Here is a 111,608-nt window from a genome sequence, read left to right as displayed (position 1 = left end):
TATCTCACACCCATCAAACTGGCAAAAATCCAGTCTGACAACACACTGAATGGGTGACAGGGTGGGAAACTGGCCTCCCGTGCAATGCAGCCACTTCTGTGGGTGTGGACTCGCAGTGTCCATCAAAATGACAGGGCCTTCAGCACCATCGGGTCAGACCGCCAGCTGCTCAGAGGAGGGGTGTGGCCGCCGGGCCTGCCTGTCCATGGGGAGTAGGGGAAGGAGACACGAGTAGACAGGCCCTGGGAGACTGGGACCTCTCCACGCGTGCTGGGTTGTAGGGCGAGTGCATTAAGTACTCAGAAAAACTGGATTGACTGTATTTAACCTTTCCTCTCATTTAAGAACCCTCCTGGAAATGGAGGGATTTTTCTCATCTGAACTTTACACGCAGACAGACATCCCACTCAATAAAACTGGGTGGGTTTGGGGTTCTTTATAATAAAGCGATGTCTTAAGGACTGTCTTTAAAAGCAGGCAGGCCCGGGGCTTCCCTGGTGGCGCGGTGGTTGAGAGTCCGCCTGCCGATGCTGGGGACGCGGGTTCGTGCCCCGGTCCGGGAGGATCCCGCGTGCTGCGGAGCGGCTGGGCCCGTGAGCCGTGGCCGCTGGGCCTGCGCGTCCGGAGCCTGTGCTCCACGTTGGGAGAAATGCAGGCAGGCCCCTTCCTCAGCGGCGTGGCCCCTGTGTCCCTGGCAGAGGATGTATGGTAACCACGGCAACTGCTGCACCCGGCCTTTCTCACTTCCTGCTGTCACTCACTGGAGGGTCCTGGGCCCACGGGCCCCTCACTTCCCAAATTCCTCGCCAGCCAGTTTGCTCAGGACTCACTTCCACCAGTGGAGGTCCAGCCTAGGGGCCTTTGGGCTCTTCAGACTCCCTCCAGGCAGCCCTCCTGAGAACACAGGTGCTGGGAGGCCGTGCACGTTGGGGAGATGGTCGGCTGACACCCCACAGCCTGTCACGGCCTCTGCCGTGGACGCTGCCAGGCCAAGTGTGCATGTGTCCAGCTACCCTCCAGCCTGCGCTGGCTGCACAGACGACGCGCTGGCCCTGACCTTGTCAAGCTGCAGAGCAGGTGAGCACGGACCTGGCTCTGTTCTCACTGTGGGCAAATGACTCCCTCCTTGTTTAGGCCGCTGTTAGGGTTCCCATCACTGGCAGCTAACGCCATGAGAGTGGGCTCTGCTCTGTGATGACTAAGTACTCAGACAAGGCGCCACCTGCTGGGCTTGGGTGCAGGGCATGGCTGGCTGGAGCCACGAGGTGGCCGCAGGGTGCTCTGGGCTGCGCTGGTCACGGCAAAGTCCTGCAAGAGAAGGCTGGACTCAGACCAGAGGGGCCGCTCTGAAAGCAGAGATGCAGAGACAGCTCCTACCTGAGAGGAGCCTCCGTCCCCGGCCTGGGAGCTGCAACCCCAATCCACACGGTGGCCCATACCCTGGCGCCCTGCAGGATTGCCAGAGCCAGGTCCTGCAGCCTAACCTGAGGCTGGGACTCGCTGGGAGCCGCTGGGGGCGGGATGGGAAACGGTATGTTTGACGCGCTTGGTGCACTTGGGTGGGAAATGGGCCGAACGGCAGCCCCAGCCCTGGCAGCCCGGGGTCCGTCCTGGTGCCGTGTACCCGTGCAGACCCTCAAACCCACTCGCTCGGCAGACACCCCTGAGATGAGAGAAGCCGGTGACAAAGCTCAGGGCGGCAGCATTTGCCCAGGTGGGGGGGGGGGCAGCGAAGGGAAGGCGGCAGGAGGCGGCGTAGGTGCTGATTCCAGGGCCCTCGGGAGAGACCTCAGGGATCCATCCTCCCAACACCACCCAGCACCTGGCCGGAGCCGAGGTCATGCATTTTTAAGTGGCCATTAGTCTGGGCCATCCCCAAGCGGGTTGTGTGGCCGCGGACGCGCCAGCTGCGTGCCAGGAGGGCCCTGGGTGGCTGCAGGATGTGGTTTCACCCCTCCAGAAACAGGCCACTGTGTCTATCCTCGCTCTGTCCACGTCCCCACATGACTTCTCAACCTTTGCTGGCAAATCAGGTTACGAGTGCGAGGAACGCTGCGCCCGGGACACAGTCGAGTCCCCCAGGTGACTCTAACCTCGGTTCCTGAACTAACCAGTCTCACTCCCTGCACGTTTGATAATTCTTAATTACTCTTGGGGTCCTCGGGTTCCCCTTGTTTGAACATAGTGTTAGTGATGAGATGCTTCCCTGATTTAAATGACGATGGTTCCGGCCAGTTCTGGTTTCAGGCAGCGCACTGGCCCGGGCCCTCAGCGGGGTTCTCGGGTTCTGTCCCTGGACAGTCAGTCACCCCACTTGTAATCGGCCTGTCCTGAAAATCGGGCCCAGGTGACTAACTGCCCATGACCGAGGCGTTTGTTTCCGAGGATGTGGGACTTTCAGGGCTAGAACCAGGACAGTCTCAGGAACACTGGGATGGTTGGTCCCTGAATCACGAGAGAGGCACCGCCTCAAGGCGATCTAGCCACGCGACTCTGACGGGTCTCCTGTGCTGACGACAAGGCGTGGGGTGGGAATGGGACCCCGAGACTTCGGAGGGAAAAGCGCACCAGACCTGCCTGCAAGTCGTGAACTCCAAGCTGCCCCGAGCTCTGGGCCGGCAAAGCAGCCTCCCTCTCCCGTATGAGAGAGAGCACCCACCCTTCCCTGGAGGCCTGCAGAGGCCTTCCCTGAGTCAGGCGTCCCCCAGCTGCCACCAGTCCTTGATTCCAGAACAGCCACGAGGGCCAGGCCTGAGCCCAGCCTGAGTGTAGCCTGAACCTAGCCCGAGCCCGGTCCGAGCCCGGCCCGAGCCCGGCCCGAGCCCAGCCTGAGCGTAGCCTGAGCCCAGCTTGAGCCCAGCCCGAGCCCAGCCCGAGCCCAGCCCGAGCCCAGCCGGAGCCCAGCCGGAGCCTAGCCTGAGCCCGGCCCGAGCCCGGCCCGAGCCCGGCCCGAGCCCAGCCGGAGCCCAGCCCGAGCCCTGCCGGAGCCCAGCCGGAGCCCGGCCCGAGCCCGGCCCGAGCCCGGCCCGAGCCCGGCCCGAGCCCGGCCCGAGCCCAGCCCGAGCCCGGCCCGAGCCTGGCCTGAGCCCGGCCTGAGCAGGGGAACGCGGGCTCTGCTCGCTTCGGTGCACCGTCTGGCTCCCGCGTGGGAGTGGTCCTTGGGGGACTGGACAGTAGGGGCAGGGGTGCAGAGCGTAAGGCCAGGGAGGGAAGAGGCTGCGGAGCTGGGCACTGTGCCCCAGAGCTCGGGATCACCAGCGTGCTGGGTGGGGTGTCTGGGGTGCTCCTGACGTGCTGTGGACGGGCTGCCCAGGGGCATGGCCATGGTGACGCCCTGTAGCACATGGAGATGCCAGCACTGCCTGGGCAGGGCGTGGAGGAGGGGCCTGGAGGCTCAGGAGGTGAAGAGTTCTAGCAGATTCACACGTGTGGTTGGAGAACCCGCCATCTGACTAGTGTTCTGAGGAAGGTCAGAGGTCCCCCCCACTCCACTAAGGCAGAGGAGATGCAGTAGCTTGGGGCCCTGCCGTCGTGGAGAAGCTCAGGTGGCCGCCCTCCACGGTCAGTATGGTGGTCGAGGATGCTTCCACCAAACTCAGCTCCCTGGTGGCAGCGGGAACAGCCCCACAGGAAGGTCGCAGCCCAGCACCCTAGGATTCTGCAGTGATGCCATGCCTTCTGCATCAGGGAACTAAACGCTGTTTGCAAAGCGGGTCTTGGGTCCTGGTACATCCTGATGGCCTCAGCATGGAATGTCAGGTGTGACCGGAACCGTCCTTCCCAAGCTAGGTGCTCTCAAACCACTGGGTCACAGGATGGGCAGGGGCAGCAGCGTCTGTCCCAAGATGGAAATGGGATGTTTGGTATCAAGCCTGAGCACGAAGAAGTTACACAGACCGTGGTCCCGCCCCTCATGTCACCTCTGTCACCCTGACACCTCCCTCTCAGCCACACCTTGCCCCTTGGGGGTGTCCCCTAAGTCCCAAGACGCTACTAGAGGGAGCATCCTGGGTCTGATTCACGAGTGGCTCAGCCTCGTATCATGGCGCCAAAGGAACATGCCCAGTGACTGCAGCCCAGCCCACGCAGGTGGCCCTGAAGACCAGTGGGCAGAGATTAGAGAGATCGCTGCGCCGTGCCTTTGGACAGAGGGAGGGGTGGCTTGAGGTGATGCCACGGGAGGACTTCTGGGCAGCGATGAATGGCTTGGCTCACTCACTACTCAGCTGCCTGGAAGCAGCAAAATCGGAAAACCAGATCCAGAAGGTTCGGGGGAAAGGCAACCATGGGTTGCCTTAGGGAAAGTGGATTGGTCTAAGGGGGCGGCACAACACGTGTGGATCTCTGTGTCCTGCCAACGTCCACAGAGAACATCCATCGCAGAGAAAAGCCAGGTGGACAGATGGCTCATCGGGCCATCGGGCAGGCGTCAGCATCTCGCTCACTGGCCACTGCACGAGACAGCTCGTGCCCCCGCTCTCCGAGGATGACGTGGCCGAGCGTCCAGCCCGCCAGCAGAAGACGGATGCGGAGCCCATGACAGTGGCCTTTTTCCCAAGGCGCCCAACCAGCCAGCTGGGGGTAGGTTGGTGACAGGAGACCTCCATCCACACTGGAGAGGGCAGTGAGTCGTCACCACCAGAGGTGACATCAGCTCCAGCCAGGGGCTTGCTCCCCTGCCCCCAGGGCCTGGGCCCGCTCTGCTAGCCAAGGGTTCTTGAAGTGCCGAGCTCACAGTCAGGAGACCTCACGCATCACAGCCTCAGACCGGGGACTCACTTCACAGCAGAAGAGCTGTGGCCACAGGGACCACTGCTGTGTCACTGGTTCCCCATCCCCCAGGGCAGCCAGCCCCAGAAAACGGCCTGCAGAGCCAAGGCTCAGCGACACGTTAAGCTCCAGGACACGGTCTATGTATTTAGCCAAGAGCGGAATGTACAGTCATGTCTCCCCATAGCCAGACTCCCCAGTAACACGCCATCGGGGACCCACGGTGGGGGGCAGGGTTGGGTCCTCTCACCATCGATCCCAGAAACCCACTTGCGAAATGTGTGCTTCTCATCCCTGCGACCTTAGATCCTGTTGGATTAGAGGTTCTGGTTTGGGGGAACCGTGGAGGATGCTCCATGGGGGTTACACTAAGTACTGCACAGAAACAAAGCTATGGCCACCTCCGGTCACTTAGCGCTCCTCACGCCAGTGGCCTCGTAAGCAAAGAAGGCGGCGCCTCCCGGAGAGCGGCCTGGCCCTGCGCGCGCTGGGTGAGGACGGGCATGTCCAGAACTCAGGGACTCTGGGTCTTTTAGCCATTCGTGGTTTCGTGGGTACAAAATGTTTCAAGTGTTGAAAGAACAGCAAAAGCACAAGGCGGAAACGTGATACTATATGAAAAAGAGAAGTGTTTTTTCCCTTTTAAAAAACATAGTGATGAAAATGTAAATTTTAAGACTCGGTGGACAGTTTAGAGAGCAGACTAGATGCGGCTGCTGAGAGAATGTGCAAACCAACAGATGGACAGAAATGCCCCGATGCAGTGCAGAGACCCAGAGGTGGAGCACGGGAAAGAGGGTCTGAGACCTGGGAATGGAAAGGCAGGTATAGCACACCTGGCTGGAGCTGCAGAGAGAAGGTGAGAGGGAATGGGACAGAGGCAATATGTGAAGCACAAGGATGGCTGAGAAATTTCTAGAACTGATAAAAGACTATATTCTCAGATGGAAGGGGCAAGTCAAATTTCAAGCCAGATAGAAATAAATTCATGCTCAGACATATTCTAGTGCCGCTACAGACAGCGAAGACAAAGAGCGGGGAGAATTTTAGATCAGACAGAGAGAAAGGACGGATTAGCAACTGGTGGGTGGAGGGGGGGAACGATAAGATCCTGTCCACTGACCTCCCGGCAAGAAAAGTGGAAAATGTCTTAAAATAGTGAGAGAAAGCAATGATGCCTTGTAATTACCGCACAGCTAAAACTCCCATCTCAAAACCAGGATGAGATAAAAGACATTTGCAGAAAAGCTAAAATTGAGACATTTACTACCACCGGGCCCACTCAAGGAAGTTCCCAAAGGTTTGTTTCGAGGAGAATGAGCCCAGGGTGGGGTCCTAAGATGAAACAGGGCCGAGGACCCCAGAAGCTGCAGATGCGGGGAAATCCAGGCAAATGGGAACTCACTGAAAATAGCAACAGTGACTTCGGGGGTAAAAACAAGAAAGATGGCTTCTCTGGTGGCACAGTGGTTGGGAGTCCGCCTGCCGATGCAGGGGACGCGGGTTCGTGCCCCGGTCCGGGAGGATCCCACATGCTGCGGAGCGGCTGGTCCCGTGAGCCGTGGCCGCTGGGCCTGTGCGTCCGGAGCCTGTGCTCCGCAACGGGAGAGGCCACAACAGTGAGAGGCTGCGTACCGCAAAAAAAAAAAAAAAAAAAAAAAAAAAAATATATATATATATATATAAAGACACAGATCAGTTAAAAGGAAGGAAAATTATACACTAGGCAAGAAAAGTAATATGGAGCTATATTAACATTAGATTAGATTTAGAGCAAAAAGCAGCTCACCCAGAAAACAACTGTAAATTCCTAGGCCCCAAGCAATAGAAAACAAAAATGGACAGAACTTCAAGGAGAAACGGACAACGCCAACTTTGTGCGGAATTTTAACATCCTTCTCCTCCTGATAGATTATCAGGTAGAAATGAGCAAGGATATAGAAAATTGCAAAGATAAAAGTGGCGAGCTTGATTTAAGGGACGTACATAAGACTCTAGAGCCCAGAGTGGGTGGCCGGTACTTCTGAACAAGAGGTGTGCACCACCTGTACGGAAAAATCATAAAACTTTATTGTAAGACACGAAAGAGGATTACGTGAGAGGAGGAACAGTACGTTCACACACGGGAAGAATCGATGCTGGAAACGGCGGTCCTCCCGAGTTCATCCAGCCTCGTGCCAGTGAAAGTTCCAACAGGTTTCGTGGGCTTTTAAATAGTACTGAGGAGCTGATTCTAAAATCCGCGTGGAAGAATAAAGGTTGTTGAATAACCAAGAAAAATTTGAAGAATACAAAACAAGGGCTTGCCTTACCAGATGCCTGGACCACTTGTGACGCCACAGCCTTCAGAAACGCGGGGCCGGTGGGCCAACCGCACGAGATAAGGGCCCAGAAGCAGACCCCGCACGTCACGTCAGGAGGCCTGCGGTGACCCTGGGGGCCCTGCTGACCAGTGGGGAAGGGCAGGATCTTCAAATGGTCCTGGGGTGACCTGTTCCCCAGGCAGAAAACGTAAAATAAAATAGGATACTTCCTTCTTTTTTTTTTTTTTTTTTTTTTGCAGTACTCTCAACCACTGCGCCACCAGGGAAGCCCTAGGATACTTACTTCTATTTGCCATCCCCCAGATTCAGTTCCAGGTGGATTTCGGTTCAAAGCTAAACATTACAATTTTCAAAATACAGTGTGAGAGAATCAGTTATGACTTCAGGAAGGGAACGGATTTCTTAGCAAGGCACACAGTGTCCCAAACCACAAAGGAAATGATGAATACATTCAGTTCCATTCAATGACAAAAATTCTGTGCATCAAAAGACACAAAAATAAAGGGAAAAAACGAACAGAAATGAGAAGACTTTGGTAATGAATAACACCACCAAAAAAATGAGTGCCGCCGACTTATATAAAGAAAGTCCAGGAATCAATAAACAGAAGGCCAGCAACAAATTCGAAAAGGGAGGGAAGTTACAACACTTCTGCAGAGGAAGCTCCCGCGGCTAACACGCATGTGCTGGGGCTGGACCCCCCCCCCCCCAGTGGTCAGGGAGGCGTAGGCTGAACCACACGGGACCCCTCGCACCCCTGAAGGGCAGCACTTACACTCGCCGTGGACCTGTGACCGCACACCCATGGGTGGGGGTTGGGAACAAAGGGAAGATCTGGGAAAGCAGGGCCTCCTTCCTCCTCGATGTAGCCGTTCCAGCCCCAAACATACGCCCGAGGGTCTCGCACCAGAACCAGAGCGCAGAGAAACGTGGACGGAAGATTCACTGCAGCCAGAAATGGTGCACCTGTGAGTCCAACAGGAAAATGGACTCTGACGTGTTCGCACAAAGAAGCATGATACGGCAGCAACGCTGGACCATAGCTCCTGCGTGAGTCCCCCCAGCAACGCTGGATGAGGACAGCAAAATGCAGGGTGACCCCTCAGTGCGACCCCCTTCCGCTCACCTGGGTGACGTCCTGAGAGCCATCCCGTGGAAGGCAGGGGCTGCAGGCCCGGGATACCACAGCCCGGCCCCTCTAGCTCTGCCACCTACTGCGGCAGTGTTTCCTCCTGGTTTGATGTGACATTCGAGTTACCACACGTGCAGCGCCCAGAACACGGCCTGGCCCACGGATATCACCGCGGATGGGCCCCCGGCTAGGATGCGCAGGACGCCCGAGGCTGCACGGTTTAGGGACGGGCACGTGGGCCTTCTTTTCACTATTCTGTCCATCTTTCTGTCTGTTTCAAGCGGTTGATTGCATGGTTGCTTTGCTGGGGGCGCCTCGTTTTCACTTCAGCTCTTTTTCCTTCCCAAAGTTCATCTTGGGGCTTCCTTTCCAAACCACGCCCCACCCCGAGCTCCAGGCCTTTAGGGCGACTCAGCACGGCCCTGGGAGAGTGAGAGCACGGGCCACGCGTGCTGCGGGGGACCTCCCCTGTAGTGCAGCGATGCCCCTTGGAAATTCCCCGCCTTCCCACTCTGCTGTGACCTTCCCAAGTTCCCTCTGGCAGCTTCTGTGCAGGTTGGCTTCCCTTTGCTCTCTAGCTCCGGTGACCCCGCTTCAGGGGCTCCGTGCCCCTATGGGCCACGCCAGGGGGCAGCTAGCAGGACGGCCCTTGTCCCCCAGCTCCTTCCGCAGGGTGGTGAGAACTGCAGACTCTGGGACCAAGGGCTCTGTCCAAACCCCACAGTGAGCCTGACCCTGCTCTGCTGGCCCCTGCCTGTTCCAGCCCCGCCTGGCGATAGGCGGGGGCCCCCCAGAGCCCCTCTCAGGGCGGTTTCTCTAGCCGGCTTGTGATTACAAATCCTCCGCCCTTCACCTTCAGACGTAAACCTCCCTGCCCCGCGCCGTTGCCCTGAGGACCAGGGAGCAAACGCTCAGGGCGCCCCACGCTCTCCCCTTCCCGTCCCGTCCCGTCCTGTCCCGGGGGAGGTCAGGGCCTACCCTCCGGGCCCCTCGCTCCAGGCACAACACGGCCTCCTGTCCGCAGGGTGCCTCCGGCACGTCCAGTTAGCTCGCCCGGGTGGCCCGGCCTCACGGCCCCAGCCCTGCCCTGTGCCCTTCCTTTGGGGCGCCCAGCCTTCCGGAGCCTCCTGCCTTGGCGTGGGGAGCAGGGCTCGGGTCTCCCTGGCTCTCCCCCTCCCGCAGCAGCTGTCGCGGAAGAAGACCTGCCTTGGCCGCCTTTGAGTGATGACCGGCTACCACCGTGTCCGGGAGCGGCCCCCCATTAACCCCTCCTGACTGGGCGGGCGGGTCTCTGTCTGTCTCCTGCTGGGACGGAGCCGACAGCACAGGCCTCTCCAGGCACGCCCGGCACGAGGCCAGCTCTCCTGCTTCTCTGGGTGCTGCAGGCCTGAGGCACCCGGGAGCCATTTGTTGGCTGAGACCCAAGGTCCGTCTCCCGGCCCCCTGCTTCCCCCAACCCTGGAGACCCGGATGTCCTGGCCGAGAGGCATCCGCTCTGCTGGCTGCTGCCGTGTCCTGGGGGAGGGCGGCCTTCGACCTCCAGACTATGGTCCAGCGCCCGCCCGGGGTGGGGTAGCAGCCCTTTCTGGGACGAGCAGGAAGAACGCCCAGCGATGCCGCGCCGGTCACTTACATCCTACAAGTGCGAGGAGCCTTCTGGAGGTCTCCCCGGGAGATTCCACGCGCTGATCTGTTAACACGTGGTGGTGACAGAGGGCGGAATTCACTCGCGCTAAGGACACTGGAAAAGGAACTGCAAAAGGTCTAAGTGGGGGGGCTTCCCTGGCGGTCCAGTGGTTAGCACTCTGCGCTCTCGCTGCCGAGGGCGTGGGTTCAGTCCCTGGTCGGGGAACTAAGATCCCACGCGGTGCAGCCAAAAAACAAATCTAAGTGGGAAAAGCGTTCAGGACAGTAGAATGAGGTTCCCTCCTTGGGGACAGGGCGTGGGAACAACAGAAGGGTCAGCCCCACTCCGGATGGCCCTGCGCAGGGCTGGACTCTGCGGCGCGCCTGCCGTGCGGGCTGGCAGGGACGGCACGTCTGTGCTTTCACCTCCACCCCCAGCAGCTCTGCGGGTCATCGGGTCCCGGAGAGTGTGCAGCAAACTGAGCCGCCACGAAGAAACGCTTCTCCTTACGCTTGTCCTGACTCAGCGCCGTTGGGGCGCCAAGGACACTGGCGATGTGCGGGGTGTCCCAGGGGAACAGCGGGGCTGAGGAGGGGCGTCTGGACTACGTGTCTCCCACGCCCAAGGGCGGGCGCCTCTCCAAACCCGGAGTCCTGCGTGACCCCAGGGGCAGCCCCATGCCGGACGCACCCCCCCAAACCCTGAGCCTCCCCGGGGCCCGTAGCGCCCACCTCCTTCTGCACCAAACCTCTCCCTGGAGAAGGAGCCGATGCAGGCTGGCCCCAAACCCCATTTTCTGTTTGGAGCCGCAGAAAACGGGGTTGAGGGGGAGGGGTGGCCGACAGCGCCTACCTGCCCGGCTGACTCCGGGCACTGAAGGTCCGTCCTGAGCCCAGGAGCACAGCTCCGTGTTGTGTCCGGATGGCACAGTCCCAGGGGGGCAGCCACCGCCCTGCCTTCCACGGCCTTGGGCTGGCCCAGTGGGTCAGCCTTCTTACAAAGTCCTGGGCAGGTGGGACCGACCGTTTCGTCAGACATCAGCGGAATCCTCCACCAGTAAGTGGTGATGTTTTAGCACCGTCTGCGGGGCAACTATGTCCCAGAGGTCTTCTGGTCCTGAGCCATGCCTGAGGAGCTTGGGGTGGGGGGAGCGGAGGACCCCTGGGGCAGGCGAGCAGCGCCTTCTCAGACAGTGCACCCCTGCCCCGCAGCCCCCGGCCTCACAGTACTTGGAGTCCCTCCGCGTCTCTGACCCCTGGCAGGATGTCGGGGCTCCTGTAGGTGGACTATCCCCACCACCTGGTGGATCTGGAGCCCAGAGCACGCAACATCGCCCCCTTCCTCTGAGCTGTCACAGGACAATTCCATCTCCCCACTGTGGGTTCAGCCTTTGGGGAGCACTTTCAGACCCGCTGCTGGGCGGCCACTTGGACCAGGCTGTGCTCTCAGGCTCCACGCTGGGAGAAGACACGGGAGGCGAGCCCCCAGCGCAGGCCTGGGGTGTCATCCCATTTCCTAGTGGGGCTGTTCCTGTATGACCACCCCAAGCTCTCCCGTTGCTGCCTGGGGTGTGTATGTGTGCGTGTGTGTGTGCCAATACACGTGTGTATGGGGGGGGGCGCCTGTAGGCATGTGCTGGTACTCGCATGCTCTGAATTCAGGATATATTTTTAAAGCTACATCGTGGGTAGACGTGTGCGCGCCAGGAGCGCCGGTCCCAGCCCGGCTTTCCCAGGTCTCAGGGCGGACGTGGGCCCATCCCCACTGCCGGCACCGGCCCCAGAGCAGAAAAGCACATACTCAGGGGCCGTTCCCAGAGCAGAAGTGACACCATGGTTCTTTTAGCTCGATTTATTTTCACAAGACAGACAAATCAGACCCTGGAATAGCTCTTGGTTCTGACAAGAGTTCTTTTCTTTATAAAGAAAAAGCGTTCCTGGGTTTTCTCCACAGAATGCATTTGTTTTTACAAAAAAATAGTTTTTGATATATACATGCCTACTTTGGAAACCTTGAGTCCTGGATGGCTTTTAAGACCCGTTTTTAGGCAGAGGGTCACTTAGCATGCTTTATGCACCAACAGACTTTTCTCCCTTGTTTCCGCCTGACGGTTGCTCTCCTTCTCGATTCCCCTTCCGAAAGCAACTGACATGAAATGGAAAGGCTCAGAAAGTGTCCTCACGACAGCCTCGGGAGGGTCTGTTCAGGCGAGGACCCCGCGGGCCAGGATGTGCCTGGAGGGCCTTTCCTTCCCTGGGAAAACCCTCCGCAGACCAGAAGCAAAGGGACAGAAGGAGGCAGTCAGTCACTTTTTCTTGTAGCGGGGTTATTTTATCCCCCTCTTTCACAGCAGCAATTTTAATCAACGAGTATGATGCCCACAGCATTTTATCTAGAAAATACTGCCACTCAGGCAGGCTCAAGCACGCCTGCGTACAAAGTGACCTTCGCAAGCGCACGGCAAATGCAGCCAGTTTTACGGGATACAGGCTTTTAGAGTCGAAGTTATAGCTCCCCCCACTCCCTCCCCCCACAAGCTCCCACAGACCAAAAATACCGCTCTCCTCAACTACACAAAGCTGTAGCAAATTTGTAAAAATGAAGTGTACAAAAGGAAGCGTCCGTATAATACATTTGCACCCTGCATACAATGTATCACCCTTCGAAGCTGGCCAACGGTCAGGTACGGCAGAGGGTCGACAATAGAAAAAGAACCCCGACATCTGTCCCACACATTTGAGTCGATGGTTGGTGTGATTTTCCAAAGAGAGATATTTTCATTTACAGCTACAGTACTTGCTGACGACCCTTATGATTAAGAAGCCAGGTGAATTTCCCGGCGTTTAGGCAAGTATTATTTGATTGTCACCACGTACAATTCTGAGACAATAAATACAAGTAGATCAGATGCATTTCTTCATGGTATCAAGTAACTCCAGTTTAATACAATTTAGTGCATTTCAGCATCTCGTTCACAGTTCAACTTCTGTCCAAAATACTTTTGCAACAAAAAGTTAAGAAACGGAAAAGTTTATGGGAAAAGAAAACTCCAAGTGAACTTGTCATCACAAAGCTTAAAACTTTAAAGTGATTCAATTGTCTTTGAAAAGAACACGCGGCTGCTGCCAGGTGTCAGCCACCCTGTGATTTCCTGGGCTCCCCGAAGCGCTCTTATGTCCAGAGCGTTTTGTGGGAAACGCCACCATTGCCAACGAGTTAGCTAGTGGCTGAGGCCTGCGGTGAACTTAATTCACGTGTGTCCACCCCTTCCGTCAAGCAGAGTGCAGTGTGACATCTCCTACCCAAAACACGCCCTGCATTTTCGTGTCCTGGCCCTGATACGCAAGGATGCAGAACCCGCAGGAACATCTGCACACACCCGGCAGCACCTCGTGGGACCAAGGCAGGGCCGTGGCCGGGGTGTGGCCGGCGCCATGGGCCACGCCCAGGTGCTGGGGAGAGGCTTGCCTTTGCTTTGGGAGCTAACTTGCTAGAGAGAGGGGCAGACACGTGGGCCGGGGACATGCTGTCTCCAGACGGAAGGCAGGTAGGCACGTCAGGCCCATGGTTTAACCCTAAGCCCGGTTACACTGCAGAGGGTTGAAAGCCACGCGGCACCACTGCCCGCTGTGTCGCATGCCGGGGCTGCATGCAGCTGTGGGTGAGAAATTTGCAGCACGAATTCACACACAGGGTCGGACAATTCAGCTGAGAATCAGTTGGGCTGAGAAGATTCTATCTGGCTTGTCTACAGGTGTCTTGGGCAGAGACAAAGCAACATGCAGAGAGATACTTATTCTTCACCCCAAATCTGACACAAATGGGGGTCCCATGGGCACGGACAGCTTGGAGACGGCTCTTGGCCTACACGTGACTGCACGCACCGCTTTCTCCCCAGATCGATTTCGGTGCTCAGTAACTAGTGTGACAAAGAGCGTGTACCACGGTGCACACGGGGGGGACGGGGCAAACGGGGTGGAGATTCCAAACTGACTGGCGATCATGCCTGCACTGCCTTTGCAAGAAAGTTCTGTTCACGCCGCTGATTTGTGTCATTGCTGAGTGGTTTGTGTAGAGACCACTCTTCAGCCTGACTCTGTGCTTCTCAGGCAGGGGCTGTGGACAGACAGGGCCATGCATCCCGTACGCCGTCACCAAAGACCGGATGACCGGCATCACTTCTTTCTTTGGGGTTAAAACTCTTGTCAGTGGTCTCCCCGACCAGGTAAGCCTTTCCCCAGTGTCTGCTCACCTGCAGGAGTGAAGCCATCTCTGCTCAGTGCTGTCACAAAGACCCCGAGAGGGGCCAGAAAGTCCCCAGGTGCTGGTAGCTGTCAGAAGGTTACCATGAAATGCCACAGGCACCCTAGAAGCCCCCTGGAACTTCCCAGAGGGGACTGCTGGACACACGGGGAGGGCCCAGAAGCCAAACTCTACTCGCCAGGCTGCACCAGGATACGTGTGCAGGTGACAAAAGACCTGGCACCGGGACCTGAGCTGAGAAACACGCCGGCCAGCAGCATCCCGGCTCAGAACTCAGCCTGTCGGGCACTTGTGGGAGGGGCCCAAGGCCTGGGGCCCCGCCCTTTGTATATCTCCAGTGGGAGGGGGGCTGGCCCTGGAGGCTGCCCCTGCAGAGAGGTCAGCAAACACCACAGAAATTCCTTGCCCCGCCCAACCCAGGGCCTAGCGTGTAGGCTGCCAACGACTTCAATCTAGAGCACACCCTCCCGGACTATGACAAGCACGACTGTCCCAACATCCAGCCTGAATTTGGACAATGGTAACATCAGAAACAAAAGGGGGTAAAGGAAAAGAAATAAGAAAAACACTGTTCTGAGATTTATTAATTTAAAAAATGAAAGGAGCCTCCCCTTCCCTTCCGAAGTGCATGAAAAGCAAAATCCACCCTCCAAAAAAAAAAAAAAAAAAACCCAAACATTCATGGTGTAGTTTTTATTGCTCTCAGAGGGCTTGGTATTCGAATGCACAAGCTAATCTTTGTTAAATCAGAAGGAAGTCACTGAGATTTAAAACCTACACGTGGTCTCAATCTCCATTCATCTAGGAGTCTTCACAGCTCCTCACTGACTCAATATAGAATTTACACATTGTGTACTAATTTCAAGGGGAGGGAACGTAGCTGGGAAGCAAGAACTATTAATTCAATGGTAAAAGACCTAAATTTGCATCTTCCAGGTAATATGCCTTCACGGTAGTACCCTTCAACTTTTTCCTTTAAGATTTTTAGGGATTAGTGAATTAGCAAATGACATAAACACACAGAGACAGACGAGCAGTATACTGTGTGAGGAAAAGTAAGATCGAAGGCAGCCGCTCACCGCAGCCCCCCTGCTCGGTTGGGCTCCAAGGGAAGGGGGAGACGTGCTTTGTGGCAGAGGGAAGCTCTCTTCTGAGAAAGCACTTCAAAGCTGTCTTTCAACCTCACGAGGACTTGTGTGCACTCACTACCACTCATGAGCGAGCCCAGAACTGTGATTCGCTTCCCTGTGACCTTGGTCCCTTCACCAAGGTCACCATGCACAATTCAGTAGTGTCATTATGAAGGGTATATGCTGTTTCCATAAGTCTCCCAGAATGCATACTTAGGGCCAATGCATTGTTCCAGTTTAGTTTATACTGTTTTCCATGCCTCTTGCTTCCATCTTTTCCCCTAGAAAATTCAACCTGCCTCTATCCTGAACGCTGGTTACAGTATTATCAGAGATAACACCCATTATTTTTCTTTCCCTTGCTAAAAAAGATGAGGGGAATGTGACTTAAAAAAACCAAGTTGAACGTTTAAGACGAAAGTCCGATGCAGGCAGGGTGACGGTGGAATGGCCTGGCGGAGTGCGGGGCTCCAGCGGGAGCGGGGAGGGCGTCCCAGTCCCCCCACTCTGCCCAGCAGCCCGGCCAGGCCATTGGCCAAACGCGCACGAAATACCTCCCTCTGAGGAAGAAACGGCTCCCACCAGGGCAGCAGGCTGAAGGGGACGAGGTCAGGGCACTCCGGTCACCCTCCCCCAGGACAAGTGCATCTGCTCGGAAGGGGGGTGGCAGCGGAGGGGAAGGCTCACCACCTCTAGCTTCCATCAGGAAGTTGAGCGCCATCAACAGATCAACTGTGAAAATAAAAGCTCTAAAAGCTCCGTGTTAACAGTCTCCTTTAGAAGACAGGATGATGGTGACACTGCCTTTTCAAAAATCCAACAGTCCTGCGGGCTGCGGGCGGAGGTCTCCCCGGCTCCGGCCGGCTGGGGAGGGGGCCGCCCTGCACCCGGCGGGGTGACCGGGTGGGACAGAGGAGCTGAGCTCCAGGCACGGGAAGGACTCGACATCTCACCGCGTTCTCGGGCTCCACTGGCTTTAAAACCGATTTAAGGTGTGTCAGGCAGGCTTAGGTGGGAAGCGCGAGGACGCTCCGGAAACGACCAGGGGGCGTGTCCCGCCGCCAGCCCCGCCCAGTGTGCTTATCGCCGAGGGGACGTCCCCAGGCCCCGCCCCCATCGCCTGGACTCGAGGTGCCAGCAGGTCGGGACCGGCGGGTGCTCTGGGGACGCCGGGACCCGCGCACACCGTCCCGGGGGCGACGGGGGAAGAGAGTTTGCAGGGAGAACAGGGGAGGAGGCGAGGGGCAGGGGGAAACTCCCGAGATAACGGATAAAAACCAAAAACTGGATCTAAGTGTGAGAAGAGAAAGCATCCAAAAGTTCCCTGTCAGGCAGAGCTCTAGAGAGACGGCAGCGGCGACACCCGTTGTCCCGGGAGCAGCGGCGACACCCGTTGTCCCGGGAGCAGCGGCGACACCCGTTGTCCCGGGAGCGGGTCCCCCGCGCCGCTCTGCCGGCAGCGGACGCGCAGGTGCGAGGCTGGCGTCTGTCTCCATCTGCAGGCCTTCCGACTGCTTTGCTCTTGGCTCAAGTTTTATTGGTCAGTATTAGTCACCAGTTAATAAGAAAAATAGTTTCTAAGTGTCTTTTTTTCCCACCCCCGCTCTGTGTGTGTTGTTGTTTTTAATTGAGTTAATTGGATACCACGGTCAGGTGTGTGTGTGTTCAGTCACAGCCGTTCATTATTCCTTTTTCTTAAATTCTTGGTTTCCATAGCTGGAGCCTTTCTCTATCTCAGTCACTCCTATCAGTCGGCGGACTCCAAAGGAAGCTTTAAAATAGGAAACAGGTGAGGTTAGACCGATTGCTGGCAAACTGGAAACATCGTCATGGGGGCGGGCGGACCTTCGGCCTCAGACTTCCCTGGGGGGGGGGCAGGCCGGCCTTCACCCCTCCTCCACCCCCCCTGCCCTGCCCACTCAGCCTGTCCCGGGAGGCGGCCAGCTCTGCTCCCCCACCAGCCCGGGGGAGTGTGCGCCCGCTGCGGGGTGCAGTTCTCAGCCAGGGCTGAGGGCCGTAGTGCCCAGCCAGGTGCCCGACGGACCGGGTGCCCAGCAGTGCACTCAGGGCTGCAGGGCCTCGAAAGCGTCCTGGGAACCTCAGCCCATCACACCAGCCCACGCCCCTAACTGCCCGAGCTCAAACCGGTGGCCCAGGCCCTCCCCACACAGCTCTTAGAAGGAGATGCCAGGCGGGCGGATGGCCGGCCAGCTTTCTGGACAGATGGCCCTGGAATCTGGCTGTGGCCTTCACGGCCCTGTGGCTCAGTGGCCAGAGCAGCTCTCTGAGGCCGGCAAGGCTCAGGTTGCATCCCAGCTCCCAGGTGACCATCTCCAGGCCTGGGCGCCGCAGCCGGCACATGGAAGACTCCCAACCTCAAGCCGCGCCGTCGCGCCCGTGCATTACCTGCCCCGACAAACCCCAGGAACGTCAGGATCAGAAGAGGAGACCCACTGGCAAAGACGCCTAAGACAAAACTGAAGAGAGGAGACAGGAGAAGTGTGGCCCAGAAGAGGAAGTTCAGGAGTGTCCACGGCCGCCGGGCGGGTTTGAACTGCTCCCCCGGAAACACGCCTTTCTGGTTATACATCTCCTGCAGCGCATCCTGAAACAGTCGACCGGTGTGCTGTTGTTACAACCCCACAGTGAAAAGGGACTCGACCTATAAATAAAGTGGACGGGCCATGCAGGCTGCGGGTGGGAGATGCAGTTCGCATGACCTTCGTGGAGAACCTCGGTGGCCTCTACCGAAAGCTTGAAAAATACAAACCCTTCGACAGGGCAGCTTTCCTAGGAAAATTATCAGCCAGTGCCTGGTGCGCGACACGCACCTTCAACACCCAGGACTGCGGTGTCGGCCGGCCCCTCACTGTCTCCTGTGACATCTCCAGGGCGAGGGTGGCGGCCACCACCTGCTGGGAGTCCAACGGCCTGGCGTCACCCCCCGCTGGTTTTATCACCCACAGAAAGCTATTTAACCTCTCCTTCCTCCGTGTCCTGGTGGCTAATGATGGGAGGACAGAGGACCGGGTGAGGACATGAGAGCACCCTCAACAGGGAAACGGGACACACGCTCAACACCGAGCACCAGCTGCCTGAGAAACTGCGACGCTGACATAGATTTCTCTGTGGCCACGACACGTCACATGCTAACAAGGAGATACACTCACGATAGTTTGTTTTCTGAAAGAAGTTAAGTGCCACGCAATTCCGCTCAAGTGGAAATATGTACGCCTACGTATTTGTCTAGGACGGAGTCTGGAAAGATGCATACCCACACGATCTGAGTTACCCGGGGAGTAAATCTCACCTGTCCTCATTTTTTTTCTATTTTATTTTCTGCATTTAGCTTTCTACAGCTGTGTTGTGTATTACATAAAAACAGGGCAGGGGGATTAACAAACACCCAGCCCCGCAGCCTCTTCCAGCTTGTGGTCAGGCACCAACTGTCCCTGCTGGTCGGCGGGGCACGGGGCAGGCGCCGCAGGTGCTGTGCGGTCAGGAGCCACTGCGACCCTTATGCCCGTGTGTACCCTCTGGGCGACCACATGAGCCCCCACCAGAAGGCCCTCCCCCGTGCAGCCCCAGAACATCTTCAAGCCCGCTCGCTCGGCCAGCTCTGCTCTGGCCACCTGCCCCACGCAGACGGGCCACGCCTTTCTTCTGCTCCCGGAGCACCTGTCAGTGGGCGGAGGGGGGGGGGGGCGGGGGAAGCAGGGGCGCCCTGGGGCTCTCGGCGAGCTCACGGGTCAGGTGAATGGGGCCCGGAGGCCACCCAGAGACAAGAAGGCAGGACCTAGCCCCGCAGGAGAGTCCACTGTGCTTACAGATTTGCACCAAGTTTGTGACAGACCTTTTGATCACCTGAATAAAACACACACACACACACCCGCTCTCCTGGGGAGGGACCTGCCACACACACTGCTGCTTGTGTCACTCAGACATCACGTCCTTTCTCCTAACCCTGACGCCTTGCTTCACCAATCTCCTCTTTCCTCTTTCTAACCTCTGTTGAATGTGCTTATTGTGGAACTTTAGAGAAACTGACCCCACCTAAACCATCAACACCTCCAGCCTCCCTTACCGTTTTCCAGTCCCTCCCTCACCCCAGCCCTCGGGGGCTCCAGGCCCTCTGTCATTACAGGCCCCTTTCCTTCACCGACCCCGCTTGGTAAGCACAGCAAGCATGGGGGAGCATAGCGGGGGGGCAGAGGCCGGGAGACCTGGGGACAGTTCCACCCAGAGGATAGTCACCTCCTCCTCAGGACCTTAGTTCCCACATCTGCAAAATGGGGAAACTGTCTGGAATGACCTTCAAGGCCCTTTGGTGACACCGAGGTCTGTTTCCACGTTACGACCGGAGCTCACTGGTAAGTGACCAGAGGCGTCAGTGTCTCCGGAAGCACGTGTGTTACAGCAGGACCAGAGCACCCAGTTTGGCTGCTTCAGGGTCTGCGTATTCCCTGGCAGGGGGCAATGGGGCCGAACGCGGTGCAGACCCCCTACTCACAAGACGGGGAGAAAGGGCTTCTCGTGCTCGGCTGGGGACATAACGGGCAGGCTCTTTGAAGCACAACTTAGAGACATTTCACAAGGGACCAGAGCCTCCTACCACCAGTCACAGCGTTAACATCTGGCAGAAACGCTCCCACACGTGCCCTGCCGCGTGGGGAACAGCAGAAAGTTCATAAATAGTTCATAAGTGTTCACAGGTAGGAAGACGACTAGCCAAAATGGGGCGTCATCACATGGGAAACACACACAGTGGAGCACAGCATCTAAAGGGGTGAATTAAAGCTACGTCAACGCTGAAAGATGTAACAGACAATGGTCACTAAAAACAGAACGGGAGAACGTGACACACAGTGCGGTCCCTGATGCAAATTACAATATAAGTGACATGAAAAGCGATAAAAAATGTATATGTTTCAATATTATGGAAAAACATAGCAAATAATAGAAAATACCCAAATAAATCAGTTATGTCAAAACCTGTCACTTGTTGTATTTGCATCAGGTTGTTTTAGAAAGTAACCCTTAGAGATGAAGACAAGGCCTGTGGTCCATCCCCGCCAGGAGTCATCACACTCAGCTGGTGGTCTCCATCCCCAGGAAGGGCTTACACCTGCACCCCTGTGCGCAGGTACCTCTACGCTAATGCACGGTACTGCGCCTGCGCTGGGTGATTTTCTGAGAATAGCATCACATTATACGCCTGTTGCAATCTGCTTTCCTTTACACCTACTTTCTCAAGATTCATTTAGATTGATAATGTGCAGTTCATTCATTTTAACTGACTCACAGGTAAATGAATACACATGCATAACGTATCTATTTCCTAATAATGCACTTCTGGGTTATTTCTCATTTCCTGCTAAACAAATACTGTTGATTGCAAATGTCACTCTTTGTAAGAGTTTCAAACTTTTTTTACAAAATATTTATTTATTTGGCTGCGTTGGGTCTTAGCTGTGACACGTGGGATCTCTCGTAGCAGCGCACAGGCTTCTCTCTAGTTGTGGCGCATGTGCTCCAGAGCGCCGTGGGCTCAGTAGTTGCAGCACACAGGCTTAGTTTCCCCGCAGTATGTGGGATCTTAGTTCCCCGACCAGGGATCGAACCCACGTCCCCTGCATTGGAAGGTGGATTCTTAACCACTGGACCACCAGGGAAGTCCCTTCAAACTTTTAAAACTTGACCCTGATCCAGAGATGCGTTCTCTTCTGCAGCCTCGTGCACACAACGTCTTTCTGCGCATCCACCATGTGAAGCACACACACTCTATTCCTTTTTATTTAGGTTTCCTTTTCTTCTGGAGAGTTCTATTGTTCTTGGAAATCACACATCTCATCCAAGTTTTCAAATGTAGGAGCATAAAGTTGTCATACTGCTCATACCACTTTCACTCCTTGCTCTTTGGTTGTGTCACCGTTTTTGTTCCCATTAATGCCGGCACTCTTTTTTAATTGGTCAGTCTTGCCCAAGGCTTTCTATTTTATTAATATTTTTAAAGAAAAGCTTTTGGTGCAGTAGATTCACTCTTTTGTAGCTTTGCTTTGTGCTTCAATAACTTATGCTATTTTTACTTTCTTTGTTCTCTCTCTGGGTTTACTCTATCTTGTGTATGTTTGTATAATGTATATGTGTGCATACGTGTACACACATATATGTACACTGTATACATTCTTTGTATCTATCCTATTCCAGACTTGGGTTTCTTGAAGCTGACGAAACCCATGTTCATCAATTCTAGAAGTTTTTTTTTTTTTTTGCGGCACGCGGGCCTCCCACTGTTGTGGCCTCTCCCGTTGCGGAGCACAGGCTCCTGACATGCAGGCCCAGCGGCCATGGCTCACGGGCCCAGCCGCTCCGCGGCATGTGGGATCTTCCCGGACCGGGGCACGAACCTGCGTCCCCTGCATTGGCAGGCGGACTCTCAACCACTGCGCCCCCAGGGGAGCCCCAATTCTAGAAGTTTTATGGTCATCTCTGACAACTGCTCTTCACCATTCTTCCCACCTTCTCCTCTGGACTCCCTAATTGTTACATTCTGGACCTCTGTTTATCCTCTAGATCTTTTAAACTTCCTTTTTACATTTTCGCTTCCTCTGTGCTGCATTCTGAGTGACGTCCTCAAAACCTGCCAGCTCACTAATTATCTCTTCAGCTGTATCTCATCTGTTAACTAAGATTTTGCCCTCAGTTAGTAGATTTCTCATGCCTACACATTTTACCTGGTTTTTCTCAAAGCTGTCTCATTTTTTAATCGGTCTTGTTCTTCTGTTTTCAATCCCTTCTTTTTTGCTTAATCATTTCAAACATACTGATTTGAGTCTGCCTGGTAGTTCCATTAGCTGAAGTTTCGGGCGGGTTTAATTCTTCTGTTTGTCTGCTGTACTTGCCCATCGTGGATTTTGGTTATGCGTGCAACTCCAGCAGAATTTTTCTGAAGAAATCTCGGGCAGCTTAGGTTTGGAGTCGTGTTCTTCTAGTTTTCCATGTGCTTTTCTCAGGGGCTCTAGAGAGATTCACCTAAAACCACTTTTTATGCGGATACTTTGAGCTATGCTGTTAGCATAACTTCAATCCCCACAGCTGTTTGAGGACAGTGTTGTGATTATGAATTACCAGGGAGACTTTAGAGACCAAGGGGGGAAAGGCAACTTCAAAGTCACTTCCTATGCTGGCAGTTACATTTTCCAGTTGAACCACCTGAGGGCAAAACTCCCAGAGGGTCCCAGCTTCATAAGGGTCTTCAGTTCCAACTTCCAGCCCCAAGTGAGGTCAAATCTTTGTTCTCTGCTTCCATGTAGGCATTAAAACTCAAGCCTTCAGGTTGGGTGGACCAGCAAACTCCTGGAGCTTCAGCTCACAGCCTTCCCACCTGGATTTCAGTCCCACCTCCTCTTTTGCTCCCTAGAGATTTCCCTTACTTTCTTCAGCACTTGTCAATGCGTCTAAAAGGATATGTGTTTTATACTAGAAGGACTTTCTGATTATCCAAGCCTCCCCTATTGCTGAAGATGATAACCTAGTGTCCTGTTTGTTTGTGTGTATAAAATAAACTTTATACACACAGTATAAAGGCGGGGGTGAGGCATGTTGGGGGGGATGGAGGAGGGACCGGGTGGGGTCATCATAAGAAGCCTGTCCCATCATCTATATTGTGCCTTACCTATTAAATCATATATATACACATACACACGTACATAATGCGTGTTATATGTCTAATTTCTTTACATGAAAAAATGAAACATATGTGATAAAATGTTATTGCCAATGGTTATACAAGCATTATGATATCCATTACACTTTTCTCTAGTTTGTTAATTCCTCAAAAGTTAGGAAAAATGAAAGACGAAGAAGAGAATTGGAAAGAAGAATTTGAGAGTGGCACGGCACTCCTGTCTCCAGAGGAAGCCAATGTGCTACCTGCCTGCCCTGTTAGCTGCCCCTCTGAAACCTCTTCGTGAGACCCCGAGAAGAGGGTGGGTGTGGGGAGAGCTGAGCGCCTTTACCTTCTCCTGGTAGAGTTTATGAAGCCACTGAGCCGCTTCCTTTTCATCCAGCGGGATCTCTTCCAGAGGAAATCTCCTGTTTTATTAAGAAGATTGAAAGCAAAGTGAATTACCAGATGACATCAAACTGAAAAGAGGAAAAATAAATCATTATACATCAGGGTTACTTGTCAGCCCTGCCTTTTCTATTCAAATCTGACTCTCAATTTCTAAAGACACACACACATCACAGTAACTTCTCGGGCATTCCCCCATGCCTGGTGGGACTGCAGGGAACCACGGAGGGGCCGGGAGGTGCTTCGTGTGCCCGGGAGCGCGGAAGCCTCGCCCGGGGACACCCAGAAGCACTGAGCTGAGCAGATTGCGCCCCCAGCTCCGTTGGGAAAACTGACCGTTCATTAAGCAGTTTTGGTCTTTCTTAATAGTTTGTTCTTTGGGAGTGACCACAGCTGAGTGTCTGTTATGAGGCAAAGAAGAGTTTGTGTTTCACAAATGAAATCCATTTGCTTCAAGTATGAAAAGCAGTAGAGATTTCGAAACTTTAATCTCAATTAACAAACGGCTGGCGTCAATGATGACACTGACATCTGTACAAGCCCTGTCGCCCGCTGAATTACCAGCCCCACGAGGGGAGGCGTCCACCCGGTAACACAAGGAGGGCAAGGACCGCTTTCTACGGCAACTGTAGTACCTCGGGATCGCCAGAAGGGGCCGCTGAGCGCACGTGTGAGCAACAGTAATTTAACAAGGGACCGCGGTCATCCTGGGGGCTGGCTGCCCATCTCAGAGGGCCCAGGGTGAGAGCAGAGCCACGAGAAAAGGCCACGGCCAGAGGCAAATCTCCATGTTTTTAGGGATCCCAACGTTTTTGGTTTTTAAAATAAATTTATTTTTATTTATTTATGTTTGGCTGCGTTGGGTCTTCGTTGCTGCGCGCGGGCTTTCTCTAGTTGCGGTGAGCAGGGGCTACTCTTCGGTGTGGTGCTTTTCATTCCAGTGGCTTCTCTTGTTGCGGAGCACGGGCTCTAGGCGCGCAGGCTTCAGTAGTTGTGGCCTGCGGGCTCTAGAGTGCAGGCTCAGTAGTTGTGGCGCACGGGCTCAGTAGTTGTGGCTCGTGGGCTCTAGAGCACAGGCTCAGTAGTTGTGGCACGCAGGCTCTAGAGTGCAGGCTCAGTAGTTGTGGCGCACAGGCTCGGTAGTTGTGGCGCACGGGCTCAGTAGTTGTGGCTCGTGGGCTCTAGAGCGCAGGCTCAGTAGTTGTGGTGCACAGGCTTATTATGGTGGCTTCTTTTGTTGTGGAGCACGGGCTCTAGGCGCGTGGGCTTCAGTAGTTGTGGCACACAGGCTCAGTAGTTGTGGCACGCAGGCTCTAGAGTGCAGGCTCAGTAGTTGTGGTGCATGGACTCAGTAGTTGTGGTGCACGGGCTCTAGAGTGCAGGCTCAGTAGTTGTGGCGCATGGGCTCAGTAGTTGTGGCTCGCGGGCTCTAGAGTGCAGGCTCAGTAGTTGTGCAGCACGGGCTTAGTTGCTCTGCTGCATGTGGGATCTTCCCGGACCAGGGCTCGAACCCATGTCCCCTGCATTGACGGGAGGATTCTTAACCACTGCGCCACGAAAAAGCCCAAAGCCCTACCTTCTTGTCTCTAAAAGTTGAGAACTTTGGACTTTGTGGGTTATACCGATCCATCTTTACCATCCATCTTGTAAAACTTCCCAGTTTTACAAGCACACACACAACCAGACATCCGAGCAATGCTGGGCCACATGTCACGCAGCCTCTGGGAGACTCCGCTGTACGCTCAGAGGAGAGAAGAAGACTTAGAACCTCCTAGTAAACAAAACAGTTTAACTCTGTGGACCCGAAAGGTGCTGGGGACCTCCAGGAATACACGGTGAGAAGTAGCGCTTGAAGGGTTTGCCACAGGTGCCGTCTCAGGAAGGAAAGGAAGTTGGAAGGGGTCTGTCCACAGAGGGATGACGGCCCAAAGTGTCAAACTCACGTGACTGTTCTCCCCTGATTTCACATTACCACATATAGGTTCTGTTGTATGTCTGTTATATGCAGGACAAAATATATAAAATAAGAGTTTTAAATGATGAGATAAAACATAAATACAACCCTGGAGTTGACTCCACTTTGAGGACGCTGGACCCAACTGCCAGCATGGACCCAGGAGAGCCTCAAGCCACCATCCCCAAGGCCCCGGCCATGCCCAGTCTCAGGCCCCCGGGGAAATGAGGCACAACTCCACTGGGTCACGGGAACCGTGTCTTCTTTGATCACAGGTATGTTTTGGACTCACTGGGATATTGCTTTCACTCAAGACACCCGTTTGGTAATACAAAACAATAAGTTGAAACTTTTAGAAATTCTAAGAATATATTTATTAAGATACGATTGGGTGAAATATAGCCTCACATTTTCTGCAACAAAGGGGAAAACGAGCAGATTAAAGCACCACTCCTCTCCAGCTGGAGCTGGGTGCCCACGTGGAGGGGCGCTATAGCCTGGAGGGTGGTGTGAGCATTGGCCTGCAGCTGGACCAGGCGGGCTCCCCCAGCTCTGCCACCTACCAGCTCTGATCACGGACGGCCTTTAAGGCTGCCAGAGCCCTCCTAGCCAGGGACAAGAGCAGGGTCTGCCTCTGAGGGCTCCCGTGAGGATGACCGGGACCATCCAGGGCCCCAGAAAAATCACCCGTTCCCTGTTGGCCACCAGTGGTCAGCCCCCGGCCAGGGGTTCTAGAGAGCTAAGGGCAAGGGTCCTGGGCTCTCCCTTGATCCCGGGATGGAATAAGAGACCCTACAGCGACTTTGAGCTAGTCCTCTGTGAACGTCAGAGGGAAAAAGCCACCCAGCTTCCTGTTTATCTTCACAAAATTATTCCTGGAAACTTCCTACACTGGGGCAGCAGAACTGAGTGGTATTTTTTTTTAAACTTGTCCTGGCTCAAGCTCTCAAGAAAGAGGGCCGGTCAGAGCCTCCTTGGGTCAGAGTAACCAGGATGGACACCAAGTCGGTGGCAGTCAGTGGCCGACACGGGGCCGACACAGGGACGGGGCTATGTGGTTTATACACACAGGAATGTCCTGCCTTTCTGGGCACATGTGAGTGAAACAGGAGACTGGCGAGTTCAAACAGGATGACCCAGACAACACGTGGACCCGGAAGGCCTGCCTGGAATTAGGCCTGGAGCTGGAATCAGGTCAGAGCGCCACTTAACGAACAGAGCAGCCCCCGGGCTGTGCTTTAAGGTAAAAAGACTTCTGGGTGGATCATCTTCTCTTCACCAGGCAGAAAACCATCGAGCATCAGAGCGTGGCGTGGCGGAGAGACACAGCGACCTCCGGCCACAGCCCTAGTCCCTGACCTTGACCTTGTGTTACAGACATGGAGCCCGCTCTCCCAGTGGAGCCTCAGGCTCTGCCGGTGGCCCTGGACGTCTGGACATTTCACAAAGACCACGAGTCACTCGGGATGGAACCCTAAAGGGATTCTGTTCCCCTCTGACCTTGAGAACCCTGCCCCTCTGGGCCAAAGCCACCAGTGCCAGCAAAAGTCACTCCATAAGCCGTGCAGCGTCAGGCCGTAATGTTCCTGGGGAGGGAGACCCTGCACTGATCAGCTCAGAGAGATGCGGGTTTCTATCGGGGTGAAAGGTCAGCACCGTGGGGGGGGCGGGGAGGGGGCGGAGTCAGCCACAAGGGCTTCCCCGGAGGAGGGAGGACAGGGTGCAGGTGGCCTCTCCCATTATGGCCCAACAAACTGGAGAGAAAGACGGTCACTTTGCCATTTCCCTTCCTCTGCTCCCAGAGTGGCGCCTGGAGCCCCGCCCGCCGAGCAGGTTTCTGCCTCCGCAGCAGTGAATCCTTTCAGAAGCTCCGTTCTCTCTGATCCCTCTACCCCCTTACTGTGCATACACGCAATAAATGCTCACTGCACAGACCAACGGGAATAGCTTCCGATAACCTGGGGGCATTTTAAGGGCCATGTGGGGCCCCTCCTCGGGCTGAGTTTCTCTTCTGGGGCATCCTCGGGTGTCCCACGGGGGCCATCCAGAGCTGCCCTGCGTTCACCAGATCAGTGCGGGCGGGGCTGCCTCTGAGCCAATGGGGTGGAGGCTGGCTGGGTGGAACCTCCCAGCTCAGACCAGGCAGCCGGGAGCCGGAAGCCCAGCATGTGGCCCTGACCCCACCTTCTCTCCCAGGTGGTCTGCGTGGCTGTACACCATGAAAAGGGGGACACGTGTGCGTCCCATTCAGACGGGGACAGCTTGTCCTTCTCCTATTAAAGTCCTACTTGCTGTCCAAGTTTTAGCTCAGAAGCCTCCTCCAAAAGGCCTCTGCTCCCTCCACTGGGAGGGGTCACGCCTCGCTCGGAGCTTCTGGAACATTCCTCGTGTAAGTCGCACCCGCTCCTTTGCTCTGTACTGTCCCCACCGTGTGCCCGCCCTGGAGGGTGGAATGCCGGCCACCTCTACAAGGAGGCCGCCGGGAGGCAGCCAGGAGGTGGGAGGAGCTGGCCCCAGTCCCACCCACCTGCCGGCCCCGCCCCTGTGGGCACCTGTCTGCTCACCTCACACACATGTCCGCCTCGTACTTCTTCCCGTAGAGGATCCCCAGCAAAGACGGGTTCTTGTTTCCTCGGAAGTTCAGTGTGACGTCGTAGACAGCTGCGACTGCAGGGAGAGGGGCAGAGGGTGACAGGTGCCAGCTGACATCCTGCAGCAGGGCCACTGCGGCTCCTGACCTGGATTGCTCCATTTGCCACTTCTCCTCTCTTATTGGGGCATCTAGTTGAGTCATATCTACCGTACTTACGGGCACGTTCGTGTTTAAAGCGACCGTTTCCTATCCATCCTGTCCTTTGTCCCTTTCATCTTGCCTTCCTTTTGGATTAACTGGATATATATTTTTTCCTTGATAAGGTTTTCAGTTATATACCTTTTTAATTATCATTTTAGTTGTTTTCCACTAACTAGTACTTTATCACCTCAAAAACTGATACGAGAATCTTACAACATGTAAATCTGAGTACTCAGTTCTCCCTTTAACGCCACTGGCATCCTGTATTTCACACGGAACTCACTGATCTGGTTTTTGGCAAATCACTGACTTCACGTCTTGCTTCGCTTGGAGCCCGGGCTGGAGACAGTCCCAGCGGGTGGCTCTTACCTGTCCCACGGAGGCACTGGACCGCGGTGGTGAAGCCCTTGGTCCGAGGCAGCAGGTGGTACTTGAGGACGGGCAGCCCCTTGGAGGCGGCCACCTCCATGCTGACCCGATGCTTCTTCTCCGTGAAGCGCGTGCCCTCACAGTACAGGAGAAACTAAGACACAGACAGGGGACGGAGGTCAGTGCGGTGCTGGCGACCGGGACTGGAGCCCTACAGGCTCCTTATCGCCCGTGTACGTGCCCCCGCCTGGCGGCAAAGTCTTGTGGAAATGTCGCCCCCCAGCGACCAGAGCGGGGCATGACCAGAGATGCCGCAATCACAAGGTGCACACGACTCCTTCACAGACAGCAACAGCCCTGCACCTGTTCTCAGGGAATGAAAAGACACTTCCCGGAGAGAGTGAGACAAGGTATCCCTAGGCAGCAGCCTTCCGATGGCGAGTGGAAAACAAAGTCTCCTATCCCTTTGCCTTGGTGAGTTACAGACACCAAATAAGGAACTGCCGTCAGAGACCGGAACTGATATGCAAACCGAACGATACCAATCATTTCAGATGGCTGTCCATCAAACTCCATCCGGGGGCTCAGAAAGGACCACCAGAGCCCCGCCCCCCAGGGCCCTGCCCTGCCCTTGAAGGGTGGCTGATTTAAGTGCAGCGCAAACCTTCTAGCAACTGAAGTCCACGTCGACCCACAGAACTACAGCCCACGAGGGCTTGTCCTGAGCCCCGACTCGGCGGAACAGCCCGGGCGCTGGGCAGACGGCCCGCTAACGTCTCCAGGGAGCCCCGGCTCAGCCGCGCAGGCTCTGCTCTGAGTGGGGCCGGGTGTGAGGGGCGGCGGTGCCCCTGGCGTGGCGGGTCCCACCTGGGGCAGGTGGAAGCAGGTGGTCCAAGAGGGGTTCCCAAGCCTGCGGGCTCAGAGGGGCGGGGCCCCGCGCTCCTCAGACAGCTTCCTTGGTGCTCAGAGGCTCTTGCTGGCTCACCACTAAGACCTCAGGCTGCGCCTGAGACTCAAGACAACACGGTCCGTGTGGCTTCACCCCTCACTCACCCACACGTATTCGGGGTAGTCAGCCAGGCGCCTCAGCCCTTTGATGACGGCATCCCGGTCCTCCTCCCATTTCCGTTTGCAGAACACGATCTCCAGGAAGTACCACGTCCAGCCGATGAGGGGCACGTACAGCAGCTCCCTTTTAGCCAGGACTTTGGAACTCTGGGGGGAGGGCAGAACAGCTGGCGCATCAGGACCACAAGGTCCCCGAGGGCACGCCCCCGCAGGCCGCCCCCAGGACTGGCTGTCCTCGAGAGACCCTGCCTCTGAGTGTGACGCTCTAGGTAAGCATGGACCCAGAGTGCAGGCGCCACCAGATGGGGAAACCGCGGGCAGGTGGGCAGCACGGGAGCCAGGGACCTAGAGGTTGCCCTGGCCGCCAGGCCCGGGGCTCCCCAAGGAAGATGCCAGGGCCGCCACGCACTGCGCTTCCACCGCAGGGGACCCCTCATCCTGTCTCATCTGAGGCAGCTGAGCCAACCGGGGGAGGAAGGAGTTGAGAGGAAACGCAGTAACACCTGGTCTCGTGAGCAAGCCCTGGGGCAGCTGGGGCAGCCTGTGGTCCCAGGTGCCCTGCGGTCAGCCATGCTGGGACTCCTAGCTTGCAGGGACCAGGGGCTAAACCAGAGGGAAGGCCAGACCCCAGGGAGCCATGCCAGCACCTCCCTGGGACCCCACGTCACTTACCCCACCCTCCTGCGACCCCCGCGTCTCACAGCCCACTCCCTCCCGGGAACCCCACATCGCTCACCCCCAGCACGCCAAAGCGCTCACACATGGTCCACCCACAGAGGAAGTCGATTTCGAAGTTGTGGTTCAGGATGATGACCACATGCTCCTTCCCGAAGTGGCCCACCGTGGCCTGGTCGGTGAACAGGGTGCACTCCGTGCATGACCACCACTCCAGAAGCATGACCAGCTCTGAGGACACACAGGGAGGGACGTCGGCGAGGTGCAGACCACCGCACTCCGGGCCGGGCCCCCCCCCGCTCCCTGACGTGGGCAGGGCTTGTACGGTATCAGCCCGACTGGCATTTTCGGCTAGAAATGAGTTTTGATGGTTTATGTTTATGTTTAAAATTAAGTTTTCTGAAATTCTAATTACGCCTCTCTAAGCAAAAGTCAGGGGAGAAGTCAAATGAACGCAGAAGAGATGGAGGAGGGAACCCGTTTTAGGTGGAAGTTTTTCTGACCAACATATCTGAAGGACTTAATTTAAAACATTTTTTCTTAAAAATCAGATCTTCGCTTTTCTTAAAAATCAAATGTCCCATAGGATGGCACGGTGAGCAAAGCATTTGCTTATTAAGAGAATACACCATCAGCATTATATTACTATTATTATCAACAACTACAAGTCATTGAATACCAACAGGATACCACGTGCTCTGCTATGTAAATTACATACGTTATGTCATCTACTTCTCAGGCGACTTGAGTTAGTGCTATTATCATTCCCAAAGCACAGATAAAAAGTGGTGGAGTTCCAATCTCAGCCCAACACACTGAGCCCGGGGCTCTGTGGAAAGTTTCAGAGGAAGCTTAAAAACACAGAAATAGACAAATAAACTAGGGTCCTCGTTGGGCTACAAAGGGGTCCTCAGTTTATGTACGTTAAGCACTGTAACTCTTACCCACGTTACTCGTTACAAGAGTTTAGGTGGATACCTTTCTCGTCATGTCCGACTGCAGTTCTCACAGGTGCTGTGCACTGACGGGATAGCACACGTCCAGTCCCCAGCAGAGCAGGAAGGGGAGGCTGCAGGCGCACAGCCAGCCAGCATCACACCCACCACGGCCAGGCGCCCGAGGAGGGTGGCCTCAGACCAGGAAGTATGGCTCCCAGGCTCAGGACGCCCACCAGACAGCCTGTCCTTTGTTTGCTGGACACCAAGCCATCGGTTTTCCGGAGACTGGCCCTCAGGGAGGGAGGCCAGGGAAGGCTGATGGGGCAGGACAGCCCAGCGCTTAGACAGTGGGCTCTGAGCCTGACTGCCTGGGCCTCGGTTTCCCTGTTGGCAGGAGAGAATAGTGGCTTCCTCACAGGGCTGTGGGGGACTGGATGGGACTCGGCACGGGGCCTGGTTTCTCCTTCCACTTAGTGTCCCCACCAGCCCAGGTGGAAGTGGGGGGACACACAGCTCCACCCCACGTGCTGACGTCTGAACTTCCTTTTCTACACAAGGCGGGGACTGGACGGAAGGCCGACTCTCAGGTAATACCTGAACACTCTCGAACCACAAACCGCGGTCCCTCCTACCCTCGGGGCAGTCAGAGGAGGGGTCATAAAGAGGTCAGCTCCAGGACATGCTCACCATAAGCTTCATCAAGGGACCAGAGAGGGCTCTGAGGGGACGCAGGCCAGGTCAACAGAGGCAAACTGCCCCCCGGGATGAACCTGTTAGCCTGGCGACTTCCAGCCAGCACTCAAGGCATGAAAAAAGACCCGAGGAATGGAAAGACAAGAGGCCCTGGACAGACGGTCTCCAAAGAGGAGTTACAGACGGCCGGCAAGCCCACGAGTAGATGCTCGGCACCACCAGTAGTCGGGAGAGTGCAGGCCAAAGCCACGGCGAGGCAACCACGTCACGCGCACCAGGACGCTGTCATCTAACGGACAGACAGTAAATAGCAGGTGCTGGTGAGGAAAGGGTGCCTAGGACCCCTGACGCTGCTGGTGGGGACGCAAAAGGTGCAGCCGCGCTGGAAAACTATGTTCCAGACCGAGTAACCAGAGGACCCAGCAACTGCACCACTAGGTAGATGCCCAGGAGAAGTGAGGACAGATGTCTGTGCAAAAACTTCATGGCAGCGTTATTCACAAAGCCACAAAGGGGAAACGACCCAAATGTGCATCAACTGATGCGTGAACAGGCAGCGCATATCCATACAGGGTGACGTCTCTCAGGGACGCGGGAACGCGGGCCTCACACGCGCTACGGTGTGGACGAACCTTGGAAACACTGAGCTCCGAGTGAAAGGAGTCAGACACGACCACACACCGCATGGTTCCATTTGCATGAAATGTGCAGAAGAGGCAAAGCCACCGAGACAGGAGGCAGAATAGTGACTGCCAGGGGCTGGGGAGGGGGCAGAATGGGGGGGGGGTGACCGCTTCTTTATGGGGTGAAAATGTTCTACGATTAGACTGTGCTGATGGGCCCATGACTCTATGAATACACTAAAACCGCCGGACTGCATGCTTTAAATGGGTGAATTTCACCCCGATAGCTGTTTAAGAATTACAAAGCAGACGGAAACAGGGACTTTCTGGGTGCTCCAGCAGTTAAGGCTCCGCACTCCCCACGCAGGGGGCCCGGCTTCGATCCCTGGTCAGGGAACTAGATCCCACATGCCGCAACTGAGACCCAGCACAGCCTGATAAACAAACATTAAAAGAAAAAGAAAAAAGAAATAAAGAGGCCCAAGGTTAGGCTGACCCGTCCATCTGGAAGCACAGGCAGCTGCTGGGGGCTTGGTGAACACGCCACCCAGGCGGCGGGGACCAGGGCTGAGACAGACCCGCGTGCAGCTTGGCGATGGCCTGCTCCTGTCCCTTTCTCGATGACGGAGGCCTGGGCAGACCTCCATGTGTCAGCTGGTCACGTAAGAGCCTGTGGCTGAGGCCACTGCTTCTGAAGCAATTTGCTTGGGAACAAGGAAGGGTTTATTCATTATTGTAGTCAGGACATTTATTTTATTTATTTATTTTTGGCTGCATTGGGTCTTCGTTGCTGCGCGTGGGCTTTCTCTAGTTGAGGCAAGCTGTGGCTTCTCTTGTTGCGGAGCACGGGCTCTAGGCGCACGGGCTTCAGTAGTTGTGGCTCACAGTCTCAGTAGTTGTGGCTCGCGGGCTCTAGAGTGCAGGCCCAGTAGTTGTGACGCACGGGTTTAGTTGCTCCGAGGCATGTGGGATCTTCCCAGACCAGGGCTCGAACCCGTGTCCCCTGCGTTGGCAGGCGGATTCCTAACCACTGCGCCACCAGGGAAGCCTGTAGTGAGGACATTTAACTTGAGGCCTACCCTCCTCACAGATTCCGAGTGGACAGTACAGTACTGGTAACTGCGGGCCTCTAGAACTTACTCACTGTGTGTAACTGACGCTGCACACCCCTCTGACAGCACTCGCCCCTTCCCCTCCCCCAGCCCCGGCAGCCCCCATTCTCTCCTCTGCTTCCTTGAGCTCAATTACGTTAGGCCCCTCATATAAGAAGGACAAGTGCAGTCTGTCCTTCTGTGACTGGCTCCTCCACATCTTGTCCTCCAAGTTCACCCATGTTGTCACATACGGCAGGATTTCCTTTCTAAAGGCTGAATAATATTCTCTTGTACGTATAGACCACATTTTGCCCATCTGTTCGTCCGTTGATGGACACTGACGTTGTTTCCACATCTTGGCTATTGTGAACGATGCTGCAGTGGACGCTGAGGTGTGGCCGTCTCTTTGATGGGGAAATCCTGCGATGCTTTCTCACCACAAGTCTGAGAGGAATCGATACAGCCTCAACCCACTGACGTAAAAATCACCCGGCAGGGAGGGTGGCGGCCTGGATGAGCTGCTCCGACCTGCAGGCCCCTCGTCCAAGGAGCAGGGACCTCAGCCGTCCTCTGGGGAGGATGCAGAGCCCGCAGGGGGTGCTCAGGACCCCAGTGAACCCGGCTCTCCCGGCCGTCCCTGTGTGTGATGGAGGAAGCCCTGGACGAAGCGAGTAGGGGTGCGAGTCTAAAACCGCCCCAGACACGGAATTTTCTAAAAAAGCCACCTTTCAAAGTCATTTCTTCGCTTAGGCCTGACAACACGTGCCTCACTCACGTGGGCACTGACGCCGCATCTAAAGGCTCCTTGTTTCCACGACCGCCTCCCAGGATGACCTGCAAATCACGCTGCTGGACACCACGGCGCCGGCTCAGAGCTGCCACCTGCGGGGGACGGACCACGTCCGCTGGCCACTCACAGGTGGAAAGGACGCCGGAGCTGCGACCCCGTGGCACCGTCCAGGCACACGAGGACCACTGCATGGGACTGTGCGCTCATCCCTGGGCGGCCTGCACGGGTACACGGCCTCCTCGCTACACGGCAGGCTTCTGTGGGCGGGAGCTCTGGCCAGCAGCTAGGATGCAGGGGAGAAAGTGCTCATGGGGTGCGGGCGGGGTGCCTTCCCCTGGCCGCACACCCTCCCCTGGCAGCACTTGGGACCTGGTCATTTCTGGTCCAGAGCGAGAGGTCTGGCCCAGGTGGGGCTGGTGAGCAGGACTGAACTGAAGACAACACCGGCAGCCCCTGCAGGCATTCTACCCGCCCCCCGCCCTGCCCGGAGAGTGAGCCCAGCAGAGGGTTGCCTGCAGGAAAGCGGCGTGTCGAGGCAGCTCTGTTCCACCAGCTGCCAGCATGGCCCGGTGGGCTGCTCAGCGCATTTCCAGTCACATCGGTCTCTCGTAGATCGTAGATCGTAGATCGCTACGCACGCGGCCAGGGCTGACGCCGTGAAGGTGCTCACGGTCAATTTGGAGAATATTTTGAATGAGGACTTTTTTTGTGATTTCCTTCATTCAAACATACGCTTGCCCTAACACACATGAGCAAGCCATGCTCTGCACATTCCAACGAATGAGTTTTTGAAAAATTCAAACTTGCCTACTAAGAGTAATCGTTTATTTAACAGTGTTGTACGCACATTCTATGCGCTAATCTAATCTTGATGGTCCAGCTGAGAGGCGCCGTCTCTGTTTCACAGACGAGAAGGGTTAGAGCCTTGGCCGAGGTCAGCAGGGAGCCAGGGCCCCAGCCAGGCTGTCTGGTTCCACAACTGTGCCCCTAACACAGCACGAAGACTCCTCGGGCCTGAGGACGACGAGTCACCCTGGGCTCGGGGGGACAGCAAAAGACACCTGGCATCACAGAAGGAACACAGGGATGCTCGCAGAGTTGAAAATAAAGCAGTGGTTCAGGGTCGTCTACACCAGGGGTTCCCAACCCCCGGGCCGCAAACCGGTACTGGTCCCCGGCCTGTTAGGAACCAGGCCACACAGCAGGAGGTGAGCGGCTGGCCCGCTAGCGAACCCCATCGCTTGCATTACCGCCCTCCGTCCGCAGAAAAACTGTCGTCCATGAAACCGGTCTCTGATGCCAAAAAGGTTGGGGACCGCTGGTCTACACATTTGTGTGACTCTCACTCACCCCACATGCCCACGGAATCGGGGAAAGGTTTCACCAGCTCAAATCCGGGAAGGACTCCTGCTCGTGTATTTAAGAAATGGACAAGTGGAGAAGCCCCCCCAATTCACCAGGTCCTGGGGGAAACTCTCACAGCATGTGGGTTCAGTGGGCACCTGTGTTCCTTCCAAATATTGGAGGATTTTACATAAATCTTAACTTCTACATCAAGTTTTCTTATTTTTATGCTTTTTTATACTTTCTTGCCTTAAAAAATGAATTTGTCTTTGCTTTTTTAATCCATCTTTTTCAAATAGTTTAGAAGTTATGTTTGATTTCTGTATTCTACCCTATACTTAGTTAACAAAGTCTTAAGGAAAGATCTCTGCTGTCTTCCTGACAAATACAAGAATGATGGAGTCCGAACTTTTGTCCCCACTCCTGACTGACAGACTGCCTGCCGCTGGTCCTGTCTGCTCTCAGCCACGCGGGTTGGGGCATCGTTATTATTTTACATAACTGTTTAGATTTACCTACTTACCAATTTCTCAGTCCACCAGTCTTTCTGGTAACTCAGACCCTACTTTCTCTGATGGTTTTTGTTCTTACTAAAGAATATTCTTTAAAAAAATTTCAGGTGACGATATACTCACTTTTTGTTCCCCTCAGGCTGTTTGATCTCATTCTCAGTCCTGAAAGGGCACTTTGCTGGATGTAGAGCTCCAGGCCGAGGCTGGAGACAGCCCACTGCCTCTGGCTCTGATGACATACGTTCTGCCGAGTCAGCTGGGAGTCTGTCAATCTGTGTAGGTGGTCTAGCTTTCTTTTCTGGGCGTTTTTAAGATCTTCTTTTTGTCTCTGGTGGTTTGTGGTTTCTCTGTGATGGGTCTAAGTGTGAACTTCTGTTTATATATCCTGCTTCGTATACATTTGCTTCCTAGAGCTACAGAATCTTGTTTTTCATCCGTTCGGGAAAATTCTCAGCCATCATTTCCTCCAGTGGAGCTTCCGCTTATTCTTTCCTTGGGTGCAGGAGTCCAAGACCTGTTTCATAGACTGTCACTCTCCCCTTACATCTTTTAACGCCTGTTTTATATTTTTCATCTTGTCTTTCTACTGCGATCAGGATGATTTCTTCATAGTAATGTCCAGTTCACTCACTCTCTCACTAGCTGTATCTAATCTGTATCTAATCTAAGCTGTAACATTCATTCACTAAGCTTTTACTTTTAAAAAATGTTATAATTACAATTTTTATTCGCCAGAGTTTGGCTGTTTTGTAGCGTTTTAACTTCAGAATACTGCCGGAGGTGGAGTCTATGATTTTCATCTAGTTGGCATTTGCCCTTTAGGTATGTACTCATCTCCCACTGTATGTCCTCTATGATAGGATTTCTAATTCTCCTTCTCACACACACACAAAGGTGGCCTTTTATTTAGGAAAAAAACCGCCTGGGAACGGAAACTATCTCAGTTTATGCTATTTATTTATTGCAGTTTAGACTATTTACGGCTGGAAGCACAGGCGGGGCTGCCGCACCTTGCGGGGGGGGGGGGGGCGGTGGCGGGGGTGCACACACCTGGGCGTGGACACTCCTATGGCCGCTTAGCTGCCGTCTTCCTGCTCCTGCACTGGGAGGGGTCATAGGGACAGGCACACAGACTCACCTCTTCCCATAGGAAGTAACGTGTGTATTATTTTCTCTTCATTGTAAAAGAAACGTGTTCTTATGCTAAGAGGTGTAAACAGCACACAGTATGAAATAAACACGAGTCCCCGCCTTCCTTCACTCCCGGGGTGGTTACGTTTTCTGTTCACCCTTCAGCTTTCTCTAAGCAGGGGTGGCCACACACAACTGCAGACACATCACACATGTGTCTTAGAAGTAAATAAATGCAGAGCACCCTCTGTGCTTTGCTTTATCGCTTCCGTTTTCACTTAAAAATGTATCTTGAACTTGGCTCTCTAGCAGGACAGAGAGATTCTCCCTGTTGTTCTTAGTGGCCGTGTGGGATTCCATCCAGCGGACACACCACAGTTAGCTTCCACTAATGGGCATTTAGGCTGCTCCGTTTTATATTAGTCTTCTGTTACTATAAAAGTGGTAACATGAGAATATCTGCACACGTATGTACTGTTGCAGGTATCTTTCTAGGTTACATTCTTATTTGGTGGAATATTTAGGTCAAAAAATAGAACCGTGTAAGTTGTCCATCGCTACCGGCAAACTGCCGTCCAAAGATGTGCCCCGTGACCCCAACCTGCAGGGCGAGCGGCCCCCCACGCCCCCCGTCAGCAGCTTCTAAGTCTCTGTCCATCTGATGGGTGAAGACTGATTCTGTTTGTACAAATGCACACGCATCACAAGGGCGTATCGGTAACACCTGTACACGCCTAAACACATACATTTAATTAAGAGACGGGGGGGGAGTCCTTGCCTCTTGCAGAGAGGTACCGCAACATTTACACGTGATGGCGGGCCGCCCCGAGGGCAGCTTCACTGTACTCTGGTGAGGGGGTGACTGGGGGTCTGGTGACCCAAGGCTGGCCACGTATCGGCGGCAGCTGTTAGGGCTTGGTCATGGTGAATTGACTTTATCATTGCTCGTTTCCAACTCTCCAGAGGACCGCGTGAGACCGCGTGGAACTGCCACCTCTGTGGGTCCAGAGGCTCAGGGATCGGGCCGTCACGTGGTTCAGCCCAGTGAAGAGCTCGGGCCAAACCCCGCCCCCGCTACAGCTACTGGCCAGGAGCAGCCCCCGGTTCCTGCCGGGGAGCGGGAGCCAGCCCACGGTGTCTCGTCTCACCACCACAGGCGTTCACCCCAGGGGCCCTGCACTGGTTTGTCCGGGACCGTCCAGCAGAAAGGGTGCCGTCCTGCCTGTCCGCGGCCCCCCGATCCCCGCCGTGCACACGCGGGTGGTACTCACGGCTCCAGAGCGAGTATGCAAGGCGGCAGTTGAGCCGGCGGTACAGCTGCTTGTTCACGGGCCAGAGGACGAGCGTGCAGAGCTGGATGGAGTTGATGATCAGCCCGCTCACCACGAAGACGAAGCCGATGAGGAGGTGCACGACGAACTGGGTCTTCAGGAAGGCAAGCAGGCCCATGGCCACAGCTCAGTAGCGAGTGCAGGGCCCTTCACTGAGAACAGCCGTCCTGCAAAGACAGGGCCGGCGGTAAAGCGGGGCGCCAGGGACCCCAGGGGTGAGGGGCTGCGGGCAGAGGAGGGCTCCACGGCGCTCACGCCAGAGCCCAGATCTGCAGCCACCCCCCACGGGGTCCTCATGCCCTTCCCTCCCGAGAGCGACGTACGTACGGGGCGGACGGGGGAGCTGACACACCGTGCACGCAGGCATCACCCGCAACATACACACACACACATTACATACACACCACACAACGTATACACACATGCATAAAAGAAAGGAAGAAAGAAAAGACTAGAAGAAATGCACGCAAATATTAATAGTGAGTATCTCTAGGTAAAGGCATGATGGGTAATTTTTCTTTTCTTTTTTTAGCATCTTACTTAAAAGATCAAAACTGCACACTCAATCTCTATAAAAACGTTTTAACTACTGTCTTTTAACTCCCAAGCTGCTGTACCCTTTTTTAGCTGAAAGGCTTTTGTTTTGGTCTCTAATGCAGAAGCGGTGACCCCTCGGGACTCAGCCAGCTTCTCCCGCTTCCCTTCAACACTGGTTTCTTGGTTTCAAAGATGAAGCCAGAGGCTCGCATTCCATGGCTGTACTTGTTCCGCGAGCTGCCCTGGAATCTCGCGTGGACAGAAACAAGCAGACGGCTGGGACGGAGCCCTGGCACTCTCAGAGCCGGCCGCGCCGCAGCCTGGTGGCTGCTTGCCTCGACCGCGGCTGGGTCCTCCAGAGACGGGCCCCACGCTCCCTGGGATGCGAGTGGAGTGGGCTCCAGAGGCCTCCAGGGTGGCCACGCTGGGCACACCGGGGCACAAGGGCCTGGCTGCTGTGCCAGGCATGAGGCCACGTGACTCCAGAGGATGCCCTCCGTCCGCCCTTGGCCCCCGAGTGGCTGCGTGAGGGGCGGGGGTGGCGGATAAGCCAGCAGCCACGTGGGGAGGATGCCCGGGAGGACAGGGAAGGAGCCGAGGCCTGGCGCCAGGTGTGGGAGTCCCCAGGGGAGCCGGCCCCCCAGGCCCGGGCAGGCCTTCTGATGCCTGCAGCCCCCGAGAGGCCCCAGCCCCCCGCCTTCGTGTCCAAAGCTCTGACCCCGAGAGGCCCCGAGAGGACGCACGTGCGGCGCTGCACACACTTCCTGCCACCGCCTCCTAAACTCGCACGAACCCGGGGGACGCCGTCACTGCCCCGGGGGATGCCGCCACTGCCCCCATGTGACGGGCGAGCAAAGGAAGTGCAGAGGCTTTTTGACTTGTTCAGGGCCACGCAGCGCAAAGCAGGAGGGCCGGACTCCAATCCCAGCAGGGAGCCCCGCGTCTGTGCCCCCGTGGGCGGGGACCCCTCTGTAACGCACAGACTCACACATCAGCCAGGCCAGGCCTGGGGCCAGCTGCCTTCTGGGACCAGAGATAACGGCTCTGACCGGACCTGACGCTGCCGCCCGGCATCTGGACCCGCACCTGCCACCCGGCAGGCTCCCTGCACCCCCGGCCCCAGGAGACCAGGCTGCTCCCCACCCCGCCATCCTGGGTCAGGCACGATAACCGTGTGGGCCACCATAACCAGGGTCCCCAAAAGCCAGCTCGAAGATCGGCCCATCAGCTGTGATGCTGTTAAAAGCAGGTTCCCCAGGTCCGTGCCAGACCTGCTGGAGAATCAGCTTCACAGAGGTGTCGCTCACACATGTGCAGTGTGAGGGCACCTGTCGGACCGCTGCCCCATCACGACCAAGCAGCTCTACCCACCCCAGCCCCTGGCAGCCCCTCTGGGCTTCCTGACACGGGATCAATCTTCCTTTGCTAGAGGTTCACATAAAGAGGCCCGCATGGGATCTGCAGTCCGGCCTCAGATGGCAGGGCGGTCTCCAGTCTGTCCGCTCACCTGTTCACCTGCCGACGGCAGCAGGTGTGCAGCCTCTGGCCCCGCACTTTCCCCAGCGAGCCTCTGTGCGGACACAGGCCTTCCCTCGGGAATCTGTTTAACAAGTCCCAGTCCCCGGTCCATCTCCTGAATCTCTGGTCGAGGAAGTCCGTCCCCAGAGGCCCCAGAGAGCCGCACCCCCATCCGGAACGGCCCCTCAGCCCCGCTTGGAGGTGAGCCTGGCCGGGGCTCCTGGCTGCAGTCGGCCATCCTCCCTGGTTGTCAGCCTGTCCCCAATGCCCAGATGTGGGTCTGGTGTCCTTGCTCCCTGTGGGCCAGACCCCGTCCTAAGGCACGTCAGCAGCTGTAGTCCAGGCCCCTCCCACGTGTCCCCGCCACGAGAGCACCCAGTGCCCACCATCTGCTTGGACATCGCTGCCTCTCGGCCTACCACCTCTGACCCAGCTGGGCCTGACAGTCTTGATAACACGTCAGTCACACGTGCTAACTTGGAGGACCTTCAATGACGGTGGGGGAGGGCTGACCAGCCCCCCCACCCCTGCAGAATCCACCCTGCTCCCCAATCAGCCCACACCCTCCCCAGCTCTCCCCCAAGGCCTGCAGACTGGTAAGCAGGAAAGCATCAACTCGGCAGCCCCCAGGAGCACTGGCTCGTGTGCAGCCCCTGAAAACATTAAAAAAAATAATAATAAATATATATATATCATCAGAGAATTCTAAGTTGATTTCTACATTTTGAAACCCAAGTTTAAATATGCAAGGGGCATAAATTCTGTCATACTGTGAACTTTTAAACATACAGATCTTCCTTAACTTACAGCGGGATTACATCCAAATGAACCCATCGTAAATTGAAAATATCTTGTTACGTTGAAATATATTTAATACACCTAACTTCCCAAACATCAAAGCTGAGCCTTGCCCCCCTTAAACGTGCTCGGTGTAAACTCACATTATCCTGCAGTTGGGCGAAATCACCTGACACAAAGCCTATTTTATAGTAAAGTGAGTGTCTCCTGTAACTGATGGAATACTGTACTGAAAGCGGAAAACAGTGGCTCTCTGGGCCCAGCATGGTCGTCAGTGCACTGGTTGTTCACCCTCGCGATGGCGGGGCTGGCGGGGCTGCAGCCGCCACTGCCCAGCATCAGAGGGAGCGTCCGACCGCGTGCTGCCAGCCTGGGAGAAGGTTAAAGTTCACAATTTGCGGGCTTCCCTGGTGGTGCAGTGGTTGGGAGTACGCCTGCCGATGCAGGGGACACGGGTCTGTGCCCCGGTCCGGGAAGATCCCACATGCCGCGGAGCGGCTGGGCCCATGAGCCGTGGCCGCTGAGCCTGTGCATCCGGAGCCTGTGCTCCACGACGGGAGAGGCCACAGCAGTGAGAGGCCCGCGTACCGCAAAAAAAAAAAAAAAAAATTTGTATTTCCATTGTACGTCCTCTACAGGATCTCACTGTAATACAATTTATTATGATTGAGAGTCTTTCACCAATCATCTTAACCTAACATTATGTAACAAAAATATGTATGAATATTTACATTTAATTTTTACATTTCTTGTGCATAGGCTAAATTTAAGTTTCAAAACTTCTTCTGGAATATTTGATGAAAATCCACTCCTAAGCAGTTCAGCCTGTGTCACCTTAGAATCTGGGCATTCGGTTGACCACAACGCCATGATCACATCTGAGAAATTTAACACTGACGTGAGCGTATCACCAAATATCCCTTCTATGTTCCCCAAAATGGCCTGTGTCACTTCTTTTCGTCCAGGCCCCGGTCGAGGGCCAGTGCGGCGTCTGATCGCACGCCCCTGTTCCCCTCTGACCTATACCACACTCCCGCTCCCGCTCCCGCTGGAAGAGCCCGGGACAGCTGCCCCGTAGATACCCCGCAGTCTGGCTGTGCTTCCTTGCGACTAATCCACGCTCAGGATGACGCTGGGGGCTCCTGGCTGCACCCACCAGGGGCACTGCCCCTTGTCCCCTTCCTGCCACAGCTTGGTGAAGGCAGTGCCCCTAGGGGTCTGAAGGCAAAAGTTCAGCCTGCTGGGCTCACCCCCCAATCTGATGGGAGACGTTTGAGTTGATATCCACCCCCAACCGCCTCTGACCCCGGTTTCCGTCAAGGCCCCCTCCCGCCTAACTCTCACATCCTGAGCGCCAAGTGGGCAGAGCTTGTTCTGACCCGTAACCACCGCCCTGTAATGGGTGCTGTAGGGCCCCATTACCCCTGCCTGTGTGATGCACTTAACCTCACGACACAAATGAGATGCTTCAAAACTGCAGCAACACGCAGCTCTTCCACTGACGTTGCTGTAAGCTTCTAGAAGACACGTGATACGGCCTAGAATAGAAGAACGCATCTAAGGTAGAAATTATGAGGCATAATTGGTATCCATCCATCCCCCGACACCCCCAAGGTAACCGCCATTGTTCCATAATGTTTTATTTTAAAGTAAAAGACATTGGCCCCTTTTCATTAATACTCAGATGCTGTTGCTGGCCAGGAAACCTGAGCCCAAGTCCCGTCCTCAGGTAAGAGTTTAGGTCATTCCAGAAGCCTGGCACCTGCACAGCCCAGTCCTAAGGGTACTGTGGCCCCGTACAAGCTGCCGGGACCCCACCTTCTCGGGGCAGGGGACGAGGTGCACTCACCCTCACCAAAGGGGAGACAGAGGGTGGCGCTGCCACCTGGGGACAAGGGGCACAGAACAGAGGCCGGCCAGGGGAGGGGGAGGGGCCGGGCAGTCGGCAGAGCCGCGCTGCCCACAGTTCCAGGGCAGGTGAGTGAGGCTCCCGGAGCTGCAACACGACACGCGTCCTCTGAGAGACAGTGACGGGGCCTCTCGGGAGCTGCCAGAGCTCCGGAGGGGCAGGAAGGGCCGGGAGCCAGACCAGACCCTCCTCCCAGCTCCAGCACTGCCCCCTCCCCCTGCCCCAGCAGCAGGACCCTCGTGGACCTGACCCTGTCCCTCCAGGGCTGTTGCTGCTAGTTCTGAGCCAGTTCCCGTGGCCGCGTTGCTCGGGGCTCAGGGTGGTGAAGGGGAGACCTGGGAGCCAGGAGCGCCTGGACCACCTCCCTACTATCCCGCCAAGGGCCTGGCCCGCTGCTGGGCTCTGCCGCCGCCACTGCCAGCCCCGACCTTGGCACCTCTTGTTACGAGTGAATTGTGTCCCCTCACAAGGATATGTTGGGGTCCTACTGCCAGCACCCCAGCGTGTGGCTGTGTTTGGAAATATGGTCTCAACAAAGGAAATCAAGTTAAACGGGGGCACTAGGGTGCGCCCTAATCCAATTGGACCGGCAGCCTTATAAGAAGCGATTAGGACACAGGCGTGCACAGGGGTGGCCGTGTGAGGGCATGGGTGGAGGCGGTCTCTACACGCAGCTTGTTCCTTCACAGCCTCCGACACCCTGGCCTCGGCCTTCCAGCCTCCAGGACAGGGAGAATCGATGTCTGTTGTTTAAGCCCGCAGCCTGCGGTGTGTGTCAGGGCCCCGGAGCAGAGGAACACAGCTCTTAGAAGTATGCAGGCCTTGTTCCCAGATCCCGTAATTCTGGGCGTGCACAGGCCCCTTCCCACGTCCTGCTGCCCAGGAGGCCCAGGGTCTGCCGCGGACCCTGGCCCAGCCTCACCCTGCTCACGTCCCCTGCACCTGCCTCAGGGCCCGCCCCAAATGCCCACAGGACCGGCACTGGTCCCTCTGTCCCTCTTCCTCAGAACTAGCCCGGCAGATGGTGTGGTCTTCAGATCTCCTTACCAGGCACACCCCCATCTTTGCCCAAACCCCCATCTTTCCAACAAAGCCTTTCCACAGAAACAGAAGTTGTAGTCGAGGGCCCATCAGAGTGCTTCCTTGCTCCATGCAGGGAAGGTGAATGGCTCTCTCTGCACGTGGAAGACCGCTCTCCCATTTGCACACAGGGCCCACGTCAGTCCCTCCAGCCTCTGCCAACGCGGTCTAATCTTACAGCTGGGGGAGCAGCGCCCAATCGGAAACTGCACCCCCAGCCTGAAACTGCACCCCAGCCTGAAACATCCAGTGCTGTGGCTCTCCACTGGGCAGAAGCTGGCCAGCTCTGGGGGACGCCACTTCAGCTGCCCTGCTGCCCTGCTCCTGAGATCCAGGGAGAAGGCATCGCCGCTGATAACCACTCTGGGCCAACTACCTCTCGGAGCTGAGGTCAGAGCCTGGCAGCCTCACCCTGCCCTGTCGGGGCAGTCTCTCCTGAGCAGGTCTGACCTTGAGCACAGTGGCTGGTGAAGGGAGAAGACATTAAACATGCCAAAAGTGCCTCATTTTTGATGTTCTAAATAGGAAGTCTGGATTATAGGATTAAAAGAACAGTTTAGTTATATGTGATCTAAATTCAAAGTCCATAATGAAGGAGAACCAAGGCTGTTACCTTCCCTTCTTCCTTCCTTTGTTCCATCCACCCATCCACCCATCCATCCACCCACCCACCTACCCATCCATCCACCTATCTATCCACCCACCCGTCCACCCATCCCATCCATCCATCCACCCACCCATCCATCCACCCATCCATCCTTCCACCCACCCGTCCACCCATCCCATCCATCCACCCACCCACCCACCCACCCAACCATCCACCCATCTACCCATCCATCCACCCATCCATCCACCCACCCACCCATCCATCCACCCACCCATCCATCCACCCATCTACCCATCCATCCACCCATCCATCCACCCACCCACCCATCCATCCACCCACCCATCCATCCACCCATCTACCCATCCATCCACCTATCCATCCATCCGCCCACCCATCCATCTGTCCCATATTTGAGTGCCTATGTGTGCAGTAAGCAGAGCAGACGTGGTCTGCTATGAGGCAGCAGAACAGAAAGGCCACGCTGGCTGGCTGCACGGGGGGCAAACTGGGGGCAAGCCCGAGGTTTTTGTTTTCCGTGTGAATACTTCTGTTGTTTCCGAGTCAGGAAACACCAGAGAAAAAGTCTATGAACAAGACTGACTATTGGAAACAAGGGACAGTAGAGAGATAACGTCATCTGTAATATTTTTAAAGTATCTTAAGATAATTTAGGTGGCAACGTCTACTGTTCAGAACATAGCCAAGAATGGGAATAAACCCCCACCGCTTTCTGGGCAGTCAGTCTGGGTATCAGGGATGCAGACACGTCACCCACAGGGACTCCTTAGCTCCTAGATGGGCTCCTCCTCACTCTTGCTGTCAACGCAGCTGGGACATGTGGGACTGGGTGGTCTCCTGGCCCACGGCCAAGCCGAAGCGCCAGATGAGAAAAGAGGGGGCGGCAGGCGCTGGAGGCAGGCGTCCCGCTGGCGGCAGCACAAGGGCAGAGGCAAGCCCGCGACTGGAGACAGCGCCACCTGGAGGGCATCCGGGGCCGGGGCAGCTCGCAGACCCAGCGGCCCCACGATGGCATCACGAATGAGAACGTAATGCAGCAACTGTCGTCCACCCTGACCGTGCCCCTGCGCAAGGGGGGCTGCGCCAGTCACCGGAGTACTGATGGTGGCCGAGGGGCAGAGAAGGATTTTCATGAGTCTCACAAAAATTTCAGATTAGACCAACACAATCCTGTTTTTGAGGTTTAAAGGGGCTGGCTTCAGTTCTTGGGTAAATTCACTTACAGGGACCACCTTGTCTTTCAATAAGGCTGAAAAATATGACATTTCTTTGCTAATAATCATGTGTTGCTGGTCCAACCTCATGAGCCTAAAAATTGAAAAGGAGGAGTGAAATCATCCCTGCTTGCAGCTGGTGGGCTTGTACCGTATAGACCCAAAAGGGTCCACCGTAACCAAAGTGCCACTACAAACAGTAAAGGCTGACAGTGATGTTGAAAGGGACGAAATTAATACAACGTCAGACGTCAACATTCTAATAATGTTCAACAACTAGTTCTACCTGAAGTAATCAGGAGGCACTAAGACAATAGAGAAGTTTATTTCTTTCTGACTTAACAGATCCAGGTCGCTGGCCCCAGATGGTTATTTGGGACAATGGCGCAACCTAGGAAGCCATGCACTGAAGATGCAGCCTGGCAGCTCTGCCCACCGTGGTCATCTGGGGCCCAGGCTGCCAGGAGCCCTGCCATCTTCAATGCGTGGCTTCCTGCGTTGCTCCATTGTTCCTCTCTAGCAGGTAGAAAGGGGTAAAATTGGAAGTCCAGGACTAGGGATTTCCTCTAAAGCAAGAGGGGTGCAAACTCACAATCCAAGCCCTTGGTGAGCAGAACGATGAGGACACAGAGCCCTGCGGTATGTCCAGGCCACCAGAGAGTGTGGCCCAGTGGGCACACCTCCACGTGAACACACAAAAACAGAAGACACAGTGGAGAAGACCCTGTGTACATTTGCAATAAAAAAGACAAAAGACCTAATCACGAACTTCAGAAGAAATAAACAGGTTTATATGGGTAAACCTTGGAATATCCAGAAAGAGACAAAAGCAGAACTAAACAAATGGGAAAACACTGTGCGGCAGGGGCGACACTGCCCCCTGCGGTCACGCCCTGGTAAAGCAGCACTGTTCTCCCCATCGAGATGTGGCGTCGGCTTCCTGGCCCCGGATCGCAGGCTGGCGACAGGGCTCAGCACTAAATAGACTGGGGCGGGCCTTGCATCACACGACTGACTCCCGAGCCTGGGCCTTCAGAGCCCTTGCAGCTTCCAGCGCACCCTCCAGGCGCCAGAGGAGGAAACTCAGGCCAGCCAGCTGGAAGGTGGGCCCACATGGAGCAGAAATGGACCCACGGCCCCAGGCAGGCTGCCGGCTGACCGCAGCCTTGCAAATGACCCCAGGTGAGATGAGCAGAAAGCCGCCCTGCTGAGCCCAGCCCAAAGTGCTGACCCACAGCTGTGAGCTAAGAAAACAGTGGTTGTTTTCAATCACAACCTTTTGAGGTGGTTTTTCAGATAGCAATACATAAATAACACACAAGCCATTCATTCTAAGTTCATTTATAAATATAACTGAACCCTAATTAAAATACCAACAGGTCCCCCATCCCTCAGCCCTGGAGCTAGAAATGCTGATTCTGCAGTCCACATGGAGAAACAAACAGGAAAGAAAACCAAGACAACCATGAAAAAGAACCAGGGAACAGCCTGCAAGATACGATCACGTACAACGAAGCCTCTGCTATTAAGAGTGTGGACCTGGCCTCCTGGAGTCCCTGGGCACCTAGAGCAGTAAGCCTGCAGCCGCTGGTGGGAGACTTGGAAGCCGTGTGGCCTGAGTGTTGCTGCAGGCTGAGCAGACGGCACAGGACACGTCCCACATGCCTGGCTTTCCGTCGCACTTGCCTTTAGGCAGACTTGCATTTCTACCGTATGCACAATAAATAGGATACAGCTGGGACTTCCCTGGCAGCCCAGCGGTTAAGACTGCACCTTCCAACGCAGCGGGTGCGGGTTTGGTCGAGCTAAGATCCCACATGCCGCGCGGCCAAAAAACAGCAAAACGAAACAAAACATAAAACAGAAGCAATATTGTAACAAATTCAATAAAGATGTTAAAAATGGTCCACATCAAAAAAAAATCTTAAAAAAAAATAGGATACAATTAACTTAAAACCATCACTGGGTTCATGAAACTCTTTTGGCATTCCGTATCTCTCAACCAAGGGGTAAGGAAGGTATCATGAAAGGATGTACCAAACGGCCCCTCCAGGCCTCCGTGACAACCGCCCCTCGTGAGAGAGCTCGGCCATGGCGGCAGTGCTCACCCTTGGGCCCTGGGAGGGGACCCCCAGCCCCAGATCTAAGCCATAAAGGTAACCCTGTCCCCAGTTGGAGCGGCTGCCCCAGGGATGGCCCAGTTCCAGGCAGTGGGGCCTTCAGGGGCTGCTTTCCTGGACCAGAGACAGGCCCCGCCCCCTGTGCTGCCCCTCTGCTCCTGGCCCTCCTTGAGTGAGTAAGCGGCATCCATGGTAGCAACGTCAGGAGCACGAAGGGACAAGCAAGGGGAGAAAGGACCCACGCTGCGGGCGGCGGCCTCGGCGAGCAGCCAGCGGCTGCCACAGCAAGAGGCAGAGGGGACACGAGTCTCGGGTATTTCAACCACCACTTCTGTCACCTGCGGCCCAGACCCCCGCCCGCGCACCCTCCCCGTTGCTGGCACTGTCACGCACGCAGGTCTCGCACATACACGATGCTCGGCAAAGCTGGCTAAAGGGATGCCGCGTGTTTACCGCGTTCACGTGCGACACCAGCAGCGTGACTCCTGAAGCTCGTGCCTTTCACGTGTCATCACGAGCTGCCTCAACGACAAGTTTCCTGAAAGACCAACGTTACAGGAGAGCCAATGTAGCACGTTACCTGACAGTCTCATCTAAGACTCTGAAAACCCTGTCAAACTCCGGACGGGCCAGTGCCGTTGGCTGCAGAGGGGCTGTGCAGGCTGGCGGGGGAGGGCTCCTGACTCAGGACAAAGGAAACCGCCCATATTTCCGGGTCCCATCGGAGACACCTGGGGCATTGCTGCAGCTAGCGAAGGCCGGACAGATAACTGGCTGCCCAGGCTGAAGGGCAGGGGCCACGCGCACCAGCACTGTCCTGACCGCGGGCTACTGGAGGAGCCTGATGGATCAAAGGGTCCCCAGGCCCCCAGGCCCCCTCCAAAGGAGGTCGAAGCTCCCCGCCAGGCTAGGAGAAGGGCCTGGGAACTACAGACTGAGGACAAGGGTGGGGAAGGGCTGTCATGTCCCCAGGGGGCTTTCCACTGTGGAAGCGGTGCCCCAGGCAAGAAGAGAGGGGCGGCTGGGCGAGGAGGGGGGCTGGGGCAGAAGCCCAGGGACAGACGGCCACGGGCCACGGTGAGAAGGCATGAGAGGGACCTCCGGGCCCCACCTGCCCCACCTCCCAGAGCTCCAGAATCCTCCGTCTTCCTGAGGCTGTTCTGATGGCTTTACTGGCCCGAGCAGTGGTGAGGTTTGCGGTGCAGGGTGGGAGGGACGCGAAGAGCTCCCAGGCCTTACGACTGCACAGTAGGCCTGTGACAAGCCTCTAGGCCTGAGGACACAGCGGGCGCCCCTCACACCAAGGTGGCTGCCTGGCCTGTACGCACACACGCACACATGTGCACACGCGCACTCACACGTGTGCACGTGCACACAGGAAACAGGCACAGCTAACCTGCCTTGGATGTAACTTTGTGACAATGATCTGCCCTTTATAATAAAGACGTTTTACTCGTAGAGAAACAGATGGGAGTTTGCTTTATAATTATTCAGTAAATTGGTTGTTAATGCACTTTTCTACATGTACAATATATTTCACAATTTAAAAAGTTACATCGAGGGCTTCCCTGGTGGCGCAGTGGTTGAGAGTCCGCCTGCCGACGCAGGGGACACGGGTTCGTGCCCCGGTCTGGGAGGATCCCACATGCCGCAGAGCGGCTGGGACCGTGAGCCATGGCCGCTGAGCCTGCGCGTCCGGAGCCTGTGCTCCGCAACGGGAGAGGCCATAACAGTGAGAGGGCCGCGTACAGCACAAAAAAAAAAAAAAAAAAGTTACATCGAGTCCTGGGGTTCCCTTAGGAATGCAGAGGGCTTGTCACTCCCAGCCTGCAACAAGATAAAGCCAGACAAACTGCAAGTTCATGACTTTTCTTGACCCCATCAGAGATGTGAGGTCACAGGACAAGCAATTAACAAAAAATGTGGGGTGAGGTGGGCGCCTGAAGGGGGCGGGACTGAGCCCCGGGGTTCCCGGGGACAGACCCAGGAGGAGCTGGTCACAGGAGGCCACGCAGCTGGGGAGGGCGTGAGGGGTCCCAGAGCTGCCAGTGCGGAGGGAGTCTCCCCTCCCGCAGGCCTTTTCTCCATGACTCCCAACCAGCATGCCTGAGAGAGTCTGGGAAAAGCTTCTACACAAACTCTAGAGTCTATAGGTAATTGACAGTGCTTTTTAAGTAAGCAGAACACAAATCTCAAAGGATGAACAAGGCCACTTGCAAAGATAAAAAATGTTGTCACATTTGCCATTAAAGAGGCATCATGTTTCACACACTTAAAAAGATAAGAGTTTTAGAAAGGTAGGATTGGGACATTGGGATTGACATATATACACTAATATGTATAAAACAGATAACTAATAAGAACCTGCTGTATAAAAAATAAACAAAATAAAATTAAAAAAAAAAAAAAAAGAAACGTAGGATTCAAAATGGAGTAAACACGACAGGTTTCAAATGTCCACCTCGGCCTCTGTCCAGAGGGGAGGAAGAGCCCGCTTCGCGGGTCCCAGAGCAGCCCCGACCCAGAGGCGTTCGGAAGAGGTCAGACTCACCCCAAGTCGGAGAACGAGGGTCGCCTGTCACTCAGCAGCCTGCCTGTCATTTGAGCTTCTGGCCAGAGCACAAACTCAGAGCATCTCAGACATGCACGTTGTGAAGTAGAGGATGGTTTCCGAGAACATTAACCAGATGTTAGGTAGAAAGTGAAACGAAGACTGTCACGAACGCCGTGCACCCACTTGCTGCACACGGCCTGACGCAGAGCAGAGGCGTCGCCCCGGGACCCCGGGACCCTGGGACCCTGGGAGACAAGCCCTGAGTTCCTCCTCCCTTTCCTACCAGTAGCCGAACTGGAAAGTGGAAAACCTCTGTGGTGGGGCTGGACAAGCAGCCTTCAAGGCCACAGGGCAGCAGCCCACTCCTGCCCCCAGAGCGGCTCCATCCCCACTTCGCCCCACCTGGACGCTCAGGTTACAAGTCCCGGGCGGGGCAGGGGGCGCTGGCCGCTGGGGAGACCCCTCCTGTGCCTGGGGGGCAGGTGCCAGGAACCCATGGCCGCCCCCTCCTTGCTGCATCCCCACAGCGGAGCTTCTCACCCCGAAACCAGTTTTTCCAGTACAAATGGGAAACGCTAGTGGAGTCTGATGGGATTTCACAGGCAGCCCCACTGGCTCCCTCACAGCCTTTTGTGAAGGTCAGAGGTGATCTATAAACAGACAGGAAAATCCTAAATTCTTCCGCACTTCACTTCCTTGAACATGAATTCATCCCTTTCTCAGGCTTTGTCTTTCTTCTGCTTTTCCCCCAATCCCCAAAAGTTTACACCAAAGCCCTTTGTTCTCAAGTTTACCCTAAGGATGCCTTTCCGTAGCAGGCAAGACGGACAGCAGCATCTGAGGACGGCTGGGTCGCGGGCACGTGGGCGCATCCGGGGGTGGGGTGGGGGAGGAGACCTGAGACCACTGGACGGGGCCACTGGACGCGACGCCATCGGAGGCCTGCAGGGCACCCTAGAAAGAGCACGGCTGTGTCTGAGGAACAGGCTTTGCTTCTTGCTCTTTGGGGGGAACCAACCTCTTGCTGTGATCACTTTCAGATGACCCTGCTCGGGGAGGACAGGTCCGCAGCTGAGGGAGGACGGCTGCCTCTAGGGCAGACCTAGTCCCACAGTGTCCTTCCCTAAGAGTCGGGGCAACCCTGCAGCAAGCAGGCTGGCTGCCGTCTGCCCCGATCTCACCCAGCACCCAGGACTCCACAGAAACAGCACAGGAACTGAGGACGAATCCTGCAGGTGAACGTACCAGCCACGCATCTCCCGCTGATAGCCCCATTATGTAAGGTAACACATCTACTTCCAAAGATATGAGTTATAACAAAACTTGTTAATATTTAAAAGGCACAAAAGATAAAACATTTTCTGAGTTTAATGTTAATATAGCCATGGAGAGAGTTACCAGGGAATCTGGTGACCTTTACAGATGTTCCAGCTGTGACAGTTAATACTGAAGCCTGAGTAAGAAGACAGGTGACGACCTTTCTAGCTCTTTCTAGCGCTGGGCTTTTCTCCTTTATCAATAAATACTTGCGAAGAACCTGCTGTGGGCAGTCATGTTTTTGCATCCTAGAGATAATGGCACGGACCACCACCTAAGTGCAGGATGCGATGCTCTACTTCACAGAAAGACCAAGTATCAAGATAGAATAATGCACTGAGCGGAAGAAAAGAAAATTAAATTCATGAAATGGCAAAGATTCACTAGGATTAATTTCATCTACTAAATGATAGCCCATTATGGTGGCAATGATCTTGCAACATTTAAAATGTTAAATTGCTTAAGAAGTTTTAATCCCTTCCAGTCAGCATAGAAACTCCAAGTCCTCTACCTTTGGCGCTGCTGACGGAAGGTCCCGACACGGCTGGAGCGCGCCCCGCCCCGCCCCCTGCCCCTGCATGAACGGCCACGTGCTCTGTCCAGTTCCCTTTGGAAGAAGCACCGGGAACGAGCGCCCTCTCCGAGAGGCTCTTTCTTCTCTCCTGCGCAGCGCACTCACTCCCATTCTATGGATTTTTCTAAATTGTAACATACATAGCAGTGACGGGTCTATTGACTGAACCAAGAAATAATAATACGTTCGTACTACAAATGCTTTACTGTCATATTAAATGTATTGCAATGGTTATCTCACTACCAGCAGCATCCGCTTCCTAAGTGCTTTCAGGTTGAAACCTTTATTTAGGCCAATAGCAGTGAACACAGCAGGCTTTTCCTTGAGGACCTGATGCGTGAACAAGCCAAAATGTGGTCACTTTACAAATTTCACAGAATTTGGACCCTGGGACCAAGAACAGAAAATTTACTTCCATGATTCTCCTCCTACTTTCCCCTGGACTCTCCTTCCCCACCAAAAGTGTGCTGAAATAAGTCCCACTATCTGCAAGAACTGGTTAACGCAAGTTCTTTTTTACCTTCTTCCTGCTTTCTTAATCTCTGCCTACACCTTTGTAAACAGCCCCTTTGCTAATCCTCCCTTCACACATCTGTTTTCTATCAGGACGCTGACCCACACAAAGAAGAAGACAAAAATTATGGCAACCTCATGATAGGCGAGGTTTCAGAAAATTTGACTTCCACTCATCCTTTGTGAAAAGATTATTTGAGGATGTAGCCCAGCAAAACAAGAAGGAATCTAAGGAAGAGGAAGACATGGAATTTAAGAAGAAGAAATAGGCAGTTCTGCAATGAAAGGAAATGGCAGGATAACAACTTTATAGATGGCCTGGAAGGAAACTGGCCCAAATTAAAACAGGAAATCTTTCAAGAAGAAAATAGAATTTGTTCAACAAAGAATATAACTAGGGAGCTGGAAGTTTTTGGTATTGAAGAAGGAATATGTTTCTTTTCTCAAAAATAAAAAACATGGGCTTCCCTGGTGGCGCAGTGGTTGAGAGTCCGCCTGCCGATGCAGGGGACATGGGTTCGTGCCCCGGTCCAGGAAGATCCCACATGCCGCGGAGCGGCTGGGCCCGTGAGCCATGGCCGCTGAGCCTGCGCGTCCGGAGACTGTGCTCCGCAACGGGAGAGGCCACAACAGCGAGAGGCCCGCGTACCGCAAAAAAAAAAAAAAGTGGAAATTTGAGTACATTACAGTTTTAAGGAAACAGTAAAATAACTAAAAACAATAGTATAAGTAACAAAACTTAGTGGCAGCATTGGAGAGAAGGTGGGAGGCACGTAAGTTGACTAAATTCCTCATCGCTCAGCGTGAGGAGTGGACAGGTACCGCTGATGAGGATGGGGGTCTGGTCCATCTTACACACTGATAACCAGAAATCTAGAACAGTGCCTGGGACACGGTGGATACTTAGTAAAAATCTGTCCGGGAACTGGGTAAAGTTTAAGTCAAGAGAGAGAGGCACGTGCAAACTCTGTGGAACGCGCCCGAGGACTCATTCTCAGTGGAGACTCTGAAGATGAATTCCGTCAACGTGTCAGCGTCCACCCTCAGTGCCCAGGGTCCCGCCCGCCCGCCACGGTTTTCTCCACCAAAACGGAGGAGTGTGTTGACACTGGGGCTTAGGAGTGCCTTCTTGTCCCGTGTCTGTGGCCTCAGCAGGTGACATGATCCTTTTGAGTTTCTGTATCTGTTTGAAGATGGCGATGAGGCAGCCTTTACGCGCAGCGGCACAGGCGGGCTCTAAGGGTTCATAAGCCTCCCTCCCTCCTTCCTTTATAAACAGCTGAGGTCTGAAACAGCCTCTGTAAGCCAAGTTTTAAAGGGCATTCAAGTTCCCAGGTCAGCAAACAAAGGTGCTATTTTCCCTACAAATTACAGATATCTGAATCATTTTGAGCGTCTGTAAAACCTCATAATTCAGCTGCTAACCCCAGGAAACGGCTTGCACAAGAGGGTCCTGTTGCCACATGAGTTTGGGGAATCCTGGGCGCCCCACTCCACGCTGAAGATAATAGATACACACTCTGAGACGGTCGGCAGCAAAGAGATGGGCTGACCGGTTAACCTCCCAAACTGTGAGCTCAGTGAAGCTCTTAGTGTCTCTTGTTTGCCAGTTTCACTAATTCAGACTCACTTTCCCTCCTCGCTCTACACTAATGAGGTTTTAATTATTCTCTACACATTTCATTTCGAAGGGCGTGGTTGAAATCTGATTATTGGACATGGTTATAAATAACTAACATGAAAAACAGCTACCATTATAATTTCAAACAAGGTTTTCAGCGCTAGGTTTTTTTTTCTCCCCCCCACAAACACCCCAAAACCCCAGAGCAATAAACACACGTCAACAGGGAGGGAAACTTATCAAACTTAGCCAGGCTTCCTGAGAAAAGCAGGGCTCCATCCTGGCCCCGGAGCCCAGACGAGGCGACTCTCCCCCACCTCACTCCCTGGTCAGAGGGTCCGCGTGGCACCTTCCGTGACCCCGCAGGGCTGCCAGGCCAGACTCCCCCACGTAAAGCCTCAAAAGGGGCCCCCTTCACGGGGCAGGGCGACTTCTCCCCCAGACCATGCTGGCCGCGTCCAGTGCCCCTGTGAGTGACGGGTTCACACCCAGCAGCAGACGGAGCCTGCTCTGGCCAGAGTCCCTGCCCACGGAGAGAACCAGAGGAGGTGAGACCTCTGTCCTGGGTGCTGGGATGTCCCGGGCAGCTGTGACTATAGTCACCCGGTGCCCGCCAGGGGAAGGTCCCTCCCGCTGGACTTCCCGTGCTGCTCCCAGTAGGGGGAGCCAAGATTTACATGATCTGCAGCACGGAGGCCGCCACCCTGTCCTTGAAGTGTGCGCACGTCCACAAAGGTGCGTCCACGAAGGTGCGCCGGCCTCTCGCGGAGCAGGACGCTCCTCCCCGCACCCTCCGACCAGGAGCTGGGCTGCATCTGTGCAGTGAGCTGCGAGCCCCCAGTCGCCCCTCTGCAGGGGGCCTTCCACCAGCGCTGAGCCAGTGCCCGCCCGGAGCAGGGTGCGGGTCACTGGGGACGACGGCCACGGAAAAGGTGGCGCAGGAGTCCATCACTGGCTGGGGAGGACAGTTCTGTAGACCCAGAGAATGACAACCTTGACACCCCCTCTCAGTTCTCAGCCTCGGGGACCCGACAGGGGCTGCCAGACTCTCTGGTCGGATCGTGGCTGCTTCAAGAATGTTCCTTGAACTGGGTCTCTACCCGTTTGTGGATCAAGCAACCACTGAGTGGCTGGGACGAGTGTCGAGGGAACGTGGGAGGACGGACCAGACTACAAACCAGCCGCCCCTCCCCTGCCCCACACCCAGCAGGAGTGCACAGACTGCCCCCTCCCTGCCTTGACTCACCATGACATGAAGACGGGGCAACAGACACACCCGCCGCCCACCCCAGGGGCCCGGAGCCGGCCCCCCACAGAGGCTACCTGTGGGCAGTGGTACCGCACACCTGTGCCGTGGTCCTTCACCCTCAGGAGTGTCTCAGAGTCTGTGGTAACGTTACTGGTCACTCCTCCTGTGGGGGTCACTCCTCCTATGGGGGCCCCTCCTGGCCAACAACGGCTGCTACTCACCCTCAAAAGAGGCCAGAAACCCATTTAACAAGGGACACAAGTCTAATTAGGAATTAGGGCTAACTCCTCCCCACACTCGTGTGTTTATCTTTTGGTTCTGTGTAATCCTCACTTGTAAATTGTATTAACCCTGGGGGTGGTGCTGCAGAGCCCGGGGCCAAGGACAAGCCTGCCCGGGGGGGCCCCCCCACCCCCTGCCTGCCGGCCTGGCCCCTCCTCGTCATCAGAAACAGAACCAGCATTAATCGGATCTATGGGACAGAAAGCTTCCAGATCAGAGAACTGAATTCCCAACCAGCCAAGTACAGAAAGGGAGGAAACAAAAATAATCCCGGGACAGAACCTTCAGAAGAGCAGAGGTCTCCTCACAGGAAGCTACCCCGTGCTCCAGCTCCGGCAAATAAAGTCAGCCCCGGACCTGGGGTCTGGGTTTCCGCACGGCCGCCCTGCCAGCTGCCGCTATCAGGTGGGCGCCGCCCTGTGCGGGTCGCTCCCTGAACTCCGTGGCATCACCATCGGCCCCCTGCTCGAGGTTGTCATCTGCAGACAGGACATCGGTGTCTCGCTCTCCAGACGGAAACTGGGGTCCTGGAGCTCACAGGCCCCGTCTACGATCCCAGCCTCGTGAGGGGCCAGGCTGGAAAGGGGCGTCGGGAGCCCAGGCGGGCGTGGTCTCCGACTTGGCACCTCCCCGCGTTCACCGCGAGAACTGGTGGGCACTCCCATCGCGACTGCGCACAGGGTCCGAGTGATTCGCCGTAAGTCAGCTCGTCATTTACGGCTACAACGAGCGGCATCCCTTTAATGGAAACCACCCGTTTTCCACTTAATTTACAGACCACCGTGTACATTAGCAGCCGCGGCAGCCTCGCCTCGCGGAGACGCAGCCGGCTCTGGCGACCTGCTTCCCTTGTTTGCTGCCAGGCCCCCACCGACGGAAGGGGCTGTTTGTCAGTGTGGAGAGCAGAGGGGGCAGAGCCGCAGCAAAAGCAGAAGCATGTTCTCCCCTGCCCACCCCCTGCCCCCGGGACAGCCCGGCCCGGGCGCCGGCCATGCTCACCAGTAGAAATAATAGGCCAGAGCCACGGCCAGCAGGGCGGCGCAGACCCCCCAGAACAGGCAGGCCGAGTAGCTGGCCAGCATCTTCGGATCCTTCTGAAAGTCGGTGAGAGGAGACTGGCAGCGGGGGCGGGTCAGCCTCCAGCCGAGGATGAGAAGTGGGATTACGGCCAGGCCCACACTGCCCGGGCCTCAGCCACCCAGACCATCTGCCCCGCAGAGAGGGGACACCACTTCTGGATGCCGCCTTCCCAGCAGCGGCCTGCGGGTCTCAGCGGCCAGTGCAGATGCACACGGAACTCTGGAGCCCCACAGAAGATGCGGGCCTCTCCTCGGCCACGGCGGGGGCTCTGCGGGCGCACACTAATCCAGTAATCGGCTTGCAGCCTGGAGCCGTCGTAAGCAGGTGGCATCACGGGGTTTGGCCAGGAGACAGGTCAGCGGGCCCCCCCAGCCCCCAACCTGACTGCGGATGGAGGGAACACGCAGGAACCCCGACAGCACGACGCCCCCAGCCCCACCCAGCCTGGGGCAGGTCACGTGGTGAGCTAGACAGGTGGGCCTGGCTCAGCCCCCGGGCTGGAAAGGTGACAGGCATAGGTCCTCTATGCGGGGCTGGGTCCGGGCTCACGGGCTCCCCAGCCCCCTACCCGGACGCCAGGCCACACGTGCCACCCAGTTCCAAGTCCGGGCGCTGGGTGCACAGCCGCTCCGGCACCGTCTCTGCAAAGAACCGTGGGGAGGAGTTGCCCCTCTTACTCTTGGGAAGGGTGTGGAATGAACTGGATGAGGGAACCTGGGGGCTGCTGTCCTCTGATGCCTCCCCAGCCTGCGATGTCTGAACCTGCAACGAGGGGCCGAGGTGACATGAGGTGACCCAGGGGCAGAGGTGGCCCACGGGAAACCCGTTCTCAGGGCACAGACGCGCGAGGAGTGGCGGAAGGCTTTCTGAGGGCTCTTCACGCTGTACTGGGATGGAACGGCAGTCGTTATGCCGTCCACCTTTGTGGCACTCGGCACAAAACACCGTCTTCCAAACTGGCAGCTGCCCCGCTCTTGCCTGCCTGGCCCCCTCGCAGCCCTGCGCCCTGCACGGTGGGGGCACCCACAGCTGGACAAGCCTGCTCGGGCCCCGAGCTCCACAGTGAGTCTGTGGGGTGTGAACATCCCCGAGTGACCTGAGGCAGCTGACCTGGGGCCTCTGGACAGGCTCTGTAAGGCTCCTTCTAGACGCGTAGTCCTGCCATTCCAGCCTCTGGCTCCCGGCCTAAGAAGCTACCAGGCGAGGAGGCAGTCATCACTCGTCCACTGAGCCCACGGGCGGGGCTCCAAGCACTGCCCAGCACAGTCCCACTGGCTAAGGCTTTCCAGCCCTTAATCCCTACAGCAGTGGAGGAGCTGCTGAGCTGGGAGGCCAGCTCCTCGGAAGACGCGTGGAGCCCCAGGAGAGGACGCACCTCTGCCTTCCCAATGAGTCATGACACAGCCCTCCTCCCCCAGAGCTGCCCAGTGATCTACGTCCACAGAACAAGCCCCCAAAGTCGGGCAGACGCAGCCTTGAGACCCTGGGGTCCTGGGTGCGTCTGCTCATGGGACGGCAAGGATGCTGCCCGTGAGGTTGTGACCTGTCACTGAGCGGAGGGCTCTCCCGGGTCTCCAGGGAAGGCGGCAGGCACCCTTGACCTGATCCTTGACCGGCAGCACCTGGACTCAACCTTTCCCCTGAGGCCAGTTACCATCTGAAAAGCTATTTGGGGGGCTTCCCTGGTGGTGCAGTGGTTAAGAATCCGCCTGCCAATGCAGGGGTCACGGGTTCGAGCCCTGGTCCGGGAAGATCCCACATGCCCCGGAGCAACTAAGCCCGTGCACCACAACTACTGAGCCTGTGCTCTAGAGCCCGTGAGCCACAACTACTGAGCCTGTGTGCCACAACTACTGAGCCTGTGCTCTAGAGTCCATGAGCCACAACTACTGAGCCCGGGTGCCACAAATACTGAGCCTGTGCTCTAGAGCCCGCGAGCCACAACTACTGAGCCTGTGCGCCACAACTACTGAGGCTGTGCTCTGGGGCCTGCGAGCCACAACTACTGAAGCCTGTGCACCTACAGCCCGTGCTCTGCAACAAGAGAAGCCACCGCAGTGAGAGGCCCATGCACCGCAATGAAGAGTGGCCCCTGCTCACAGCAACTAGAGAAAGCCCGCGCACAGCAACGAAGACCCAACACAGCCAAAAATAAATAAATAAATTTTAAAAAAGAAAAGGCTATTTGTGAGGACTTCCTGAGCCCCACTTGGCTCTGCCCTGCTTCTGAAAGGCTCTCCAGGCCTTCTCCACGCGCAGCCAGAACTAACTGCTCGTCTAAAGCGAAATCAGGCCACGGCCCGCCCTGCTGCCACTGCCAGCATCCCAACGGTCACCTTCGATTCCAGGCCTTGGGGACGCTCCCAAGTCCTGTCCTGTCCCCAGCCTCCTGCTGCATTCTCAGGGCTGGAGCCAAGCTCGGGGGGCAGGCGGGTGGGTGACCGGCGTGGGGTGGGGTCCCTGCACACCCCACGCAGACTCCTCTGAGCCCGTGTCCTCAGACCGCATCCCCAGGGGCTCCTCCAGGGGCTGTGCCGTGTCTGCTTCTCCTCTGTTCTGTGCTGGACTCTGGACCCTGGGGAGCAGTGACGGGCTTGCCCTCGGCCCCGGGCCTTAGATGGTCCCTCGGGCCCAGACTCTCCGGCCACGTGTCGGGGACAGAACAGAACAGTCAGGCTGAGCCCACTGGTCCCTTGCCTGCCAAGTCCCGGCTTGGGGATGGCGGCTCACTGGCAGATGCGGCCCTGGCCCTTGCCCTCCTTTGGGGTCTTCAGCGCGTCCTAGAAAGAGCCCCCAGGGAGAGGTGCACAGCACACACGTGCTGTCACTGGGCTCCGATCCCTGCACCCCGCCCCCGCTTCCCCGCTGAGCCTCAGTTTCCTCCACTGTAACGTGGGAGTGATCACGCTACTATGTCAAGGTCCCCATGGAGAAATGCCTGACGCCGCAAATGCCAAAGGCGGTTAGCTCTTACGATGACATCGTCATTGTGCCCAAATCGTTTCCTTTGGAGGCAACAGATCAGCAGAGATTAAAGAAATACCCGAGGTGTCTCTCCAGGCTAGAAGCAGGAGGGAAGCAAAACCTCAACCCTGGTTTTGGCTGCGCTGACCACGTGGGACATGGGGACTGCAGCAGGTTTTTATGAGACCCTTTACGTGATTTGCGTAAAACACACCAAACCTAGAACGTTCAGTAACTTGGTTTTATTTATTTATTTATATTTATTTATTTATTTTTTTGCGGTACGCAGGCTTCTCACTGCTGTGGCCTCTCCCGTTGCAGAGCACAGGCTCCGGACGCGCAGGCTCAGCGGCCATGGCTCACGGGCCCAGCCGCTCCGCGGCATGTGGGATCTTCCCGGACCGGGGCACGAACCCGCGTCCCCTGCATCGGCAGGCGGACTCTCAACCACTGTGCCACCAGGGAAGCCCGGTTTTATTTATTTTGAATTAAAGGTTGGCATAGGAATTTTGCCAAAACCCTCCTCCTATAAGCAGCGTTTCTGCTGAATGGAGACTCGCCGTGGGGGGCCTGTCTGCGCTTGCACGGCTGTGCGTGGCTGGGACCCATGGAGGGAAGCGTCCTCTCCGTCCTCTGCTGAAAGCGGCCCACAGGCCAGCGTCACTAGCTATAACTACTCGGGTTTCGTTCTCCACGTCTCTTCTTTAAAGTTAAGGAGAACAAATACTACACAAGAAAATGGCACAGGAATATAATGGCTCTATTTCCCTGGACCTGAAAATTATTGATTATACAGAGTATTAAAAGACCAGGGAGAATGTTGCTAGAATTTCCTGGCGGTTTCTGTACGGCAGCAACATAAAAGGAATGCTTTAAAAACTTGGTGAAGGGCTTCCCTGGTGGCGCAGTGGTTGAGAGTCCGCCTGCCAATGCAGGGGACACGGGTTCGTGCCCCGGTCCGGGAGGATCCCACATGCCGCAGAGCGGCTGGGCCCGTGAGCCATGGCTGCTGGGCCTGCGCGTCCGGAGCCTGTGCTCCGCAACGGGAGAGGCCACAACAGTGAGAGGCCCGCGTACCACAAAAAAAAAAAAAAAAAAAAAAAAACTTGGTGAAACCTTTCTTCTGACTAGATGACTCTTCTCATGACATTTCCACGTTCCCTTTCTTACGCGGCTCAGCAGAACTCAAGGTGTAACTAACTATTCCTGCTTAACTGTTAGTAATCATTACGCCCATCACACACGGGCACACGTGAAGAATATGCAGCTATTATTGTGTAGCTTCAAAGAGCAGCCCTCTTTGTCATCCCCGCTGACCCCCCTCATCCAGCAGGGTACCCCACACTGCCTGCCGACGGTGGCGGACACCGAGGACCACAGGCCGGCTGGCAGGGCCCGCAAGGCAGTAGGCGAGGTAGAGCCCTAACGAGAGGCAAACCCCTTCCCTGGTATCCGCAGGCCCACGAGCTCCTGACCCAGGAACAAGGAGCCAAGAGCTAAGTGGAAAGTAGACCACGCCGAGACACGCGGGTGGGCGGCCACGGGGGCCACGCCAGGGTCACGCTAACTGACGGTACTGTACAAGGATTACTCGCTGAACGATCACCGTACTGCTGCCCACTCCAGAGAATTCTGCCCAAGGTCACCAGGATTTGAAACCTGTTTGGTCAAGGTGGGCTCTGAGCACATCGCTGCCCCCTGCCGGCCGGTCCAACCCAAGACGCCCCAGGAACGAGCGAGCCGGGCTTATCCTGTCTCCTGCGGTCCCCAGGGGCCAGCGTGTCCTGGAGTTGGTCCCCACGTCTCCACGCCTCAGACGCTTGTTAAATGGCAGTCAGTCACCCTCTGGCCCAGTTTCCCCGAAGACACTGTGTCAATCCCAGCACCCTGGCTCAGGACGATGGGACCGGCGCACACGCAGAAGGGCAGCGACGAGGCCCGCGTTTGGGGAGGAGAGGGCTCGGATTCTCCTCTGCTCTGTCCCAGGTGGCGGGCCTCGCGCTCCTGGAGTCTGCTGCCGAGATGCCGCCAGCCCGCTGCTGCGAGGGCCGGCCCAGCGCTTGTTTACCCAGTTAGCTGGGCACCAGAGCTGGGGGAGGCGCGTTGCCAAGAGCACTCACTCGTGGCTTCCGGGCCCCTGAAGGCGTTGCTGGGCTCCCTCCCACCAAGGACACCACCCCCCCCCGCCCCCCCGCACCTCGTTCCCATGCCCGGGGCACCCCTCCCGCTGACGCCTGGACGCTGAGCTGCTGGTGTCTGCGGGCAGCTCGAAACTGGAAAGCGCGCGAGCTCCTCGGTTTTTCCCCACCGGTCCCGGAGGAAGCAGGCAGCTGCGGCGTCTGCAACGCAGGCACTTCCCAGAGAAGACGCCCCGACCCGCGGCCATCCACGCGCCCTGGAGGAGGGCCCGTCCACGCGTTCTGCCGGGAACCGGCCTGGGACACACACACGGTGGCACCTGGGGGAGGCGACCTCCTGCCCTCTCACCTGGAGGTTTTATATTTCACTCAACCCGATGTGCCCTCCCACAGCTTTAAATACACGAATAAATACGTAAATAACAAAGATAAACCCCACGCGTGAAAAGCTCTGGGGTGAACAAGCCGGTGGTGGCAGAGGTCCCAGGAAGGAGGCCGCCGGGGCTCTCAGGGACCCACTGATACAACACCCTTCCAAACCAAACTGGGACCTTGGAGAACACAGGTTACTATGCAAACCAAACACGGGTAAACAGCCTGAGGCGTGAGCCCAGGAAAGCCAGGCCGGGTCTCCAGTGCTGCGGAGCAGCTCAGAACTCCCCCAGCGCCGTCCGCGCAGTGGCAGTGACTCTGCAGCGTCTGTGCGGGCCGGTCGGGTGAACTAGGGCAGAGGCGGCAACCACAGTAGGTGTCCTGGGAAAACTCTGCTCCGCGGGGAGGGCGTCTAGATGAGCAACTCTCTCTGAGTCAGGGGGTCCGCCTGCAAAGCCTTCTAAGGACCAGGCTCTCTGGCCCTCGGCCACCTCGGGCGTTCACATAATGGGGACACACCTATTTTTGTCGGGACTGGCTGGTAGGCCTTCCAAAGGCACTTACAGTTCAGGGGTAGGTGGCGGTGAGGAAGACGTGCAGAGCGTGGACGCACCTGCGAGAACTACCTGGTGGCCCTTCGAGAAGCAAAATGACGGCACAGTAAGCAAGAGAACTGGCGTGTGGACGATTTCAGTTCATCATGAGATAACACTGCACAGCCCAGCATTCTGCGTGGAGTTTACACACACGTGTACACCCTTCTTAGTGAATCTCACAGCTTCCAGGAACTAGTACCACCCGTTTGAAACTCATCCCAGAAAGAAAACTCCTACAGGGAAAGCAATTTTTAAACAAAATGTCCTTTCAGTCATGAAACCTCTTTGAACAATTATCGTGATTCTTAAAATTCATACTAATCAGCTTGCTTTGTTCCTAACCATTTCAACTAAAAACCACTATTAAAATTTCTATCTAACCTGCAGCTAAGTGACCGGCATACGGACACCGCAGCCTGTGGGTCCCCGTTCCCAGGCAGGGCTGTACGTAACCCTCAGGTCTTCACAACCTCCTGGTGAAAGTTATCCCAGGGCAAGAAAACAAGCACGAGAAGCTGTAAATGTCATAACGCCCCAAGCACCAAGGCTCTTCCCGCAGTGCTTACAGATGTCGGAGCACAGGAACGAGCCAGGTGTCTACAACAAGGATGTGCCCAAGTGCCTTAATGCTTTGCATCCATTCAAATGACGTGTAGACAGAAACCCTGAAGCAGCCTGGGAAGGGTTTATCCAACCCTGGATGTAGTCAGTGAGAATAAGAGCGAGCACACAGCAGCGCCGCACACAGTGTACCGCTCTTGGTGGCAGAATGCCTGCCCTGGGTGGGGGGCTGGGCAGCCTCTCACAGGAAGAGGAGGAGGGAGCTGGGCTGGACCCCAACAACAGTGGGGAGGGACTCCCCTCCCCTGTGCCCGTCCCCGTCCCCGCATTGCTCCCAGAAATGGGACGCACAGCCACCAACGTGCTCTGAGCTCCAGGAAGCGGCAAAGAGAAGGCCCTCGGAGGCTGCTGAGTGGAAGGGATGGAACCACGAAGCACGCCCTCACCTGCAGACAGGCTTCGTTCCTCCCTCGGGGGCGGCTGCCCCCACCGGCTGGGTGGCCATCACACGAGCCTCCTGCACCCACAGGTGGCTCGGCGGCCCGGCCAGTGGACGGCAGCTGGACGCACCGGCAGACCCGCCCGCCCCTGCCGCAAGCAGCAGGCCAGCGTGGGCCCCCCCCACCCTCCCGGCTCACTGGAGGGGGAACCTGAGTTGTAGAATTTCAGGCCACACCCCTAACACCAGCTGGAGTTCACGGTCCTGCCTGGTGACCGTGACCGCTGTTGTAACTAGCGCCCTGCACGCAGGTCACCGTCCCTGGGCGTCCTGGCGGCTCTGCGAGTCTGCCCCCTCACTCTTCACAGCTCTCTCGGGACGCGGGCACTCCTAGGAGCTTCATTTACAGATGAGGGAACTGAGGTTCAGAGAGGTTAGGCAACTTGCCCAGCGTCACACAGTGAACATGCGGCAGAGTCAGGCCAGCTAACTGCAAAACCAGAAGTAGGAATCGCGTCTTAAACAGCAAGGAGCAAAAACCAACCAAAACGTTCGGGAAATGCCTATTTTTCCCACATCCACTGAAAGGCAGATTTCCCCTGGATCTGAGAACATCTGAGCCTCACAGCTGCAAAGACCTGCTAGTCTCTGCGGGGAGCAGAGAAGATGGGGGGGTAGAAGAAGATTAGAGGAGTAGCTTTGTTTCACTGACTCCTAAAACCAGGCCTGAGGGGCGGGGGGGAACTCCTTGGACCCTCCACTCAGCGGGACACGCAAGGCTGCACCTCTCAGCCTGGGGGAGAACGGCCCGCCCAGTTCTCCAGCTCCAGCGAAATGTTTCCAGTAGACTACACCCCAGCTTCTGAACTCTGTTTTTTAAAAGATTTTGCAAATTAACACGATTCTGTAAATGAGTAGGGAGTAATAAATTTTTGGCTGTAAAAATGTGAAAGCATGCAGAAGTGCACAGTAAGAAGGGAAGTGTCTGCCGCGGCCCCGTCCCACCCCCAGGCCGACGGCTGTGGAGTCTGGTGTCTCTTCTTCTGACGCTTGTAGTTTTCAAATGTGCTGATTTCAAACAGTCACACTTTGTGATACTGTGGACTCTGTAACTTGTCTTTCTCCCTCCATGCTCTGTGCTATGGACTGAATGGTTTCGTCTCCCCCCAGATTCATCGTTGAAATCCCAGTCATTTCCAGTGGGGTGGCATTCGAGGTGGGGTCTTTGGGAGGTGATTAGGTCATGAGGGTGGAGCCCCTTATAAAAGTGACCCCAGAGAGCTCCCTGCCCCTTCTACCATGTGAGGACCCAGTGCCAAGATGGCCGGCTGTGAACTAGGAAGTGGGTTCTCACCAGACACCGAATCTGCCAGCACCTTGATCTTTCTATTTTTTTAAATTATGTCTTTATATTTATTTATTTATTTAAATATTTATTTATTTATTTATGGCTGCATTGGGTCTTCGTTGCTGCGCGCGAGCTTTCTCTAGTTGCGGCGAGCGGAGGCTACTGTTTGTTGCGGTGCGTGGGCTTCTCATTGCGGTGGTTTCTCTTGTTGCAAAGCACGCGCTGTAGGCGCGCAGGCTTCAGTAGTTGTGGCTTGTGAGCTCAGTAGTTGTGGCTCGCGGGCTCTAGAGCGCAGGCTCAGTAGTTGTGGCATGTGGGATCTTCCCGGACCAGGGATCAAACCCGTGTCCCCCTGCATTAGCAGGAGGATTCTTAACCACTGCCAGGGAAGTCCCAGTACCTTGATCTTGAACTTCCAGACTCTAGAACCGTGAGAATAAAGGTCTGTTCTCATCAGCCCCCAGTCTATGGGAGTCTGTCATAGCAGCCTGAATGGACTAAGCACTATAGCAGAAGAGTCTTTCGGGTCAGTACAAACCTCTCCTCTTCTGCAAAAGTAGTGGAGACCACAGAGAGCACTACCTGGGTTCGAACCCTGGCCTCGCCACCAACGAGTTGTGTGACCCTGAGAAAGTTATGCACCTCTCTGAGCCTCCATTTCCTCATCTGTACAGTGGGGAAGACAAGATGAAATGAGCGAATTGTGCAAAGTACTTGGATGAGGGACAGGTCCAGGGCCCAGTAGCGTTAGCATCAGCATCACCGATTTCATTCTTGTAAAGTCAGCTGCAGAGTATTTCATCGTAGGGACGCATTAATGGCCGGAGAAACGGCCATTCAGCCGGCGGAAGCAGGAGTGACAGCCGATCGGCCCCCCTTCTCTCTCAGCAGACTCAGAGTCCGGCGCAGGCAAAGCGGGCTGGCCCAGGGAGACACCGTGAGCCCCACGTGTAATTTATATGTTCTACTTCCACGTTTAAAAAGTGAAAGGTGAAATTCACTTTAATGATGTCTTTTATTTAACCCAATATAGCCAAGATATCATCGTTTTAACATGCAGTCAATATTAAAAAGGCAATAATGAGATGTTGTATATCACCCCTTTGTCTGGGTCTCTGAAGTCCGCGTATGTTTTTAATTCTCGCGGCCCCTCGACTCTCAAGGGCTCAGCATCCGCGTGTGGGCCGCGGGATGCCACGTTGGACCGTCGGGCTCTGTCGTTCCTGTTACTCACATGACACTTGTGGCAGAAGAAAGCTCTCGACCACCCTGACCAGGGAGGCACTACAGACCCAGAAATTAATCTGCTGTGACAGCCTGACGGATTCCAGCATCGAGTGGGAGGCACTGCAGTCGGGCACACAGGACGTATCAAAACAAGAACTCTAATGTCCCCGGCCCTTGCCCGTCTCCTGAAGCTCAGGCTTAGGACAGACAAACTGCGGGACCTTCCATATGTTAAAAAGGAGCAAATTTTCAAATTTCGAGGCCAGCCAAGGTGGGGAGGGGTCCCTGGATAAACAACTAACCCCACCCCACTCTTCTGCAGCCGGAGCCTAGGAAGAGGGGAGCCCACAGAGGGTGCAGACTTGGAGACCGCGGGCCTGAGATGCGCGGCCCTGAACTCCCATCCTCTCTCCGCACAAGCGGGAAGGAGGAAGGCTCTGCTGGGGAGCGGCTCACCAGCCCCGCCCTCACCTGTGGGCTGCTGGCGACGGCCTGCAGGACCGTGCCTCGGGAGCAGGGTATGCACCGGAGTCCCAGGAGGTGGCTTTTATCCTGCCCTCAGCCCCGCCCAGTTGGCCAGGAAGGAGCTGCAAGGAGGCCGGGAGGGAGGATCCTGCTTCCTGCCTGGATCCAGGGAGGGGCGCTTTTCACCAGTGACCCAAACTCTGTGCCCTACGAGCCAGGAGAGCAGGAGCGGCCAGGAACGCGGCCTGGGGCAGCCGCTGCAGGGCCCAGGGCAGAGGGAGCTGCTGCCCACGGCCGCTGGACCCGGGGCCCCCGAGGAGGCGGGGGGCCATCCGGGAAGAGACCGTGGCTGGCGTCTCCTCCTTCTTCCTTTTGGAGACTGAAAGCTGGGGCCTGACCAGCCCGCCACACTGAAAGAAGAAGTACAGTGTAGCGCCGCCAAGGCATGGAGAGCAGTGAGGAGGGGGGACAGAGAAACGGGGAAAGGCCGCCCGCTTTCCACCTAATTCAGCCCAAAGGTCGAGGGTACGCACAGCTCCTGGAAAATGGCTACCCTGCGAAGTGGCGGAAGACACTGGACAGACGTCCTGCCAGGCGGGCCCGGCGCGGAGCACCGGCAGAAGCAGCGTCTCCTGGCGGCACGTGGCTCCGTCCCGGCGTGGCCACGCCGCACGGTGTGTGTGGGGGGGCGACACTCCACACACCTGCCCCCGCCCCGCCCTCGGCCAAGGCGCCCCTCCCGCCCACGCGTGCACCACGCACGCACCCCACCCCGCAAGCCGGGCTGCTCTCTGCCCTTCTCCCGACCTTCACGCGCGCCCCCCCCCCCGCCGTCTGCAGCGAGCCAGGGGCCCCCGCTGTCTGGTGAGACCATGACGGTGCCGGGCCTCTGCCGGGGGCCCCACTGAACCGAGAGCAACCCCCCGGCCTGGCTGCTGGGCCCGCTGTCCGTACTCCCCTGCCCCCCCCACCAGCTGTGCTGTGTCCGTCCTGCCGTCCCTCAGCCCGTCTGTCCCCGCTCCAGCGCGCTCCTGCTAGGGCCCTTTACCTCCTGCCCCCCCACCCCCCCGGGAGGGGCTGTCTGTTCCCCCGCAGCGTCCACCCCCACCGTCACTCTGCCACACCCCCAGCTAGGCTCCTTGTAGCACCTGTCACCGGCATTTTGGTGTCTGCACCGTCACGTCGGCGCCACCGCCCAGTGGAACGTCGCCCTGGGAACCGAGAAGGGCCCTACAAACCGACAAGGAACAGATGGCCCGCAGGGGGGCTTCGCGCGCATCTCACGTCGATCCGTGCTGCCTCCCCGGGGCCCGTGGCCTCCACAAGCAGCGAGGCCTGCAGGCGTTCGCCCACCCCGACCCCAAGCGGCACGCGGCATGCGGCCTCCACTACAGTTAGCGATTGCTGGACGTGACCTGTGATGGACGCGCCGCAGGCTTGGCGCTGTGCCTCCCTCCCCCACCTGGGCACCTGACCTCCTGCAGGGGCGGCCCGCCTAGGGGCCTGGGCAGGTGCACGGTCATGGTGACCGGGTCCTCTCCTCACTGACACACCACAGTGGACACCAAGGCTCCAACCCAAAGAGCAACAGACCCTCCCAGCGGCCCAGAAACCCCAGATCAGAGTCTGTCTTTACTGCAAAGCATTAAACCGCAGGTCCTTTATGAGCAACACGGCTTCTGAGAAAGACAACACGTGTTGCTTGCCGGTTGAGGTATTTTTCTAGCACGTCCAACACGAGGTACCTAGAGCAGAGAAAAAACACCCAAATGGATGTCCCATGTCCCCCACGTCCTGCTGGTACCAGCCACCAGAACTCCCTCCTTCCTCAAGTTTTCGCTCCCCACACCCAGATCCCGGGTGTGAGGATTTTCTTTTACTAAAGGGGAAATCGTTTTCACTAGACAGCATTTACCCCAAATAAAGAAGCCTGCATCCTCACAACGATCTATCAAGTGTTTGTTAAACCTTCACAAAAACAGCATCAAGATACAGAGAAATCATAAAGGACTCTCCTGACATTTGCACCTACCGCTGGTCTCCTGCGACGTCCCCCTGCGCTCCTGGAATGTTCTCCACCACACCCGTCCTGCGGAGTGGCTGTGGACACGCCTACCTCCCCAGACACCCACCGGCCCATCCCCAGACTCCAGAGGTCAGGGGTCACAAGCATGACCCCTGGAGACTCTCCTCAGAGAACCAACAGCCGGGGGCTGGTTACTGATTAACAGAAGCACAACCGTCAACTGAAAACAAGCTGTGGGCTGGGGGGCCAAACAGCAGAGCTGCTCCGAGGTCCCTGATAAAGCCCTGATAAAGCCAAGTTCCTGGCATCACAGAGCCAGGATGGGACGGGCAGCCCTGAGCCCCACCCTCCCACAGGGGGACACACACACGCCCACAGAAGAATGAGCCGGTGGGGGAAGCTGCCCTGGGAAGGGCCCCCATGCTCGGGGGTGCGGGCGAGGGTGAATGTGGTGGTCACGGTTGGTCGTGGACTTCAGCACCCGCTGGGCTGCTGCAATCAGAACTGTATGGGCACGTGGGATAGAGAACGAACAGGATATAAAGGCAGGCCCGGGGCTTCCCTGGTGGCGCAGTGGTTGAGAGTCCGCCTGCCGATGCAGGGGACGCGGGTTCGTGCCCCGGTCCGGGAAGATCCCACATGCCGCGGAGCGGCTGGGCCCGTGAGCCATGGCTGCTGAGCCTGCGCTCTGCAACGGGAGAGGCCACAACAGTGAGAGGCCCGCATACTGCAACCAAAAAAAAAAAAAAAAGGCAGGGCGAGCATCTGGGGAGGGCAGGGGTGGAAAGGAGAAGTGGGCAGGGAGTGACACAGTCGGGGCCCATGTGTCCTGCCGTCTGCTCCAGCATCACTTCCCCGAGCTCCCGGTCCCTCGGTCCCTCGTCTGCAGACGACGCCCAGAGCCTGTCCGGCCACGGCAGGGACTCTGAGGGAGCAGAGGTGCAAGCGCCCGGCACGGTGCTGTACGTGCCCAGAAATGAGGCTGTGAAAACATCGTGAGCCCAGATCCTGGTTCTCAGGTCTTCACGCTATTTGGGAAGAAAGTAGAGACACGGATGCCCTTTATCTCGGCCTCCAGGCATCCTAGCGTCAGAAGGGTACCACTCCACGGAGAGGAGCAAATGAACAGATTTAACAGGCTAAATTCAAGAACAGGCAGGAAAGCAAAGGAAAAGGATGGTGAATAATGATGACGTGATGACAGTGACGTAGAAAGCCCTTCATTACCAGTGATGAACAAGTATATCACTTGATCACGACACGTGTAGAGAGCAGTCTGAAACTCCAGCTGTCTGCTAGACTTACAGGAGACACACAAAGCTAAGACGCGGTGTCACAGAAAGACAGAAACCGAAGGCAAAGGAAAGACGCGCAGACAAACACCCACGGGAAGAACGCTGGTGTGGCACAGCAAGAGGGAGAAGCAGACTCGAAGCGGAGAGGCCCTAAGCCATGAAGGGGGCTGGCAGATGGGGACAAGCGGTTCTGAACCGGTGCCCACCATGCGGCTGGAGGACACACCCTGGCCACCGGAAGGAGCTCTGGCGTGTTCCAGGGGAGAGAGAAGACCAGGTGGAGACGGCGGACCCGACAGGACGGCAACCAAGCAGGGCAGGCGGGGGAGGGAGGGGGGCGGGCAGAAGCAGGTACACCGATGGGGAGCCCGTGTGCAGGGGCGTCGGGAGCAGGTGCCAGGCAGGGGAACGCCGCGGGGAGGGGAGGTGTCAGGGCATCTTACTGTCACTCCTAGTAGAGAAACAACAGACATTATCCAGAAGGAGGGGACCCAGGATCTGACATAAAGCTCCTCGTATTAGGTGACCACTACGGCCAAACGTACTTTCCCCTCTATCGGGTCAGCACTGCCAAACACAAAACACAACACCAGAAAGGCTGCGAACAGACCCCACATACAGAACCAGTGAGTGTGTTTATGTACGGGCACCGTTCTACCTGTATTTACCCTTGAAATACACAAAATAGGGACAGCACTAACCCGAACACATGGATCATATCAGTCAATACAAATGGGCTGAGTTCAGCTACCAAAAGGGAACTATTTTCAAACTGGCTTGTGAAAAAAAATTCAGCTCTGCCAGGTGCAAGAGAAAACCTCAACCCAAACAATTCATCAGGGTCGAAAAGAATGAATAAATACATACTGGGAAATGCCCAAAAAACAGGGTCCAAGATCTTGATATCAGAGAATAGAGTATCAGGCATGGGAAATTAATGAGACAAAGCAGGACTACGGATCATTCTAGAAACTAAAATTCTCAAGGAAGATGTAAGTTTAATATCTATGTACCAAATAAGGCAGCTTTAATTTTCATAAAGCAGAAATTACAGGGATGCCATAGAAACAAATCAAAGCATGCTAATAATAGGTGTTAGTACATCTCTTTTAATCCAAGACAGAACAGTGGCCAGGAACTAAGAGAGACCACAGACGACGCAGCAGCAAGATGTATGAAGGGGATCTTTGGGACAGGTAGCCAATCCTGCACTTGATAAGGGAAGACACACTTTCTCTCAATTGCTCATAGAAACATTCATGAACAGTGCCCATAAATTAAGCAACAAAGAAATTTTCAACAAATCCCAAACAGTAATTAAAACACAGACAATATTGCCTAGAAATCAGGAGACAGAAAAGGCCTTTCCCACCCCACCGTCTGCCCCAAACATGAATATTTTCCTCTTAGACGCTCCTCTCCAGGGGAAGTAGAAACCCAAACTGCAGAATTTCTAGAAAACGTAACGAAAACTAAAGCAGTGCTTGGAGGAAAATTTATCACATTAAATACTTTACATCTTTAGAAATGAGAGCATGAAAATAAGAGAGTTAAGCCTCCAATTGAGAAACTCAGAATTACAAAAGTAACTGAAGGAATTAATAAGGTAAAAGCAACAATGCGTTAGAAAAAAAAGCATATAATAGTTAAATCTTTAAAAACTCGTGTTCAAAAAAATTAATAAAACATACACCCCCTAGGGCAATAAAAATACATAAAATAAGAAAAGAGAAAAACCATCAAAAAATAAAGTTTTTTAAAAATCACGGAAATAACTGTACATCTCTATGCAAATAAAGCTGAAAACTTGGTTGACATGGATAATTTTCTAAGAGAAAAAAATTTACGGAAACAGTGACCACAGAAAAGATAGAAAGTCTGAACAGACCTAGTTTTATAGAATTAGAAGAGTTGTCTGTCAGAGTTACCTCTAAGAAAAGATACCAAACCCAGATGACTCAGTCCTATAAGAACAGATTATCTTGACACAACCTAACATTCTCCAGAACACAGAGAAGGAAGGAAATTTCCAAATGCCTTTTTATGAAGGAAGCGGGATGCTGAATCCACAATGCGAGAGTGAAAGCAGAAAGAGGGGGACTTGTCCAAATCAACAGTTCTCAAGTGTGATATGAGGACCCCGGGGCGGGGTGGGGGGAGTCTGAGAGTCATCTGTTTTCCAAGCACATACTTGGTGAAGCAGAATTTTCATCGCATAGCTCCACCAAACAACACAGTAAAACAGTCTGAATGCAGAAGCAGGTATTTCAGGGGTCTCCTATTAGGTCAGATGCCTGAGAGATTAATTACATTGTAGAAATATAAAATAATGGCCCTCTCCTCATTACATTTTTTTTCAGTTTTGGAAAATATAGTTCTTCTTCATTAAAAAAATGCTATTTATGTTAACATGTAATGGGTTTATTGCTGCTTTTTTTTTTTTTTTGCGGTACGCGGGCCTCTCACTGCTGTGGCCTCTCCCGTTGCGGAGCACAGGCTCCGGACGCGCAGGCTCAGCGGCCATGGCTCATGGGCCCAGCCGCTCCGCAGCATGTGGGATCTTCCCGGACCGGGGCACGAACCCGTGTCCCCTGCATCAGCAGGCGGACTCCCAACGACTGCGCCACCAGGGAAGCCCTATTGCTGCTCTTTTAAATGAATTATTAAATAAAAATTTTTAGTGTTCTGTGTTGATTTCTAAACGATTACCTATCAAGAGCAGGGTTTCTCAGCTGCGGCACTATTGACATTTGGGACCAGATACTCTTCTGTCAGGGGACAGTCCTGTGCACTGTAGGATATTCGGCAGTATCCCTGACTTCTACCCACTGGATGCCAGTAGAGACACCCCAGCACACCAGTTGTGTCAACCAAAAGCATCTCCTGGTGTTGCCAAATGTCCCCTTGGGTGGGGGAAGGATCACCCCAGCTGAGAACCACAGTAGATATAACACAAAAACAAAAGCTTCTTAGGGTCCTCAATAATTTTTTAAGAGTGTAAAGAGACCAAAATTTTCAGACCCACTGCTCTTTACTTATGGATATAAATACAAAAATTCCTTTAAAATTAGCACACAGAATCTAACAGCACATTAAAAAGCTAATGCACCATGACCAAGTGGGGTCTGCTCCATGAATGCAAGGATGGTTTGACAGGAGGAAATCTATTAATAAAATCCATTATATTTCTTTAAAAAGAATTCTGGGCAGATAATTTAACAAAATCTAACCTCACTCCCTGATGAGAACACTCATTAAAGTAGGAGCAATTTAAAATTATTACATACACTCATTATATGCTTCCCCCTAAGATGAGACACTCACCATATACTTCTCCGTGAGGTGATAACATCTAAGACTCCAAATCAGCATTTACTTAATGGAGAAACACGAGAGGCATCCAGCAAACATCAGGAAAAAGACAAGACGCCCGTTACTTAACAGGCCAATCAGATGCGTGAACACAGACCGGACATTCTCAATAAATGTACCTTAGCAAACCGATTCCGGTCACATAGTTAAAAACAAAACATCGTGGCCAAATCTGGTTTATGCCAGGACGCAGGAATGGTCTACCATAGAAAATCAATTAGTCTAGTGATTGTCAACAGACAAAAGAAGAAAAACAACACGATTATTTCATGAGATTCAGGAAAAGCAGCTGAAGTTGCTCAGCACCTCCCACAACTGTTTAAGGACGTCCGGCCTCAAGGCCCCGACTCCCCAGAAAGCTCACTGCAGCCATGGTGATAAGACAAGGAAAGAAATAAGAGAGGGCCTCCCTGGTGGCGCAGTGGTTGAGAGTCCGCCTGCCGATGCAGGGGACGCGGGTTCAGGACCCGGTCCGGGAGGATTCCACATGCGCGGAGCGGCTGGGCCCATGAGCCATGGCCGCTGAGCCTGCGCGTCCGGAGCCTGTGCTCCACAACGGAAGAGGCCACAGCAGTGAGAGGCCCACGTGCCGCCAAAAAAAAAAAAAAAGAAGAAGAAAGAAGAGAAATCAGGGTTAAAAAGAAGGAAACCAGCTTTCGTCACTTGTAGGTGATATGACTGTCTACACAGAAAATCCAGGAAGTTCTTGAGGCTGGTTATTGGCGATAGCAAGGGGGCAGCGAGGGTTCCGGCAGGTGGGCAGCCGGGCAGGGCCTCCCTCCTCCCGGGTCTGCTCCCAGCCAGCAGCTCCCCCGAGAGAAGCTCACGTCGCTGGGGGAACCAGGAAGACAGCACAGCAGCCCTAGACCCGAGAAGGGGCCACACGTGTGCGACCCGACGGGCGCTCATGGGCCAGCCCTCTCTCCAGCATCTGCGCTGGGCTGTGCAAGCTGGACTGTCCCTCGCCTGCCTCGGTCCTGGGGTTCCCATGTTTCCATGGACACGCGTCCTAAATTCAATTCACACACAAGCCCGTGTGAAACAACCTCAGTCAAGGCCAGAGCCAAGTGCGCGAGGCGGCAGCAGGAACTCGCAGTTCCAGAAGGCGCTTCCCCGGACGCCCATCCCCGCGCGTCTCGCTCCGGCCCCGTGGAGCAGAGCCGGCCAGCCGGCGGCAAGCGTCCTGGCGCTCAGGCACGGCGCCTGGCTCAGGCGTATTCTCCCACTGTCGGTTCTATTCACCGAGAGAGAAGGAACAGCCAGGCGGACGGCGTCTGTGGGACACGGTGGCCTCGTGGCCAAGCAGAGCCAGACGGAGGCCCCGGCCCGTTTCTGCTTCTGCTGTGCTTGCACTTCAGATACTCGAAGGACCCGGCTTTGCTACCGAACACTGGTGACCAGGCGATAAAGCGCATGTAACCACGTGTGCACACAACCCTTTATATGTCTACCAACGACAGGAACGCGGCCTGGAATGTTCCAGAAAACAGACACTCCTCAGTGGAAACGGAATCCGGCCCAGGCCACTGTCCCTGTAGAGCCTACCCACACCCACCCCTCCAGCTTACAAACAGCACTAGCCAGAGACTCCACACGGGCAGGGGGCAAAGTCCACCTTCCAGCAGGTCAGGCATCTGGGCTGGGCAGGGCCGCTCAGATACTGCAGAGCCTGGAGGCCCATTGTCACCCTCCCAGAGGACCGTCCCCACTGCACTCACCCAACCCCTCCCCCCAGCCCCTCAACACAAGAATGAGTGTGCTAGTTATGACACTTTCTGAGACACACAAACACATCTCAAGTCTAAGAAACTGATAACCAGGTAAATGTGCTCTGACACTATCACCCAGACTTCTTGTAAAGCGTGTGCGTGTGTGTGTACGTATACGTATATACGGCCATGCTCCTTAGAACATGCATGAAAGAGGAAGCTGAGTCTTTTTAAATGAGGGAGATCTATGTGTAGTAAAAGACCCTCAAGCAAGTTAAAATTAAGTTGCGCAGATGGATATCATGACACATAGACACATTTTTAGAAACTCTGTGCCCGTGTGTTAAGTGTATTTTGACAAGCTCCGAAAGGATAAACCACAAACCATTTTTCGTGCTTCCCTCCAGGAAAAAGGGTGGGATTTGGGGTGGAGTAAAGAGTGGAATTTTGATTACTTATTAGATTTGGTTCTGTGTTTAATTTTTATAAGCACGTATCACTTCTTAAATTAAAATTTAAATATTAACAAAAAATTACCTGCTTGCTTGTAAAGCTCCAACCTTCTGTCTCTCCAGTGGTGACGAAGTCTAAACAATTACGCTGAACACTGTTAAGACTGTTTCTTAAGGGAAAAAGCTTACCCTGCAGGATACCAGGCTCCTCCAGACACAACTTGGCCCGTCAGAGTCTGAGCCCTTTGCTCAGCCCCTCGTGTCACCTTTAGAGCAAAGAGAACCCATCCTCAAACACGGCCATGCAGGGGGCTGCACACGGGGGCCTCCCACCTCGACCGCCCTCGCAGCCCCTCCCCCTGCCCCCCTTCCCCCACCCTCTGGACTGAGTTCTGAGTCTGCAGTCCACGTGGGCCACAGCGGGGGAGGGAAAGGCACTGTTTCAGCATCAGTACCTAAGAAAGACTAAGGAAAACCTTCCAGTCATCTTAAACTTGTAAGAAAAGTTAATGGAAAACTCGTGGGAGCCAAAATTGCAATAAGCTGTAGGAGAGATGTTTTGCTTGTTCTACCATTCATCAGTGAGGGGGCCACAGAGCCAGCCACTAAGCATGCTGCCTTGAGGCCACGTTGGAGGCGGGCGTTCTCAGGTCCCAGAGCCCAAGGGTCCGCGCAGCCGAAGTCCTAGCACTCTCCCAGCTTCTCCCCTAGCCTCTCCCTCCCAGGCAGCAACCGCACATCCTGCAGGGCTGGCACAGGACCTGACGACCAGCACAAGTGTCCACCAGGGTGCCAGGGGCCGGCAGGGACAGGACCACATACACCTGCCCTCGGGGCACAGCAGAGCGCTGAACCCCAGGGGACCACTCGTGAGCACAGGCAAAGGACTCATCCTGAGCCTGCGTCCTCATCAGAAAAACACAAGTAACATTTGTTCCGCACTATAGGAAGAGAACTGAACAGTGAGGGATTTTTAAGTGCTCAGCTCAGAGCCGACATGCATAATAGCAATGACAAGAGTGATGGATGAGGGGCTTCCCTGGTGGCGCAGTGGTTAAGAATCCACCTGCCAGTGCAGGAGACACGGGTTACAGCCCCGGTCCAGGAAGATCCCACATGCTGCGGAACAACTAAGCCTGCAAGCCATAACTACTGAGCCTGCGTTCTACAGCCCATGAGCCACAACTACGGAGCCCGTGCGCCACAACTACTGAAGCCCGTGCGCCTAGAGCCTGCGCTCCCAACAAGAGAAGCCACCACAGTGAGAAGCCCGCGCACCGCAACGAAGAGTAGCCCCCGCTCGCCGCAACCAGAGAAAGCCCGCGCGCAGCAATGAAGACCCAAAGCAGCCAAAAGTAAAATAAATAAATTTTAAAAAATAAAATAAATGTTAAAAAAAAAAAAAGAGTGATGGATGAGCCCCCTGCCCCCACCCTGGTCCACTCAGCTCATCCTTCCACTCATCAAACCACATCGTGGCTTGTAACTTCCATTTCTCTGACGACTAATTAAGTTGCACATCTTTTCAGATGTTTATTAGACATTTGGACATCTTTTGAGAGGTGCCAGTTCAAGTCACAAACGAATGATTTGCTTTAAATTTCAATACTGATGATTACTAGCTTGGGCGGCGGGGTTATATCTTTCCTGCCTCTAAAATATGGTAAGTCGTACATGCGTAACTGAAAAGTCATTTATTTTTGTAAATGTTGAGTTAATCTTGCTGGATGCTTGGTTATAAATCTGACTGTCCCGGGGCTGAAAAGCACGTCTCCAACTTGCCACTCTTCTCCCCGTCCCTTTTCCCAGCCCTCAATTGCTAAAGAACTTGGAGGTCCCGTCCCCACAAAAGAGGGAGAGCAAACTGATTTCCATCTCCAACCTCCCCCAATCCCGTCTTTCTGGGAGAGGTCTGGTTGATGACCAGGGCCCCCGGTCACTCTCCTCCAGAAACAAACCAGTGTTGACGACACATTCCTGCCGCGTACGACGCGACATGCTTCACACATCAGAAGGCTCTTGGTGCCACCCACAGTCCCCGCGGCCCTCGCAGGCCACATCCTGGGCAGCGGCAGTTATGAGGGAGAGAATCCTTTTAGCCCCAAGTATAGTTCACCCACGGCCACATGATAAAAGGAAAGGAATACATGGAGAGCTCAACTTTAGGATACGATGTAGTTTGATATTCTTTTGCACAGAACAGAAGCTTGCAACAATTTAACAGCTAAAACCACAAGCTGTGTACTCAATCAATAATGAGCAAAAAAAGCAAATAAACCTTTGTTGATTCAGAATGTCGGGAGATGAGGTGCTCAGAGAACGCGGTAGCTGACAGCTGCCATGTAGTCATATTTATATTTCCAGTTATCCAATAAGCGCTCATAATAAAATACTTAATTATAAAGAGACACTAAACAAAGTAGTTTTAACTGCAGTGCTCCAGTCATATATTTAAGCAACATTATTTTCAGTAAGTCATGACTATAAATAAAAAGTATGCGACTGACACTGGCTTGCGTTCATCCTATTCACATCCCCAGAGCTTGTTCTTAACCCGCTAGGCCAGTCGCTATCAGAACACCGTGTAACTATTACACATGAGGGGAAACTGCCTGTGCCCACCGAGAGCTGGGATCCCGCAGTGAAACTTGTAAACTTCCAAACCTAATGGCTGGATTCGCTCTCTGCAGAAAGCACTTGAAGTGACAGATGTCTCCTGGGTCCAAAGAAGAAATGGCAGGGGGAGGCCTTCTGGTCAAGGCTGGATTAATACAAAAGGAACCCGTCACTCAGTCACCTAACGCGGCAGATCCCCGAGAACGTGTCTGCGCGCAGAAGGTGAGGTCAGCTTGGAGCCTGAAAGGCAGGTCCTGGATGGCCCGAAGCCAGGACACGGGAGCACGGGAGAGGGCCGGGTCACTGGCGGTCACTCTGCGGCCAGGTTCTGTCCTCAGCCCCGGAGGAACCAAGGCCAACTGACCAGGGATCTCTGCCACAGCTGCCGATTACCACTGGGCTTCCCAGAGGAGCTACCTACAGGAGCAGAACATCCTGATGGCAAACATGCTCCCTGACCTCCGGGTCACAGTCCAGCCCTGGACGACTAGGCTGGACAGCTATGTCCATCTCCAAAAGACTCACGGACTTCCAGGTCTGCTAACAAAAGCTGGGTCCAGCTCTGCTAGGGGGACGCCCATTCTTCACTTCCCGAGATGCCCTCCACCCAGCAGCAGTTTTAGCTTGGCCCCTTCACTCATCCCTCCAGGAAGAAACAGAAGGGGAACCGCGTTACCGGGACTTTTTCATTTGTATTCTGATTATAATAAATATCCTTTGTCTGTAAGAAAACTTTAAAGTGTATACCCCTTTAAGAAAATCCAACAACGTGTTAAGGTCCGGCTGTGCCCTGCTCGGTCCCTTCAATGTCACTGAAGCTGGATCAGCGAGTCCGGCTCTCAAGGCGATAGACTTCTGTGTCTGCCGACAGAGCCAGGTCCAGACCACTGGGGCAGGACCCACTCCAGGGCTACTCCAGGGCTGCTCCAGGGAGCACGCACGCACATACACACACACGCACGCGGCTCAAGCGTCAGGTGCCCCCCTCTCCTGACTCACCGTGGCCCAGGGTCAGCAGGGTCAGTGGGGTGAGCAATCGTCCTCAGAGGCTTCCAACTTGAAGGCCTGAGAGTTAAAGACAAACAGAAATGTACTTAGGCAGGACTGGAAAAATACTCCGTGAATAAACTACGCGCAGTTACTTTAAAATCAAAAAGACTGCACATCAGGGAAGCAGACAGTTATGAATGAACTTGATTCAGGTCCCGATGACCTGAATGGTCTACTAACTTAAGCAAACACCAGGGACACAGCCTATCAGGCCTTTCCAAGTGCTGTTACTTCCCCCCGCCTGATAAGGAGGCCCAACAGATGGCCCATAAATGAACAAACCGCAGAGATGCAGAGACCACACCCCAGGACGGACCGCGAAGCAATTTCAACCTCGCCTGCAGGCTCGCACGAACAGCGGAAGGTAGGCCACCTCCTGGATGGATGGACAAGACGCAGAACAGCCTCCAGGCCTCCCGGCCCCTCTGGGCGCTGAGGCTCCCGTTCCCAGGACAGCCACTGTGCCGACCTCGCCTGCACTCTCCTCCCTCCCAAACCCACTAAGCCTGCAGGAGGGGCTCCCGCCAGGCCAGCCCAGTCTGCCATTGATAAAGCCAAACCCAGGCCGACTGGCTAATTTTAGTCCTTGTTTTTGTTTGTTTTGAACTGTGGTAAAATACACACACAAATCCCCATTTAAACCATTTTACAGTGGTCACAGCTCAGTGGGGTTAAGTCCATTCACACTGTTGGGGAGCCATCACCACTGTCCATCCACAGAACTTTCCATCTTCCCAAACTGAAACTGCGCCCCCATGAAACACCCCCTCCCGTCCCCTCCCCGGCCCGGCCCCCACTGTTGCCCTGCTGTCTGTCCCTACGAATCTGGCTCCTCCCGGGGCCTCGTGTAAGTGGATCACACAGTAGTTGTCCTTTTACGTCCGGCTTATCACACTGAACATAATGTCCTCAAGGTTCATTCATGTCGTAGCATGTGTCATAACTTTGCTTTTAAGGCTGAATGATATTACACTGTATGCAAATACAACATGTTTCTTCTTCTATAAACCTTATAGCTTTAGCTTTCGTATTTAGGTCTGGGCGACCAGACCATTCTGAGTTAATTTTTTAATATGGGATGAAGTTGGGCGAAGGTTCACTGGTTTTGCACATAGCTGTCCAATAGTCCTGGCACCAGCTGTTGAAAATACTATCACTTCCCCATTGAATTATGTTGAAACTTTTGTTGGAAATCAATTTACTATAAATGTGTGGGTCAGTTTCTGGAATCTACTCCGTTCCAATGATCTGCATGTATATCTTTTTGCCGTTCCACAACGTCTAGGTTACCATAGAAGCAGAGGAAGTCTTAAAGCCAGGCACTCTTTTCTTTGCCTCTTCAAAATTATTGGAGCTCTCCTAGGTCCTTAGATTTCCAACGTAAATTTTAGAATAAGCTTGTAAGTTTCTACAAAAAGCCTTGCCAGGATTTTGTTTGTGATTGCACTGAATCTATTTAACAGTTTTGGTAGAATTGACATTTTAGTAACATTGGGTCCTGTGGTCCATTAACATGGTATAGCTCCCCATTTATTTAGGTCTGCTTTAATTTCTCTCGGCACTATTTTGTTATATTTATCCCTAAGAATTTCATATTTTTGATGCTACTGTAAATGGTGTTTTGTTACAGCTTTTAACTATTCGGTGCTAGTATGTAGAAATAAAATTAATTTTGTTATAATGACCTTGAGTCCTGTAAATTCACCGAACTCACCTACTGGTTCTAGTAACTTTGTGCATTTCTTAGGATTTTCCACATAGGCCATCATACCATCTGTGAGTAAAGACATTTTTACTTCTTTCTTCCCCTTCTGTATGTCTTTTCTTTCTTTTTCTTGCCTTATTCTTCTAGTATAATGTTGAATAAGAGTGGTGAATAAGAGCAGATGTCCTTGCCTCGCTCCCAATATAGAAGGAAAGCTTCAGTCTTTCACCATTATGTAGGATGTTAGCTGTAGGTTTTTCATAGATGCCCTTTATTAGACTGAGGCCATCGACTTCTAGTTTGCTGAGAGATTTTTTTTTTTTTTTACCACAAATGAGTAGTAAATGCCTTTTTTTTTTTTTTTTGCACCACTGAGATAGTCATATGGTTTTTTTTTTGTCTGTTAATAAAGTGAATTATAATGACTGATTTTGAATGTCAAACCAACTTTGCATTCCTGGGATAAATCTCACTTGGTTATGGTGCACTAGACTTTTTACATATTGCTGGGTTTGATTTGCTAAACATTTCTAATTCAGGCAGGATTTTGTTCAGGATGGATATCGGTCCATACCTGTGTGGTTTGGGTACCAGGGCGATGCTGGCCTCATAAAATGAGCTAAGTGTTCCCTCCTCCTCTAATTACTGGAGGACTTTGTGTAGAACTGGTACTATTTCTTCCTTGAATGTTTGAAAGAATTCATCAACGATGTCATCTGGGCCAAGAGTTTTCTTTGTTAGAAGGTTTTTGTATACAAATTGCATTTTTTGATAGATTCAGGGTTATTTGGGTTATCTATTTTGACTTGAATACGTTTTAGTGATTTCTTTTGCTCCAGGAATATGTCCCTCTCACCTGTGTTGTCACATCTCCTGGCATGGAGCATTGCAGAATATTCCCTTAGGATCTCTAGTGACTCTTCCCCTCTCAGTTCTGATTTTGGGAGTTTTTCTTCTGATCAGTCTAACTAGAGGTTTACCAATTTTAATGATTCTTTCAAAGAACCAACTTTCGGTTTCATTGATATTTTTCTACTGTTTGTTTTCTATCTCATAGATTTTTGCTCTTTGTTATTTCTTTCCTTTGTTTACTTTTTCTTAAGGTTGAAGCTTAAATCATTGATTTGAGGACTGCTTTATGTTCTAATATGATCATTTAATGCTATAGATGCCTAAGCACTATTTTCCCTGCATTCCACAAATTCTGATACCTTATGTTTTAACTTCCACTCAGTTCATAATGTTATCAAACTTCCCTCGTGACTTTTCCTTTGACCATGGACTATTTAAAAGTGTCTTTATTGAGTTTTCAAATATTTGAGGATTTTTCCAGATATCTTTCAATTACTGACTTCTAGTTTAATTCTCTGTTGATCACAGAAAATACTTTGTATGGTTTCAATTACTGAGGTTATTTTCATGGGCCAGAATTTGGTCTACCTTGGTGAAAGCTGCGTGTGTACTTGCAAAGAAGATGTGCCCTGCTGTTGCTGGATGGGTGTTCTATCAACACCAGTCAAGTCAAGCTGATTGATGGTGTTGTTCAAGTCTTCTCTATCTTTACTGATTTTCTATTTGTTCTGTCAGTTATTGAAAGAGGAGTGTTGAAATCTCCCACTGTGATTGTGGGTTTCTCTAATTCTCCTTTCAGTTCTATCAGTTTTTGCAGTATGTATTTTGAAGCTCTTGTTAAGCGCACATATATTCAATATATTACGTTCTCTTGATGACCTGACCCCTTTTATCACTATGAGGAGACATTCTCTTCCCTGGCAATATTTCTTGTCCTGAAATATAACGTGTCTGATTTTAATATATCCACTTGGGCTATCCTGTGATCCACGTTGGCATGGTATCTCTCTCTCCAACCCTTTACTTTTAACCTATCTCTGTCTTTATATTTAATGTGGAAAGCACGTTTACCTAATCTTTTCTATCTGCTCTGACACTCTGACAAGCTGCCTTTTAATTGGAGTTTTCAGGCCGTCCATATTTGATGTGATTATTGATATGGTTGGCATTAAATCTATTATCGTTCTATCTGTCCTATCTGGATTTGTTTGTTTCATTTTCTCTTTTTTCTGTCTTCTTCTGGATTAGGGATTTTTTTAAGATTCCATTTTATTTCCATTATTAGCTTATTAGATATACCACTTTGTTGTTTTTTTAATGGTTGCCCTAGAATTTACAATGTATATCTTTAGTATATCACTGTCTACTTTCCAATAAATATTATAATACTTCACATGTATTTTAAGAATTTTACTAGTTTCCACTTCCCCACTTCTAGATTTTTGGCTATATTACTGCCATACCTCTTACTTCTACTTATAAACTCTATACAACATTGTTAGTACTTTTATTTTAAACAGTAAGTTATCTTTTAAAGGACTTTTTTTTTTTTTTTTTTGTGGTACGCGGGCCCCTCACTGTCGTGGCCTCTCCCATTGCGGAGCACAGGCTCTGGACACGCAGGCTCAGCGGCCATGGCTCACGGGCCCAGCCGCTCCACGGCATGTGGGATCTTCCCGGACCGGGGCACGAACCCGCATCCCCTGCATCGGCAGGCGGACTCCCAACCACTGCGCCACCAGGGAAGCCCTAAAGGACTTTTTAAAATGAGAGGACAAAAGTCTTTTACATTTTCCTGCATTTCTCCTGCTTTTTATTCCTTCAGATCCAAATTCCTGTCTGGTGTCACTTTCCTTGTCCCCAGAGGACTTCCTCTATATTTTCTGGAGTTCAAGTCAGCTGGTGATAATTTTTTTCAGCTTTTAAATGTCTAAAAAGTCTTTATTTGGCTTTCACTTTGGAAAGAGACTCTGTTAGCTAAGGAATTGTAGGCTGAAGCTTTTTTTCCTTCTGTATCTTGAAGATGCCCTTCCATAATCTTCTGAATTGCACCACTTCTGACAGGAAGTCCACTGTGACTTCACCTCTGTTTCCTCTGTACAGTGTAGGCTTTTGCCTCTGGCTGCTTTTAAGATCTTCTGCCTTTAAGATTTCGAGAAATTTGATTCTGATGTACATGGGTGTAGTTCTCTTCATGATTCTTCTGCCTGGGATTTATTGATCTTCTTGAAAGTCAGTTTTCATCAAATTTGCAAAATTGTAGCCATTATTTTTTTCAAATATTTTCCATCACACACATCTCTTTTCTGGAATTCAATTTCATGTTTGTTATCCCTCTTTATATGGTTCCACTGATGCTGGGTTTTTTTTCCCCGTCCTTTTCCTGTGTTTCATTTTAGAAAGTTTCTAGTGATATGTCTTCAAGAATACTGAAGATACATGTTGGGTCTGAGGGTCTGACCCCCCGTGAACCCCGCCCAGTGCATTTTCCTCTCTAGAAGCTTTGGGTCTTTTTTACATCTTCTATTTTCTCCTCGTTCTGTGCATATTTTCTCTGTGCCATTGGACACATGGAACACATTTATAACAGACATTTTTAGCATCCTTCTGTGCTAATTCTGCCATATGGATAGCTGTGGATCCACCTGGACCTGTTTCTAGTTGTTTTTCTCGACTTCTGGGTTATGTTTCCCCACCTGTTTGCATGACAAGGAATTTCTGCTTGGCTCCTGGACACTGTGGACATGGCGTGTCGGGGGATGAGCTTGTGGTCCCTCAAGTATTGTCAGGCTTTGTCTGGGAGTGTCATTAACTTTCTCAGAGTTGTTTGACCTTCCCAAGCTTTGTTTCTGTGGGTCCTGAGCAGGCTCGCATCTGCGGGGGAGGCGATGGCCTCTGAGGTGCTACCCGACATCCTCTGAGCTGTGAGGTCTTTCCACCTGGCTGGTGAGAACACAACTTCATGCACAGCCCGTGTGAACTGAGGGAACGGTTCTATCTACCCCTTTCCAGGCTCCCCCGACCTTGGTGGCGTCCCACACACGTGCGCAGGTCACCACAGTCTAAGAACGAGTCGGGGGGTACCGTTCTCAGCTCTCTAGAACTCCTGAGTCACGCAGTCCTATCCTCTCCAGTATTCCCACAAATTCCAGCCTTCACGGAGTCCCTGAACGCCAGCCTCTGTCTCCACCTGCCCTCCCTGTGCTCGGCTGGCCGCTGCAGGTGATAAGCTGGGAGAGGGGTGCCCCACTCACACCCTCTCGTGGGGTCACCGTCCGGTGCCCCTGCTGTGCACGTGTGAGGTCGGTAGCCTCACACACTTCTGTGTGTTTTCCTTTGTTTAAGGTGGGATGTGCGGTCTGGTCCCTTTCATCCCATCGTGGCTAGATGTGGACGTTGGGATCTTGCATTTTCACTCCATTTCTCACTCGTCCACAGTGGGCAGCGCTAGCGGACGTGACCGCTGCACCTCAGCTGAGAAGCGCTGATCAGCATGTCAGAGGCAGAGGCTGCAGCTGCACGGAATGGAGATGCCTGCAACACCTGGAAAGAGGACCAGCGACTCTCCTGCACGCGGGTGGATGGAGGGGGGTCCGGGCGGGGGCGACAGCACGAGGCAGGAGGGCACAGCTCAGAACCAGCGGCAGGTGGCAGGGCCTCCCCCATTGTTGCCCCTTCCTGAGACGTTCCATACTGGCACTCAGGCACCGACCGCTCAGCCCTGTCAGAACTCTTTCTACGTTCTGGTACCAGTCCCTTGTCAGATGTGTGATTTGCAAATAGTTTCTCCCATCCTGTGGGTTGTCTTTTCACTTTCTTGAAGCACAAAGGCTTTTAATTTGGATCTCAGAAGCCAGAGAAAAAAGGCGGATTACCTGCAAAGGAGAGACAGCCTGACAATGATTTGCTCGCGTATGAAGGATGTCGATGGCCAGCACAGGCTGTCATCAATGTGATAAAAGGACCCGACTGGCAACCCAGATTCTACAACCAGCAAATGCGCCTCTGAAGGAGCAGGGAAAACTAAACAAAAGTGGGGAAGGCTTGCCACCATCAGAATCTAACTAAAGGAATTTCTAATGTACGTACACTTCAAGCAGGAAGAAGTGATCTCAGATGGAAAGTCAAAGATGAGAAAAGAATAAAGAGCGAAGAAAGTGGCAGATATATCTACAAGTCAAAAACAGAAGTAATACTAAGGATATAGCAACAAAGGTTTGTGAGGTTAAAAACATTAAATACACAATAACACATGAGGTGGAAGGGAAAGTTAGGGGTGATCTCAGTCCTTGGATCCCCCCTGAAAGGTAAAGTACTAGTTAATTTTAGACGTTTGATAAGTAAGAATGTTGTAATTTCTGGGAAAACCATCAAAGGAACAGAAAGAGTCTATAACTTCCTAGTGGTAGTGGTCAAAAAAAAAAAAAAAAAGAAGAAGAAACAAAGAAAAAAGAAAGGATCCATCATCAATTCAATAAAAAGCAAGAAAGGAGAAGGAAAGAAAAAATAAACATAGCACAGATAAAACAGTCAGTAAAATATAAGATGGTAGATTTAAACTCAAATCTATGTCATTACATTTAAAGTAAACCAAATAAAGACTCCAGTTTAAAAAAATTTTAATTGTCAGAATATTTTAAAGAGATTATCAAACTTCAGTTAAAAAAACACTTCAATTATATGCTGTTTATGACGTACATCTAAGACATAAAAATACGAAAGGGTTAAAAATAAAAGAATAGAAAGAGTATACAAGGCAAGGACTACCCAAAGGTTCAGCTACATGAATTTCAGACAAAGCAGACGTACAGGCAAAAAACACTAGAAGAGATGGCCAATCACTTCATATGACAGACACTGCATTCATAAAAAAGATGCCGCAATTTTAAAACTGGTGTCATTAGTATAACACAGTCCCAAACATATAAAGCAAAAATTAATAGAAATGATGGACTTCCCTGGTGGTGCAGTGGTTAAGAATCCGCCTGCCAACGCAGGGGACATGGGTTCGATCCCTGGTCTGGGATTCCACATGCCGCGGAGCAACTAAGTGCGTGCGCCACAACTACTGAGCCTGCGCTCTATAGCCCACGAGCCACAACTACTGAGTCCATGTGCCTGGAGCCCGTGCTCCGCAACAAAGAGAAGCCACCACAATGAGAAGCCCGCGCACCGCAATGACGCCCCAACACAGCCGAAAATTAATTAATTAATTAATTATTTAAAATTCAATTTAAAGATTGATAGAGATACAAGAATTAATAGGCAAATACACAGTGATAACTAGGGAGTCTAACGGACCTCTCTCTGTATTTGACAAAACAGATAGATACAAGAAGTCAATGAGGATACAAGAGCTGGCGAACATTTTCTGGAAGGGGCCAAATAGTAAATATTTTAGATTTTTCCGGCCAAACGGTCTCTACTGAAACTACTCAACCAAGTCACAGTGCAAAACAGTCATAGACAATACATAAGCCAATGCGTGTGGACGTGATCTCATAAGAATTTATTTCTAGAAGCAAGTGGCGAGCCAGATTCGGCCCATGCGCTACAGTTTGCCGAGGCCTAACATAGACAGTTTAAACAGCGTGATAACGAACCTACCAAAACTAATCTCACCAACTGCAGAATACAGTCTGTTCAAAGACGCACAGAGCATTTCCAAAATGTGACCGTATGCTGGGCCATAAAACAAGTCTTAACAAATTTCAGAAGACAGGCATCAGTATCAGAGTATATGCTTTGACCAAAATGTACTGATGCAAAAAAAACAAAAAAAAGGCAACAAAAAGATATTTGGAAAAATTCCATTATGCTTAGAAATTCAAAACAGTTATCAACAATCAAAAAATAAATCAATTAGATACTGGAAAATCTATTGAATGGAAGAGTAACAAAAATGTGTCATATCACAACTTATAGGCTGCAGCTAAAAGTTCTTAAAGGGATCAAAGGTTATACTTAAGTGTGTGGTAGAAAATGTCAGAAGGCTGAAAACAAATGACCTAAAATGTAAGTTAGAAAAACAGAAAGTAAATCAAAAGGAAGGAAGGAAATAACTTAGAAAGTAGAAATTAATGGAATAAAAAGCATACAGAAAACCACAAAGGTGGTTTTTGGAACGGATCAGCACAAGTGGCAGAGTTCTGGCAAGAGAATCAAGATAGAGAGAGAGATGGCATGGACCGCATCAGGAGCAGGGAGGAGGAGGTATAAGCAAACGCTGCGGACATTTTTAAGAGGGAATTATGAGCAGCTCTGGAGCAATCAACTTGAAAACAGAGCTAACAGGACAAATTCCTAGGAAGAGCAACTGACCAAAAAGCTACAGAAAACTCAAAGCACAGGCCAACTTTAAAAACCTGAAGCAGAAGTGACAAGCCGCCCCCAGGACCCTGGAAACCAAGGCCCTTGCCTGCGCCCCTCACCTGGGGACCACCACCCTCGCAGACGCCTGGCACCCCTGGGCCTGCCCGGCTGGAGCCTGGGCCCTCAGACCCACAGGACAGGATGACAACGTCTCCTTCAAATCGGCTTGTGTCAGAAACCTGCCATCACGAGTGGAGAAGACATTTTAACTGAAAGTTGGTGACTCAAGAAGCAAGTGTGAGCTTGGAGATCTACTCTCGCCGCGGTGGAGACTGAGAGCAAGCTGTGCGTGAACAGGGTGTCCAGACACCCGGGGCTCCCCTTCGGGCCCGAGCCCCACGCCACCTGCGGGGCCAGGGGACACTGTCCAGACCCCAGTCCCACTGCCACGCCCGCTCCCTGGCTGGAGCAAACCCCTGCTCTTCAGTAAGACGAGTGCCTCCATTCCAACAAGGTCTCTGGGGGTGAAGGTCATGCTTCTGAAGAAAACACAGAGCATCACCGTTCGCTGATTATTAAGGGTAACGGGTGAGAAGGGAGGGCAGAGACAGAGTCAAAGTGTACAACGAGCGGCCGATGCCGACCCCGGCCAGGCCCGCGCTCCGGGTCAACCCTCAGCTGCCCCAGAGCGCAGCCCCGGCCATGCCCGCCCGCGCGCCCCGTCCAGGCCCAAGGTGCCCGCACGGCACACGCAGGCCAGCGAGGGGCGGGACGGGCTGCGGGTCGCTCAGCTGCGGAGACCATCGCGCTCCGCTGAGAAGCCGCAGAACATACGGAAGAATGAGTGGCAGGTACACAAAGACAAGGTTCACGTTTGACATGTTTCCAGCGATGAGCTCGCCACGAAAGCGTATGTGCTGAGAAAGGTACTACCCCCATCGCCGGCTCACAGCCAAAGGCTTCATGACACAGACGGGCGGAGGGGGGAGGGGAGGAGTGGGTGGGAGAAGAGGGAAGGGGGAGGGGCCCCCAGCCCGGGGACTATTCTGGGCTGTCAGGGACAGCGTGGCACATGCCTGGTGACAGCGGAGCCCAGCTGGGTCAAGGGTGTCTCAGGAGACAGACACCGTGCCCACAGCAGAGAGGAGAAGAAGGTCCCCAGGGCCCCGGGTCCCTCAGAGGCTGCGCGCAGGACCACGGCAGACCCTCAAGGGCCGGCGGCTGGGCGGCAGGGGCAGCGGCTCCGGGGCTGACGGCCTTGGCCTTCCCAGCGGGGCTACAGCGGCCCGAGGAGCCCAGAGCCACGGCCACCGCGCTCCGGGCGCGTCCCTCCCGGGGACCCTGGGGGCCCTGAGCACCGGCGCCAGGAGCGGACGAGGAGCCCCGTGCGTCCCAGCCTCTCCTCCGGAGCGTCCCCGCACAATCTCCCGCGACAGAAGCAGGCGCTGCCCCTCCGGCTCTACAGCCTCCGCGGGGCCCTCGTGGGCCGCACGGCAAGGGCAGAGCGAGGCCGGGCTCCAGCCCCAGGGCCCCGAGGACAGACAAGGGTGGGGCTGGGCCGCGCCGAGGGGCTCTCAGGCCGGCGGGTCCCCCGGACCTTCCCGCTCGCTGTGCAGCGATTGTATTACCGGGGTCGGTGCCTGTTGCTGGTTTTGGGGGGCGGGTCTCCCCGAACTCCTGCCCTCAGAGTCACGGCCCGACCCCACTTGGAGCAAACACCACGACCTGGTTGTAGCACGTGCTGACCAGCCCAGGAAAGCAGCCACCTCCCGGGGAGACACGCCTGGGGGTGTCCTCTGCCTGTCCCCCTACCACGCAACAGCCGCCAGGGCCGGGGTTCTGACCCGCCCAGGCATTTCCGGATTGGAACACCTATCCTTCTGAAATTCTGGGTGTGGACGATCTATGAAATCCATGTCTATACAGCAGAGAAGATCTTACCAAATATTCTATTAATAATAATATGAGACACACTTGGTGGTTAGGATTTGCCAGACTCTGTTCTGAGCATTTCACGTGTATTAAGTGCACTTGGCCAGAGGCACGGGGTCCCGCAGGGTAGAGACTTACACACTAGACAAACCTCCCGTGACTCCTGGGGTGCGGGGCCCAAAGATGAAGGACCCGCCCAGGTCATACAGCTCCACCCTCACGAGGCCACTCAGAACCACAACTAGCACGTCCAGGGGAAACATGACAGGGGCCAAAATGCAATTTTAAATCTCCTAGGGGCCGCATTAAAAAGGAAAAAGAAACAGGCAAACGAGGCATGGAAACAACCCAAGTGTCCTTCAGACGATTGGTTTAAGAATATATGTATAGTATTGATATATATATGTATATATTGAAATATACATGCATACACACACACACACACACACACACACACACACACACACAGAGAATGGAATATTACTCAGCCATAAAAAATAATGCCATTTGCAGCAACATGGATGGACCTAGAGATTATCATACTAAGTGAAGTCAGACAGAGAAAGACAAATATCATATGATATCACTTATATGTAGACTCTAAAATGTGATACAAATGAACTCATATACAAGACAGAAATAGACCCACAGGGGCTTCCCTGGTGGTGCAGTGGTTGAGAGTCCGCCTGCCGATGCAGGGGACACGGGTTCGTGCCCCGGTCCGGGAAGATCCCACATGCCGCGGAGCGGCTGGGCCCGTGAGCTATGGCCGCTGAGCCTGCGCGTCCGGAGCCTGTGCTCCGCAACGGGAGAGGCCACAACAGTGAGAGGCCCGTGTACCGCTAAAAAAAAAAAAAAAAAAAAGAAATAGACCCACAGACATAGAAAACAAACTTACGGTTACCAAGGGGAAAGAGGGGGAGAGATAAATTAGGAGTTTGGGATTAACAGATACACACTACTATATATAAAATAGATAACCAACAAGGACCTACTGTACAGCACAGGGGACTATACTCAATATCTTGTAATTACCTATAATGGAAAAGAATCTGAGAAAAAGTATGTGTGTGTGTGTGTATGTGTGTGTATACATACACATAAAACATGGAATCACTTTGCTGTACACCTGAAACGAACACAATATTGTAACTCAACTAGACTTCAATAAAAAAGAAATAGGCAAAAATAATTTAATAATACATTTATTTAACCCAATATATCCAAAATATTATCATTTTGACGTCTATTCAATCTAAAAGAATCAGTGAGATGTTCTACTTTTTTTTCACACTAAGTCTGTGAACCTAGGGTGCATTCGTCCCTAACAGCACATCTTAATCCAGACCAGCCACATCTCTGGCTGTGTGGCTCTGTGGCTCATGGCCTCACGGCCTCACAGGTTCAGACACAACATACTTGCTGTTATTTGCCTCTCGTTCCCTTTTCTGCTTACATGTTAAGAATTTTAGAAATTTTTAGTTCCGCCAACTCTTTGGCTTCCCATGTACCCGCAATGGTTAATTCCTCCACTGGACGGTAGGTACAGGGGCTCCAGTATTCTCTGTGTTTCATATGCTAAAGCATTTCTTAATTTGAAAAAAAAGAAGGTAACCCATTCCTGGACGTACAATATAATCAACAAGTTACAAATAACAATTATGACAAAATTATTAAATACTTCCAATTTTCTTTTCCTTCTATAAAATTTGGAAGGAGAAGAAACCGACCCCTCTCTGGAAATAAATACACTATACCTGACAAAGCACGAACACGTAGCAACTCACTTCCTCTTCACTTTTCTTTTCTTCCTAAAAAAGTCTTACTTACAAGAAGCCTCTCTCTTATTCATGTTCCCTCTCCCTCTCCCCTTCCCTGTCTCTCTTTGCCTCTGTCCTGTCTCTGTGTCTCTCTCCCCGGCCCCCCATCACCCAGCTTGGAAGGGTCAACCCTGTAAACACACCCCAAGCCTGGAGCAAATCTCTCTCGTTGAGCACAGCTAACATACTGCTACTTGTCACACGTGTCAAGTTAGACACGACGCCTGATACAGCTCCCCTGAAACGTCCAGGCCACCACCGCCTGCTCCCTGCATGTCAGCGCACCGGGGTCGGGTTCCGCCCTCTACCTATGTGCTTATTCCGGGTTTTGGTGGATGTATGTGAGTGCGAATAAAAAGAATAACTGGCAAAAGTCATTGCTTTAAATACAACTGTGCTACCACACATGTGATTGCACATTTTGACATTTATTTTCAAAGGGCCACAGGTGTGTATGTGACACACACACACACACACACACACACACACACACAAATGGCAAGAACACTGCTGAGAAAGGGAGCGTATCCACTCTGAGCCCATCAGAGTCCCTGATGACACAGCGGGGCAGGCTCATCTAGGCCCGCTCCACCAGAAGCCTGAAACTGGACTCGCAGCATTCATCAGTCAAGACTCCATGCAAAGTCCCGGCTTGATTTTCTCCCAGTGATTCACAAACACAGCCTTGCATCCCCGAGGAGCAACCTCAGAGCCACACAGGGACAGACGGGCGAGGTGCCCTGCCTGCTCCCGCCACACAGAGGGCAGGTGGCCCCTGAGGCTCGGCGGCCAGCATCCCTGCTACCCTCAGGGATGCTTTAGAGGGAAAAGAAGCTCCGCTCAGATGTGCTGAGCCATGAAATGATTCAGCACCGCGGGACACGTCAAGTTGGCACAGAAAGCCAGCACTTCTGTGATGTTAGACAAGCCCTCGGTCTGGGCGCGGGCTGGTGGACAGCGGCCTCTCCCGTGTTCCAGAAACGCGCCGGACACAGCAGGATGCAGCCTAAGGCCTCTGCCACATGCTTCTGCAAAAACAGAGAGCAACGCGGACGGACAAAACCCACCATTCTCTTGCTCTGCACCTGAGGGGCACCAGACGAGAGGCAGCCGGGACCCTTGTCAGCTGCCTAAGGACACGGTGGCCGTTTTGGGAACGAGCCTGTGCAGAGCTCAGCCATGTCCATCTCTGCCCTCCCTGAGGCGCTCATGGCCTCGGGTCGCTCGTCTACGTGCTGTTGTCCGTGGGCAGCCCTGCTGGGACTCGCCACTCACCCCCACACGCGGCATCGCTGCTCCAACACGCGTGCGGCGCCTCGTGTGTGACACCGCTCTATAAAGTACCTTCACACGTAATGTTTTCTAATCCTCACCAGCCCCTGGGGGAGCCATGAGGAGCAGAGGGCCACCACCAAGAGGCATGAAGTCACCTCCCGGGAGCCACTCGAGCCCGGGGCCCGTCCCACAGCTCCCACGGGGGCAGACCAGTCACCTGCCATGTATTTGCACTGCGGGCCTTAACAAACAGGGGACAGCGTCGGTTATGCTACTGCCTACTGCTGCAGTGCACAGTGAAACGCAGGGACAGAGCCTTAGCAGGTTGGATTTCAAAACTGGAAAAAAAAAACTGGAAAATAAAGTGGAAATGAGAAAACGATTAGGCACCTAGAATGGTGTTATTCTTTCAAGTATTACTGGTGTGAGTGGAAACAGGCGTAGTCTCTTCGGGGGTAAGTCGGCCACAGGGGTCGGAAGTCTCTGGCCGTGAGGACCCTGGCTCAGCGATCCCCGGGAGGACCTGCCCTCAGGAAGCCGACCAGGGAAGAGCCGTGCAGGGCGCCCGCCGGACTTCCGACAGGGAAACAGAAACAGCTTTGGTGCCGCCAGCAGCAGGCGCCGCTGTCCACACAACGGAGTCGAGCACGGCCCTCGCGGTCTTTACCCAGGGACAGGGGCAGATGGCAAAGGTCAGCAGTGTGACGTGAACCAAGGAAAGTGGGCCGCAAAGACAGCCTGTACGACGTGGTCCACGTGTGGGTATATGTGAGCATATGTGTGTGCACGTGTGAGCACAGGTGTGCGTGCGTGTGCATTCCGACTCAGACTCGGGATGGGGAAGGCCTCCTGGTGAAGTGGGAGGTCCAAGGTGCAGCGCGCCTCAGGGGAGAAGCCGGGACCAGGTTGGGGTAACATCGAGGACCAGGAAGAGGAGGAAGCGTCAGTGGGGCGTCACCACGGGGCTGGAGCCCGGGAGTGACAGGGACAGTACCGGGGCTACCGAAACAGAACCTCGATGCGCCCTAGGGAAGGAATCTGGTGGGAGTGGAACTGGAGGCCTGGGGACCTTTGGGGGCACTGGAGCAGCCCGTGTGTGGCCTGTCTCGGGGGGGAATCAGTGAGGTTCCACGAGGGACAGTGGGGGTTTGGGGAGAGACACGGAGGAATGGGTCAAGGTGGGGCAGGGGCCTGGCTTGGACGCCAGCGCGGTGACCTCACCGCAGGAGACGGGGAGAGGGTAGGGGTGTTTCACGGCTGTGGGTGGACAGGGGAGGCCTGCTGAGATCGAGCGCCTGGGCTGAGGACACACAGCCTGCAGGGGGGAAACCTGTGGGCCTGGGGTTTAGGGCTCGGAGCTGAGAGGACAGCAAGCTGGGGTCACAGCCTCGCAGGTAATTAAAATAACAAGGGGCGACGGGAGGCCCCTGGCAGACAGGACCTCAGGCAGAGCCCCCCAGATAACACCATTCCAGATGCTTCATTAAGCATCTTTCCCTTCCCATTTAGTTTCCTTTTTTAAAATATTTATTTACTTAATTTATTTTGGCTGCACCGGGTCTTAGTTGTGGCACGCGGGATCTTCATTGCAGCACACGGGATCTTTAGTTGCTGCGTGCAGACTCCTTGGTTGTGGCCTCCATGCGGGGATCAGTTCCCCAAGCAGGGATCGAACCCAGGCCCCCTGCACTGGGAGCGCAGAGTTTTACCCACTGGACCACCAGGGAAGTCCCAACATTTATTTTCCAGTTTTGAAATCGGACGTGCTAAAATGTATGAACCGTCTTAAAAAACACGCCCTTTCACTTTTACTGGCATATACTGCACACCGCACATGTATGGTAGTTTTCCAGCTACCAACAATGTCATTTGAAGAAAACTGTTTGGATGGTGGCTTAGTCTCCAGTTCTAAAAAAGCAGACACCACCTCAGTTGTACAGACGACAGAGAAGTTGACGGGAAGCTGAGTTCATTGAAGACAAAATCTGAGACAGGTTTTGCAGTTGTGTCCCAAACTGGTTAAAGCGCTTGATAAAGATGTGCACTGGGAGGGAGGGGGCCCCGGCTTTAAGCTCCCCGGACACCACAGTTGTCTTCCAGCAGGCAGCTGTAGGCCAGGATAAAATTTACCCCAAGGCAGCTTAGTCACTTAGGTATACTCGAACCTACGGCATTCCTTAACTTTCACTATTGTTTATTCATCAGCATCTGTGTCCATTCACCTTAGCAACCTCTTCAAGCTCAGAGTTTTGTTTGGGGATCATTTTCCTTCTTTGTCAATGATGTCTCCAGAAGTTCCCTTTTATGAGTCCAGAAAATTAACCTATCATGGTTCCGGATCAGTCCCACTCCTGGGCTCCTGGCAGAAGCAGGCAGCACTTCTGAAGGCAGAACCTGTCCAGGGAGATGTGCTCCAGGGAACCTGCAGACAGAGTCCTCCTGAATACAAGAGCACAGTCCAAGCTACAAGGCACACGAGAAACTAGCTTCAGGGAGTGAGAGGCAGCATAACAAACAGCGGGATTCAACCCCCAAGACATTTAGACTTCGGTATTATTTGGGGCGCTGTTATTACTTTGGCATTATTCTTTGCAGCATACAGAATAATATGCTTAGAGATAAAAAAGGAAATTGAAATATGTGCAAAGGAAAGACCACCATGCGAGAGAAGAGGCACGGTTTGGAAAGAACCACAGAGAACGTTCGAGGATGAAAACTATAATCACCGAAATGAGCAGGTTAAGGAGCAGGTTAAGCAGCAGATTAGACAGAGATGAAGATGGAGCTGGAAAACTGGAAAGGAAAGCTGAGGAAATCACACAGAATGTGGCCAAAAAAGACTGAAAGACAGACATGAACAAGAGTTGAAGAGGCTTGGAAGATGGTGTGAGAAAGTCAAGCATAAGGTAGAAACAAAATTCAACAAAAGAATGGCTGAAATTTTTCCAGAATTACTGAGAGACACAAAACTTTATCCTCAGGAAGCACATTGACTCCAAAGCAGGAACGTAAGAAGAAATCCACTCCAGAGATGCCACCATGAAATTGAAGAATACTGGGGCTTCCCTGGTGGCACAGTGGTTGAGAGTCCGCCTGCCGATGCAGGGGACATGGGTTCGTGCCCCGGTCCGGGAAGATCCCACATGCCGCGGAGAGGCTAGGCCCGTGAGCCATGGCCGCTGAGCCTGCGCGTCTGGAGCCTGTGCTCCGCAACGGGAGAGGCCACAACAGTGAGAGGCCCGTGTACCGCCAAAAAAAAAAAAAAAAAAAAATTGAAGAATACTGGATGTAAAAGGGACCACAAACACAGCAGAGAGGAAACATTACTGATGCAGGAAGGACAGTGGAACTGACAGCGGGTCCCTGAGCCAGGAGGAGGTGACAGGGTGTAATCCACGTCTCAGAGAATGCCAGTCAGTGCCACACAGACCATGTCCTCTGCCCACGAGGCTTCTGAGGTGAAGTCAACAGTAAATATATAACCTAAATTCCCAGTGCATTTAGAAAATAAAAGTACCTCTGTATCACTCACGGGGCATAGAAGAATAATAAAGGATTTTTAAATGCTCAAAAACTCAAATACTGAGCAATGACATTACTGCACACCAAAATATACAGGACAGGGCTTCCCTGGTGGCGCAGTGGTTGAGAATTTGCCTGCCAATGCAGGGGACACGGGTTCGAGCCCTGGTCGGGGAAGGTCCCACATGCCACGGGGCAACTAGGCCTGTGAGCCACACTACTGAGCCTGCGCGTCTGGAGCCTGTGCTCTGCAACAAGAGAGGCCGCGACAGTGAAAGGCCCGCGCACCGCGATGAAGAGTGGCCCCCGCTCGCCACAACTAGAGAAAGCCCTCGCACAGAAACGAAGACCCAACACAGCCAAAAAAAAAAAAACAAAAACAAAAAACAAAATATACAGGACACAGGACAGCAGAACCAGGAAGGAAGGTTATAGCCTTAAATGCTTACGATAGAAATAAAGTCTGAAAATTAAGAAACTATGCTTAGAAAAAATAAAAAAACAGAAGTTAAGCTTTCAACTCAATAACCTGTAAAGGGAACACCAGGAAAGAAAAAAAACAACCCAGGGAGTGTAGAAAGATACGATTACAACGAAAGGATAAATTAATGACACGGGAACCAAAGATGTGCTGGACAAGATCTATAAAACTGAAAGTCGGCTCTTGCGAATGGCAAAGAAACAGAGAAGCCTCTGCTAAGATGAATCAAGAACAAAGAAAAGCAAAAACATTTCAGGAATGAAAGGGGGAGCTTAATGTCAGATACAGTAGAGATTTAAAAATCAAGAAAGTATTATGACTTCTGTACCAAGAAACAGACAATGTAACTGACACGGATACTGGGGTAGACAGGTCTAAGATGACCCCCATGGTTCACACCCTTGTGTAACCCGCACCCTTGAGGGCGGGCTGGACCTACTGACTGGCTTCCAACAAAAAGTGGACGAGAAAAGTAGTGGAAGGTGGCATCCGAGATGTGGTTTACAACACTGAGACTGCGTCTAGCTGGTGTCTCCCCCTCCCTCTCCCCCTCACTCTCACTCTGACGGCCAAGTTGCCAGGTTGGGGAGCCCTCAGCACAACTGGCAAGGACCTGAATCCTGACAGAAACATGAATGAACTTGAAGAGGGATCCTTGCCCCATGGCACCTTCAGATAAGACTGCAGCCCCAGGCGGCACCTTGGTCACCGCCTGTGAGGGACCCCGGGCCTGAGGACCCAGCTAAGCTGAGCCTGGATTCCTGGACCACAGAAACGGTGAGATGGTAAGTGCTGTTGACAGCCAGTAAGTGTTGGGGTCATTTGTTACATAGCAACAGATAACTAATGCAGATCACTCCCTAGAAAATAATACCCAACCTTATTTTTAAAAGGCTGGAAAAGCTGAACAGATCTGTACTATTAAAGTAATCGACCAGGATATAAAAATCTGTCTGCACGAGAGCCAGGCCCAGACCAAGAAATTATGTAAGAAACGCATAACCTCAGTCTCACAGAAGCTCTTTTATACCACAGAAAAGGAGGCAATACTGTCCACTCATATGATGAAACCAGTACAAGCCAGCACCTAACCCAGACAAGACGGGGACAGTGTAATAAAGGACAATTCCAAGCCATGCGCACTTCTAAACAAAGGTGCAACAAATTCTAAACAAAATATTAACAAACCGAACGTGGTAACGCAATACAGAATAATATCATGGCCGAGATGGGACATTCCAGAAAACCTACTCATGTACTTCACCAAATCAACCTATCAAAGGAGAAAATCTTATACAATCAGCTTCATACGTGCAGAAAAAGTCTTTGATAAAGCATTTTCAGTCAAGTATTTGTATAAACAAGACAACTTTCTAACCGGAAAGCGGGCATCTAAAGAAAACTAAGCATTCTCTCTCTCTCTCTTTTTTTTTTATAATTTCATTATTGTAAACAGGTAAACATAATCCAAGGAGATAAGTAACACACCGTGGCCCCTTCCCGCTGCACCTTCCCACCCCTTATATGAAGTCTTGAGTCTCCTCCCAGTACGTCGTCACTTCAATACAAGAAATTTGAAAAGGCGTTCTTACCGCCCCCCATGCCTTGCGCTTAGCCCTAACCCCTGCCTCTCCCCCAGCAGTGTCCCCGGGGCCGTTAGTAAGCAGTGCCGCTGGGGACACCTTGCCCATACTGGGGGCGCCCAGACGTGCTGGGGACCATGTGCCAGGTACGCCTAGACGTGAAAGCCCCCTGTGCAGACACGGCCCACCAGTCCACACCCGCACCTGCGTTCCGCTGACTCACGTCTGTGACCACACTGGCCCAGGTACTCTCTCTACATCCTGGCTCCCCGGGTGCGGCAGGCCGGCATCTCACTGTGCTTTTATTTTTGCGTCTCCCTGATGACCCGTGAAGGTAAGTCTTGAATCTCTTCTCTCATTTCCTTCCGTCTGTTTGCTCCTTTGTTCCCAGGAGGAGCCATAGGAAGATTCTGAACTAAGCAGTCTCCGTGTTTGTACCAACACCAAACGGGAAAACTGAGCAGCATTTCCTGAAAATCAGGAAATAGGACAGAAACGCCCCCTCGCACCTCCGTTCGATACGGTCCTGACGGCGCTGGCCCAGGCAGTGAAACAGGATGGAAAAGTATTAAGGCATAAGGAAGAAACGAGGCCATCACCGTTCCCTGTCTACGCAGAAAATCCCCGAAATCTACAGGTAAATTATAAGAAATAGAGATTGGCAAGGTGACTGGATATAAAATCAATATCCAAGATCAACTGCATTTCCGTTCAACACCAACAAGAGTGAGACATTTTTTTTAATAAAAAAATAAAATTTAAAAATACCACTTATGAAAGTAACAAAAAATAAGAAGGACACCTGGGAATAAATTTAACCACAGACTCTAAGACAGTTACTTATAGTATATACAGGGCCTTATCAAAAGCCGTTTAAGAAGATCTACATTAGCTGAGACACACCACGTTTACAGCAGGTAATCTTAATACCATAAAACAGAAATTCCCCTCAACTGATCTATGGAATTGGTGCAATTTCTATCTAAATCCTGACCAAGTTTTTCATGAAAATTGACAAGCTGATTTTAACACAGAGAAACAAAGAGCACGAATAACCAGGCGCTCTGGAGAACGCAGGGGTCAGGGGGCGTAGAGGGGAGGATGTCCAGACAGCAACGGGGGCAGGTGCCACTCACGCAGACACACGGACCGGCAGGACAGAGAAGCCAACCGAGGGGACTGCACACACGGCCGCAGTGGCACAACAGATCAGCAGGGAAAGACGACCAACCGGCCGAGGCTGGTGTCAGGACAACTGTTCTCCACATGGGGACAGAGCTCCCTACTCGTCACCACAGAGCCCACTCCCGAGGGACTAAGGGCTTCAGCATGGAAAGCAAACGTTACAACTTCTACGAGAAAACACAGGAGAACACACGAGTGACCCCAGGGCTGGGAAAGACTTCTCAGCGACACTCGAAAGGCCACAAAAGAAAAGATGGATAAACTCCACATTGAATTAAGAATTTCTATTCATCAAAATAAAGTAAAAAGACAAGACACAGCTAGGAAAGGTACCTAATGAACACGTGACAACGAAGGATCACTATCGTGAATACATAAGGAAACACATCATATAGAATTATATGTAAGGAATACGCACGAGAAAGTTATCACCTAACAGGAAAATGGGGGAAGGAATTCACAGGGGAGGAAACACGTCTACCAGTAAATATAGGGAGAGTATCAACTCCATCTACCAGGAAACACACATCAGGCCACAATCAGACAGGAGTGCTTTGCATCCAATCTATTTGCAAAACTTAACAATACCACGTGCTATGGAGTATGTGGGTCCACTCACACCCTTAGTCTCTTTCCCATCGCTCTGGGAAACAGCCCAGTGTAAATATCACTGTGTAAATTTTAACCTCCCTGGACTTCCCCGCCCAGTGGTCCCATTCTACACGTGTAACAGGAGGCGTGGACACAGGACATGCCATCAAAACAGAGCAGGATGAGGAGCGCCTTCTGGTAAAAGTCCCGATGCATTTTGTAGACATTACTTCATCTTCACATGGACCTCAGGAGGGCCTCCTGCACGCACTCGGAGACACACAGAGTTCCTCTGTTCCCCGACTGACACCTCTCTGGGTACCATCTTCTCTCTTCCTCTACCCAGCATCACGTAACCCCATCCTGTTTCCAGCAGCCACAGTTGAGATAAGAAAGACAATTCTTTTGGTTTTCATCTGTACATAAAGTCTTGGGTTTCCGTTATTCTTGTTTTGCTTCTCTTGCATGCATTTTGAAAGTGCCCATTTAGTCCTCATTTAATTGGCTCACTTACTTTATTGTGAAAATTAAACAAACAGTGTAGACCAGAGGTTGTAAAAATAGTGGCCCAGAGGCTAAATTCAGGCAGGAACATTGTTTCGTTTGCCTGCAGCTTGTTAAAAATAAATAATTGCATAGAAAGATCTAGATTTGTGTCTTGTCTCAGCAGATCAAAGAGCTAGTGACTTTGGTCCCGTACCTGCCTGGCATGTCTGCTAGGGGTCCGAGGCTGGGGGTCAGAGGGGTCAGAGGCCGGGGGTCAGGCAAGGCACATCCGAGAGAAGAGACGTACAGCCATCACTCATCGGCACGGCCACCCCCACCTGGCACTTGTTAGATCTGTGTGCAGCTCTCACATATAGCTTTGTTTACCAAAGTAGGAGAAACATTTATACCCAATAACTCATTAAAATTTAAAGAATGCCAGGTACAAAGCAGTTGGGACCCCAGGAAAACACCCTGCTGGCTTGGAGCTAGAACTGGACCGCAGGCCACCAAAGCATTTTCTAACAAATGTTCTAGAACTGAACTTACGGTAGTTAGCGCCTCGATTTAGGAAGCTGAAAATAGCTGTCGTGCGCTAACAGGCGTGTGCTCTGACCTCTGTCCCCCGTCTGGAAGCACTCTGCTTCCTTTCATCGCTGGACACTCACTTTTGTGTACCAGCTCACCACTAGTTACAGCAAAGGAGCCCAAATAACGGCTCAAGGGGACCTGCCAGACTGCAGGGCTTTTCCTAAAACTAAACCAAAACACTGCCGGGGGCCCAGGGACTATTCACGGTTTGGGATTCCTTTTACTGTTGCGATTATTTATTTCTACTTTTGTGGACTCCAAGTCACTAAACGTGGAGGCTGTCAGGGTGCTTTGACACTCAGACTCCCCTCAGGAGAGAACCTGCCGCCGGGGGTTGGGGGGTGCCTGCCAGACCTGACTGCCCGAAGGGCGGGGCCCGAGGACCCCAGGCTGACCTTCTCAGAGCCACATCCTCCCAGGCCTCCCCGCTCCCTGTCCCCTCACTCAGGGGTCGGATCACCCCCTCCAGCCCCCACAGTGTGCCCCCCCCCGAACCTCCTGCACGTCCCATCTTGGCGTCCTCCTCACGCGGAACCCAAACAGGTGACGGCTTCATCTAACAATCTGACTTGTCTTATTTTGGCAAAAATCACTCCTAGCAAGGCATATTTTGGAAGGTATACCAATTGATTCATTTCTCTCTGAACATAAGGATGACGTGTATCCTCATTCATTCATCCAATCAGTCACTCCAATTAGCCTGGGGCGATGGTCTAATTAGAAATCAATGTATGAGAAGCATAACCCGATCACCAGCACATTCTTTATGGTAAGAGTCAACAGGCCGCTCTTCACTTTACCGCTACTGAGCGGAAAATGAAAAGCTGAGCACAGATGAATCTGCATAAATGGAATTTCTTTCTTCCCCAGGCAGCATCATTTCTAGCGTGTACCTGTTTCTATCATCTTCAATGGGGGTTTCCGGGCCCCAGTCCACCAAGTCTCGCCTCCTACAAGCAAAAAGGTTTTTTTAAATGAATACTTCTGTGAAGCCAGTCACTGAGTTTCTGCTTCAAAAATGCAGATTTTCATAGACTGAGTTTTCTGAGCACCGCGTTGGTTTGGATTCAATGAGACCTTGTTGGAAATCTAGATGCGTCACTTGCCAGCCGAGGGACTGTGGCCAAGCTCTCCCACCCAGTTCCTCCAGCTGTGTAATGGGGCAATACCCTGTCCTCACAGAAACAACATAATGAGCCCATAAGATGCCTCATGGAGATGCAATAATTGGAGCTGTTGTCATCAGACTAGACGCAAAGCAGGGACACACTGAACGTCAGCATATACTTATAAAGTTTTCAGGTCAGCAAACTGAGTGATGAAGAGAAAAAGAACCCCCGTTGCTGGAGCTCTGGAATTCAGCCCCCCACCCCACGCCCGCCCCCGGGGATGCAGCCAGCGGGGCTCACAGGACCTGTGAGAGCAGATCGGATAAAGGTGTTCCTCACTGCAGCTTCTCAACGCTGCTCAGGGTAGAACTCACTACCACCCTTCTTATCGCTGCTTTCGTTCCCCACCCACTTTCGGAGGGAACTGAGAAGAGCCACATCAATGATGCATGGCCTCCTGGGGCCACCTGAGGACAGGCCTCTCGGCTGCTGGCAGGCAGCTCCCACCAGGAGCGCCCAGCTTCAGCTTCGGTTTTTAGTCCTGCGTGATGCGAAGCACTTCTGCCTGGAAGAAGACATCTGCCTGTCACATACTGAAGGATACGGTTTCTTTCAACACTAATATTTAAAATGTATCCTATCTGTGACCTTCTGGCTGCACTTGCGGAAAGACATGGCGAATTAAAGCACAGCATCCAGGGCCAAAGGCTCCAGCCCTGCAGCGGGAACTTGGGCCAACTTTCCCCGGGCATCTGCTCCTCTGCCTCCAAAGAGAAACACAGATGCCGCCCCCAGATGATCCGTGTTCCGGTTTCTAGCACTTTGCTCCACAAAGATAAACAGGACATGGTGAATTCTTCTCAATAATTAAACGAGAGACTGTCCCAGGCTGGACCACTCATGTGTTTACCTAAAATCCAGCATTTTGAAATCAGTAATTTAGGATTAGTTTAAGATTATTACGAAGTAGTTTTAGAAACAACGGATTAAGTCAGAGTCATTTCGCTTTACAATGTGAATCAACTCATTTAAAACCTCAAGCATTCCTTGGTTAACCAAAAGTAAAATCCATGAAATTTCCAAGCAATTGTTTTACAAAATTCAGTCCAATCTGACTGTAACATACGTTTCTCAATGAGAAGACTGAGTAACTAAAGATCTTATGTCATATAGTCAAATCATTAAGAAAGGAACAGGCAAATGTAGCCAATTGTATCCAATGCTTTGCCACAACTTGTAACAGTAAAATATTAGAGTTTCTGATGAGGCCCAAGAGAGGGAAGAAAAAGATGGAAGCAGAAGCCACTGCTTCTGCCCCAGGTGGACTTTGATGGGGGGGCTAACGGCTAACAGCGAGGGGCTGCCACTGATCTCCACTGAAGGCCCCTGTCCTGTCTCCCACGCTAGGTCAGGCTGAAAGCCAGGGGAAGATGTGTGTTTTGGGGGTCCAATGCGATTGGAAGCGTTGACCACACCCTCCCCTCCACCCCGCCCCGGAAAACCCCGTAAATTGGCTCTTCTCAAACACAATTTCTGTTTCTCATTTTCCTTGTTTATATTGATTTCAACATTTCCCTCCTACCTCTGACTTGACCAGAGATAAAAGTGTTTCCAGACTCTTAGCAGACAGATGGGGCTGAGAAGGTGCGAGTCCATGGATCTTAGTTTAAATTCTGGCCACGCCGATTTGCGACCCAACCTTCGGGGGGTAACCCAACCTCTGGGTTTTCTCAGACCACTCTTTTCCAAGGTGGAAGTGCTAGCAGAGTTGTCACATGTAAAGGGCTAACCCTGTGTATCAGGACCCACGCTGGTTAACGTGGGACGCTGGAGTAAACACGGACAGCCCAGATCACTTCGGTGGATGCACTCTTTCTAACTTCCAAAATAAACAACTGCTTTCAATGTGCTTCCCTGGCCCTGGCACCTAGACGTGGGACAGGCACATGGAACATCAGCCTGCCGGCCCTGCCTCCCAGGAGGCGGCTTCTGGAGTCCACACGCTGGCAATGCAAGTGTCCTTCCTGCACCTCCCTTCACCTCCTACGACAGGGACTTTAACCCTCTGCTCCCGCACCTTCTCCAGGCCTCAGCCCTCTTGGCAGACATGCCCCCGCAGGCCCCACGCAGGTGGGGTGAACAGCATGCTCCGGCCAACACAGCCAGTCTGCGTGCCCGTGAAGTGTGGTTCAGAACATCAAGGCCTGCGCCTTCCAAGGCCCAGAGGAGGCCCTGTGTATGCTGACCCTCAGCCACGTGTGTGGGCGTTCTGAATGTCAATCACGTGTGTGTGAACGCCAATCACATGTAGCACCTTTTTTTAAACAATGTAATCAGGAAGATTCCCTCAGAGTGGCTGAGAAAGGGATACAGAAATGAGTTGTAACAGGCCAACTCTGCAACTTTGAAGGAGAGGAGGGTGGAGTTAGGATGCAAAGAAGGGGGAGGGAAAGCAGTAAGGAAATGATCAAATTAGAGAATGTTCAGAATCTCACTGAGATCCCTTATGAAGCTTTTAAACGGAGAAAACGTTCATTAGCAGTCCCTAAATGAGTACAGTCAGCCGGCAGAGCTGTAATTTAGAACACGTAGGGGATCACCCCACCCCAGCTTAGTCCAGCATCACTGGGCCCCTCAAAACACAGCCATCGCCAGGCCACCACACACCGCTCGGGGTTTGGGATCTCTGGGTGGTTTCCACCCTTAATATGGGTGGCAGTTCTCATTCCAGTCTATCTCACGGCCAACGGCCCACCTCATTTTTCCTTCTCATGAGATCATATTTCCTATGAAAAGGAACCTAACTGCTCTAGTATTCTCTTAGAGGAGACTGTATATAGTGTGCTTTAAAAAAAAGTCTGGGGTGTGGGGTTTCCCTGGTGGCACAGTGGTTAAGAATCCCCCTGCCAATGCAGGGGACATGGGTTCGAGCCCTGGTCCGGGAAGATCCCACATGCCACAGAGCAACCAAGCCCGAGCGCCACAACTACTGAGCCTGCGCTCTAGAGCCCGTGAGCCACAACTACTGAGCCCGCATGCCACAACTACTGAAGCCCGCTCCTAGAGCCAGTGCTCTGCAACGAGAAGGCACCGCAGTGAGAAGGCCGTGCACCGCAACGAAGACCCAACACAGCCCAAAAAAAAAAAAAAAAAAAAAAGGTGTAAGAAAGAAAGAGAGGAACCAGCACAATACTTTCAAGGTAGCTTCAACTGCTAGTCACAGCCTGCCTTCCTGAGACCCTCGGGCAGGATCAACCGACCTGGGCGCTCTGGGCGGCCCTGGGGTGGCGGTGGTTTTCCTCCCAAACGGCTCTTGAATTACTGACCGACCCCATCACCTGACTGGAACCGTGGAAATTCACAGACGGCCTTTGGTCCAAGTGCCAAAGTCAAATCTGAACACTCAGCACCCACCACTGCTGCGCATTCCCACCTGCAGCCCTCCCTCCTGGCCGAGCAAAAAGTGAAACTAACCCCTGGTCGTAGATAGAGCGCAGGGTCGGGGGAGCGCTCGGGGCCGGGTCCCCAGCGCCCAGAAACCGGGGGGGGGGGGCACGTCGCGTCCGCGGGGAGCAGAGGGGCCTGAGAAACCCCGCGGGGAGAGGGGCGGGGGTGTCGTGCCCTCGCCCAGCCGGGTCGCCCGCCCCTCCTGGGGTGCCCCGGCCCTGGCCGCGCGCCAGCCCGGACCGGCGCGCCCGGCTGCAGCGCCGCAGGCGGGCCTGCGGGGACGGGGAGGGGACGGGGCCTGGGCCTGGCCGGACGAGGCCCCGGGGCGGCCGGGAGGGGACCCGGGGCCCGCGGGCCCCAGTCCCGGTCCTCCCGCAGGCCCCGCGCCAGGCGGAGCGCAGCCAGCCCACTGCGGCGCGGGGCCCGGGTCGGGGGCGACCTGGGACGGCGGTGGAGGCAGCCCCGACCTCGGGCGGCGGGCCGGGCGGGGGGCCGACCTGGGGGCAGCGCCGCTCACCTGCAGCCGCCGCCACCTGCTCGTCGCGCGCTCGGCCCCGGCGTCGCCTCCGGGCCGTTCCGGCCGCTGCGCTCCGGCCCTGGGCGCGCCCGGCCCTGCTTCGGGCCTCAGCGAGTGCGGCGCCCGCCGCCCCCGGCCCCCATCCCGCCCCGCCCGGCCCGCCGCCCTCCGCCCTCGGCCGCGCCGCCCCGCCACTTCCTGTGCGCGGCGATCCCACAGTTCCGCCGGCGCGCGGGGCGGCGGGGACACGCGGGGAGGGGACACGGGACGTGCGGGGGGGACACAGCGGGGAGACATGCCGGGGACGCGGGAGTACAGGGGAACAGTGGGGAGGGAATACGGGTCGGGGGGGAAAACAAGGGGGGGACACAAGGGGGGATAAGCCAAGGGGACAGGGAGGTACAGGGGGACAGCGGGGAAAGCATGAGACACGTGGGGAGACAGGGGGACACCGGGGTGGGCGGCCTGGCGTGGCGCCGGCTGCGAAGGGACGGGCCCGTGTCCAGTAACGCACGCGGCTGGAGCACCCGGAGGGCTTGGGGCCGGCGGGACACTTTGGGGGCGGGACAGCGAGGTCGGTGGAGGGCTGGATTGGGGGTGGAGGGAGGGGATCCGTCGGGGGCACAGACCGCCTGGAGGCTGGACCCAGGGCTGGGGGAACTGCATGGTGGGCCGGCATACGTGGCGGTGGAGGCGGGGGGGCGGGGGGGGGGGCGCGGCAGGCAGCACCACGGACAGTGCGGACCTCCTGGACTGCCCCCATCTCCCCAGGGGCCCCCGCTGCGCGCACTAGGGGTGTTTCCAGGCATGAGACTCCCCCCAGGCCACGGTTACCGCCGTGGGGCGGGGAGGGGGGTCGCGGGGGTCGCCGTGGGGGACGTCCTGGGAGCCGCTGGTCTGCGCGAGGCCCTCGGCTGGCAACGTTGTATCCGTATTTGACCCTGGAGGAAGCCTCCCCGAATTGGGGTGGGGGGAGGCTGTCGCCCTGAACCGGCCTCGCGAGCCCCACCCGTCGCCCGCGGTCCCTGACAATGTCCCCTCCTGGAAGAAGGGCTGCCTGCGTCCCCTGCCAGGCCCCGGGCCCGAGGGAGCGTCCAGGCGGGGCTGTCTGGCGCTGGGCTGTACACAAGGGTGGAGGGTCACCTCCGGTCTGTACTCCGTACGTCCGTGTGGCCTGCCCCCTGCTCGGGTCCTCAGGTCCAAGGTGGCCCTCCTGAGCTGGGAGGAGCTTCCTTCGAAAACTCTTTACAATGCCAGGTGCTGTTGCTGTCTGCTGGGCCTTATTTTAAGCCACCTCGAATTCTTTCAGAAAACACCCTGACTAAAATAAACACACCTGCACCTGTTCCACTCACAATCCCCTTATCCTTGAAAAAGGAAGTATGGTTGGCAACGTTCATGTAAATTTAATATTGTAAAGCCTTGGGCCTGGCACTGCTTCTTCAGTCGTGGATCCTATAGATGAATCCCCACAGGCATCTGCAGGTGTATGTGCAGGAGGTCCTGACACAGCATATATTACGGGAAAGAACAAAAACAAACCCTGAAACAACCAGCAAGACACCTTGTTAAATAAACTCTGCAATATTCATTTAATATTTATTTATTTATCTATTTATTGTATTTATTTTTGGCTGTGTTGGGTCTTCGTTTCTGTGGAAGGGCTTTCTCCAGTTGCGGCGAGCGAGAGCCACTCTTCATTGCGGTGCGCGGGCCTCTCACTGTTGCGACCTCTCCCGTTGCGAAGGACAGGCTCCAGACACGCAGGCTCAGTAGTTGTGGCTCACAGGCCTAGCCGCTCTGCGGCATGTGGGATCTTCCCAGACCGGGACACGAACCTGCATCCCCTGCATTGGCAGGCGGATTCTTAACCACTGCGCCACCAGGGAAGCCCCTAATAATTTTTTATTTTAAAACAAAGAGTGTAGTAATTCTATACATGCTGATAGTACATAATCTCTAAGATTAAGTTAAAATAAAAAATAAAGAGAAGATACAGAGCATCTTCTATCCAATGATCCCTTTTCTGTATCAAAAAGCAATATACGCATATACACGTCCAGAAAACATCTGGAAGGATAAACATGAGACTGTCATTGGCTGGGCTGGGGTGAGGAAACTTTATTGTATGCTAAGTGGTAAAGTTTAAATGCATCATACCCACACATTTTATAATTACTTTTTAAAAAAAACTAATTAAAGTGCATCTCATCATTTAGGCATTCGATGGCCCCTTAATAGTTACTTTGAGCTTTGAGATCAGCTCAGTAAGACCGTGTTTGTCTCAACAGCATAAATTGTGAGCAATCTAACCTATAGTCATTGTGAATCTATGATCACTCAGACCTCAGCTGAGCAGGAATTTGCCTCTGGAAAATCTCCCCTGAACATATGAACAGAGTAAACATATGACGGGAACTTGGAAGTCAGCCAAGCAGCCCTTAGCTCCTGACCAGGCCCTGTGCAGTGCACGTGTTCATGTTGACAGGAGATGTGGCCATCGCTAAGATTTACTGAAAGCTATTATTTCACCTACTTACAAAGCAAGGCCGTGAGGTAGAGACTGTTAGCATCCCATTTTACAGTTGTGGAAACTGAGGCCCAGCAAAGCTCCACCGGTATACGGCTGGTGGCAGAGCCAGCAGCCTGGCTCCAGGCCCTGACTCGGCCACAAGGATGGAGCTTCTCATGACCCCAGTAAGGATGCTGTCTTGCTAAGAGAGAAACTCTGGCCCCTAGCCTGCTGAATTAAAATGAGGAAAGGAAAAGTCTCACCTAGAATATTATTTGGCACAGGTATGTAGTCAGAGGGCATTTCTGCCATGAATGAGCCAAGGAAAAGTAGGATCTGAGTACCAAAAAGAGGTGTGAGCTAAGCCCTGGGAGAGGGACTTCTCTGTTCATTATCTGTTCTAATTCTCAGAACGAACTTGCTGGCATCCCATTTCACAGATAAGTAAACCAGAGACTGAGAGGTGATCCCAAATCAAATGGCAGACTGCTGCCCACCCCAAGCCCAGAAGGAGTCTTTCCAGCTCTGAAACACTCTCATTGGGAACTTTCCTGTCAAGACCAGCTCAGGTGCCTGGAGCAAAGGTGAGGGGTCCAGGCGGGTCTGGGGAGGGGCCAGCCTGGCTGGCGGAGGGCTCCTGGAGCAGCTGGACATCCTACCGGGGAACTGAGAGCTGGGGCTTGGAGCCAGCCTTGGACTGTGACTTTGGACAAGGACATTGCCCTTTGGAGTCTTAGTTTCCTTTTCTGTAAAGCGAGGAGATTCCCACCAGGACTTCCGTGATTCCAAGGGTGTGCCAGGAGAGCCACAGGCCCTGGGGCTAATTCAGGCATTTTTAAAAGTCTAAGACAAAACTTTATATTTACTCAAGATGCAAAAATTAACCAACACCAAAGATAATAACTTTGCTGGAAATGTATTAACTCCAGCACGTTAATACTAATCTGAAATGGGTAGACGGTACAGGTTTTTAATACATGATAGGAAAACATTGATAAATGCAAAGTTTTCAGGAGACAAATTATTTTACATAAATAAATTGTGCGTGTGTATATATATATATAATTTTTTATTTTTATTTATTTATTTTTGGCTGCGTTGGGTCTTTGTTGCTGAGCGCGGGCTTTCTCTAGTCGCGGGGAGAGGGGGCTGCTCTTCCTTGCGGCTCGGGGGCTTCTCATTGCGGTGGCTTCTCTTGTTGCGGAGCACGGGCTCTAGGCGCACGGGCTTCAGTAGTTGTGGCATGTGGACTCAGTAGTTGTGGCTTGCCGCCTCAGTTGCTCCGCGGCATGTGGAATCTTCCCAGCCCGGGGATTGAACCTGTGTCCCTTGCATTGGCAGGCGGATTCTTAACCACTGCGCCACCAGGGAAGTCCCTAAAATTTTAAACATAGGCTTCTTCAAGGGCAAAAATTACACGAGGGTTTTTCT

General features: G+C 53.6%; 1 protein-coding gene and 1 long non-coding RNA gene across 4 annotated transcripts; both read right to left on the bottom strand.

The window, feature by feature from the left end:
• Positions 1 to 741: 741 nt before the first annotated feature.
• Positions 742 to 107,803, bottom strand: AGPAT3 (1-acylglycerol-3-phosphate O-acyltransferase 3). 3 transcript variants are annotated; one of them, XM_004264606.4, is made up of 10 exons: positions 107,666 to 107,803; positions 80,207 to 80,272; positions 38,577 to 38,803; positions 30,242 to 30,411; positions 29,491 to 29,652; positions 28,438 to 28,591; positions 27,839 to 27,941; positions 23,265 to 23,340; positions 17,653 to 17,851; positions 14,683 to 17,017 (listed from the first exon to the last, which is right to left on the bottom strand). In XM_004264606.4, the coding sequence occupies exons 3-10, from the start codon at positions 38,752 to 38,754 to the stop codon at positions 16,929 to 16,931; spliced, it is 1,131 nt and encodes a 376-aa protein (XP_004264654.1). In that variant the 5' UTR covers positions 38,755 to 38,803; positions 80,207 to 80,272; positions 107,666 to 107,803; the 3' UTR covers positions 14,683 to 16,928. The 3 variants fall into 3 exon arrangements, with proteins under 3 accessions (XP_049566358.1, XP_004264654.1, XP_033274313.1); XM_049710401.1 differs by lacking the exons at positions 14,683 to 17,017; positions 17,653 to 17,851 and adding an exon at positions 742 to 1,308; XM_033418422.2 differs by lacking the exon at positions 14,683 to 17,017 and having other exon boundaries at positions 17,058 to 17,851.
• LOC125964523 (uncharacterized) lies at positions 6,819 to 9,907 on the bottom strand. The gene is made up of 2 exons (XR_007477616.1): positions 8,221 to 9,907; positions 6,819 to 8,060 (listed from the first exon to the last, which is right to left on the bottom strand). It is a non-coding gene; the product is annotated as an uncharacterized LOC125964523 (long non-coding RNA).
• Positions 107,804 to 111,608: the final 3,805 nt, after the last annotated feature.

The sequence above is a fragment of the Orcinus orca genome, chromosome 5 (assembly GCF_937001465.1).
Source record: "Orcinus orca chromosome 5, mOrcOrc1.1, whole genome shotgun sequence".
Lineage (NCBI taxonomy): Eukaryota > Metazoa > Chordata > Mammalia > Artiodactyla > Delphinidae > Orcinus > Orcinus orca.
The sequence above is the reverse complement of the archived record's forward strand: the minus strand, read 5'-3'. Positions and strand labels throughout refer to the sequence as shown.

Coding starts and splice junctions, on each gene's coding strand:
- AGPAT3 (XM_033418422.2), bottom strand. CDS start 38,754: ATGGGCCTGCTTGCCTTCCTGAAGACCCAGTTCGTCGTGCACCTCCTC. Junction 30,412..38,576: donor TGCATACTCGCTCTGGAGCC/GTGAGTACCACC, acceptor GTGTGTCCTCAG/AGCTGGTCATGCTTCTGGAG. Junction 27,942..28,437: donor CCAGTGCCTCCGTGGGACAG/GTAAGAGCCACC, acceptor CTCTCCCTGCAG/TCGCAGCTGTCTACGACGTC.